The sequence below is a fragment of the Phyllobates terribilis genome, unplaced genomic scaffold (genome assembly GCF_046119375.1).
Source record: "Phyllobates terribilis strain yellow unplaced genomic scaffold, ASM4611937v1 Scaffold_2__4_contigs__length_985480577, whole genome shotgun sequence".
NCBI classification, from domain to species: Eukaryota; Metazoa; Chordata; class Amphibia; order Anura; family Dendrobatidae; genus Phyllobates; species Phyllobates terribilis.
In genome coordinates this window covers 107089560-107233738 of record NW_027362762.1, presented here as the reverse complement: position 1 = coordinate 107233738, position 144179 = coordinate 107089560, and the positions used below count along the sequence as shown (strand labels likewise).

General features: G+C 47.0%; 2 protein-coding genes across 4 annotated transcripts; one reads left to right on the top strand and one right to left on the bottom strand.

Annotated features, from left to right (window-relative positions):
- The first annotated feature begins 54500 nt into the window (after positions 1 to 54500).
- Positions 54501 to 112427, top strand: SLC46A3 (solute carrier family 46 member 3). 3 transcript variants are annotated; one of them, XM_073662482.1, is made up of 6 exons: positions 54501 to 54636; positions 83569 to 83814; positions 97302 to 98169; positions 101963 to 102046; positions 103044 to 103200; positions 107447 to 112427. In XM_073662482.1, exons 2-6 carry the CDS (start codon positions 83623 to 83625, stop codon positions 107526 to 107528), a joined length of 1383 nt encoding a protein of 460 aa, XP_073518583.1. In that variant the 5' UTR covers positions 54501 to 54636; positions 83569 to 83622; the 3' UTR covers positions 107529 to 112427. The 3 variants fall into 3 exon arrangements, with proteins under 3 accessions (XP_073518583.1, XP_073518580.1, XP_073518582.1); XM_073662479.1 differs by lacking the exon at positions 54501 to 54636 and adding an exon at positions 76738 to 76876; XM_073662481.1 differs by lacking the exon at positions 54501 to 54636 and adding an exon at positions 76739 to 76876 and having other exon boundaries at positions 83572 to 83814.
- Positions 112428 to 115269: 2842 nt separating this feature from the next.
- POMP (proteasome maturation protein) lies at positions 115270 to 125582 on the bottom strand. Its single transcript, XM_073662483.1, has 6 exons — positions 125444 to 125582; positions 123265 to 123365; positions 120395 to 120455; positions 118692 to 118793; positions 116192 to 116285; positions 115270 to 115385 (listed from the first exon to the last, which is right to left on the bottom strand). The coding sequence occupies exons 1-6, from the start codon at positions 125444 to 125446 to the stop codon at positions 115318 to 115320; spliced, it is 429 nt and encodes a 142-aa protein (XP_073518584.1). The 5' UTR covers positions 125447 to 125582; the 3' UTR covers positions 115270 to 115317.
- Between the last annotated feature and the right edge of the window lie 18597 nt (positions 125583 to 144179).

Genomic DNA, 144179 nt, shown 5'->3' with positions numbered 1-144179 from the left:
AGCATTACCAATTATTGGAACGCATGGAATCCGCATCACTGCATCTGTACATGCAGAATCCATGCGTTTCAATGTGCGGATGGTACCCGGGTCTGGAGAAGAGGAGACTCTCCTCCGGACTCGGGTACCATAGAACTTGTAAAAAAAGAATAAAATAAAAAATAAATATACTTACCTTCTGATGGCCCCCGGTGTCTTTATCCGATGCGTCCTGGCTTTCCGGCAGCTCGTAATGGTCTGAAAAGGACCTGCCGTGACGTCATTTAGTCATGTGACGGGTCACGCGACCGCTGACGTCGGCAGGCCATCAGAAGGTAAGTATATATTTTTTATTTTTTACCATTCTTTTACGGTCACACTATATAAATCCATGCTGGTTGCATGGATTTATATAGTGTGACCAAGTTGTCAAGCACTTTACAAGTGTCAACCCGCATGCAGAAATGCATGTGAAGAACGCTTCACTTCCGCTTGTCCCTGGCAGGAAAAACGCATGTACAATCCGAATGTACAAAACATGCGTTTTTTCTGCCAGGTAGATGCAGAAACGCTCAAAAAAATCCGGAGCATTTTTGCATCGTGGGCACATAGCCTTACATTAATTGTATGACTCAATATGGAGCACACATAGCTATCTATACACAGCGGGAGGCCGCACGGTGCCATCTATACACAGCGGGAGGCCGCACGGTGGCATCTATACACAGCGGGAGGCCGCACGGTGCCATCTATACACAGCGGGAGGCCGCACGTAGCCATCTATACACAGCAGGGGGCCGCACAGTGCCATCTATACACAGCAGGGGGCCGCACGTAGCCATCTATACACAGCAGGAGGCCACACGGCGCCATCTATACACAGCAGGAGGCTGCACGGCACCATGTATACACAGCAGGGGGCCGCACGTAGCCATCTATACACAGCGGGAGGCCGCACGTAGCCATCTATACACAGCGGGAGGCCGCACGTAGCCATCTATACACAGCGGGAGGCCGCAGGTAGCCATCTATACACAGCGGGAGGCCGCACGGCGCCATCTATACACAGCGGGAGGCCACACAGCGCCATCTATACACAGCAGGAGGCCGCACAGCGCCATCTATACACAGCAGGATGCCGCACGGCGCCATCTATACATAGCAGGAGGCCGCACGTAGCCATCTATACACAGCAGGAGGCCGCACGACGCCATCTATACACAGCGGGAGGCCGCACGGCGCCATCTATGCACAGAGGGAGGCCGCACGGCGCCCCCCCAGAGACAGCAGGAGGCTGCACGGCGCCATCTATACTCAGCAGGAGGCTGCACGCAGTCACGCACACACACAAACATATACAGACATACACATACATACACGCATAAACACATTTGAAACACAAAAATACATATAAACAGACTTCACACAATTATGTCTGCCTGCACACACACACACACTCAATCACACACACACACACTCACTCTCACTCACTTTCACACACTCTCACACACTCACCATCCCCCAGCTCGGCTCCAGTCCTCCTGCTCCTCTCCGCTCCAGTCCTCCTGCTCCTCTCCGATGCAGGCTGCAGCAGTGCAGGCCGGGCGTGCACTGCGTGACGTCACAGCTAGGAGACACGGCCGCGCACAGGGCCGTGTCTCCTAGCTGTGATGCGGCCGGGCCAGCACAGTGAAGTTAACTGCTCAGTGCTGGCCCGGCCGAAGAAGTAGTAGCGGCCGTGCGCCGCTGCTGGGGGAGCGGTCCGGGGGCCCCCCCGCCACTGTCTGCCTGTATGCCGCACCCCTGTGTATGCTGGGCCCTGCCTGATATCATGTGGCAGGGCGGTCCCAGCATCATTCAAACTGCCCGCCCCGGTGGATCTGCAGCTGGCCGGATGGGAGCGGCTGCATGATACAGCGTGTTTGTGAGTGGCTGCTTTGAACTTTGGGACCACCCTGCTTGACGTCATGTGGCAGGGCGATCCCAAAGTTCAAAGCAGCCACTCACAGACACGCTGGCTGCATCACGCAGCCCTGTATATGCACTACTGCCGGCGGGAAATTTAAATGTTGTTGGGACCGCCCTGCCACATGACGTCAGGCAGGGCGGTACCAACAGCATTTAAACTGCACTCCCATGCTAGTGAATATACAGCCGCGGCGGCCAGATGGGAGCGTCATGTGGCACTCGCAGGGCGGGGCGACACAGTATGATTCAAACCGCCTACAGCTGCGGGCCCGCAGCGGTGATCATCTAAACCTTTGGCCAGCGCGGCGGTGACCGAAAAAAATGCGCATTATAATGGGAGTAATTCATGGGCCCCCTGGAGCCTCAGGGCCCCGGGCGGTAGCCCAAATTGCCCTCATTATAATCCGCCTATGAATGGACATCCGACGGCAGCCCCCCCCCCCATTATCTGGGTCAGCAGAAAGCCACCCACCAGCCAATCAGGAAACCCTAATTCAACTAGTTACCCTATACTCCTCCCCTAACAAAACCCCAGCCATCCCACTAATTCACCCCTTAACCCCCACCTGACCACTATTGAGACCTAGCAGACATGCTAAGTCATGCGGCCCTTCTTTTAAGCCCCTCTTCAAGGGGTGCAGTCCGGGCCATTACTTGACTTTTGAATGTCTGACTATAGGCCCCCCTTTTAACCGTTTGTACCCTTTCCTTTATATAGTAAATAACGACACAACACACTGCTTGACATTGGAATGTTAAGGCCACAGCAGCCTCGTTTATTCAATGAACTCAAATAATAAATATTCTTAGATAAACATCAAAGGAGGGGGGGGGGGAGGGTTGAAGGTTCCACCAATCAAATTTTATGCAGCAACAGCTACTCCACACTGCTCCCAGCCGCACCACACCAGCTCGAGGGCTCCCGCTGTCTGCTGCGCACATCAACTTGTCCCTCTGGGACCAAGCCCAGTAGGGACCCGCTTCCACTTTATAACCTTCAACATCCAGGGAATCAATCCCGGCACTGGACTCTCCTCGTCCTACAGTACAACCACCACCTTCAACCCCCCCCCCCCTCCCAACGAGCAAGCATAAAACCTTATGCCTGTGAGTCTTGCCACACTAAAACTGCCTTTTCCACACCTTCCATCAAGGTGAGGGCCCACAAATCAATTCCAATTGTATTTAAATGAATCCCATCAGCTCTAACAAATTCCCGGGAAGGAACTTCCAACTCCCGATGTCGAACTAATATACCGCCATTTCTTGCAATAAACCAGAAAACCTCTCTGTTAACTTTAATGCGTGCTTTATTTACCTTCTCAACCGACCTGGCATGTTTCCAATCCAACTGCGTTACAATTTCAGACCACACGATAACCAAACCTGGATAAGATTACATCAATCTGAGGCAATCATATTTAATATCTTGAATCAAATGTCATGACGCCCTAGCACCCAAATCATTGCCCCCAGCCTGAAGAACCAAAACATCCGGGGGCTTCCAAATAAAACATAACCAGATACACTGCGATCCTTACAACATGTGTGGTCTAATATAAGTCCTGTATCTGGCAGACTGCCATCGTCCTATCCTCTTTGCTGCTTGAACCCCCAAACCCCATCGGGCCGCCTCCGTAACTGTTCCAAAATGGAAGGAGTGTGAACCAAACTCTAATGCGTCCAAACCACAGTTAGATAAACTCCAGCGAAAAATGTCAATAAATTGATAAACTGACAAAGCAGATCCATCCTGATGCACCAAAAAAGAACCTCTCACTTCCATAAACACCACGTAACTTCACCATATGACCTCTCCCAACCACGTCAGTCTTCGACTGCCTCAAATAACACTGAACTGACACAAACATGACACATCCTGAAATCGCAGACCACCGTGACACTTGACATTCTTGCTCAACAACTCGCTCACTCGGAAGGCCCCAAAAAAGGCCAACACGAAAGCGGCCCCAAACAAGCGGCGTTCATACTCTGACCTACAAATCTTACCAAGACCCTGCAATAATTGGCCCAAGACCTTAAATGAAACCAGCTGCAGCCAATCCCTCCTGTCACAATTCTTCCACAAGGCTTTCATAGCCTGCCGCACCAAAAACTCTTTTGTACAATCTTTCCAGCCCAACATTTTGAAAAGAATGCCAATCCTGCTGGCCTACTAGCCACCACCGAGAAAGACAGACCCTGTGGGAATGCCTTTCCAATCATATACAGCAACAAATAAGGATGATCATCCGCTGTTACCTGCTCGCCCACGAATCCACCAATTCCTGCCACACCTGCCATGCCGAAACATACCTATGCAGGTACTCAGAGCAACCGAACTCCAGATTCAGTGTGGTACCGACACCAGATCCCACAAACAACGTGGCCACTCGGTCTCCCACTGCTCCGCATCCGGCACCAGCTCCTGAAACCGATCCCACTGAAAGCGAGATAAAGCATCAGCTATAGAATTCTGTACTCCAGGCACATGCGCAGCACGAAACCATACATCGCAATCAAGACATCTGAGCACCAGATGTCACAACAAAGATACGACTGGCGGGGAATCTGCTGTGATGTTGTTAATACAATGAACCATACTCAAATTATCGCATGAGAAACAGACTTTTTTATTTTTCAACTCTGCACCCCAAACCTTCAATGCCACCACAACTGGAAACATTTCTAGCAACGCCAAATTTTTTGTCAATCCGACATGCTTCCAAGATTCAGGCCACTCGCCCACGCACCACCTGCCATTAAAGTAGGCACCAAAGCAAAAAGAACCAGACGCATCAGTTTGTAAAACTAAATCTACGTTAGACATTTCTTCCTCCAACCAAACTGATTTTCCATTATACAACCGAAGAAACTCTGCCCACACGGCCAAGTCAGCTTTGTGCTCTGCATTCAACCTCACGAAATGCAGCGGGTGCTTAACCCCAGCCGTGGACTGAGACAACCTGTGCGAAAAAACCCAACCCATAGGTATGATTCTACAAGCAAAATTAAGTTTCCCTAAAAGAGACTGCAACTGCCTCAAGCGCAATTTCCTAGCCTGCAATGCTTCCTGCACCAAATCCACCAGTTTCTCTGCTGGCAATCTGCATTCCATCTCTACGGAATCAAGCTCAATCCCCAAAAACTTTAAAACTGTAGACGGGCCTTCTGTCTTGTCGTGCCAGAGGGAGGCCAAATTTACATGCAACCTGTTGAACTGTTCGTAGAAGCACCGAACAAACTGAGGACCCAGCTGGCCCTAAGCACAATAAATTGTCCAGATAATGCATGATGGAATCCAAACTGGAATCTTCCCTCACTACCCATTCAACAAAACAACTAAATTTCTAGAAATATGCACACAATATCGAGCTTCCCATTGGCAGACAACAATCCACATAGTAATACCCGTCCCAATGACAACCCAAAAGATAAAAACTCTCCGGGTGAACTGGAAGTAATTGAAAAGCGGCCTCCACATCTGTCTTTGCCATGAGGGACCCCTTACCTAACTTACGGATCCATGCAACAACCTTATCAAATGAAACATACGAAACAGAAACTAACTCGGGATCAATATCGTCATTAACCGAACTACCCTGAGGGTATGACAGGTGATGTATCAACTAGTGATGGGCGAGCACTAAAATGCTCGGGTGCTCGATGCTCGGGTCGAGCAAATTGGAATACTCGGGTGCTCGACCCGAGCAATGAGCCCAATGTAAGTCTATGGGAAACACGAGCATTTTTCAGGCGGCTCCCCCCTGCGGTCTGCAGAGGGCCTAAAAATTGCCCAAATCAATGGGAACAGTGCTCAAGTGACATGGGAACAGCATGGGGAAGACACCTGGAAGCATTTCTGACTCCCAGGTCACTGCTGTTAACAATGTTGTCAGAGGTATTACGCCACTTTTACAGACTCACAAAAAAACATACAAAAACAAATCCAAAATGGATTTTCCTGGGAAATATGTTAAGGAACATTCTTTCCAGGGTATTGACTTGTATATAAGGCAAAATAAATAACCAAAACCAAACATTCTCCTCCACACCTTGGGCTATCTTCACACGTAGCATTTTAGATGCGTTTTTGCACTTTTGCATTGCTTTCAACCAAGACAAATGCATTTACTGCAAAATGTCACTTTAACATTTTACAACCTTATCTGGTCATGTGGTGTGTGACACATCATCAAACACATGCAAAAGACATGGAAACAGCATGGGGAAGACCCCTGGAAGCATCTCTGACTCCTAGGTCACTGCCTAAAAGAGTGCCCATCACAAGTGATCCTTGGCGCATGCGAAGATGCCTCCCGCCATGCACCGGTCGCTGCAGACTTGCAACAATCACCGTCCATGTCCTTGTCCCAGTGCAGCGTTCAGTTGTTCCTACCTAATTCCTTGGAATGCAAGCGCAAGTATGCAGCCAGCCACCCACCCACCCACAGGCTGCAATACTATACTGCCAAATTTTTGACAGCTGTTTGCACTTGAAATGTGGCCTTTTAGGCTCGTGGAGGCGGAAGCTTTTCACAACCTCATGCCGGCGGTAGCCATGTGTCCATACTCGGTCCCCAGCCACCACTATTTCTCACGGTATCGTCTCCACCTTCCACAAGCACGGGTCCCACAACATTACCCGAGCCTTCCCCAGTGCACTTACTAGGAAGAACCGCCTAACCACAAACACATGGACAGGTGAATGTGGCCAAGGACGGTACGGAGCCAGTCCACAGCTTTTTTTGCTGAGAGTTGTATTCCACCATGTTATGCTCGCGCCCGGACTGACTGGCGTGAGCGTGATTAGTGATCCCACTGTACCATGAACTGAGGAGTGCCTGGAGGGGCGTAACTAAGTATCAATCCGATCCGACCAAGGTCGCACGGCGGCTCAGTCGACTCCATGAACCAAGGAGGAACCGAGCAGAGGGACCAGGTGCTACTCCAGGTCAGACCCCGGTCACAGCTGTTGACCCACACTGGCGAATGCAGAAACAGGCAGGTTAGACTGGCATACAGGCAGGTGGGTATTGGCAGGCATGGCTGGTATGCAGACAGGTGGGTACTGGCAAGTACGGCTGGTATGCAGACAGGTGGGCACTGGCAAGCACGGCTGGTATGAAAACAGGTGGGCACTGGCAAGCACGGCTGGTATGCAGACAGGTGGGCACTGGCAAACACGGCTGGAGTGCAGACAGGGAGGTACTAGCAGGTTGGAGTGCAGGCTGGATAGGGTCCAGTACAGACTGGGAGACAGGTACAGAGCCGCAGATGCAGTAGACAAGCAGAGTAAGGCAAAACCGCCGGAGCGGAGGACAAGGCAGAGCAGAGAGGAACTGCTGGTGCGGTGAGCAAGCAGAGCGTTGCGAAAACCGCAGGTGCGGTGGGCAAGGCAGAGCAGAGCGGAACCGCCAGAACGGTGGACAAGGCAGAGAAGAGCGAAACCGCAGGTGCGGTAGACGAGGCAGAGCAGAGCGAAACTGCAGGTGCGGTGGACAAGGCAGAGCAGAGCGGAACCGCCGGAGCGGTGGGCAAGGCAGAGCAGAGAGAAGCCGCTGGGGTGGTGGGCAAGTCAGAGCAGAGAGAAGCCGCTGGCGCGGTGAGCAAGCAGAGCCGAACAGGGCTGAAGGTGCAGGCAGAGAGTACAGGGCTCTGTTCACATGGAACAGACTGGAAAATGCAGGAAGATGGCTAGAACACAGGAGGTAGATACGGAGGAATGGCAAAGGGACCAGCAGAACCAGATACACACAAGGTACTTACTATGAAGTAGCGAGTCGACAGAAAACTCACAAACAGAAGTACAGAGACAACTAGTTGGAGTTAGGTGCAGGTTCAGATACTGCAGGAAAAGGGAAGGCGGAAGCTTTTCACAACCTCATGCCAGCGGCGGCGGGGTGTCCATACTCGGTCCCTAGCCGCCACTATTTCTCCCGATATTGTCTCCGCCTTCCACAAGCACGGGTCTCACAACATTACCCGAGCCCTCCCCAGTGCACTTTCTGGGAAGGACCGCCTAACCACAAACATACAGACAGGTGAATGTGGCCAGGGAAGGTATGGAGCCAGTCCACAGCTTTTTTTGCTGAGAGTTGAATTTCACAACAGCCATATTCTTTAGCTCGGTGAAAGGACTGGCATAGAGGGAAACTGTATCTACTCTGGGTGTCATTTCTCCCAGGAAGTTCTCTAATGCAGCTTGTTGCAGAAGCAATGGCAGCCCGTCCAACATCAGCTCGCACTTGTCGGTGGTGCTTCGACACACAAACAGCTTTCTTTGCGCCTTTAATTCCATGACTACAGAGTTGGGCAATGGCCTGATCTGCAATGCGGTTTGAGAAATAACATGCATAAGCACGTCCAATCCACATTAAAAAAGCAGCCATAGAGTGTCCGGGAACCTTCCCACACACTTTTCTTAGCCAGGGCTGCTTCTCGGCAGGGTTGGACGGTCCCACCAGAGAATCCTCTTGTGTGCCCTGACTTCAGGAGAGTTCATGATAGCGCTAACTTTGCAGCTGCTATGGGGCTCTTGAGCGGGGGAGAAAGGTGAGCCCTCAGAATCAAATCCTCTGGTGTGCCCATTTGAAACAGATTCTCAGTGGGTGTTGCATTTCACCACAGCCATATTCTTTAGCTCGGTGAAAGGACTGGCTTAGAGGGAAACCGTATCTACTCCGGCTGTCATTTCTCCTTCACCATGCCTGGCTGTATGTTTAGCGGTGAGGGCCACAGCTCATGCTGCTGTGTTTCAACTTTCAACAACTCTGCAGCGCTGGGCGATTTGTCACCTAAGCATTAAGCATGTTATCTTCAGTACAGCCTGTTGCCGCTTGGCCAAGGCAGTGCTGCAGTGCTTTCAGCTTGTGATTGATGTAGTCATTTCAGAGATGGAGGAGGAGGTGCAGGAGCTGATTACATTGAGGTTACATTGGCGACTCTGTTTTTTATACTAAAGAAAGATCCTACTGTTTTTTTTCAAGTTATTTTTTTAAGACAAATGCATTCACCGGGAAATGTCATTTTAACATTTTACAACCTTATCTGGCAATGTGGTGTGTGACACATCATCAGACACATCCTGTTGCATTTATGATGGAGGGACTCTGAAAGTCACAAAGCCTATTTTTATAGGGCCATTAGGCGGCCCTTACTATTCTTAAAAGGCCAGCATTCGGCCCTCGCTATTGCTAGAGAGCCATCAGCCGGCTATGCTTTGTTGTTCCCATTATTAACGAGTGGATCTCCTATACTGCTATTGCGTATGCAGTGAATGCAAGGGCTGCCAAAAATTTGGACGCAACCCAATACCCCTTTAAAGAGACATAGAGGGGGGTCTCAGTAAAAAAAATGTTCCCATTATAAAGGAGCGGGTCTTCTATAGTGCTAATGCCCATGCTGTGACTGCAAGGGCTACCAAATTTGGGAAAAAACCCCACTAACAATTTAAAGACACATAGAGCAGGACCACAGTAACAAGTACGACATGTTCCCATTAGAAAGGAGAGGGTCTGCTATACAGTTATAGGGTATGCAGTGAGTCCAACGGCTGACCAAATTTAGGAAAAACCCCACTAAGAATTTAAAGTCACATAGAGCAGGGCCACAGTAACGATAATTTCCCATTAGAAAGGAGAGGGTCTGCTATACAGTTATAGGGTATAGAAAAAACAAAAACAAGCAAAATACTCAAATAACTGGAAGTAAATGGATAGATCGCACAGTGCAAAAATAATAATAAATAATAAAGGGTATTTAGTTAACATAATTTTGATCAAAATAATGTAAAAGCTATCCCGCCACATCAAGGCAACCCTTATGGGACAGTCCTAACTCTAATATTAAAAACCTTACCATTTGTAGGTCAGTGTGCTTCAGTGCATATAAAAGGGTGTGGCCGCCCTCTGTCTGAGCTGAAATGTTCATTCTGCCTCAGGTCTATGCTTATACTAGGGATTCAGTCTCTCTGCCCTTATCCATATGTACGTCACTTGACAAATGGTCTAGTGGCCTTGTGTGAACATGCATTTACATTTTGCATGCACATCAATTTACGTTTCAGTTCAGACTTTCAGTTTTTTTCTTTGTAGTTCAGTGTGCTTCAGTGCATATAAAAGGGTGTGGCCGCCCTCTGTCTGAGCTGAAAGGTTCATTCTGCCTCAGGTCTATGCTTATACTAGGGATTCAGTCTCTCTGCCCTTATCCATATGTACGTCACTTGACAAATGGTAAGGTTTTTAATATTAGCGTTAGGACTGTCCCATAAGGGTTGCCTTGACGTGGCGGGATAGCTTTTACATTATTTTGATCAAAATTATTTTAACTAAATATCCTTTATTATTTATTATTATTTTTGCTCTGTGCGATCTATCCATTTACTTCCAGTTATTTGGGTATTTTGCTTGTTTTTGTTTTTTCTCTGTCTAGTGGCCTTGTGTGAATATGCATTTACATTTTGCATGCACATCAATTTACGTTTCAGTTTCAGGTTTTTTAGTTATAGGGTATGCAGTGAATCCAACGGCTGACCAAGTTTAGGAAAAAACCCACTAAGAATTTAAAGACACATAGAGCAGGGCCACAGTAACAAGTACCACATGTTCCCATTAGAAAGGAGAGGGTCTGCTATACAGTTATACGGTATGCAGTGAGTCCAACCGCTGACCAAATTTAGGAAAAAGCCCATTAACAATTTAAAGACACATAGAGCAGGGCCACAGTAACGATAAATTCCCATTAGAAAGGAGAGGGTCTGCTATACAGTTATAGGGTATGCAGTGAGTCCAACGGCTGACCAATTTTAGGAAAAACCCCACTAAGAAATTAAAGACACATAGAGCAGGGCCACAGTAACGATAAATTCCCATTAAAAAAAAGAGGGTCTCCCATAGTGTTGGCCTACGCAGTGAATGCAAGGGCTGAAAAAAAAATTGGGAGGCACTCCACTGCCCCTTGGAAGAGACTTAGAGGGCCTCATATAAAAATGTTCCCATTAGAAAGGAGCGGGTCTCCTATACTTGTAATGCCCATGCACTAAGTGTATGGGCTGACAAACATTTACCCCTGAGGGGTATACATGAACATACTGTATAAAAAATTTTTTTTTACGGGCATCATAAACATCCTTTAAAAAAATTATGTGGGTGTTGCATCACAGACCACTGTCACCCTGGTGATATGGTGGTGGAGGATTAGGATGAGGAGAAGGAGGAGGGCCAGAGCCAATAGCCAAAATCAGGAAGCGTATACCCATGTGTGGGTGTGAACAGGTGCATCCGAATACACCTCCCAAAAAAAGACACTGGATTTGAGTTTATATTGCGCTGCTATCATTCGGTGGTGTTGAGAAGTCTTGCCCAATCCTGCCCTTGTTCATTTTTATAAGAGTCAGCCTGTCAGCATTTTCAGTTGACAGGCGGATGCGCTTATCAGTTATAATTCCACCAGCGGCACTAAAAACCCTCTCTGATAAAAAGCTAGCGGCAGTGCAGCCCAGGACCTCCAAGGCGTAGAGAGCCAGTTCATTCCACATATCCACCTTGGATAGCCAATAATTATAAGGCACAGAGGAATCACAGAGGATGTTGGTATGGTCAGCAAGGTACTCCTTCAGCATCTTCCCAAACTTTGCACTCTTGTGAGAGTACCCTGCGCATCAGGGCTTGTGCGATGGGAGGGCTGAAAAAATTCTCCCAGAACTTTGACAGTTTTCCCTGCCTCTGCTGGATTGAAGTTGTGTTTCTCTCGCCTGTAGTCCTTGGTTGTACAACGAACTGTGTCCTCAGCTGTCAGCGTTTTCAGATGAGAATTTTTTTAATAGTTCCGCAACAAGGGTCTTCTGGTACTGCCCCATTTTTGTAAACCTGTCCGCCTCAGGAATAAGAGATATAAAGTTCTCCTTGTAGCATGGGTCTAGAAGTGTCACCAACCAGTAATGACTGTCACCCAAAATTTTGAGAACACGAGGGTCATGGGGAAGGCAGCGTAACATAAACTCAGCCATGCGTGCCAGACTGCAAGACTTCCGTGTCCTCCCCAAGAGGACGAGTGACCATGCCCTCCTTCTCTTCCTCTCTGTCCTCAGGCCATCCACGCTGAACAGACGGTATGACAGTTGTGCAGGTAGTACATCTATAGTGCATGAAACTAGCTCCTGTTCTTCCTCCTCCTCCTCTTCCTCATTGTCGCACAATCCATGTTGGGATGAGATGAGGCTGGGCTGTGCGTAATCACCCTGTATGGTTCCTTGCTCCATCTCATCATGCTCTGCCTGCAATGCATCCTCTTTGATTCTGAGCAGAGAGCGTTTCAGAAGACAGAGAAGCGGGATGGTGAAGCTAATTATGGCGTCATCGCCGCTCACCATCTTGGTGGAGTCCTCAAAGTTTTGGAGGATGGTACATATGTCTGACATCCATGTCCACTCCTGAGGTCTTATGTGTGGAGTCTGAACTTAATACCAACGGCCTTATTGATGCTGGTACTCAACAACTGCCCTCTTCTTCTCACAAATCTTTCCCAACATCTGAAGTGTAGAGTTCCAACGCGTGGGGACATCACACACAAGTCTGTGAGTCGGAAGCCGCAAACGCTGCTGAAACACGGCAAGGGCGGCGAAAGCTATAGGTGACTTTCTAAAATGGGAACACAGGCGGCGTACTTTAACAAGCAGATCCGGCAGCTCCGGGTAGGATTTGAAAAATCGCTGAATCACGAGGTTAAGCACATGGGCCAGGCATTGTGTGTGTGTGAGCTCGCCTCGCCTCAGAGCCGCCACCAGGTTCTGTCCATTGTCACACACAACCATGCCTGGCTGTGGGTTCAGCGGTGCGAGACACAGATCTCCCTGCTCTTTCAGAGCTGCCCACAACTCTTCAGCATTGTGCGATTTGTCACCTAAGCATATTAGCTTCAACACAGCCTGTTGCCACTTGGCCGAGGCAGTGCTGCAGTGCTTCCAGCTTGTGACTGATGTGGTCATTTTGGAGATGGAGGCTGAGGAGGATGAGGTGCAGGAGCTGTAGACTGTGGGGGCAACCTGATTGACCTATGGCTTGCAATCCTTGGCGTCGGGAGGACGTGTTCCGTCCCAAGGTGCGACTGGGTCCCTGCTTCCACTATGTTAATCCAGTGTGCCGTCAGCTAAATGTATCGTCCCTGCCCACAAGCACTTGTCCACGTGTCCGTGGTTAGGTGAACTTTCCTGGTAACTGCGTTGTTGAGGGCACGGCTAATGTTTTGGGAAACATGCTTGTGTAATGCGGGTACGGCACACCGGGAGAAATAGTGGCGGCTGGGGACCGAATACCGAGGAATGGCCGCCATCATCAGGTTGCGGAATGCTTCCGTCTCCACAAGCCTAAAAGGCAACGTTTCTAGCGAAAGCAGTCGCGATATGTGGGAATTTAGTAGTGTGGCCGGTGGGGCATTGGCTGCTTATTTGCGCTTGGGTTCCGAGGACTGGGGTATGGACAACTGAACGCTGCGCTGGGACAAGGATGTGGACGTGCTTCCTGATTCTGCTACTTGAGAGTATGCAATGACAGGTGCAGGACAGAGGGCATCTTCGCATGCACCATGAACAGGGGATTGGCTTGAATGCACAACAGCGGAAGAAGCTGTGGTGCCACCTGCAGACACTGTTCCTGGACCCTGGGGTTCAGCCCACAAAGTCGGGTGCTTTGCTGCCATGTCCCTGATCATGCTGGTGGTGGTCAGGCTGGTCGTTTTGCCACCTCTGCTGATGCTGGCCTGGCAGGTGGTGCAAATGGCCTTTTTGGGGTTATCGGCAGAGTCTTTAAAAAACAACCAGACTCGGTAAGACTTAACAGTTGTACTGGCAACTTCCTTCGTGTTGGCGTTACAGGGAACGGTTGCCTGCCTTCTGTCTGTGGCCACATCACTGCTTCTTCCTGCCTGTTGGGGTGCTCTGCCTCCCTCCCCCTGTGTGCTGCTCTCCTCGCTTTGCATGTCCTCCTGCCAGGTTGGGTCAGTTACTATATAATCCACCACCTTGTCTTCCACTTCCGCACACTGGTCCTTCTCCTGACTTTCTGGGAATTGTGTCTCAATATCATCCACCTCTTGCGACACTTTCCCACCGTCACCTTCGTGTGACTGTGGCTGCTCAAATATTTGGGCATCGCTACATGCGATCTCCTCTTGCCCCCTTGTAGTGGACCGGGCAAGAGGCCCGAATCTACAAATGGAAAAGTGAACAGCTCTTCGGAGTGTCCAAGTGTGGGATCAGTTGTCTCTGGGCACTCGGCATGGTGGAAGTAAGGAGGTTCAGGGTGAGGAATATGCGGTCCAGACTCACAGCTACTGAGACTTGACCGTGTGGAAGACAAGATGGTGGGGGTGGTGGCTAAGTGACTGGAAGTATTATCTGCTATCCAACCAATAACCTTTTCACACTGCTCTGTGTTCAATAGTGGTGTTCTGCGGTCCCCTATTAATTGGGACAGGAAGGTCGACTGTTTGTTGTGGCACAATTTCAGCTTGCCCACGGCCTCGGCCTCTGCATGCACTATCACGTCCAGTTCCCCGTCCCTTGCCCATTTTAAATGGAGGACAATATCTTCCACGCTCACTACAAATGACTGAATTTGGAGCGAACTTATATATGATCTGTGTGACGGACAAACCACAGTTTTAGATACCTGGCCTGTAGATAACTATTTTGAAAAGCAAACTGGTGTCAATAACTTCACTGACACACTGAAAATTATTTTTAATGGAGGCCAGAAATGGCAGTATTTTCTGAAAATGTATATGTGATCCATGTGACGGACAAACCACAGTTTTAAATTCCTGGCCTGTAGGTAACTATTTTGAGCAGCAAACTTGTGTCAATTGCTTCACTGACACACTGAAAAAAATGTTTAATGAAGGCCAGAAATGGCAGTATTTTCTGAAAACGTATATGTTATCCGTGTGACGGAGAAAACACAGTTTTAAATACCTGGCCTGTAGGTAACTATTTTGAACAGCAATCTGGTGTCAATTGCTTCACTGCCACACGGAAACTAATTTTTAATGGAGGTCAGAAATGTCAGTATTTTTTGAAAACGTATATGTGATCCGTGTGACGGAGAAAACAAACCTGGCCCCTGAGACCTGGGCCTATTTCTAAAATATCTAACAGCAGCCGCAGACAAAACTGGAATGGAGCCTCTTGTGCTATGTGCACTGCAGTCTGCTATATACCCTGCCTGTCGGCCTATATACACTGCCTGCCTGATATCTTTGCAGATGGATTAGTCCTCAGAAGGACTGTTTGTTGAGATGAATATGCAGGTGTGGATTAAGAGTAGCAAGGGCCCTGGGCAGTTTAGAAGGCACAGGCCCCCCCCCACACACACACACCTGATGTATCACATGTCACATGATCCCCTGTGATAGATCATGTGATAGTTCACGTGAAATTAATTTGGCACAATATTAATTATAATAATTTTTTTTAGGCTGTGTACCCACTATGCGGTTTTTAAGCGTTTCCGCAGCGGTAATTCCGCTGCAGAAACACTTAAAAAACGCTTGGTAGAAGGCCTGCCATGTTCCCCAATGATAATCCGCATGTGCTGTGCACATGCTGCGGAAATTTCCGCTGCGGATTATCATTGCGGAAAAATCCGCAGCATTACGAATTATTTTGCGGAAGCGCGATGTTTTCGCCGCCATTGACTTGCATTGGAACGCATGGAATCTGCATCACTGCATCTGTACATGCAGAATCCATGCGTTTCAATGTGCGGATTGTACCCGGGTTTAGAGAAGAGGAGACTCTCATCCAGACTCGGGTACCGTAGAACCTGTAAAAAAAGAATAAAATAAAAAATAAATATTATACTTACCTTCTGATGGCCCCCGGTGTCTTTATCCGATGCGTCCTGGCTTGCCAGCAGCTCGTAATGGTCTGAAAAGGATCTGCCATGATGTCATTTAGTCATGTGACGCGTCACGTGACCGCTGACGTTGGCAGGCCATCAGAAGGTAAGTATATATTTTTTATTTTTTACCATTCTTTTACGGCCACACTATATAAATCCATGCTGGTTGCATGGATTTATAATTTATATAGTGTGACCAAGTTGTCAAGCACTTTCCAAGTGATGCTAAAATCGCTTGGAAAGCGCTTGTCAACCCGCATGCAGAAATGCATGTGAAGAACGCTACACTTCCGCTTGTCCCAGGAAGGAAAAACGCATGTACAATCCGAATGTACAAAACATGCGTTTTTTCTGCCAGGTAGATGCAGAAACGCTCAAAAAAAATCCGGAGCATTTTTGCATTGTGGGCACATAGCCTTACATTAATTGTATGACTCAATATGGAGCACACGTAGCCATCTATACACAGCAGGAGGCCGCATGTAGCCATCTATACACCACAGGAGGCCGCACGGTGCCATCAATACACAGCGGGAGGCCGCACGTAGCCATCTATACACAGCGGGAAGCCGCATGGTGCCATCTATACACAGCGGGAGGCCGCACGTAGCCATCTATACACAGCGGGAAGCCGCATGGTGCCATCTATACACAGCGGGAGGCCGCACGGCGCCATCTATACACAGCGGGAGACCGCACGTAGCCATCTATACACAGCAGGAGGGCGCACGTAGCCATCTGTACACAGCGGGAGGCCGCACGGTGCCATCTATACACAGCAGGGGGCCGCACGGTGCCATCTATACACAGCAGGGGGCCGCACGGTGCCATCTATACACAGCAGGGGGCAGCACGGTGCCATCTATACACAGCAGGGGGCCGCACGTAGCCATCTATACACAGTGGGAGGCCGCACGACGCCATCTATACACAGCGGGAGGCTGCATGGCGCCATCTATACACAGCAGGAGGCCACACGGCTCCCCCCCAGAGACAGCAGGAGGTTGTAACGCCATCTATACTCAGCGGGAGGCTGCACACAAACATATACAGACATAAACATACATACACGCATAAACACATTTGAAAACAAAAATACATATAAACAGACATCACACAATTATGTCTGCCTGCACACACACACACACACTCATTCAATCACACACACACACACTCACTCTCACTCACTTTCACACACTCACCATCCCCCGGCTCGGCTTCAGTCCTCCTGCTCCTCTCCGCACCAGTCCTCCTGCTCCTCTCCGCTCCAGTCCTCCTGCTTCTCTCCGATGCAGGCTGCAGCAGTGCAGGCCGGGCGCGCACTGCGTGACGTCACAGCTAGGAACACGGCCGCGTACAGGGCCGTGTCTCCTAGCTGTGACGCGGCCGGGCCAGCACAGGGAAGTTAACTGCTGCAGAGCTGGCCCGGCCGGAGAAGAAGTAGCGGCCGTGCGCCGCTGCTGGGGGAGCGGTCCAGGGGCCCCCCCACCACTGTCTGCCTGTATGCCGCACCCCTGTGTATGCTGGGCCCTGCCTGACATCATGTGGCAGGGCGGTCTCAGCATCATTCAAACTGCCCACCCTGGTGGATCTGCAGCTGGCCGGATGGGAGCGGCTGCGTGATGCAGCGTGTCTGTGAGTGGCTGCTTTGAACTTTGGGACCACCCTGCTTGACATCATGTGGCAGGGCAGTCCCAAAGTTCAAAGCAGCCACTCACAGACACGCTGGCTGCATCACGCAGCCCTGTATATGCACTAGTGCCGGCGGGAAATTTAAATGATGTTGGGACCGCCTTGCCACATGACGTCAGGCAGGGCGGTACCAACAGCATTTAAACTGCACGCCTGTGCTAGTGAATGTACAGCCGCGGCGGCCAGATGGGAGCATCATGTGGCACTGGCAGGACAGAGTGACACAGTATGATTCAAACCGCCTACAGCTGCGGGCCCGCAGCGGTGATCATCTAAACCTTCGGCCAGCGCGGGGGTGACCGAAAAAAATGCGCATTATAATGGGAGCAATTCATGGGCCCCCTGGAGCCTCAGAGCCCTGGGCGGTAGCCCATATTGCCCTCATTATAATCCGCCTATGTGAATATGTGTCTCTAATATATTTTGGTACACCTACACTAACTAGAATCAAGCAAATCTCTCCCTAGCTCCGCAGCACCTCTCCCTACACTGTCTCATTCCGGAGTGACTGTGACGAGTATGGCAGCGCCAGGTCTTAATTAGACCTGATGACGCTGTGTGGCCAGCCAATCACTGTAATGCCACAACCAACATGGCTGCGGCATTACAGTGAGTGGCAGGCAATCCCTGCATGTTCATTGGCTCTGTAAAGAGTGCCAAACATGCAGGGAGGGGACCCGAGCTCCTGCCGAGCAACCCCGGAAATACTCGGCAAGCACCGAGCATCTCGAGCAGTGAGATGCTCGGGCAAGTGACTCGCCCCCTGGGCCGTGGGGCACGCGGATCCGGGCAATAGGGAAACAATGGGGGTAGTAGTGGCAACCCGGTCCCGCGGCTCAGGGTGGTCAGACCAATGGTAGTCTGCTACGTGCTTCAGATAGTGTCCGACTACACCACCCGTGGATTGCGGCTATAAGGAACCGCCGCTGCAAGGCAGTTCGCTGGGGCCGATGATGTGTGCAGCTGGGATGGTGTGACTCCCCACGGGAAGAGTGCGGCACCAGGGCAGTGTAGTGAATGGAGGGAGTGATGGTGGTGAGAGTCCCAGTACCGGTAGTGCTGGAGGCGCGAAGGAGCACACAGACAGCAAGTTGCAGTCCAGGGTCTTTACTCACAGTTCATTTGTTCCGGGTCACTTCTGTCAGCAGTGACCGCCCGAGCCGTGCTGCGTCCACCAGGTGTGGGGCTCGGTCAACTCCCAGGCAGTTCAGGAGCATGGCACAGGACCCCCTTTAATCCTTTCTCTGGCCTGCCTCACCAGTGACCCACTTTTGTCCAGCTGCCGCGGACTTGTGCGGTTAAACGTGGGCCCCGTCCTCCGCTGTCCTATATGGTGCCTTCCTAGCAGGTTTGATGAGGTGTCGCACCAATAGATGATCACGACGACCGGTCTTTGGCTGAGGGTAGTTTCTCCTCCACCAACTTGGGATCCGGTACCCTTAATCTGCCTGACCCTTCACCCTGGATTCTCGTGGGTTCTTAGGGTCCCTTCCACCTTCTTGTTCCTGAGCCCTTCTGTTTCTTTGTCTCTTTTTCTCCCTTTCCGTTCCTTCCTGTTCCTTTCTGTTCCGTTCTCTTGGAGCTGAGATGAGCCAAAATCTCAGCTCCCCTTCACCCTCCTCCTCGGCCTCTCACTAGGCCCTCCTGGAGTAGAGCTCCTACAGAGCCTCTACTCCGTCTTCTCCTCACTGGACAGAACTGAACTTCTCTTCTCTCAGAGCTAAGATGGTGCCCACCTTTTATACCTCCCTCTGACCATGAGCCCAGGTGACCAGCAACCAATGGGCTCCTACCTACGCTCAGGAACCAACCCCTATCTGACCCTACAGCACTGGGTGTTCCACCCCCCTCCCCACTCCAGGCAGGGACATAGTCGGTCGTGCCTGCACTTCTGTCTAGTGGGAGCACCGTTGAGCTGTCCCTCGGAAATGGGGTGTGTGTGCTGTATGCAGCTAACTGAGCCCTGGTCCATACTCAATCCTTACCTGGGAGTGGAATATCACACCTCTAGTCTGAGGTGCAATACCCCTGTAGCGGCCGAACCCTCGGGGCGCTACACAAGCACCAAGCAGTAGCGAGCATACTCGCTCATCACTAGTATCAACCTGAACTTGTTGGGTTCCTTTTTGGGTACAACTCCTAACGGAGACACATATAAATGGGGTAAGGGGGGCTCCAAGCAAGGACCCGCCATGCGACCTAAAGCAACCTCCTTTTTCAACTTCTCTGTGACGACCTTTGCATGCATACTGGCAGAACGTAAATATTTAGGCTGCACTTCACAATGTTCAACAATAGACGGGATTCTAAACCCAAAACTAAAACCCTCCATTAACAATGCAGCCGCTTCCTTATCCGGATACCTACTTAGAAAGAAAAGCATCCGGTCTACTCTCACCGATGTCATCCCTTTTTGCTGAAGCTTCACGTGGCTTCCCTCTTTAAAAACACTTTGAGTTACTGTGGGACCCTTCACAACTCGAGCACTCGTGCTTGTACTTGCACGATGCTCCAAAACGGCATTCTCGCTCATTGTACTGCCAACACAGTCCCTTCCGCAAGATCGCCGAAGAGGCCGCCATGCTGGCCGCCCCCCGGAGCTCCCAGGTAAGGACTGAGAGGATGACCGGGGCTCCGCCATCAAAAGTATCCAAAGACTAATGTCTTTGTGATCCCATCCGCTGCTTAAACTGCTCGTCGTAGCGTAGCCAGGCCATTCCCCCATATGTTCGGTATGCTTCCCCAATCGAATCCAACTAGCAAAATAGCGCTGAACAATTCTCGGGCGTCTTTTCACCTACCACGCTCGCCAAAATAGTAAACGCCTGTAACCAATAGTGAAACGTACGTGGGATAAGGCGATAGCGCTGATGCTCCTCCTCATCCTTCTTACTCTCATCGGGTTTAACCCTATCCAAATAAAACTTCTTGAGTGGTAACAAAGAATAAATATCCACATATTCATCTTGACATATCTTAACCCTAACCTCCTGCTTCAAGTGAGCACCCAAAGGGCCATCAAAATCCACGTAAACTTCGCCTTTTGCTCAATCATCTAATCTCACCTTATCCATCTTGGCAGCAGCCGCTGCAGGCGGATCGGCTGGTCCGTTAGCCCCCTCCGCAGCCTCCACAACCTGCGTAGGAGCTGCTCCACTAACCGCAACTGGTTGACCCTCGTCACCCGCCAACATGGATCTAACTGCATTACCCTGCCAAACATCACTTGGCCATGCCCCTGCGGGCAACAAGCTTCTGAACATGCTAAAAAAGTTCATATTAACAGCGCTCATACGATCACCAGACCCATAACTAACATCCTTCCTGCTACCACTCGCACCCCTGAACCTCGCTACCTCATCCAACTCAGCCACCCGAGACGCTTACAAACCACAGGACTCACTAGGCTGACTTCGATGGTGCCTCAAAACAGCCGCTGCGTATCCTCCCGGACGATCTCCATCACTCGCCTCCTCGCCAGATGAGACCTGGCCCTCTTCCTCCGACCCAGATGCAGGCTCGGGGACCTCACCAAGCAGGGCTGGCATGGTTGACCCACCGCTGGACATGGACCTCCTGTTGCTGACCTGATGGTGACTAGGACCAGGAGAGACTTCAGCTGCACGCCTGCAGCCTGCATCCCTAGCAGCGACCTGCCCTCTCCTGGACCCGCTGCTCATTGTTACGCTCGCGCCCGGACTGACTGGCGTGAGCGTGATTAGTGATCCCACTGTACCATAAACCGAGTGCCTGGAGGGGCGTAACTAAGTATCAACCCGATCCGACCAAGGTCGCACGGCGGCTTAGTCGACTCCGTCGACCAAGGAGGAACCGAGCAGAGGGACCAGGTGCGACTCCAGGTCAGACCCCGGTCACAGTTGTTGACCCACACCGGGGAATGCAGGAACAGGCAGGTTAGACTGGCATACAGGCAGGTGCGTATTGGCAAGCACGGCTGGTATGCAGACAGGTGGGTACTGGCAAGCACGGCTGGTATGCAGACAGGGAGATACTGGCAAGCACGGCTGGAGTGCAGACAGGGAGGAACTAGCAGGTTGGAGCGCAGGCTGGATAGGGTCCAGTACAGACTGGGAGACAGGTACAGAGCCATAGATGCGGTAGACAAGCAGAGTAAAGCGAAACCGCCGGAGCGGAGGACAAGGCAGAGCAGAGAGGAACTGCTGGTGCGGTGAGCAAGCAGAGCGGAACGAAAACCGCAGGTGCAGTGGCAAGTCAGAGCAGAGCGGAACCGCCGGAGCGATGGACAAGGCAGGGCAGAGCGGAACCGCCGGAGCGGTGGACAAGGCAGAGCAGAGAGGAACCGCCGGTGCGGTGGACAAGGCAGAGCAGAGAGAAGCCGCCGGAGCGGTGGGCAAAGCAGAGCAGAGAGAAGCCGCCGGAGCGGTGGGCAAGTCAGAGCAGAGAGAAACCACCGGTGCGGTGAGCAAGTCAGAGCAGAGAGAAGCCGCTGGAGCAGTGGGCAAGTCAGAGCAGAGAGAAGCCGCCAGAGCAGTGGGTAAGGCAGAGCAGAGGGAAGCCGCCGGAGCAGTGGGCAAGTCAGAGCAGAGAGAAACCGCCGGAGCGGTGGGTAAGGCAGAGCAGAGGGAAGCCGCTGGAGTGGTGGGCAAGTCAGAGCAGAGAGAAACCGCCGAAGCGGTGGGCAAGACAGAGCGGAGCGAAACTGCAGGTGCGGTGGACAAGGCAGAGAGGACAGGGCTCTGTTCACATGGAACAGACTGGAAAATACAGGAAGATGGCTAGAACACAGGAGGAGGATACGGAGGAAGGGAAAAGGGACAAACAGAACCAGATGCACACAAGGTACTTCCTATGAAGTAGCGAGTGGACACAAAACTCACAAACAGAAGTACAGAGACAACAAGTTGGAGTTAGGTGCAGGTTCAGATACTGCAGGAAAAGGGAAGGTACGGACATAGAGACAAACAGGTAACAGGCTAGGATACAGTTCAGACAGGAACTGCTACTGCGATGAGATACAAGAACGAGCCTGGGTATACAGCCCCCAGAGTGGCAGAAACAGACTAGAAGTCAGAGATAACAGGTCTGGGTATGCAGCCCCCAGAGTGGCGGAAACAGACTAGAAACAGCAAAGACTAACTGAGTGAAGGTGATGCTCAGGCACCTCCTTCTGGGTGGAGGGGGTTTAAATATCCAGTGACTCACAGCAATAGGCGGGAGACGCATTAGGGGTGCGTCCACAGCAGCTATAAGAATCAGGAAGTAACCGGGCCACCGCCCTAAGCAGTCAGTCAAGAGACATTCACACAGCATGAACTGGAGCAAGGTTTGTAGGCTGGACTGACAGGTAAGATTGCGGTCTTGCATAGTGGGAGGTGGTGCACTATGCAAGCATGCTGCCAGGGATGTTACAGTAACCCCCCCTTTACGCCCCCTCTTCTTCAAGCCTGCAAGTGTCTTCTGCAGAGAATTTGGAGGCCAATCCTTCTCTTCAAGAGGATTACCTCTTCTGTCCATTAGAGGAAACGAAACTGATCTCATCATCTTGGTGACTAGGATGCTTCCTCCTATCAAGCCATCCTCAGCAACAGATGAAGTGGATGAAGTACCAGGAACAGCACACAGGAAAGTCTCTCTCCATTTGTTATCAGGTAGCACCCTGGTGGATTCAGGAGACAACTGGAGGTCCTCCGCCTGGTTGGAGGGGTGCAGAGACTCGGGGGTAACCACCGCTTTGACGTACACTTTGCCAAGCTTGCTGGATGAAGTGGGCAGCGTACCAGGTACTGGGTGTAGGAAAGTCTCTCTCCATTTATCAGGTAGCACCCCGGGAAATTCAGGAGACAACTGGAGGTCCTCTGCCTGGTTGGAGGGGTGCAGAGACTCGGGGGTAATCACTGCTTTGATGTACACTTTGCCAAGCTTACTGGATGAAGTGGGTAAAGTACCAGGTACAGGGTGTAGGAAAGTTTCTCTCTCTTTGTAATCAAGTAGCACCTCGGAGGATTCAGGAGACAACTGGAGGTCCTCCGCCTGGTTGGAGGGGTGCAGAGACTCGGGGGTAAACACCGCCTTGATGGACGTAGGACCAGATTTATTAGAGACGGAGGGTCCTTGCTTTAGGACCATCTTCAGACTGGTTTCAGAGATGACATGTCTGTAAGGCGGGACGGTACCTGAAGCCAGATCATTGGTACAATCGTAGAGACTGTGTGGGGACATCGCCTCCGCTTCTCTTCCCTCAGAGACTTCAGCGCACAGCGAGTCAGCGACTAGCAGATCTGGTGAAGAAGAAGAAGAAACTGCTGACTGTCCTGAAGATGTGGGGACTGGACACCCTTTGTACCTCTGCAGTCCCCCAGGATACACCATGCAGGATCTCCAGACCTGAGCGGGCACTAGATCTCTCGGCTCTGGACGACCTGTAGGTAAGCCAGTCAGCACCTGGAATGTGAATTTCTTCATGTGTAATGCTCCAATCTGGAGCTTAATTTGTACAGACATATTTTGACTGTTTCTGAGTAGGGCTCGTCCTTCTGCTGACAATGCCCAAACCGGCTTCTGGAGTTGTCGGACGGGAATCAGACACCGACTCCTCAAGGCTTTAAGCCCGAAACTTGCGGTTAATCCGAGGCCTTCACTTGCCACGGAGACAGTCATGGTCATCTGTGGAGAGGAAACACTAACGCCAAGGGCAGCCTCTCCTACAGGCCTAATGTCTTGGGATTCTCCAACCTTCGCTGGACAAAGACCGTCAGGGGGTCCCAAACCACCGCAGCGGGACCGCAATCCGATTTTGTGACTGAGTTCTGGCTTCTGCTTTGCCTGACGAACATAGTCATCCTTCATGGATTCTGTGCGGAAAACTGCCTCTACAGGCTGGGGAACTGGAGGTCTTTGGGAGGACAGAACCTGGCGTGACGGTTTACCTCTATGCCTTGCACATCTGGACTGCCTCTTGAGGTTGGGAAGAGAAGTATTCTGTGGAGCATAGTCATCCTGTGTGGATTCTGGGTGGGCAGCAGTCTCTTCGAGCTGGAGGACTGGTAGGCTACCTACACACATTACCCATCGGAGCTGCTCCGGGATATTGGGAAGGGAAGCTTTAGCAGAGACTTCAGGATTAGGGTCATCGAAGACCATTAGAAAGGCCACCAGGAAGGCCTGCAGGTCAAAGACGGTAGGATCCCATGCTTCCCATAGGGGGGTGATCCATTTCAAGGCGTCACCCGCTAGGTAGGACATCATAAATGTCACTTTAACCCGATCGGTAGGAAAATAGTGAGCATAGAACTTGAAATGCAGCATGCATTGCTCCACAAAAGCACGGCTACGTTTTGGATCCCCATAGTACCGTGGTGGATCCGCAGGAACGAGTGCTGATAGATCCATTTGGGCTGGTGCATAAATCGCCTGGGCCATAGCTTGAGAAAAAATTTTTTTCTTGGTGCACGTGTTCGCTGTAACGGGTCTGGGAGGCGGAACCTCTGAGCTACTATACAAGGGGGCGGTCCTTGTAAGGGAGCGGGTGGCGACCAGGGAAGACGGGCAGGAAGTCACAGCAGGTGACCGGGACAGTCTCTGAGTGAATGGGCTGGAGGTCACGGCAAGTGACCGGGGTAGTCTCTGAATGAACGGGCAGATGGTCACGGCAAGTGACCGGGGCAGTCTCTGAATGAACGGGCAGATGGTCACGGCAAGTGACCGGGGCAGTCTCTAGGTAAAGGGTTGGTACGACCTGTGGCGGCTGATGATAGACGTGAGCTCCCAGGTGAGCAGGCGACAGTCTCTGGATGAACTGGTGGTCACAGCATGTGACGGCGGAGCCTCCAGGAAGATCAACAGACAGGCGGCAGATGAGCGCTCCCAGGTGAGCGGGCAGAAGTCTCTGGACAGGCGGTTGGTCACAGCACGTGACGGCAGAGCCTCCAGGTAGGCTAGCAGACAGGCAGCAGATGAGCGCTCCCAGGTGAGCGAGCAGGAGTCACTGGACAGGCAGGTGGTCACAGCACGTGACGGCGCAGCCTCCAGGTAGGCTAGCAGGCAGGTAGCAGAAGTGTGTTCCCAGGTGAGCGGGCAAGCTGGTCCATAGACAGACTGACAGGAGTTGGAAGGCAGACCGTCGGACCTCAGGCAAGCAGGCAGGTGGCTGATGTGCGCTCCCAGGTGAGCGGGCAGGCTGGTCCTTAGACAGACTGACAGGAGTAGTAAGGCAGACCGTCGGACCTCAGACTAGCAGGCAGGTAGCAGATAATCAGGCAGGAATCTGGCAGGTAACTGGCAAGTAACTGGCAACGGGACCTGAGGGCTGAAGCAGAGTATTGAACAGTGCAACAACATTGCTCGGGCACCTCCATTTTGGAGGAGGTGCCTTATATATGGTGAAGTCCTCCGGCCATTGGCCGGGGACTCCTTAGGACGGCGCGCACGGCCCCTTTAAGAGGGAGGGAGAGCGCGCGCGCGCGCCTTAAGCACAGTGGCCGGGAAGGAGCGCGCGCTGCCAGCAGAGCGGGAGGAGGACGCCGGGCACGGAGCAGGGAGGTGAGGGGAACAGCGTCCCTGCCTAGCAGAGGGCAGGGACGCCGGCGCTACATTCGCCAGACAAGGATTCAAAATGTCTCTGAGAGCGAAAGGCCGAGGGGTTCAACGGGAACCATGGCCTGAGCAAACTGTTACGCTCGCGCCCGGACTGACTGGCGTGAGCATGATTAGTGATCCCACTGTACCATGAACCGAGGAGTGCCTGGAGGGGCGTAACTAAGTATCAACCCGATCCGACCAAGGTCGCACGGCGGCTTAGTTGACTCCGTGGACCAAGGAGGAACCGAGCAGAGGGACCAGGTGCGACTCCAGGTCAGACCCCGGTCACAGTTGTTGACTCACACCGGGGAATGCAGGAACAGGCAGGTTAGACTGGCATACAGGCAGGTGGGTAATGGCAAGTACGGCTGGTATGCAGACAGGTGGGTACTGGCAAGTACAGCTGGTATGCAGACCGGTGGGCACTGGCAAGCACGGCTGGTATGCAGACAGGTGGGCACTGGCAAGCATGGCTGGTATGCAGACAGGGAGATACTGGCAAGCACGGCTGGAGTGCAGACAGGGAGGAACTAGCAGGTTGGAGCGCAGGCTGGATAGGGTCCAGTACAGACTGGGAGACAGCAGAGTAAAGCGAAACCGCCGGAGCGGAGGACAAGGCAGAGCAGAGAGGAACTGCTGGTGCGGTGAGCAAGCAGAGTAGAGCGAAAACCGCAGGTGCGGTGGGCGAGGCAGAGCAGAGCGCAACCGCCGGAGCGGTGGACAAGGCAGAGCAGAGAGAAACCGCAGGTGCGGTGGACAAGGCAGAGCAGAGCGGAACCGCTGGAGCGGTTTGCAAGGCAGAGCAGAGAGAAGCCACCGGAGCGGTGGGCAAGTCAGAGCAGAGAGAAACCGCTGGTGCGGTGAGCAAGGCAGAGCAGAGAGAAGCCGCCAGAGCGATGGGCAAGTCAGAGCAGAGAGAAGCCGCCGGAGCGGTGGGTAAGGCAGAGCAGAGAGAAGCCGCTGGAGCGGTGGGTAAGTCAGAGCAGAGAGAAACCGCCGGAGCGGTGGGCAAGTCAGAGCAGAAAGAAACTGCCGAAGCGGTGGGCAAGACAGAGCGGAGCGAAACCGCAGGTGCGGTGGACAAGGCAGAGAGGACAGGGCTCTGTTCACATGGAACAGACTGGAAAATACAGGAAGATGGCTAGAATACAGGAGGAAGATACGGAGGAGGGGAAAAGGGACAAGCAGAACCAGATACACACAAGGTACTTCCTATGAAGTAGCGAGTGGACACAAAAGTCACAAACAGAAGTACAGAGACAACGAGTTGGAGTTAGGTGCAGGTTCAGATACTGCAGGAAAAGGGAAGGTACGGACATAGAGACAAACAGGTAACAGGCTAGGATACAGTTCAGACAGGAACTGCTACTGTGGTGAGATACAAGAACGAGCCTGGGTATACAGCTCCCAGAGTGGCGGAAACAGACTAGAAGTCAGAGATAAAAGGTCTGGGTATGCAGCCCCCAGAGTGGCGGAAACAGACTAGAAACAGGATAGGACCTGGCAATTCAGTAGCAAAGACTAACTAAGTGAAGGTGATGCTCAAGCACCTCCTTCTGGGTGGAGGGGGTTTAAATATCCAGTGACTCACAGCAATAGGCTGGAGACGCATTAGGGGTGCGCCCACAGCAGCTATAAGAATCATGAAGTAACCGGGCCGCCGCCCTAAGCCGTCAATCAAGAGACATGCACACAGCATGATCTGGAGCAAGTTTTGTAGGCTGGACTGACAGGTAAGATTGCGGTCTTGCATAGTGGGAGGTGGTGCACTATGCAAGCACGCCACCAGGGATGTTACACTCATCCTACCCGATCTGTGGTCCCCCTGAGCTGCACGGCTCTTCTGCCCCTGTATCCACCATCTGGATCTGTGCCGGCCTGTGGGTGTTGCCAAGGGAGGCACAGATCCAGGAGGGAGGCTGACAGCTGACATCTGGGCCCCGCGCAGCGGCGAAGACCGCACTTCCGGGTCCACAGCCTGGTCATATGACCCCCGCGACGTCACGCTGCTGTCGCGACGTGACAATGAGTGGGCGGAGCCAGCAGCCCCGCTCACCGCAGCTTTATAACCGACCCGGCGCTGCGGATTCCTCCCAAAGCGGTGGGAGGCTGGAGAAGGCTGAAGGCCTACCGCCGCATCTGGAGGGTCCCTGGAGGGGCTCCTAAGCCGACACCTGGTCCGGGGAGTCACTTCTGGGCTAAGCCTCTCTGGAGGCCTGGATTGCCTAGAGTGCTGTCTAGGTTCGGCAGCCTGAGCATCTTTGCTGCCATTCCCCTCCGCATTCCACGCTGCCAGCTGCCCCTGCAACCATTGCTGGCCGCGACGACTTTCAGCCAGAGACCTCAGCTCCTGGAAGTGGGCCTCCATCTACTTAAGCAGAGGTGGCGACGTTCCAGCTCCAGATCAACTTGAAATGTACATCCCACGGCAGCACCCTCTTTTATCTGGGTCAACACAAAACCACCCACCAGCCAATCAGGAAACCCTAATTCAACTAGTTACCCTATACTCCTGCCATAACAAACACCCCAGCCATCCCACTAATTCACCCCTTAACCCCCACTTGACCACTATTAAGGCCTAGCAGACATGCTAAGTCATGCGGCCCTTCCTTTAAGCCCCTCTTCAAGGGGTGCAGTACGGGCCATTACATTATCTTTAACATGTTTGTCTATCATTTTCTTTTTACTCTCCTGAGACAGCTCTCTCCTTATCTTTGTTTGGTTCATGTTCAGTGATACCAAACAGCACATGGACTACTTTTCCCCCTATAAATAGGCAGACTGACTTATTACAAGTTTGTAGACACCTGTGATGCTAATTACAGGACACACCTTTGTTTAACATGTCCCTATGGTCAAATTATTTTCAATCTTTTATAGGGGAACCATAATTTTTGTCGAGGACCATTTCATTATTTTTTTTCTGTTGAGCCAAAATTCAAAAGCAATGTCTGATTTTCATTAGTTGATACTCAGAAAATTTAAATTAAAAATACCTTTGTAAATTTAAAGTTATTCCAGTGACTATTGTGGATTTTCCTTACTTTACCAGAAGGTATCTACAAATTTGTCCACATACATAAGTGCAAGCCATTCAAATGCATGGAGACACCTGGTTCACCATATCAGAAAACAAAGTTGCTCTCAACTTTTGCATATAGAGGGGAATCTGGGATGGTGGACCACTCTCTGTGAAGTCAATATGCCTGAAAAGGGTATATAGACAAAATTTATTTTTGCGCATCACCTTTGAAAATATTTCAAATAGGTAATGTTGACACAGATTTTTTAAGAACTTCCTCAAACAGGAGTGTTTCCTGAAGCGATTTCCACTTAAAAACCTTAAAAAAGTTTTTTAAGTGGAAATCGCTTCAGGAAACACTCCTGTTTGAGGAAGTTTTTGGAGTTATTTTCTTTTCTTGAGATATTTCTGAAGCAGTTTTGATGAGTTTTTTTCATGAAGCATTATTTGTGTCCTTTTGATCTGCCAGCGCCTAGTTTGGAACGGATTCCATCAGGATCGGATTCAAAGAAGTGACATGAACTTTTTTTCCCAAGTGGTTTAGAAGGTTTTTGCAGATAATTTTGGAGTAGGTCTGCTCCACAAAACCCTTTAAAATAACTCCTTTTGTGCATGCTCATTAAATTGAATACCATGCAATCCTCAGTTTTGGCTTGCTAAGTAATTTGTAACAAAGAGGGAGTTTAGAAACAGGAGTTGCTGCTGAATGGTGCTGCAGATTGAGAGCAGCATTAAGCAGTGTTTAATTTTGTTTGTGCCATTTGTCAAGGTTTTGTTTTGTACATTTTGTTTCTTAACTACACAATTTACAAACTTTTTCCTGTGTGCCACATAATTAATTAGGAGGAGGTGTTAATTGTGCCTACATTAAACCAGAGGACTCAGTGTGAGCTTTCTCAGCCTAGGCCTCTTAAACTAAGCAAAACCAAAGATTCTGGAAACATGTTAGTGACGCGCCCCCTGGGCCATATTCGTTAGTGGGAATATCCGGAGCCGGATCAGATGGGGGTTGTAGTCTTCCGAGTGGCTGTGACCCGGTCCGTGCCCAGGGTGTCAAACTCAGTTGTATGTGGCAGTCCTACAGATGTTATAAGTTCTTAATGTCGACTACGCCACCCGTTGTGTTGCGGTCACTATGGCCGCCGCTGCAGCAGGGTCCGCTGAGGCTGATGGTGTAGGTGCAGCTTGTGATGGTATAACCCCCAACGGGTGGGGTATAGCCTCAGGGGATCAGGTGCAGAGGATGGGAGTTGTGGTGGTACAGTGTAGACGGCAATCAGAGACAGAGTCGGGTTATGCAGTTTAGGATGTTTTACTCACTGCTGATGTTCTGGTCACTCCAGCTTCGAGTGACCTCCCGAGCCGTGCTGCGTCCACCAGGTTCTGGATCCGGCCAACTCCCAAATAAGTCCGGAGCGTGACCCTGAGCTCTCCTTCAGTCCTTTCTCTGGCCGTCCCCACTATTGATCCACCCAGGTCCAGCTCCCTCGGGCCTTCTGTTGGGACACCCTTGGCCTTGGGTTCCCTGACCCTCCTCGTGGTATGCCTTCGTGGTGGATGTGGTGGGTGACCGTGGCAAACGCTGCCCACGGTCTCCGGTCTCTGGCTGGGGAATGTTTTTACCCCCACCAGCTTGGGTTCCGGTACCCTGATGCCGACTCTTCACCCGGGGATTTAGTTTGGGGTCTTAGAGTCCTTTTCTTCTGTGCCTCTGAGTCTCTCTCTCTCTCCTCTCTCACTCTGGGTCTCTCTTCTCCTCTGCTCCTGACTTTCTCTCTGCAACTGACCCTGTTCTTAGTTGGTGCCCACCTTATATACACCCTCTATGTGTGAGCTCAGGTGACCAGCACCCAATGAGCTCCTATCTTTACTCAGGCTGCTCCCCCTATCTGCCCCTACACTACTTGGGATGTACCACCCCCCTCCCACTCCAGCCAGGAACAGACTCGGTCGTACCTGCACATTTCTAAGTGGGAGTACCGTCGGTCTGCTCCTCGGAAATGGGATGTGTGTAGTGCATGCAGCCTACCGAGCTCAGATCCACACTCCTTCCTTACCCGGGAGTGGAATATCACACCTCTGGATTGAGGTGCAATACCCCTGTAGCAGCCGAATCCTCAGGGTGCTACATTCCCCCCTGGTAAATCACAGCACGTCCTCGGGCTGTAAGACATAAACACCAAAACATACAAATTTTTATAAACATATAAAACATATAAAACATTATATAAATAACATATCTTAGCAGATAAAACTTTCTCGTCGTCTCAGGCTCCTCCTCCGGTCACTGTGCAACGTGTGACCGGGTAAAGTGCGACAGTCTCTCTAGAAAAATGGTTTTCCTATAAAACCGGTAGGGGCGCTTTAGGACGCGCAACTATTTACAAGGGTATGGCCGCTCTCAGTCCTCGGCCAGTTAAGGAGGGGAAGGGAATGGCTGCTCACAGTCCTCAGCCTGTGGGATTAAGGGTAAACGGGTAAACAGTTCACTCAGCTGGTCCCAACGTGGACTATATTAGCAGCAGCAACAGTTTCAGTTTATGTTGCCCCGACGGGCAACTATATACAGCACCTGCTTCGCTGTACTTTAACAACGGCGTCCTCCTGCTCTTTCTTTATTGTTACCTTCGACTCTAGTTTCAGACCCGTCCGGGTCCTCTTGCTCCTCCTCCTCACATCGCAGCTCCTCCTCTGTCAGGCGATGCACATGGAGGGCGTAAGGTCCTTTGGCACACTTGTGCCGGGTAAAGGTGACCTCGTCCCCGATATAAAGGTCACGACCTCTGTGCCCCTCCGGCAGATGGGACTCCACATCTCTGCGCGTGACAAAGACGTCGCCGGGGGTGTTGTGGTCTCTGATGAAGCCCCACCCATGCTGCATGTTGAACTTAATTACAGTCCCGGTGGTGCGGGGACTGTGCGCTGCACGGGGGTCCCTCCTGGTTCGGCTCTTCTGCTCGGCGCTCCTTATTTGGGCCTGTTGTTCCCGGACCCGCCTCTCTCTCCGCTCCCTCGCAAACTCTTCGAGCTGCTGTCGGCAGCACGCAGCACGCTCCGCTGCAGCTGCCCTGGTTTCTTGAGTGAACCCCATTAGGTCTTCTCCGGTGGGGTCCCACTCAAATTGGGTCTCTTCAAGCGGGGGCGAGATCCTTATCACGGGCTTCGGAGCCGGAATCAGGGGTGCACACATGGCCCCAACTCTCCTCTGGTGCTCCAGTTCGTAATATTCCTGCGGCCAGATGAAAGGCTGCCCGTCCGGCCACGTGTGCTGGGCAAACAAGTCCTCTCCCAGACGCGGCACCCTTGGTTTTACGGGTGCGGGCGCGGTGGTGGTGGCGCCCGGGTTGCCCAGGCCTTGCGGCCAGGCCTGGGGCACCTGGAAGGTGAAGGGCACCGTTAGGACGGCGGCACCCTGGGCTACCTGGCCTTGCGGCCAGGCCGGAGGCTCCGCGGAGGTAGGGGGCGCTGTTGGTATTGCGGCGCCCGGGGGTACTAGGCCTTGCGACCAGGCTGGAGGTACTTCCTGCTTGGTCACGCTCGGGGTCGAGGCGTGTGACGTCACAGGGGTCGCGGCGGCGGCTTCTGGTTGGGGCCTAGTCTGCATCGGTGACATGGCGTTTTCGGGCACAGCAGGGGGACTTTCGGGCTCTGCGACGGGGAGCTGGGGCAGGCAAGCGGCGTCCCGGCTTGGGGTATAGACGTCCCCTTTACCTGCCTCCATGCGTTCGGCTCCCTTCTCAGCGCCGTCTCCGGCCTTGGGTCCTCCCGCGCCATCCTCAGAGGCGGTCTGTCTCCTCATCTTGGCTGGCGTGCTCCGGGTCTTGGTTTGCTGGGCCATCTCTCGGCTCCACTCCGCCAATGTCTCTCGCTGTACCCGGGCCATCCTCCGTGCGAGGCCCTCCAGGGCAGTTTGTGCACACTCCCGGTCTCGGGGGAGCTGTGCAAGGACCTCCACTAGGCCTAGTGGGGTCACGGTTTCCAGCAGGCTCCTGACCAACGGGTCGGTGCTGCTCTGCTCTTCTTCCAGCAGGCTCCTGGCCAGCGGGCCGGTGCTGCTCTGCTCTCTCGCCATCTCCGGGTGAGATTCTCTGCTACTCCTCTCCAGGCTTCCTGCCTCCGGGTGCGCTCGCTCTAGACTGCTCCAAGCGGCACCCATCTTTGTTCTTTTCTTTCGTCTCCTCCCCCTTCGAGGGCGGTCCCGGGACCACTGGGTGATTGTCAGCTCCAGGGGCTGTTCTTTCACGCTGACAGACACCTCTAGCATCACAGTCTCTGTTGGTGGGGGCGGTTTCCACTTTTGGCGCCATTTTCGGTCCTGGCCCACGATGGGAGGTGGCCTCTCGCCACCCTCTGGCACGCCCATAATGGCGTCCGCTCTTCCAAGGCGGGAAACCTTTGGAAATGGCGGGAATCGCTTCCCAGTGGCGGGAAACTCTGCAGATGGCGGGAAAAAGCTGTTAATGGCGGACAACCGGCTGGAATCGACTGGTGATGGGGTCCGATGGCGGGGACCCTCCGGAACCGGCAGGAGACTTCTTTTTGAGGTAAACTCGTTCTTTTCTTCAGGCACGCAGTACCCGGTTGTTGTGGGCACGTAATCCTGCCGACTACGCCAAAGTTGACGCGCCCCCTGGGCCATATTCGTTAGTGGGAATATCCGGAGCCGGATCAGATGGGGGTTGTAGTCTTCCGAGTGGCTGTGACCCGGTCCGTGCCCAGGGTGTCAAACTCAGTTGTATGTGGCAGTCCTACAGATGTTATAAGTTCTTAATGTCGACTACGCCACCCGTTGTGTTGCGGTCACTATGGCCGCCGCTGCAGCAGGGTCCGCTGAGGCTGATGGTGTAGGTGCAGCTTGTGATGGTATAACCCCCAACGGGTGGGGTATAGCCTCAGGGGATCAGGTGCAGAGGATGGGAGTTGTGGTGGTACAGTGTAGACGGCAATCAGAGACAGAGTCGGGTTCTGCAGTTTAGGATGTTTTACTCACTGCTGATGTTCTGGTCACTCCAGCTTCGAGTGACCTCCCGAGCCGTGCTGCGTCCACCAGGTTCTGGATCCGGCCAACTCCCAAATAAGTCCGGACCGTGACCCTGAGCTCTCCTTCAGTCCTTTCTCTGGCCGTCCCCACTATTGATCCACCCAGGTCCAGCTCCCTCGGGCCTTCTGTTGGGACACCCTTGGCCTTGGGTTCCCTGACCCTCCTCGTGGTATGCCTTCGTGGTGGATGTGGTGGGTGACCGTGGCAAACGCTGCCCACGGTCTCCGGTCTCTGGCTGGGGAATGTTTTTACCCCCACCAGCTTGGGTTCCGGTACCCTGATGCCGACTCTTCACCCGGGGATTTAGTTTGGGGTCTTAGAGTCCTTTTCTTCTGTGCCTCTGAGTCTCTCTCTCTCTCCTCTCTCACTCTGGGTCTCTCTTCTCCTCTGCTCCTGACTTTCTCTCTGCAACTGACCCTGTTCTTAGTTGGTGCCCACCTTATATACACCCTCTATGTGTGAGCTCAGGTGACCAGCACCCAATGAGCTCCTATCTTTACTCAGGCTGCTCCCCCTATCTGCCCCTACACTACTTGGGATGTACCACCCCCCTCCCACTCCAGCCAGGAACAGACTCGGTCGTACCTGCACATTTCTAAGTGGGAGTACCGTCGGTCTGCTCCTCGGAAATGGGATGTGTGTAGTGCATGCAGCCTACCGAGCTCAGATCCACACTCCTTCCTTACCCGGGAGTGGAATATCACACCTCTGGATTGAGGTGCAATACCCCTGTAGCAGCCGAATCCTCAGGGTGCTACATTAGTATAAATGCAATGTGTAGGTGCACTGAGGCCATTAACAAACATAACTGAGGATAAAAACAAAATGAGCAAATACCCTGCAGTAAGTAAAAAAGTAAATAGTAATATTACATGTAAATAACATTGAGTACTTAGTTGACACTATTTTCATAAAAAAATCGTAAAAGCCAATCCTCCGCGACAAGGTTTATCCAAACAGGATGATCCCTAACTCTTCAAGTTCACCTCTCTACGTGCCCATGTATGATGGTGTGCCGTGGAAGATTAGATTTCCCAGCATTGTGCAGTATTTGTGACCAGAGGGTGACACCTACTGCTCAACTGAAACCTGGGCGGAACTAAAGGAAGGGGAAAGTGTTTCGGGAAGGAGTCTAAAGGGAGCACTGGGACAGGTGACTTCTGTGGCGCAGCCCCCTGATATATAAGGATGGAGTGACAAGGTGGGAAGCAGATTGGCGCCAATAAGTGAAACGGGCAGGATGTGTGCTGAGTAGGATGCCATGGCTGAGTCGCCAGTAGGTGCTGTGGAGCATTGTGTGCCTATTAGCGGGATGCAGACGATGCCGGTCAAGACCCGTGAATCAGACAACGCCGGTCAAGAACTGAGGCCTAGCTGTACGCCAGGCAAGACCTGCAAGCCAGGCTACACAGGTCAAGATCCGAAGCCCAGCCCTCACTCGTCCTGGCCCAATAAACGACCATTGCAGGTCAAGCCCCGAAGACCAGGTGTGGACCCCAATCCGGAAGTGGACATCCGCTGTTGTGATCAGGAGGCATGAGTGAGCTGGGCCATTGCTTCCAAGGCTGATGTATGGTACATGGTTCGGTCTGGGACGCTGCAGCATACGGGACAGAGGACGGTCAGTGTGAGGAAGACCCAGAGAGCGTTACTAGACTTTGTTAGAAGGACTTGTGGCCTAGCAGGAAATACCGGTGACCTCCGTTAGTACCTGTAACTTAAGTGGGACCACTATAGCGACAGTGAACGTTGCACCCATTAAAAATTAGCTAAATAGTGTAGAGGATTCCTTCCACAAGAGTTATAACGTGTTCAATATCAACCTTGTGAATATTATATTAATATGCTGTATATTCTGTTTTTCAAACGATTGACTTCCTCTTAAAACCACCCTTTCTTACATCCGTGTTGGGAAAATAAATAGTTCAGTTGGTTACTTCCGCCTTGTCCTTGTCTGCGTGTTACATCCAGTAATCTGTTTACATCCACAGTCCTCAAAATAGAAGAGGGCAGAGCAGTGTGTGAGCTTGCTCAGTCTAGGCTTGTAAACTAATCAGTTTGTGGAAAGAGTGGGAGTTAAAAAACAGGATTTGAAAGCAGGAGTTCAAGATCTGTAATTAATTACTTATTTTTCCCTTCCTTTTATTGTTCTTTACAGTTTTTTGTTTGATTGGATAATAGATAGCAGGATTCAAGGTTTCCTTCCATATGCCATCTGTTTATACACAAGTGGAGCAGGAGTTCCAGGCTTGATATTGCTGTAGCAGATATGAGTATGTTGCCCACCTGGAAACTTGTATTAGAGATCTGGAGGAGTAAAATGCAATGCTGAAGGCGATTAACAAGCTTCACAGCTGCATGCTACTCACTGAGCAGGTATTTAATGGAGTAGAGATAGATGGTGGAGAAATGAGTCACAAGGAACAGGTAAGTAGCTGAGTTAATGTAGAAGAGGATGCCATGCTAGCTATTGGAAGGACCCAGCGTACGACGATGGGAAGAGGGGGGGAAGCCCAGCAACTAGGTAAAGGGAGAGTGGAGACCCCTAAGTAGATCTTATAAAACCCTGGCTCCCCTGTTGTGCCTAAATAGGTTCCTCACTTATCGCCGAGCAGGATACCTAATCCCTGACTGACCTTAGAGCTAGGCCTTAGGTAGGGAGTGGGAGGGATGAGCACTAGTCAGCCCCTCTGCAACTAAAGGCAAACAATGTAAACAAACAAGGGGACAAACTTAGCTTTGGGAAGACACCAGAGCGATCACGACAACAATCACAAAGGAGCTCCAAGAAGAAACTAGCCGACTGCTAGAACTCCAGTCCTGAACAGAGAAATCAACTTCTATCACCAGCGATTCACCGGAGAAACTGGATGTTATTTAAAGGTCCAGCAAGGGTGTGTTAATTAGCAGCAGAAAGTGGAGCTCATCGCTGGGTCCTAGAGAAAGAGGGATGGTGAAAGGATCAAGAAGGTGTTTGCAAGGCCAAGCGCAGCGACTTTCTACAGCAGGATGCAGAATGACTGTCTGTCACACCCAACACACCCAGGTCAGAGGTAGGCAGCTCCTGTTTCTGTATTTCCAACCAAAATTACCAAATTAGGTAATGATGTAAACATGACAGTCTCCGAAATGGCAACCCTAGTGCATACTGCTCTCCGTAACAGCCAGAACAGCCAAGCTAGTAACCTGGGGATGGTAATGTAGGTAGGGTAAGACAGTTGGTGGTTATAAGGGATTCTAGAATCGGGAACATGGATAGAATAAGTTGTCGTCAATTTGTTTGGATGGTTTGTGGTCTTCCTGGTGCCAAGGTAAGGTATGTGGTGGAACAGATTCATAAATAACTAAGAAGTTTGGTGGCGACCCAGCTGTCATGGTCCATATGGGAACCAATGACAGAATAAGTGCTAGAGGGAGGATCCTTAATAATTTTAAGAATTGGGCTTCAAACTGAAGGGAAGGACCTCCAAAGTAGTATTCTGTGGAATACTGCCTGTGCCACGTGGAACACAGAAGAGACAGCAAGAACCTAAGGAGTTGACTGTAGGGCGTTAAGTCTTGGCGCAGAGCAGAACGATTTGGGTTCCTAAAACAGTGGATTGACTATTCATTGGGATACAAGCTGTAGTCGGAAGATATATTGCAGCTGAATAGAAGGGGGTTTGCTGTGCTGTAGGAGGGAATTCTAGCAGAGGTGATAAGTATTTGAGCTAGGGACAAGGGTAAACCAAAACAGAAAATAAATGTGTAGGTAGGTAAGTAAAGGGTCAGATTTTATTGAAGGGTGGAGAAGTGGACTTCAGGGGGGGGTGATCAAGGCAGCAGATAAGGAGATCCAAGTATTGAAGACACACTATTAAGACAAATGTGGCTCTAAAAGCCACATTCACACATTCAGTATTTGGTCAGCATTTTACATCAGTATTTGTAAGCCAAAACCAGGAGTGGGTGAAATATACAGAAGTGGTGAAGTATTTCTATTATACTTTTCCTCTGATTGTATCACTCCTGCTTTTGGCTTAAAAAATGATCAAATACTCAACATGTGCACATGGCTTAAAAGTGAAAACAGAATAGAAACTAAAGATGCATTGACGTTAGGGTCACACTAGCGTACTCTCTCATCCGAGAGCATTGGGCCGACTATGCTAATCACACTCTGATCAGACTCTGCTCAGCGTTTGATCAAAATGGGATCATAGTGTGATCTGATTTTCTTGGAACAAGAGAAGATGGAAAATTTTTTTTTCCATCTTCTCTATTCTCCATCTGTGAAAATCAGACTGCACTCAGATGTCATTCGAGTGCAGTCCAATGTTTTCCATGGACTCATTGACTTGCATGGCCAAGTGTGATCTGAATATTGGATGCAGTGATCTTTTTCCATCATACCGGCTTGATCCGAGGAAAAAAATTGGACATGTGCATGGTCCCATAGAATAAAATTGGTCCGAGTGCGATCAGATGTTTTGTCAGATCACACTTGGACCGATAATCCGGTCATGTACATAAGCCCTTACATTGAAAGATAACTATGAATGAGTGATCTTAAAAATGCTTGTTTCGCTATTATTTTGCAGTGTAGGGAGACTGCTGGTAACCAATGAACGAGCAAAATGCTTGCTCATCAGATTACATGTTAATTAGGCATTCCTCACATGTATTAAAGCTGTCAAACAGTCGCAAATCATGAGCACGGAGTGACTGAAACATAACACCCGAGAACTCTGAAGATACTCTGCAAGCACCCGAGCATACTCGCCAAAAGAGTTAACAGAACATACTCGCTCATCACTAGGTGTAACATTATGGCCGCACTCAGCTACTCTCAGTTCCCAACTGACTAATGAGGACCCCTTTGCTTGAGGTGCATCGGTACGACTCCTCACTAAATCCTTGAAAGTCAATGTTCTCCATAGGAGAGTTTAAGTTCCAATAAGGTGACCATTGTTTCCATTCAGGCTGTGTGCCCACGATGCGTTTTTGGTGCGTATTTGCAGCGCGTAAATGCTCCAGAAACGCATTGCATACCATATCCCATGACTTCCTATGACATTCTGCAAGTTCTGTGCACATGGTCCGTATTTTTTCTGCGCAGATTTTACTCGCAGAAAAAATATGGACATGACCAATTCTTGTGCGTTTCTGCATGCGTATTTGCCTATACAATGCATTGGAAAAACGCATGGCAAATACGCATGCAAATACGCGTCAAATACGCATGTAAAAACCGCATGCGTTTTTCTGCCAAGGAGATGCAGAAATGCTCAGGAAAATTTCTGCTTCATTTCTGCATCGTGGGCACTAAGGCTCAATATGCTCAATTGAGTTCCCTTTCACTGTAGATAACGGTTCACTAAAGTCCTGCTGTTACAATCCCTTCTCATTCAATCTCCCTTAAGTGGGCCTTCTACTTCTCCTGGGTTAAGTTCTGGACCGTTTAGGTGGCCTCTCTGGCCTGGGATCCAATCTGTCAAATGTCTCCGTCAGAGATCTCTTCACGTTTCCTTGGTCCTTAGGACGTATTATCTGATGCCTTCCCTCTTCCCACACAACACACTTTGACTTGTCAGTCTGCCAACTATCAGATCTTAGCTCTGTCTTTGCTGAACACTGAACTCTTGCTAACTTACTATCAGGAAGTCGTCTTCTGTCTTGCCACATAACCCCTCTCATTCTGGGCTTGTCCCAACTGTTAACTCTATCTATTCTCCAACTGAGTGCATGCAAATTACTAAGGACAAAATCACATTTAAACAGTGAAATGCATTATATGACAACACATATCTTCAAGGGGGAGTATGTGTAATGCAGGTGCTGGAATGCAACGCACAGAGACACAAGACGGGAACAGTCCGGGACATATATAATACCACTTTATATGTATAACAAGTATTTTGCAGGGGGGGGGTAGTAACAGGGATAATGAACAGCAAATTGGAATAACAAGGTGAAACAGTTTCAGTGAATAACGGTAAAGTTCTTTGCAAAAGTGTGATGCACCCAGTCGTGGGAGTCACCACGTGAGTTCTCTTTGTATGGCCCTGGCGGGGGTCACCGGTTATTCCCACTAGGCCGCAAGTCTCTTCCGGATAAAGTCTATCAGATCCCGTTTAGCCTCCCATGCACCAAACGGCCCCCTCCCAACCTGAAATTTTAATCCCAACTGTCCCCGGTACCATGAGTGGAAATTGGAAGTAACGGCCCTGTTCACTTGCGTGTTTCCTCCGCTGTTGCTGGCGTGTCTCCCTTGTCGCAGTGCTCTCTCAGCTCTTCTCGGCTTGACCGTCGACGGTAGTCTCTCACGCTTGGGGTAAGGGGATCCAGACCTCAGCTCTTGACAGGCGGCGTTGGGTCCCAGGAACTTACTCTGTGTGGGGCGCAGGTCCTGACTCTGAGCCACACGTGCAAGGCTCAGGGTGCTTCTGTGGGCAGTCCAGAACGTCTCAGGCGGTATCTGACTCTGATGCCGCTCATGCCTTTGGCTGGGGCATGCCGCGCTGGGATCTGTGGTCCCTCTGGAATATGTCTGCTCCACTCTGCAGCCTGGCTCCAAATCTCCCTGCGTCTTGACGCGCTGGGATCTGCAGGCAATCCATCCTGGAGGTCACCTGATCATGTGCAGCATCTGAATCTCTTCCCCCTCCAACTCTACTGGCATAACATGGTTCCGCTTTATTTCGTCTGGCCAGCAGATGGCAACCTTTCTTCATCTCTGGAAATCCTGAAAGAATTCTCCTTTATTGCACTCTACTACATATGGGCAGCACCTCCACTTCCTTACATAAACAGGCTGTTAACAATCGCTGATCAGTAAGGGTTTACCTATCAACAGTTGCATCTTGCTACAGGTCATGTAGACACTTTTAGTGTCTGTTTACAATTGCTAGAAGTCTAGCAAGCAAAATGGCAGAGCTTGAGGATTTGGTACTGGAGGAACATATTGATTTACTGGAGTTGGTGATGCTGGACTTTTTATATGCTTGGGCTGCAACTCTTCCTAATTTTACGCTCTATCAGAAAGACAGAGCAAATTAGAAATGAGGAGGATTATGTCTGTATGTTAGGAGTTACATGAAATGGAGTGTAATAAAGACATCAGAGAGTGGAGGAGGTGGTTGTGAAGAAGTTGAAACCTTGTGAGTGGAATTACAAAGAAAGATAAACACTGAAGAAGTAATTTTTTGTGTAACCTATAGACTCTCCAATATCACTGAGGATCTCCAACATCACTGCATAATCAGATGGCATGGGATGCACAAGCTGGTGCAGTAATGTGTGACATCTGTGCCAGTGCTTGTCCCCTCTATTCCCGCTTTGATCATTGGCTGATACAGGACTACTATTTGGTACTTCTAGGACTTGTGCTCTGGGCAGTCCGGAAGCTTTAGGGTTAACTCCCAGCTAGTTTGTCTTTCTTCCTGCTGTCAGCCTTGGGTGGGGCTGTTCTCTATTTAAAGAGAATGGGTTCCCTCTGCCAGTTATAGTCTATCTCTTGTGTGTATCTTAGTTCCTGCTTGTTTACAAACAATTTTCCTGGCTGATGATTTTGTACCTATGTATACCTCATGGTTCTGATCCAGCTACAGGACTATTCTCTTCCCATCTTGCACCACCAAAAGAAGCCAACTCCGTAGCCCCAGCCCAGGGGCCCCTGTACAGGGATTAAAGATGAATGCCAGGGCAAACCCTGGGGTCTAGTAAACATAGTGGCTATTGCCAAGCTTATTCATGGTAGCCATTTTTAGAACTGCCAGGTGACCACAAAGAGTGCCCTCATAACAGTATAGCTGGCCTTACACATTATGTATGCCCTTCAAGTGGTGGTGGATCAGATGCAAGACCTGACCCAGTTAGTCCAAGATCCTTCACAGCGGATTCAGCATCATGAAACCAATCAGGCCCAAGCCTCTACAACACCAACTTTGATAATTTCTGAACCTAAAGTTAACCTGCATGATCAACTTTTAGGTGACTGACTGTAAGAATTTTTTTTACCTTTAGGGCAGTGTTCCTCAACTTCAGTCCTCAAGGCCCACCAATAGATCAGATTTTCAGGATAGTACAGGTGATCACCTGAAAATCCTGAAAAAATGATCTGTTGGTGGGCCTTGAGGACTGTAGTTGAGTAACACTGATTTGGCAAAAGCTGTCGCCTGTATTTCAGGTTCCACCCAGATTCGTCTGATTCTGAAAGCCAGCGTGTAGGACTCATCACTTCCTTGCTTCAGGATGATCGCCAGGCTTGGAACTGTTCTCTAACCTCTGACGCGCCAAAACTCTCCAGAGTTGACTTGTTTTTTGAGGCCTTAGGGTTCCTTTATGGCGAACCTGACTGAGTTGCTTTAGCTGAAAGTAAATTAAACTACCCTCCACCGGGGTTGATGTACTGCTGAGGATTACTGCACTGAGTTTCGTCACTGGGCCACAGACTTACAGTGGAATGACCAGGCCCTACACCTACGTCATCGGTTTAATACTTGACTTTTTGACCAAGTGAAGGACATGTTAGTTCAGTTCGCATCTCCTGACTTCCTTGACTCAGCTACGTCACTGGCAATCCGTTTTGATAGGCTGTTGAGCAAGCGCAGACAGGAACACACCGCTGACTCTACACCTCCATCTAAGACTTGTGTACCTATTACCCTTACTGAGGAGCAGATGCAGATTGGGATGACTCTCCCATCTGTCACAAAGGGTCAAGCAACAACAATCTTGGTAGCAAACATGGAGAGTCTGGACGTCATAGGCAAGCCTACCCAAGACAAGAGTTTCACCAGTGATTTTCATGAGAGTTTGGTCAGTTTCATCATTTTTTTTCCCTTATCAAAAAAAGAAAGTTTCCCCTCCTTCTCATATTTATCATTCAGCGAAAAACTGACAGCATACGGATTGCATCCAAGATTTTCTTTGCCAAGTTTGATCAGACACTCGGATCATTATCGGATATGTCTCTGCAATTTTGCATGGACCACTCGGTCCACAAAAAATCACGGACATGTGTACAACCCCATAGACTATTATAGGTATCAGTGCTATCTGTAAAAAAAAAAAAAAGGATAGTACTTGTTAGGGAAATCAAGAGTTAAAATTTATAGCAAAATGTATTTCCAAGAGATGTTCTAATGGTAGGGACAAAGGAATGTTTGTATAATGCTATTGCCAGCGCCTCTGTATGGATCCATTCACCCTCCATGCAGGAACGCCGGTATACTCACCACCCCGGCTGCGTAGCGTGGTCCCCTGCATGCTCCCTGTCTCCTTCCTGTTTGTGTTCCTGTTTCCTGCATGCGCGCTGTCCTGTAGTTAAGGGCCAGCACGTGCACATAGTCCGGTGCACACCCAGCCAATAGCTGGGAGGCATTTAGTAACAGAGTACACCTGCAAGGTGGCTCCTAGCCAATAGATGGGAGGCATCTTATATATAAGGCTCCCTCCCCTATAGGGAGAGGCCAAGCAACACAGATAATCATTAGTGAGTGAGGTGGTCTCCTAGGGAAGTTGTGAAGTCCCCTGGTCCTGATATACCAGAATCCTGAACCTGAAGCACAGTAAATCATTAGGTAGTGTGGTAGTCTACTAATGAATTGTGGGGTCCCTTGGTCCTGGTGTGGTCAGTGTCCTGAACCTGTAGCCCCCTGGTCCTGGTGTGGTCAGTACTGAACCCAAAGTCCCTGGTCTTGGTGTGGCCAGTCCTGAACCTGAAGTCCCTGGTCCTAGTGTGGCCAGTGCCTGATCCTCGACCCCCAGTCTGGGTGTGTCCGTGTGCCTATCTGAGTATTCCGTATATCCTGACTGCTACAACCAGTCTCCAAATTAGTCCTGTTTGAGTCTCTGTGTCACTAAACGTTCCGCAGTGGATTCTGAATCTAGTAGACTGAACGGAGCCTAAGCCAGTGCCTGTGTTTGTAACTGTTCTGCAATGGATCCTGAACCTAGTAGTCTAAACGGAACCAGAGTCCATATCTGTGTCTGCGTATGTGACTCCTTGGGTCAGCAGCTGCTGTACCGGGGACTGCTTAGGAGTGGTACCTGGTTGCTACCTTCAGCCAAGCCTGACTCCACCATCAGAAGCTCCAGTGAACACCTGGTAGCTGCTTAGCTATGCCCCTCCTAGGCAAGCCTGGCCCCGTGGCAAAGTGGGTCCACAAACCACGTGCGCCACCTGCGTGCATAACAATTTGTATATTTTAACTCATCAAACACCTGTTTCTGGGATGAAGATAGAATCAGACTGCGACCTTCAATTCATACAGGACTTGTGTTATCAACACCTGTGGGTTAGATAAGCAGGCATATTTGGGGGAAACAGTTCAAGACAGCGTAGTCGCTTCAAGTATTTTTTGTATGATAACTAACATTTCAAGAAGTTAATTACTCAAATAGATATTAACCAATAAGAAATAGAGAAGTATATCTGAGTGACTCTCGTATTCTAAAAATATAAAAAGTCAGTTGATGTACAATAAGTTAGACAACAGCTTGACAATTGCTTGACAACCTTATAGCGTGTGCTTTGTTGTCTCCTTGCCGGCAAGAAGAAACCGCTATCTACCTTTGAACTCAGATGTCTATGTGCCTCCATTGATGCTCCCGTGACAGTACTTACATGTGAAAAACTGATGTGTGAGTGAGCCCTAAATCTGTAAAATAGCCAACTACTAGGGCTGGTCATGATGGGTCTGGGTTGATGGATTCAGAAGTAATTAACATTTACTTATGGAAATATGTAAAATTCTTGTTCTAAGTGTTGATCCAGTTGATCGACACTCGAACAGGAGATAAAAATTGGTTCATTTAGAGCAGATTGGGTGATCCATTATAATTGAACCTATCCCCATCCAATTGAATCATTTCCCATTCCTCGGTTGAACTTGATGGACATGTGTTTTTTCTTTTCAACCGAACTAACTATGCAACTATGTAACTGTAAAGAAACAAAATCGAAATCTGAGATACGACAAAATAATTCTCAGGTTTCTATGTTGATTCTTCATCATTAACTATCTGATTTAATGTTTGCTGAATTTACATATCGAGGCACCATAGCAGATGCCAGAACAAACACGTCATTTCAAAGCAGTGGGCTGGAAAGTATTGGTATCGTCAGGTGGTATTTGGGGAAAAAGGACACTTAAAACTACATGAGAGATCATCCAAGCAAAAGGACTGTTTGAACACTGAGATTATTGTGGCTTTGAAGAAAAAGATCAGACAATTCCTAGAGCCCTCTCAAGGAAATACTGACATTGGAAATGCTATGTGACAACTCTATTAAGGATTTATAAGAGTCAAGTCATAGGTAATTCTCCGAAAAGGGTAGAAAAGCCTCTCTACTCATCAAGAACCACCTTAAATTCATTTTGGGTGAAATTGAATCAGTTCTGAAACAGATGTGAGGCAGCAGTCACCCATGCCAAGGACTATAGGTCTCCTCTTCTGGTCGGAAAAGCCACATTAACCGGTTTCTAAATAATTCAGACATTTTATTCACAGTTCACAACACAGTGAAATAACATCTCACAACCAGAAGTAATCATATGGAATAGTAGTGGCTTTAGCAGCACATCTGTTCAAACAGCATGTATGGAAACTCAGCTTTCTATATTTTTATTTTATTTTTACTTTTTTAGAGCATTCTTCATAATTTATAATCATGATTGCAGCTTTGCATTTAATCTTCTACTTGGCTGGACAGCTACTCCATAGTCGTCTCTCACCATCATACTGTATAGGGACAATTAGTGGAAAAAAGGAACAAAAGCAGTTGTGCAGGACTAAGATATGGATTAAATATATCTAGGATAGGTCATTAACCACTTCACGACCTTAGACGTACCCATACATCCAGGCTGGGTAGGTATCTCTGACCTAGGACGCATGGGTACATCCTGGCAATTATGCGGCCATTGTGACTGAAGGCACAGTGATCGAATGAAGGCGCCTGCTGTTTCTGACAGCAGGGCACTGGGATTCGTCATCACGGGGGGGTTTTGCCGCAACTACAGTTTCTATGATTGGCTGTTCAATTCTGACGTCCGATCGCACCAATCAGTGAGCAGAGATGTGGTCTGACTTCACAGTGACCGCTCTGCTCCTCCTTATTCTAGCATGGAAACGTGAGGCAAAAGGTCACTGTGCCGGATCTTTTGAGACTTGTGGTGCCACTGACTATTTTAACTGCTGCCGCCACTTCTTGTGCTGCTGCCGACGGAAAGAATATCTTCCATTCCTGTCCCCTGCTTTTTTTCCAGTTGATCCCAATCCCTCTTTTCCCCTTTTTCCCCCGTTACCCCTCTCCCTAACCCCTTCCACACACCGCCTTCTGCCACCGAGCGCTGATCAGTACTTGATCGCTCGTTTTTTGGCAGTTTTTTTCTTTTGCACCACATCCGTGCATGCAGGGGTGGATTAAGAGTAGCAAGGGCCCCGGGCAGTTTAGAAGGCGCGCCTCCCCCCCCCCTCCACACACACACTTGATGTATCACGTGACATGTCACATGATCCCCTGTGATAGATCATGTGATAGTTCACGTGAAATTAATTTGGCACAATATTAATTATAATAATTTTGTTTAGGCTGTGTGCCCACTATGTGTTTTTTAAGCATTTCCGCAGCGGCAATTCCACTGCAGAAACACTTAAAAAACGCTTGGTAGAAGGTCTGCCATGTTCCCCAATGATAATCCGCATGTGCTATGCACATGCTGCGGAAATTTCCGCTGTGGCGCCATCTATACACAGCGGGAGGCCGCACGGCGCCATCTATACACAGTAGGAGGCCACACGGCGCCATCTATACACAGCGGGAGGCCGCACGGCGCCATCTATACACAGCGGGAGGCCGCACGGCGCCATCTATACACAGCGGGAGGCCGCACAGTGCCATCTATACACAGCGGGAGGCCGCACGGCGCCATCTATACACAGCGGGAGGCCGCACAGCGCCATCTATACACAGCGGGAGGCCGCACGGCACCATCTATACACAGCGGGAGGCCGCACGGCGCCATCTATACACAACAGGGGGCCGCACGGCGCCATCTATACACAGTGGGATGCCGCATGGCGCTATCTATACACAGCGGGAGGCCGCATGGCGCCCCCCCAGAGACAGCAGGAGGCCGCACGGCGCCATCTATACTCAGCAGGAGGCCTCGCGCAGTCACACACGCAGTCACGCACACACACAAACATATACAGACATATACAGTACAGACCAAAAGTTTGGACACACCTTCTCATTTAAAGTTTTTTCTGTATTTTCATGACTATGAAAATTGTACATTCACACTGAAGGCATCAAAACTATGAATTAGCACATGTGGAATTATATACTTAACAAAAAAGTGTGAAACAACTGAAAATATGTCTTATATTCTAGGTTCTTCAAAGTAGCCACCTTTTGCTTTGATGACTGCTTTGCACACTCTTGGCATTCTCTTGATGAGCTTCAAGAGGTAGTCACCGGAAATGGTCTTCCAACAATCTTGAAGGAGTTCCCAGAGATGTTTAGCACTTGTTGGCCCTTTTGCCTTCACTCTGCGGTCCAGCTCACCCCAAACCATCTCGATTGGGTTCAGGTCTGGTGACTGTGGAGGCCTGGTCATCTGGCGTAGCACCCCATCACTCTCCTTCTTGGTCAAATAGCCCTTACACAGCCTGGAGGTGAGTTTGGGGTCATTGTCCTGTTGAAAAATAAATGATGGTCCAACTAAACACAAACCGGATGGAATAGCATGCGCTGCAAGATGCTGTGGTAGCCATGCTGGTTTAGTATGCCTTCAATTTTGAATAAATCCCCAACAGTGTCACCAGCAAAGCACGCCCACACCATCACACCTCCTCCTCCATGCTTCACGGTGGGAACCAGGCATGTAGAGTCCATCCGTTCACCTTTTCTGCGTCGCACAAAGACATGGTGGATGGAATCAAAGATCTCAAATTTGGAGTCATCAGACCAAAGCACAGATTTCCACTGGTCTAATGTCCATTCCTTGTGTTCTTTAGCCCAAACAAGTCTCTTCTGCTTGTGGCCTGTTCTTAGCAGTGGTTTCCTAGCAGCTATTTTATCATGAAGGCCTGCTGCACAAAGTCTCCTCTTAACAGTTGTTGTAGAGATGTGTCTGCTGCTAGAACTCTGTGTGGCATTGACCTGGTCTCTAATCTGAGCTGCTGTTAACCTGCGGTTTCTGAGGCTGGTGACTCGAATAAACTTATCCTCAGAAGCAGAGGTGACTCTTGGTCTTCCTTTCCTGGGGCGGTCCTCATGTGAGTCAGTTTCTTTGTAGTGCTTGATGGTTTTTGCAACTGCACTTTGGGACACTTTCAAAGTTTTCCCAATTTTTCGCACTGACTGACCTTAATTTCTTAAAGTAATGATGGCCACTCGTTTTTCTTTACTTAGCTGCTTTTTTCTTGCCATAATACAAATTCTAACAGTCTATTCAGTAGGACTATCAGCTGTGTATCCACCAGACTTCTGCACAACACAACTGATGGTCCCAACCCCATTTATAAGGCAAGAAATCCCACTTATTAAACCTGACAGGGCACACCTGTGAAGTGAAAACCATTTCCGGTGACTACCTCTTGAAGCTCATCAAGAGAATGCCAAGAGTGTGCAAAGCAGTCATCAAAGCAAAAGGTGGCTACTTTGAAGAACCTAGAATATAAGACATATTTTCAGTTGTTTCACACTTTTTTGCTAAGTATATAATTCCACATGTGTTAATTCATAGTTTTGATGCCTTCAGTGTGAATGTACAATTTTCAAAGTCATGAAAATACAGAAAAATCTTTAAATGAGAAGGTGTGTCCAAACTTTTGGTCTGTACTGTACATACACGCATAAACTCGTTTGATACACAAAAATACATATAAACAGACATCACACAATGATATCTGCCTGCACACACACACACACACTCATACTCACACACACTTACCATCCCCCGGCTCGGCTCCAGTCCTCCGGCTCTTTTCCGGTGCAGCAGTGCAGTCCGGGCGCGCACTGCGTGACGTCACAGCTAGGAGACACGGCCGCGCACAGAGCCATGTCTCCTAGCAGTGACGCGCCCGGGCCAGCACAGGGAAGTGAACTGCTGCAGTGCTGGCCCGGCCGAAGAAGAAGCAGCGGCCGTGCGCCGCTGCTGGGGGAGCGGTCCGGGGGCCCCCCCGCCACTGTCTGCCGGTATGTGCCGCGGCGCCGCACATATAATGAGGGCAATCTGGCCATAGACACCCCGGAGCCCCGGGCCCCCTGGAGGTTCGGGGCCCCGGGCGGTAGCCCAGATTGCCTTCATTATAATCTGCCTATGCCTGCATGCGTCCTGCATCTACTGAGCCGCTGATCAGTGATTCCCATCACTGATACTTAAATTATTTGATAGGGCTAGATTAGGGACAGTAAAAATAAACTGCAGTAATCGGCATCTACTACAGGATTTTTTTCTGAATATAGTCAGGGTTAGTGTCAGTTTCAGGTGCTCAGTAATTTACTGATGTCCATTTACTAATTGTAGTGGAAAAATCTTGTAGTACTTATACTACAGTGTTTTTAACTGCATAGAATTTCTGTTAGCGTAATTTAGTTGCTGACATTCAGTATTTGTTTTTCCTGTCGTCCGTTTAGTAAGTTTGTTTTTTATTTTACCAAAGTTTTATATTCTCTTTTTTTTATTGTTTTATTTCTAGATTCTTTTTTTCCATTTTTTTTCTCTTTCTTCTATTCTAATAAATAAAAAAGTTTACACCAAGCACTCACACACCTGAATAAAATTTGGTTATTTTACACACACACACACACACACACACACACACACACACACACACACACACACACACACACACACACACACACACACACACACCACACACACCACACACCACACATACACACACATGAAAAATAAAATGTCCCGCTCGTCCCAAAGACGGTATTCAGCCGAGGAGGCATACGCAGTAATTTCCTCCGACACTGATAGTGAGGCAGAAGATCCAATGTTCCTTTATTTTTCCTCCTTTTCCTCTTCCTCATCTTCCTCAAGCGATAACGCACTGCCACTCAGACACTCCAGGACAGCAAATTGGCCAGCTCCCATCGTTTGTGACCCCCTATGCATCTTTACTTTCTTCCGGAAGATTATGAGACACAGATTCCTGATTTTGTGGCCCAATCAGGAGTCCAATTTGATACTTCTTGCTTTACAGAAATTGACTTTCAAAGTCTTTTTCTCTGAAAATTTCATAAATCTCATGGTGGCCAAGACAAATATATATGCCCTACAATTTTTGGCCCAAAACCCCACTGCATTATTTTTTAGCTGGACTCCCATACATGCAGTAGAAATTATTATGCTTTGGGGCCTTGTTCTTCACATGGGGATAGTGAAGTAGCCAGAACTTAAGCAATATTGGAGTGTTGATGTTTTATATAACACTCCAGTGTTCCGCATGGCTATGACCCGTAAAAACTTTAAGGCCATCCACAAATTTTAGCATTACAACGATAATGTACAATGTCCTCCCCGAGATGACCCCCAACTTTGACAGACTTTTCAAAATTCGGCCGGTCATTGATCACTTCCGCAACAAGTTTGCTGAGGCGTACATTCACAAAAGGGACATCTGCGTAGATGAGTCCCTAATACATTTCAAGGGGAGGCTCAAATTCCAACAACACTTGCCTAGTAAGAGGGCCAGGTACGGAACTCTACAAGCTGTGCAAGAGTACCTCAAGGTACACACACAGGTTTAGAGTTTATGACGGGAGGGACACCAGGATGTCCTGGGAGTGGGAAAATTGTGTGAGAATTGGTGCATCCACTTCTGGATCAAGTTTATCACCTCTAAATAGATAACTTTTATACCAGCATCCCACTCTTCAAGTTCCTCTCTGCCAGAGCTAATGTTGCATGCGGTACTATCCGTACAAATCTGAGAGGCCTCCCTAGGATTCAGGAGAAATTGCACAATAAATTGTATGGTGCATTTTCTCCTGTTATACTTGGGAAAATGCAAAGTTTGGGGCTAAAACAACATTTTTGTGGAAAAATCTAATTTTTTAATTTTCACAGTTCAACGTTGTAAAATGTTGTGAAGCACCTGAGGTTCAAGGTGCTCACCACACGTCTAGATAAATTTCTTGAGGGGCTGGTTTCACTAGTGGTCACTTGTGGGGGGTTTCCACTGTTTAGGCACATCAGGGGCTCTCCAAAGGCGACATGGTATCCGCTAGCAATTCCAGACAATTTTGCGTTCAAAAAGTCAAATGGCACTCCTTCCCTTCCGAGCCCTGTGGTGCACCCAAAAAGTAGTTTTCCACTACATATGGGGTATCAGTGTACTCAGTTCATTTTTTTCAGTTTAGTTTTAGGTTTCTGCATTTAGTGCAGGTAAGGATGTGGCCCCCTTTCTTTAAGCTGGACATTACATTTATACAGCTTCCCATTTGCTGTGTTAGGGCCTTGGTCCTGCTAAGCCCTGATTCACACAGACGTCACTATCACACATGGTAAGGTTTTAATACTAGTGGCTAGGACCACACCAAATTTGGGTACACCTTGACGCTGGTGGGCTTTTACGTTTTTTTTTTTATCAAAAACTGTGTTTACTATGAACCCTATGTTAATTATAAGCACTATTGCTTTTACTTATTTACTTACAGCAGGTTATATGATTATTTTGTTTGTGTCTTGGGTTTTGTCTGTTTGATGGCCCGTGTGAACATGCTCCTATTTTGCAAGCATACCAACTTATACACCAGTTAATTTTTTTCAGTTTACATTCCCAAGATGAATTTTTGCTGAGCTTTTTACACTGCATATTTTTTTTTTAAAAATGCAAGTAACCTATTTTATATAATAGGAAACGGTGTAGAAAACCTGCAACATCAAAAAACTCACCAAAAGCTCATCGTGGGAACGTAACTTTGGGCCTCATTCAGACATCAGGTATTTTGATGTCCAAGAAGAACGGACTGAGTTTCTTCAGAGTTTCATCAGAATTTCTTTCACTGATGAGAAAAATAAAAGTTTCTCCACCTTCTCCTATCTATCAGTCAGTGAAAACTGGAAAGCAGTTGGAGGGCGTCGGAATGCTATCAGATTTTTTCACTAACCCATAGATTTGCATTGCCGATTTTGATCAGACACTGGGATCAATATCTGACATGTCTCCGGGATTTTGCACAAATCACTCGGTCCGAGGAAAAGGTCTGACATGTGAACATCCTCATAGAATATCATAGGTATGGGTGCTATCAATGAACAGCACGGCTAGAACTCGTATGTGAAAAATTTACATGTGAATGAGGCCTTAGTCAATGACGTCTTTGCCAAAATGCCATAATGCTAATCAATTTGTCTTGTTCCAAGGCCTTGACTGGACTTCTATTTATGGGGCACACATCTGTCGTTTGGCATGAACAACTTGCTAATTATTGCCAACATCTAATCTCAACAAAAACGTGGCAAAAATGTGTGTATTTTACACAGCGTTTTTCTTGCCAACACATCAGGATTTCCAGCAGAATTTTTTGCTGCAAATCCTAAGCATGTGCACATAGCCTACAAATCCCAGAACCATACGGGGGGACCTAGTGAATTACCTGCAGAGAGCTGGGACCAACGTTACACATGCTACCATCAGTAACACACTACGCCGCCAGGGACTCAGATCCTGCAGTGCCAGACTTGTCCCCCTGCTTAAGCCATTACATGTCCGGGCCCATCTGAAGTTTGCTAGAGAGCATTTGGATGATCCAGAAGAGTATTGGTAGAATGTCATATGGTCAGATGAAACCAAAGTAGAACTGTTTGGTAGAAACACAACTCGTCGTGTTTGGAGGAGAAAGAATGCTGAGTTGCATCCAAAGAACACCATACCTACTGTGAAGCATGGGGGTGGCAACATCATGCTTTGGGGCTGTTTCTCTGCAAAGGGACCAGGACGACTGATCTGTGTCCATGAAAGAATGAATGAGGCCATGTATCGTGAGATTTTGAGTGCAAACCTCCTTCCATCAGCAAGGACATTGAAGATGAAACGTGGTTGGGTCTTTCAGCATGACAGTGATCCCAAGCACACCGCCAGGGCAACGAAGGAGTGGCTTCGTAAGAAGCATTTCAAGGTCCTGGAGTGGCCTAGCCAGTCTCCAGATCTAAACCCTATAGAAAACCTTTGGAGAGAGTTGAAAGTCCGTGTTGCCCAGCAACAGCCCCAAAACATCACTGCTCTAGAGGAGATCTGCATGGAGGAATGGGCCAACATACCAGCAACAGTGTGTGCCAACCTTGTGAAGACTTACAGAAAAATTTTGACCTCTGTCATTGCCAAGAAAGGATATATAACAAAGTATTGAGATGAACTTTTGTAATTGACCAAATACTTATTTTCCACCAAAATTGAAAAAAAAATTATTTCCAAATCAGACAATGTGATTTTCAGGATTTGTTTTCTCATTTTGTCTCTCATAGTTGAGGTCTACCTATGATGTCTATTACAGGCCTCTCTCATCATTTTAAGTGGGAGAACTTGCACAATTAGTGGCTGACTAAATACTTTTTTTCCCCACTGTACATACGGATGGCACATGGACCATGGATCTCAACAGTACTGTTTTCTCCTGTACAGGAATCACCAGGACATGTGAAGGAGGCCTTATATTAAGAGCTTGTGACTGTTACCTCTGACTTCCGGTCAGTCAGAAGTTGCGGTCACAAGACCTCTACCGCTTTTTCCCAGGCGCTGGTATGTGTCACGCTGATGACACATGGATGTCATCCGTGTGTCATCAGTGTGCATGTATGCGGCACACATTTTGTCCATGCTGCACAAAAAAAAAGTGACATGTCTGCTGGTTTTTCACATAGACACACGGTCTATGTGAAAAATCTGACATGTGCGCACCACCATTGAACACAATGGGTGTGTGTATGTCCTTATTTGCGGTTCTCAAAAAACGGATCACATGCGGACATAAAAAACGGACTTGTGAAAGGGGCCTAAGTCTATGAGACCCTCGTTCTGGCTTTCACAGACTTACAGTGAGTTGTAACTTCCAGATCATCCAGCAAACACTGGAGCGATCCAACAGGTCACAAATTGCAGAAGAAGACCGGAGCGGCGCAGAGAACAGAAGAAGACAGCGGCTGATAAGTATAAGACTAAGGACAGGGAACTTAGATTAGTGGCACTACTCCAGTGGTAAATTAAAAAAAGAAATGCTGGAACGGTTCTTTAAAATCCCATTCTCATTGAAATAATTAAAGTCACCATAAACTACCTTTACACATAAAACACTCCACACCCTTTTCACCTTGACTTTTACAGGAAAGTCTGTGTAGTAGTGTGGGCAGGAATGCAGAATGAAGTGAATGTATTGCTCTGAAGCATAAGAATGGCAGACAAGTGGCACTTGTCAGACGCCTAGAGCCATGGCATGCGGGGATCACAAGAGCTCCTTATAAAATGTAAGTCCTTTACCCATTCTCTCCAAGAAGACTTTATGTCTGTATAGATTTATCCAGTACTGTCAAGTATAGCTGGTGTCTGTGATTACAGAGAGTTTGCTGGGTCTTTTTAATTTGTTGATATCTTTGTAAACACTTCCATTATTCATCTTAGGGCTCATACTCATTTGCGTTTAAAACGGACGAGTGCAATCAGCTAAAAAAAAATCGGATTGCACTCTGACTAATCTTAGTCAATGATTCAGTGGTCATCTGCGATTTTTTTCTCAGCTCGGATCGGACAGAGAAAAAAAATTGCAGCATGCTGTAAGTGGCTGTGTATATCGGACGAGACTCGCCAGAGCAAGTCAATGGGTGTGAGAGAAAAAAATAAATAAATAAAATCACAGCGTGAACCATTAGAATAGCGTAGGGTCCATCACATTAGTCTTAACCAGCTGAGGGAAAGCGGACAGCTGGGTGCTAATGTTTATAGCCTGGGAAGAGGGTAATAAACATGAAACTTCCTAGGCTATTAATATCAGCTCACAGTTGTTTACTTAGCTTTTACTGGTTATTAACAAGGGGTGACCCCAAAAAAATTGGTGTGCTGTTCCCCTATTTTTAATAACCAGCAAAGGCTATGCAGACAGCTGCGGGCTGATATTAATAGCCTAGGAAGAGACCATGAATATTGGCCCCCTCCCAGACTAAGAACATCAGCCCTCAGCCGCCCCTGAAATGGTGCATCTATTAGATGCACCAATTCTGGTGCTTAGCCTCAGCTCTTCCCACTTGCCCTGGTGCTGTGGCAAGTGGGGTAATAGTACTGGGGTTGATGTCAGTTTTGTAATGTCAGCTGACATCAAGCCCAGTGGTTAGTAATGGAGAGGTGTCTATAAGATGCCCCCATTACTAACCCCATAGTCAAATGTATTAAAGACACAGACAGAGTAAAGTCTCTTAATTGAAATAAACACACCGAGTCATTTATTTTAAAATAAACACTCCTCACTCTCTTTTACCAATTTATTACTGTAAAATAAAAAAAATCATATTCCTCACTTGTCTTCAGATAATCCTTATGTGATGCTGTCCCACGAAGAACTCCAGCTCTGCTACATATGGATGGTTTATTGAGCAGTGGCATGATGCGACCATTCAGCAAGCCAGGCGGAACACACTGAGACAGGAGCGTGATTATTTTCCTGCAGTGTCTAGCACTGATGTAAATAAGGTCATCGGAGTTTATGGCTGAGGAACCCGGGTCACCTTACTGACGTCACCGCATGCATCGTGGTAAAATTCTCACGCAGTGAGCGTTGATGTCAGTGAGGTGACAGGGGTTCATCAGAAAGAAACACAAAACAAAAAAAAAAAAAATATATATATATATATATATATATATATACAGTGGGTACGGAAAGTAGTCAGACCCCTTTAAATTGTTCACTCTTTGTTTCATTGCAGCCATTTGGTAAATTCTAAAAAGTTAATATTTTTTCTCATTAAAGTACACTCTGCACCCCATCTTGACTGAAAAAAAACAGAACTGTAGAAATTTTTGCAAATTTATTAAAAAAGAAAAACTGAAATATCACATGGTCATAAGTATTCAGAATCTTTGCTCAGTATTGAGTAGAAGCACCCTTTTGAGCTAGTACAGTGATGAGTCTTCTTGGGAATGATGCAACAAGTTTTTCACACCTGGATTTGGGGATCCTCTGCCATTCTTCCTTGCAGATCCTCTCCAGTTCCGTCAGGTTGGATGGTGAACGTTGGTGGACAGCCATTTTCAGGTCTCTCCAGAGATGCTCAATTGGGTTTAAGTCAAGGCTCTGACTTTGCCAGTCAAGAATGGTCATAGAGTTGTTCTGAAGCCACTCCTTTGTTATTTTTGCTGTGTGCTTAGGGTCATTATCTTGTTGGAAGGTGAACCTACAGCCAATTCTGAGGTCCAGAGCACTCTGGAAGAGGTTTTCATCCAAGATATCTCTGTACTTGGCCGCATTCATGTTTCCTTCAATTGCAACCAGTCGTCCTGTCCCTGCAGCTCAAAAACACCCCCACAGCATGATGCTGCCACCACCATGTTTCACTGTTGGGATTGTATTGGGCAGGTGATGAGCAGTGCCTGGTTTTCTCCACATATACCGCTTAGAATTATCACCAAAAAGTTCTATCTTTGTCTCATCAGACCAGAGAATCTTATTTCTCATAGTCTGGGAGTCCTTCATGTGTTTTTGAGCAAACTCTATGAGGGCTTTCATATGTCTTGCACTGAGGAGAGACTTCCATCGGGCCACTCTGCCATAAAGGCCCAACTGGTGGAGGGCTGCATCTCCCTACTGCATCTCTGGAGCTCAGCCACTGTGATCTTGGGGTTCTTCTTTACCTCTCTCACCAAGGCTCTTCTCCCACGATTGCTCAGTTTGGCTGGATGGCCAGGTCTAGGAAGACTTCTGGTGGTCCCAAACTTCTTCCATTTAAGGATTATGGAGGCCACCGTGCTCTTAGGAACCTTGAGTAATGCAGAAATTCTTTTAAAACCTTGGCCAGATCTGTGCCTTGCCACAATTCTGTCTCTGAGTTCCTTGGGCAGTTCCTTTGAGCTCATGATTTTCATTTGGTCTGACATGCACTGTGAGCTGTGAGGTCTTATATAGACAGGTGTGTGCCTTTGCAAATCAAGTCCTGTCAGTTTAATTAAACACAACTCGACTCCAATGAAGGAGTAGAACCATATCAAGGAGGATCACTAGGAAATGGACAGCATGTGACTTAAATATGAGTGTCTGAGCAAAGGGTCTGAATACTTATGACCATGTGATATTTCAGTTTTTCTTTTTTAATAAATTTGCAAAAATTTCTACATTTCTGTTTTTTTTTCAGTGAAGATGGGGTGCAGAGTGTAATTTAATGAGAAAAAAATTAACTTTTTAGAATTTACCAAATGGCTGCAATGAAACAGCGTGAAAAATTTAAAGGGGTCTGAATACTTTCCGTACCCACTGTATACAGTACAGACCAAAAGTTTGGACACACCTTCTCATTTAAAGGTTTTTCTGTATTTTCATGACTTTGAAAATTGTACATTCACACAGAAGGCATCAAAACTATGAATTAACACATGTGGAATTATATACTTAACAAAAAAGTGTGAAACAACTGAAAATATGTCTTATATTCTAGGTTCTTCAAAGTAGCCACCTTTTGCTTTGATGACTGCTTTGCACACTCTTGGCATTCTCTTGATGAGCTTCAATGGTCTTCCAACAATCTTGAAGGAGTTCCCAGAGATGCTTAGCACTTGTTGGCCACTTAAAAAGGTTGGTCAGGGGTGCGGCTATCATAGAGAAATTCAGGATACACCGCTGATAGTATCCCACCATTCCAAGAAATGCATGAAGTTGCTCCTTGGAGACCAGTTTCGGCAAATTTTGGTCAATGTAGCCCAGGCATTTTCCCTTCTTTTTCCCAATGGTACACGTCTCTGGGTTTATGGTAAACCACACTTTCCTCAGTGTATCCAGCATGGCCTGGACTTTCTGCAGATGACTTCCCCAATCTGGGCTGAATATCACAATATCATTGAGGTAAGCTGCGGCGTACTTTTTGTGAGGGGTTAAGGTCCAGTCTATGGTCCTCCAGAATGTAGCTGGTGCTCCTTGCAGCTCGAAAGGAATTCTGGTATACTGGAAGCAACAGTCAGGTGTAGAAGAGGCCGTCTTCTCCTTTGCAATTTGAGAGAGAAGGATTTGGGCGTAACCTTTCGTTAGGTCCAGGGTGGTGATGTATCTGGTGATGTATGTGGCATCCCGGTACCCGTTCTACTGCTGCTAAATGAGATAGTTGTAGTGTGGCAGCAGATTTGTTCCATTTTGTGCACTGAATTAGGGGATATAATACATTGCATTGTAAATTGTACTTCCTTGCATTGTAAATTGTACTTTCCTGCCATCTACTGGCCAATGTATGTATATGAAGTAATGATTTATTCTCCTCACCACAAGTGGCCGTAGCCTCACCACAAGTGGCCATAGTAACAGCTGGGTGGAATTTCCCAGCTCTGGGCTCTCACTCTGACTAAAACGCTGGTAAAAAAAACACTTGTGGGTGTAATGCACATGCCCGGACTGACTGGCGTGTGCGTGTTTAGTGGTTCCACTGTGCCATGAACCGGAGAGTGCCTGGAGGGGCGTAACTAAGTATCTGCCCGATCCGACCAAGGTCGCACGACGGCATACGACGCCAGTGTACCAGGGAGGAACCGAGCAGAGGGACCAGGTGCTACTCCAGGTCAGACTCCGGACACGGCTGTTGACCCACACCAGGGAATACAGGAACAGTCAGGAAAGAGAAGCTGTACATGAACTCTCCTGCTCTCTGGTCATACTGATCACTTCTAGCCAGGACCAGATCCACGTGGCTGCCACGCCACCGACTTTGTTTAAACCTACCCCCTGCGAGAGGGAACGGTGGGATAAAAACTGTGAGCACATCCACACTTTAGTGTGTTTTCCACAGAGAGCCAATCTGTGAAGGTCCCTCCATCAGTTTAATATTTCCTGGACTATGCGTAGCATTTCCTGTACAAGCAAGTGAAGAGCACTCTGCTCCAGCCGCCCTGGACAATAACAATGCTTGTCTTATGAGGAGAAAACCATAACTTCCGTATGCACAATATACTGTGAACTTTGCCTGTAAAAGAGATTGTACCCTGTTATCTCATTCAGAAAAATTGTTATGTTTACAAGTTCACCTGCGTGTCTGGCTGCTTGAGATTGCACAAACATCACGGGCACTCCAAAACCTGCACCCAGACACCACCGCTACAGGAGTGCCAACAGCCCTGCTGTGCCCATCGCGTGCAACTTGCCGTTCCTTGTCCCATTTTATCTTGGGACACCCTGGTTGCCATGCTACAAGGGGGAGCCACACACCTTCAGGGACTTCCGTGACAAGTTGCTGGCTCTCTTTCTGTTTTACCCCCTCTCTCCAGAACAGCAAGTGCAGATTCTGCTGGGTCAGCTTGAGAGTGCTGCTTCCAGGGAAGTTTGATCCTGGCCCCCAACAGAGAAGAAAACGCTTGGACAAATCCTTGTGAAACTGAAGGATGCCTTTGAGGTTACATCCATCTCTGAGGTCAAGATGAGATTCTTTGCAAGACAACAACAGCCAGGTGAGACCTTACGGAACTATGCTCTATCCCTCTAAGAGACTTTCTCCGCTGTTCTAGAGGTTGACCACCATGAAAGTGTGGACGCTGACAAAATCTTGATAGACCGCTTCATAGAGGGGACTCGCTCTGAACTGTCGCAGAGCCAACTCCACATGCTCGCTGCACAACATCTCAGCTTCACCTTTGCAGACTTCAAGACCCTAGCCATCCGTGTCCTTGGCAATGAATATGTACAGGGAAACTATGTCCCCTTTGTTTCTCTAGCTGGGTCTATTACTGCTGCCTCTCCATCTTTCCAGATGACATCGCCAGGTACCATGCAAGCTACACAAGCTGCGCTGACTCCTGCTGTGGACTCCAAGGCATCCATTGAGGCCCGTGTAGATGACATTGCCAGAGGACTAACAAGTCTCTCAGCAGAAATAAAAAAAAATATTTCACCTTCGTGCTCCAGGGAGCAAGCCCAAGACAGAACTTTCTCTCCTGAGCCTCCACCAAACAGTCTACTTCCAGGCAAAGCTGCTCGCCATAAGAGACCATTCTGTCAGCATTGCCAAAGATATGGACACACCGAGGCCCAGTGCTATCAGTTAAACAGGCCACCCCCGAGGCAGAGGACCGCCCCTCGGGAGGAAGAAGAAAAGGTCCAAAGGGAGCATCCATGTGGGTGCCTCACTTCATCTCGCCCTGCCCGCACTTAATTGTCCTGGTAAACAGTGTCCCTCTGGAAGCTCTCGTCGACACCGGCTCACAGGTAACTACCTTTCAGAAGTGGGCATATCTTGAACATTAGGACTTTAGTGACTTAAATAACCCTCCAGATGTCTGGATGAACATTATAGCTAGTAATGGTCAACCCATACCTCACCAGGGTTACTGGGAGCCCACTATTCGGATTGGGGACATTAAGCTCCAAAAACAGGGTGTCATTGTAACTGATGTAGAGGATGAGGGTTTTGCTGTAATGGTTCTAGGCATGAATGTTCTTAGAAATTGTTTTCCAGAAGTGTTGTCTGCCTTGCATGCCTCTCTCCCTACAGCTACATCTTCTGATCAGCAGACCATTCAGCATGCCATCCGTGTGCTTGTCACCCAACAGAAGTTTGCAAATAGCAAGGGTGAAATCTGTCGTGTCCGCATCCTAGACACCCGACCAGTGATTCTGCAGCCTAATTCAGAAACCATGGTTTGGTGCCGTGCCCAACCAGGTATTGAAAATCAAGATTATCAGGCTCTCCTCGAACCAATCCTGCTAGAAGGACAACCATTAGTGAAAGCAGCTCGCAGCATTGTAACTGTCTCCAATGGAAGAGTGCCAGTTCGACTGATTAACTTAAGTGACGCACCTGTTAGCCTTCACAAATTTCATCCAGTAGCGCAGTTCTCTCAACTCTCACCAGAAGACATCATCTCAAGTGAAGTAATGTGGCGCCCCTGAGGGTTCGACCGCCACAGGAATGCTGCACTTCTTTAATGGAGTGTAGTGTTCCTCCTCTGAGGTAAGCCCAGTGTGATGGTTGTGACCTGACCTTTTGCATCCAACACCACACTTCTCCACCAGAGGGAGCTAGTATGCACTAGGTGCTGCTCCCCTGGTTACAGGGAGACTGGGGAACACAAAGTGGTAGGAACCAGTTAGTGGGTGAGGGTGGAGAATTTACAAGTTAGTTGCACTTTAGAATTCATATTTAATTAAAAAGCCATCTTGGTCCTTGGGTCTTCTGGTCCTTTGTCTAGCCCTGGCTAGTCTTCTGGCAGTCTGTCTGTCAAGTGGTCCTTCTGCTAATTAGTTAATTAGTTGGTCGTACTGTGCGGTCAAAATACGGTGTGTAATGTGACCTCCCTCCGGGAGCGCAGATCCTGTGTGGGCCTGCGCCGGCCAGGGACACAGCCCTCGTACCCTGGCCTTGGGACGAGAGGTAGGTTGCAGACAAGGAATGTCTCAAACCGGCCGAGGACCAGGATCAAGAAGGCCCGGGAGCTTTAGAGTGTAGCTCCCCAGCAAATGGGTCCCGGGGAGGATGCAGACGGAGCGGAGTACGCCACCTATCCTCGCCTACCTGATCTATTCAGAGGGATTCCGGCTGCAAGAGGGGTACCGGCCCCCGACACCCGACCTTGCACTCCATGTCCTGGATGGGAAAGCCCGGTTAGGCCCTAGGATCCCACCGGGCATCGGATGGAGAGGAATTGCCACCCGTGCCCTAGTCCTGAGAGGAGCTCAGAGGGAGACCTGGCCTATCTACACACGCACAGACGGGAAAGGGTGAAGTCTGTAGTGCAGGAACACTCTGGTGTAGGGTCGCTACCGAACACTGGACTTTCTCGGAGGTAGTCGGACCCCCGACCCTGGTGGCCGCAGGACTCCGCGGGGAGCAGGGAGTCACCTTCCCGCTGTCATGTCTAAGTGAGTAAAGCCTTGGAAGTTCACCCCTATGGCCTCTGGACTGTTCATTATGCGCCATACCATGCAACGCGGTGCCCGTACTCCCCGCACTACTACTCCCCCCTCCATCCTGTTTGCCTGCCCTGAGGCCTTGCTCCGCCTGTGGGGAGCAGTGAGAACTTTGGCCGCCACGACACCAGGCCTCGGCGGACTGTAGCGGCGCTGGTGACCCTTCACCAGGCACCACAGGTGGCGTAGTCGTTAAAATAAGCCCCTCAACCCGGAAGAGCCCACAACATCTTCCTTTTCATGTGACGGACCTGAGTACCGGTCGGGTCCGGGTCACGGCTACATCCCATCTCTTCGTCACAGTGCCCGACACCGAGTCCCCCCCATCACCCAGGGTAAACTCAAGACCAAAAAGGGCTCCTTCGAGAATTGAGGCGTCACAGTAACAGCTAATCAACATTCCACCCAAGCTGCCCAAGACAGTAAGAAGGTTACTTCAGACCCCTGGTGGACTGAGCTGAATGTGGGAGATGCCACTACTTCAGTAGAGTCAATGGAGTTCTGAACATTGCCAAACGTTATCATCAAGCATTCAGTAAGCACTCATTGGATTTCGGTAAGACTACTCTTACTCCTACTCCTCCCATCAAGGAGCGACATCATCCCCATACCACCTGCGAAGTACCAGCCTGTCAAGAAAATGCTTCAAGACATGAAAGAGGCTGATATCATGCGTGAAAGTCAAAGCCCTTGGGCCGCACCGCTGGTCCTTGTGAAAAAAAAAGATGGCTCCATCAGTTTCTGCATGGATTACCGAAAGTTGAACAACATCACACACAAGGATGCCTATCCCTTGCCACGAATTGAAGAGTCCCTGACTGCACTCGGATCTGCCTCCTGCTTCTCTATTCTTGACTTAACCTGCGGATAATCGCAAGTTCCCATGGCACCAGAAGACAGAGAGAAGACTTCCTTTACCACACCAATGGGGCTTTTTAATTTAACTTTATGCCTTTCGGGCTTTGCAATTCCCCAGCTACGTTCCAATGGCTAATGGAGAGATGTCTTGGCCACAAAAATTTCCAGAGTGTCCTCCTTTACCTTGATGATTTCATTGTCTATTCCCGGACATATGAAGACCACATTCACTATCTGTCTGAAGTCTTCAAGGTACTAAGCCAACATGGCCTCAAAATCAAGCCCTCCAAATGCCACTTGCTAAAACCACGAGTAAACTACCTTGGACATGTGGTAAGCACGGAAGGGGTACAACCTGACCCTGATAAAGTTGCTGCAGTTCAGAACTGGATAATCCCCAATACCGTCAAAGAAGTTCGAAGCTTTTTGGGATTTGCAGGCTACTATCGCCCCTTTATTCCTCACTTTGCTCAAGTGTCTGAACCACTTACTAAGTTGCTACGGATGTCCCAAGGAAAACTACAACTGAAGGCTTCCAGTAGACTGGACAAATCATCAAGAACAAGCATTCCAAACACTGAAAGCCCTTCTTACCCAGCCACCTATCCTGGCCTATCCTGATTACACTCAGCCATTCCTTTTGTATACAGATTCTAGCCTCCAAGGGCTAGGTGCTGTTTTGTCCCAGGTCCAGGACAATAAGGAACTTGTGATTGCTTACGCCAGCTGCAGCCTCAGAGGAACTGAGAAGAATGACAGCAACTACAGTTCGTTCAAGCTTGAACTGCTTGCACTTGTCAGGGCTATTGCAGAAAAATTCAAGGATTACCTGGCTGCCGCGCCCTTTACTGTCTACACAGACAATAATCCGCTAGCGCACCTGGAAACTGCCCGGTTGGGAGCTATGGAACAACGGTGGGCTTCACACCTAGCGAACTACAAATTCACTGTCAAATACCGCAGTGACAAATCAAATGTCAATGCCGATGCGTTGTCCCGACTGCCTGTTGGAGAAGAACCACCCCGAGATGACATCTGGGAAAAGGTAGAAATGCCTCCTTTCTACTCAAGGTTTGCCCAACAGAGTGCGATCACTGCCTCTGCTGAAAAGGGAGAATCTCATTCCAAGCCACCTGTTGAATCTCTTCAAGAACCTTCCCTGTGGAAGAAATTACAAGAGAGCAGACTCCTGGGAGAACTTCATGACTTACTTACTACTGGACGAGTTCCAACCCGGCTAAGACAAGCTCATCCTGATGTGGAACTTACCCACCTCTGGAGACAGAAAACACCTATTTGTCCAGAAAGGGCTCATAATGAGAAACACTTTGGACCCTGTCTCAGGCGACAGACGTCACCAAATACTCATTCCCCGGAGAGAGGCTTCAAGGATGATCTGTGCATATCATGATCGCTCTGGCCATTTTGGTGTCCAGAAAACTAAAGCTACCATCCGCCGAAGGTTCTACTGGGTCGGTATGAGAGGAGACATTGAAAGTTGGTGCAGAGAATGTCCTGCATGTAACATCACAAAAGATGGATGCAGAGATCAAAAAGCGCCCTTGCACCCTATCAAGCCACAAAAAACAGGAGAAATTGTTGCTCTTGATCATGTGAAATTGGGCCCAACTCGCTCTGGCTATATATATGCCCTCACAATGGTCAACCATTACACAAAGCTTGCCGCTATTGCTCCTGTCAAAGATCTTACAGCCAAAACTGCAGCTGAAGTCTTCTAAACCGAATTTATCCAACACTATGAATGTCCAGACCACATCCTCACTGATCGTGGACCTGCCTTTGAATCTCAACTTTTCCACGAGCTGTGCAAGTACAGAGATTGCAAGAAACTGCATACCACTGCTTACCATCCACAAGGTAATGGACTATGTGAAAGAGTGAACCAATTCATCATCAGTATGCTGCACACTGCTTCTGCCACCAAGGGAACTGAGTGGCCTGAGATTCTGAAAGATCTTGTCCACATCTACAATAACACCACCCATTGCTCAACTGGCCATACTCCATTTTATCTGATGTTCTGCCAGCAAGGCCAGTTGCCTTCAGACTTGGCTCTAGGTGTACAAGTACCTGACACCATTATTCCTTTTCCACAAACAGACTGGGTGATTGAACACCGCAGACGTATGGCGGAAGCCAAAGAAATTGTTGATTCCCGCATGGAAGAACCCCAAAAAGACAACAAGAAGAAGACTATAATCAACATGCCCATGCCAAACCCCTACAAATTGGCGACCAAAACAACCATTGGACTGGAAAATTGGATCACTTTGGGAAGTTGAACCGTACACAATAACTGATATACCCTTTCCATCGTCTAATGTGTACGAGATATCCAAAATTGGTTGGAAACCCCTGATGGTACACAGAAGCCGCCTAAAACTGTGTCTCAAGGAAGAACTCCTGAGAGAGTCACCACTACCCAAGTCAACTTTGATTGGAACACAGAATCCTCCAGATTCATCAGAAAGACTGCCGAGCCTCGCTGAACTTATCTTCGCTCCACAATTTGCGTTTCCTGGCTATCATCAGTTCATTCCTACCTCAACAGAGAATAATTTTCTTCCAACTGAAGAAACCACAGAACCTGAACTAAACTCCAGCCAATGGACAGTACCTTTGAGGCACACTGAGCGGAGTACCAAAGGTATCCTACCTGGTAGGTACAGGGACTAGTTACTTCACCATATATCCTTCTTGAATGATATGCCCTTTTGACATTTATGTACTCAGATTTACCATATTAATATGTGGTTTTTTTTTCTAGTTAATATAACAGTTCAAGGACTGTGCCTGGCTTACAAAGCCAAAATATCTTAAACTTCATTAACCCCATTTTTATGTAACAGTATTACTAAGAATGTTGTTTATGCTCATGTTTATCTACTATTCCATTTTTCCTAGGTATGGACATTTACATCAAATGCCTAGAGACTCTATCCCAACAATGTTTCTGAATATTTCTCATGTTCACATCCTACGTTGGTTTTACTAGTAATTATTCCATTTTGCCATGCACTTGTGTATAGCACTTTGTCCTCTATATCCCTAAATTTGTCATTTGTACAAGGCTTCACCCTCCAACTATTCGCCGAGGATGGCTTTTCTTAAGAGGGGGAGTTTGTGGCATCCCGATACCCATTCTACTGCTGCTAAATGAGACAGTTGTAGTGTGGCAGTAGATTTGTTCCATTTTGTGCACTGAATTAGGGGATATAATAAATTGCACTAGAAATTGTACTTCCTTGCACTGTAAATTGTACTTTCCTGAAGTTTTTTCAATGCCAGTCTACGCTGAGGGGACATTATTCCTCACATAATCTCCTTCACAAAAAAAGTGAAGTGTCTTCTAGTCAGGAGAGAGAAACAGTACATGGACTCTCCTGCTCTCTGGTTATACTGATTGCTTCTAGCCAGGACCAGATCCACGTGGCTGCCACGTCACCGACTTTGTTTAAACCTACCCCCTGCGAGAGGGAACGGTGGGATAAAAGCTGAGTACATCCACACTTTAGTGTGTTTTCCACAAAGAGCCAATCTGTGAAGGTCCCTCCATCAGTTTAATATTTTCTGGACTATGCATAGCATTTCCTGTACAAGCAAGTGAAGAGCACTCTGCTCCAGCCGTCCTGGACAATAACAATGCTTGTCTTATGAGGAGAAAATCATAACTTCCGTATGCACAATATACTGTGAACTTTGCCTGTAAGAGACACTGTACCCTGTTACCTCATTCAGAAAAATTGTTACGTTTACAAGTTCACCTGCTTGTCTGGCTGCTTGAGATTGCACAAACATCATGGGCACTCCAAAACCTGCACCCAGACACCACCACTACAGGAGTGCCCCTGGGGGGTCCTATACCATCCACAAGTGCCGTCTCCCACTTCTGAAATTGTTGTGGACACGAGGGAAGCATTGAGGGGTCTAGTGACCCACTTCTGCTACCGTGACATCATTATCTGCTGCCAGTAAGGCTACACACCCCAGCTGGCCCTTCTGCAACATCTGGCGCCTCCCCAGTGGCCCACCACATTAGCTTCTCTAAGAGATCATCAATGCGGGGCATTGGATGCGCATCACATTTCGACATCACATTTAGCTTCTTGTGGTTGTTGCAGAAATGCGACTCTCCCGCAGGCATCCGCACATGTGGTTCCGTCAGGATTTCATGTTCAACCACCTATGTATGTCTTGGCGACTCCAAGAACAGGTCCCGGTTCTGCTGAAGTAGTTCTCGGCACTGTTGTTTCTGGGCTGGTGACTGTGTCTCTGCCACTGTGACATCCTCAGTGTCCCCTTCTGGCTTGTCCAGCTCACATGGAGGATCACCGGGTCCTTTTGTTGCCCTGCCTTGGTGGAAATCGGCATGAGAGGATTTTGGAAGAGAGAAGTGGTAGCAGTTAACTGACAGGTGGGACAGGACTTGCAATATCTTAGGATTTCTCTGTGAAATCTGGGCCAATAGAACCACTGCATAACTTGGTCATGAGTTTTGTCCACCCCCAAATGGTCAACTCAGACATGTGAATGGGCCCTAGCCATCACCCTTTGTCCATCGGATCCTGGTACCAAGAACTGCTCCACTATCTTCCCCCTCACCTTATTAACTTGGTACAATAAGTCCCCACTCAACATAAAATAGGGAAACCTGGTGTCAGCTCCTGACTCCTGTGCTATGCACTTTATGACGGTTACCTTATTGAATGCTTCTTTCAGTGATAGGTCTCTATGTTTGGTGAACCCCAAATTTTCTCTGGTCACCTCTATCTCAAGAATGTCTGCCTCAAGGACTACTACTACCACACCGACCTCGTGGGACTCAGTACCTTGGTCCGTTTCAATGACCACTCTGGCCACCGGATAGTCTTCAGCATCCCCGTGAATGCAGCGGATGCCAACCGTCTTCCCAGGGATCAATTGCAGAGGGAGTGTGGCCCTCACGAGGGTCACCAAACTTCCTGAGTCTAGTAGTCCAGTCATTTGCAGGCCATTCACTGTTACAGGACAAGTTTTGAGCCCCTTGCCGGGTGGACAGTCCACAGTGCAAGCTGGATATGCGTAAAAGGAACACCGGCGTCCCATGCTACAGTCCATTTGCTCGGTAGTCAGGGGACAATGGGCTGCTATTTTGACCTGGACGGTGACATCTCCAGCAAATTACATCCCCTGATGAGGACCTTGGCATGACCTCTGCTGCCTCCTTCGACTTTGGACGCCCCACCCCTTTTTTAACCTCTGCCCGCCATATAGAATGGGTTGCCTCCCCACGGACCCGTCAACCCCCTGATACCTTTCGACCAGTCAGACCAAGTCATCGCCATTCCGGGGATCTCCCTGGGCAACCCAAGTCCGCATTGGGCTCCGAAGGGAGTGCACGAAACGGTCCATTACAACTCGCTCCACCACCTGCGCTGGGGTAGAGGACTCCGGCTGTAACCACTTTTGGATGAGGTGGAACAGATCAAACATTTGGAGCGAGGAGGTTTGTCATGGTGATATGCCCAGTGGTGGACCTGTTGTGCCCTGATAGACATTGTCACCCCCAAGCTCGCCAAAGTTTCTGTTTTCAATTTTTCAAATTCTTTGGCATCCTGTAAAGCCAAATCATAGTAGGCTTTTTGTGGCTCCCCCGTTAAGTATGGCGTCAGGACTCCAGCCCACTGCTTTGGCGGGAGTTTCTATTTATCGGCGACCCTTTCAAAAATTATTAAAAAGGCTTCTATGTCATCACCTGGGGTCATTTTCTGTAAGGCTATCCTCACCGCCTTCCGGACAGAGAAATCATCAGCTGACATTGGAGTTGGAGCTGCTGCCATGCCACGAACTGCCTCTGTGAGTAAATCAATCTGCTGCTGCTATTGTCGACTATGTTTCTCGTACTGTTGGAGTTGCTGCTGGTGCTGCAGCTGTTGCATAAGCTGCTTACCTGTCTCCTGTTGTACCAACTGTTCCTGATGCTTCTGCTGCTGCTCCCGATGCTGTTGCAGCTGTTACAGGTGCTGCTGGTGTTGGCTTTGGACCAAGTGCCTGATCAGCTCCTCCAGTTTGTCTGACCCCTGTTCCATGCTCACAGCCGCCTTCACCCAGGACATGCAGTCTGTCCTCAGCCGTCACACTTGCTTCCAGGAGATCTTATCCCCACTTCTAACACCAACTGTGGTAGATCAGATCACTTGGTTGCACACAGATGTACATAGGAACACTGTCTCTTTAAATATTCTGCTTAGTTTATTAAGAGCACTGCATAAACTACAGCAATGTTAGCAAAAACAAACACGGCATTCCTGGCCTAACAGGAAGAACAAAACATAACCATAACATATGGCACAGTCCTTGTTGCTACGGATAACCACCCGCTTTAGGAACAAACAACCCAAGGTATAGCTTTCCTTAACATGCACACCACAGCTCCTGAGCTTCTGCCCCCAGGCCCTCCCCACTCTAAATGCTCTGAAAGGCTGTGATTTTATCCTCTAAGTTCCTTCCTCTCTACAGGTGTTTAATCACCCTAGCACTAAGATGGCTGATTAACCCCTTTATATACTTCGTGTGCTTGAACACTTTTTCTATGTTTCTATTACTGGAGCTAACAATGTTAGTGTTACACATCTTCTCTTCAGTACTTTGCCAGTGACCTTGTTACAATATATATATATATACTAGCTATTGAACCCGTTCTACGCCCGGGTGGCGAGCATTTTTATTGGTATATGGTCTCCCATGTTGGTATGTGCTGCCCCCCTCCTGGTATTTGTGCTGCCCCCACCATCCAATCCCGGTATGCATGGCACCCCTCATCCCCAATCCCGGTAGGCGTGGCTCCCCTCATCCCCAATCCCGGTATGCGTGGCTCCCCTCATCCCCAATCCCGGTATGCGTGGCACCCCTCATCCCTATTCTCGTATGCGTGGCACCCCTCATCCCTATTCTGGTATGTGTGGCACCCTCATCCCCAATCCCGGTATGCATGGCACCCCTCATCCCCAATCCCGGTATGCGTGGCACCCCTCATCCCCAATCCCGGTATGCGTGGCACCCCTCATCCCCAATCCCGGTATGCGTGGCACCCCTCATCCCCAATCCCGGTATGCGTGGCACCCCTCATCCCTATTCTGGTATGCGTAGCACCTTTCATCCCCAATCCTGCTATGCGTGGCACCCCTCATCCCAGTATGCGTGGCACCCCTCATCCCTATTCTGGTATGCGTGGCACCCCTCATCCCTATTCTGGTATGCGTGGCACCTTTCATCCCCAATCCTGGTATGCATGGCACCCCTCATCCCCAATACCGGTATGCGTGGCACCCCTCATCCCTATTCTGGTATGCGTGGCACTTTCCATCCCCAATCCTGGTATGCGTGGCACCCCTCATCCCCAATCCCGGTATGCGTGGCTCCCCTCATCCCCAATCCCGGTATGCGTGGCACCCCTCATCCCCAATCCCGGTATGCGTGGCTCCCCTCATCCCCAATCCCGGTATGCGTGGCTCCCCTCATCCCCAATCCTGGTATGCATAAAACAGTTATACTCACCTTTCTTCTCTGTACTCCAGCGCTGCAGCGTCCTGTTCTGCCGGAGGCCGGGGGAGGATTGCGGCGACAGAGCACCGCGCTGTCCGGCGCCATTTTGCTGAAGACACACTGTAAATGTGTCTTCAGTAAAATGGCGCCGGATAGCTCTATGCGCCGATCCGACGTCTCAATCCGCTCCCGGTCTCCGCTGAAGAGAGGCGCCGCGGCAACGCTCCTCCCAGTCAGGTAAGTATGGCGCCGGAGATCGCAGTGTGCGTTCAGTGCCTACGCATACTGCGATCTCCGACGCCACACACTCCTCTTACCTGTAACGGCTGGATGCGGTCTTCTGCCTGGAGCCAGACTGCGCGTCACGCATGTGCAGTCTATCGAGGCTTCGGACAGAGACACGCATCCCCGGTTATATTATAGAATATATATATGTGTATATATATATATATATATATATATATATATATATATATATATATATATATATATATATATATATATACAGTACAAACCAAAAGTTTGGACACATCTTCTCATTTAAAGATTTTTCTGTATTTTCATGACCATGAAAATTGTACATTCACACTGAAGGCATCAAAACTATGAATTAACACATGTGGAACTATATACTTAACAAAAAAGTGTGACACAACTGAAAATATGTCTGATATTCTAGGTTCTTCAAAGTAGCCACCTTTTGCTTTGATGACTGCTTTGCACAATCTTGGCGATATTTCCCGCTAGGCTTCAAATACTAGATATACGAGTCACTGGGTATACAGTGTGCTCGTCGCTCTGGTCGTTTCCATTCCCTAAAGCCCCAGACCACACCCTGTACCGTACATCTGCGCTGGAAGTAACAGCCCACAGGAACAGTCATCTGCTACAGGCAGATCGTCTCCAGCCCTGGTTCGGATCTGGTCATGGGCTTCTACTGGCACTGCTTACGGTCTTCCACTGGCGCTGCTTACGGTCTTCTACTGACGCTGCTTACGGTCTTCTACTGGCGCTGCTTACGGTCTTCTACTGGCGCTGCTTACGGACATCTACTGGTGCTGCTCGCGGTCTTATACTGGTGCTGCTTACGGTCATATACTGGCGCTGCTCAAGGTCTGTTACTGGCGCTGCTTACGGTCTTCTACTGGCGCTGGTCACGGTCTTCTACTGGCACTGGTCACTGTCTTCTGTTACGGATCCGGGTGGTGGAACCTCTGTGCTGCGGAGCAAGGAGGGACCAGAGGGGCGTAACTAGGTATCAACTCGGACTGACCAAGGTCGTATGGCGGCTCAATCGACTCCGTGACCAGGGAAAGACCGAGCAGAGGGACCAGGTGCTACTCTGGGACCGACCTTGTATGAGAGCAGGTGACTCCCACGGGTCAGAAGGCAGGGACTGACCGGTACAGCAGATGAGCACGGCAGGCAGGCTGACGGGTGATCCGGGAAGACGGACTGGCAGACACGGCAGGTAACAAGCAGGAGCCTCCAGGTAGGCTGGCTGGTAGTCACGGCAGGTAACAGGCAGGTGCTTCCAGGTAAGCAAGCGGGCAGGGCCCATAGACAGACTGGCAGACTGGACTGTAGACAGACTGTCGGGCTGGAGAGTAGACAAGCTGGCGGACAGGACTGGTAGTCAGGCTGGCGGACAGGACTGGTAGTCAGGCTGGCGGACTGAACTGGTAGTCAGGGTGGCGGACTGAACTGGTAGTCAGGGTGGCGGACTGAACTGGTAGTCAGGGTGGCGGACTGAACTGGTAGTCAGGGTGGCGGACTGGACTGGTAGTCAGGCTGGCGGACTGGACTGGTAGTCAGGCTGGCGGACTGGACTGGTAGTCAGGCTGGCAGACTGGACTGGTAGTCAGGCTGGCAGACTGGACCTGAGGGCTGAAGCAGAGTTTTACACACAAAGCTACAACCTTGCACGGGTACCTCCATTTTGGAGGAGGTGCCTTTTGTATGAGAGGTCCTCCGGCCATTGGCCGGGGACTCCTTAGGATGGCGCGCACGGCCCCTTTAAGAGGGAGGGAGCGCGCGTGCGCCCTAAACACAGTGCCCGGGAAGCTGCGTGCACCGGCAGCAGAAGCAGGAGTGCCGGTGGACGCCGGGCGGCGAGCGCGGCGGTAAGAGGGACGGCGTCTCTGCCTGTCAGGGGGCAGAGACGCCGATACTACATCTTCTACTGGCACTGCTCATGGTTTTCCTCTCAGCTCAGGCCTTCTCCGAGATCTGACCGCCCTCGGACCCTTCAGTGTTGATGGTGGCTGTAAGCCCACTTCGCTCCCACACGACCTGCCTGTTACTGACGCTGGCACCAACTCTCCTCTTCTTGGCCAGGCCTTTTATATTTATGCAACGCAACTGTCACCTGACCCAGTGTCTTTTCATTTCCCTTCCTGTGGGAACATACACTTCACCCGTAGGTTCCTACTAATACAGTTCTTTTTGCTTTCACTTTCTCTTTTGTCCTTGACCAGCAGGTGGCGGTGTTTGCCCACCGATACTTGCCTATAAACACTGTTATGTGTGTCCTGTCATTTGTCCACCTCTTTACAGTTACGGCCACAGGTGTGTTACATAGAAGTTTCTATGTGGAGCCTGAAAAAATGCAGGTAAAGAACTGAAGTAGCAAAGATTTTCTGTGTTATAAAAAAAGCAGCAAAAACACGGCTTCACATCTGCACCAAAAAAACTCATCAAATAAGGGGGAAAGGCCTAAAATGTAATAGCCAGAGTAGACACTTGCAAAAAAAATTCAGCATTTACGCTATGTGTGAAAATGGCCTTACAGATGTGTTTGGAAAAATGCCATTTTAATGAAACTAAAGCTCGTCTCACAAAAAAACATAAGTAAAAATGATAAAGTGTGTGCACAGTCTCTAAGATTCCTGCAGTATTGTGGGCGAGATACTTTGTGGCATTTGCGCAGTAATGGCTTTCTTCTGGCCAGGGGCGGACACAGACTGTAGTGGGCCCCTGTGCAAGAATTTTTTGGGGGCCCCCCCTGCCCTTTATAGGGGGCATGATGCCCCCCCCCGTGCATCTCTCATTTCCCCGTGCATCTCTGATTCCTCCCACTACTAGTTAATTAATTGTATTTAAAAAAAATAAAACTTGTTATACTTACCCCCAGGGCCGGCTCCAGGTTTTTGTGGGCTCTGGGCGACAGAGTTTCAGTGGGCCCCTTTAACACATATCACGATTCATGATGCACAGATACCGCAGAGAAATATATATATATAGTACAAGGCCAAGGATTTCACTTCTTACATTACATGAGCGATATCTATTGTAAATTCTACAAAAGCTCAGAAACCGGTGAATCCTCGCAGCGCACATTGCAGACCGGACAGTATAGTCCTCCATACAATATTATGGGCCCACATAGTCCTCCATACAGTATTATGGGCACCATATATTGCTCCATACAGAATACTGGTCCCCATATAAAGCTCCATACAGGATACTGGCCCCCATATAACGCTCCATACAGAATACTGACCCCCATAAAATGCTCCATACAGAATACTGACCCCCATATAACGCTCCATACAGAATACTGGCCCCCATATAACGCTCCATAAAGGATACTGACCCCCATATAACGCTCCATACAGAATACTGACCCCCATATAACGCTCCATACAGAATACTGACCCCCATATAACGCTCCATACAGAATATTGGCTCCCATATAACGCTCCATGCAGGCTGTTCCCCCCTTATAATGCCCCATTACACGAGCGATATCTATTGTAAATTCTACAATAGCTCAGAAACCGGCGAATCCTCACAGCGCACAGTGCAGACTGGACAGTATAGTCCTCCATACAGTATTATGGGCACCATATAATGCTCTATACAGGATACTTACCCCCTTATAATGCTCCATACAGGATACTGGTCCCCATATAATGCTTCATACAGGATACTGGTCCCCATATAACGCTCCATACAGGATACTGTCCCCCATATAACATTCCATACAGAATATTGGCCCCCATGTAACGCTCCATGCTGGCTGTTCCCCCCTTATAATGCCCCATGCAGGATGACACCCCCCTTTTAATGCCCTATGCAGGATGTCACCTCTACCCCCCATAAAATGCCCCTTGCAGGATGTCACTTCCCCCCTTTTCAATGCCCCATGCAGTATGTCAGACCACCCCCTCCCTTATAATGCCCCATGCAGGTCACACCCCCCCCCTTATAATGCCCCATGCAGTATGTCACACATACACCCTCCTTATAATGCCCCATGCAGGATGTCAATTCCCCCCTCCCCCTCTTATAATGCCCCATGCAGGATGTCACTTCCCCCCTTATAATGCCCCATGCAGGATGTCACACACACCCCATATAATGCCCCATGCGGTATGTCACCCCCCATAAAATGCCCCATGCAGGACGTCACACCCACTCTCCCCCCACCATATAATGCCCCATGCGGTATGTCACCCCCCCCATATAATGCCCCATGCAGTATGTCACACACACCCCATATAATGCCCCATGCGGTATGTCACCCCCCCCATATAATGCCCCATGCAGGACATCACACCCACTCTCCCCCCACCATATAATGCCCCATGCGGTATGCCACCCCCCCATATAATGCCCCATGCAGGACGTCACACCCACTCTCCCCCCACATTATAAGGCCCCATGCCCCCATGCATAAAAAAAAAAAAAATCAAATACTCACCTCACTTCTTACCTGATGCTGATCCGGACTCCACAGCGTCGCCCGCGTCTTCCCGCTGTGACAGCTCAGGAGAGATCGCGCGCGCTGTAAACATATCACCGCGCCCTCTGACCTGAGACGTCACAGTCAGAGGACACGGAAGACGCTGCGGAGGCACGGGGAGTGGTAAGTATTGTGCCGGCGCCGTCACATGACTGGAGATGTCCCTGCGCTCAGCATGGGGCCGGGGGCCCATGCTGAGCGCAGGGACATCTCCGGTCATGTGACGGCGGGGGGGCCCTCATGAGGAGACGCACAAGACGGGGGCCCCAACGGGGCTCCGAGGGGGCCCCGACAGCCCGGGCGCCATGCTGGAGTCAGGGCAGTCATGCCCTGATGGCGGCCCTGCTGGAGGGGCCCCCTCTCCCTCGGGGCCCCTGTTCAATGAACCGGCTGCACGGGCGGTAGGTCCGCCCCTGCTTCTGGCGACTCAGCCATGCAGCCCATGTTTCTTCAAGTGCCTCCTTATTGTGCATCTGGAAACAGCCACACCGCTAGTTTTCAGAGAGTACGGGATTTCAGCTGATGTTATTTGTGGGTTTTTCTTTGCATCCCGAACAATTTTCCTGGCAGCTGTGGCCGAATATTTTGTTGGTCTACCTGACCGTGGCTTGGTTGTTACAGAGCCCCTGATTTTCCATTTGTTAATGACAGTTTGAACGCTGCTGACTGGCATTATCAATTCCTTGGATATCTTTTTGTATCCCTTTCCTGTTATACAGTTCAACTACCTTTTCCCGTAGATCCGTTGACAATTCTTTTGCTTTCTCCATGACTCACAATCCAGAAATGTCAGTGGCTGGATGAAAGATGCAAGAGCTGGTCTGGATCCCATAAACTCACTCAGCTTTTATGCACACACACTGATTACAAGCAAACAGATCACCGTTGAGGATGTTACCTTTAGTAGCCATTCAAACCCATTTGTGTCAAATTCTGTGCATGTTATCAGGCCAAAATCACCAGGGTTTGTGAACTTTTGATCAGGGTCATTTGGATGTTTTTGGTTGTCATTAAGATTTAAAAAGAGAAAACACAGTAGTTTGACAATAAATGGCTTCACCCAACCAATAGCCATGAGTGGAGAAAAAGTTGTTTTTATCATTCATATTCTCCGGAGCAAGGCCTTTGTCACCACAGAGCGGCCGTGTCCGGGCGCCGCTCTCCACCTGCTACTCCTCCCTCAGCTGCTCTCCTACACAGATGCCTCACTAGTTACTCCTCGAAACTAGAACACAGGACGCGTCACTACTTAGAGTGACACTGCTCGCCACCAATCAGTGCGCAGCACCTGCTGAGCTGAGTGGGCGGGGTTACCAGGGACCAATGAGCACAGGCGAGGGGCGGGGATTTTCGGGACATCAACAGTCGGGCTGCGTGACAGCAGCTCAGTGTGGTCGGCGCTGGCTGTCATTACAGGTCGAGCTGCTGCAGGACCGGCCTCTGTTCACATGCGGCGCTGGGATCCACCATACAGGTATTACTGCTCCCGTTTTCAGTCAGCTGTGCGACATATTCATGCAGGTGGCTGCTGCGGTTAGGGCTGTGATGTTACATGCGGTACCGTAATGTGCTGTCTGCACAAGTCACTTGTAGGGTGAAAAGTTATCAGAGCAAAGAAACTTACAGCCACTGAAAGTGAAAGGCCATGGCCGAGAAGTGGTTAGAGGGGTCAGTGACAGTCTGGGGGGTCTGTGGATAAGCAGGGGACCCTCCGGGAGTTTATCAGGATTGTCACACATTTCTGACCTTGTTCACATCTAAGTCATAAAATGTCATTGATGGTTTTAGTTTTGTTTTTTTAAATATTAAAGTAAAAGCGGCTAATATAAATCTAGTGATCAGGTTTTATGTTGCTAACTTTTGTTTTACTTAAATATATATAACCACCCCCACCCCTCTACTTTTTACAGTAGTTTTCTTAGGCTATGTTCACACAATGTGTTTTTTCAGTGGTTTTTTTTTTTCTGCAGGAATACCTGATCTCTTGGCAGGAGGTTTGTTCAGGATTTTTCTTTGTTTTTGTTTTTTTTATGCTTTTCACTGTCCTTTTTCTCTTTATGCATCTGCATAAAGTTCAGTGAAAAAAAAAAATTCACAGACTTTGCTGGTACTGTAAAATGCAGCTAAAAATTTGAATGGAAAAAAAAAAAAACGCTGAAAAAATGCAATGTGTGAACATATCCTTAAGGTTGGAAGGTATCCCCTATCCATCGGATAACTTACTGGTCGCTGGGGGTCTGACCACGGGGACCCAGGGTCGTAACGACTGCGACTGGGCCCGTGCGGGTGATCGGTCCTCCTAAGTCAGCACAAACTTCAGCTGGATGTGCGTCCTGGGGCGCAGAGACCCGTCAGGTCTGTGTGCTGCAAAATGCGCTGCTGGCCAATCAGAGGCCAGTAGCTGATTTCGGTGTGCAAGTGATTGGGGGGATGCATGGCATGGACGTTATGCGCTCCTGTCACCTGCACGTTTTTTTTTTTTTTTTTTTTATCCTATGCATGAAAAAGCGCCAGGATGGAGGACATATACCAGGATGGGTGTGGGTCGGTCCAAATCTTACACCATGGCCCATCAGACAACTACCGGGACCCCATTGATCCCAACTGTGAATGGAATGGGTGTGCACTACACATGATCGACCACTTCTCCAGTCTCGCACCCCAGGTCCTTGGGATCGGTGGGGTTCCCTGTGGTTAAAGCTCAAGTCATTGTGATGTTATTGCTATCTATAACTTCCAAACTTGAGAGAACCCATTTAACCCCTATGAACTCTGGATAATTTTTTTTCCCTTTTTTCCTCCCCTTCCAAGAGCCATAACTTTTTTTTATTTTTCCATCCACATAGCCGTATGAAGGTTTGTATTTTGCGCGGCGAGTTGTATTTTTGAATCCTAATATTCATTTTATCATGTGATGCATCGGAAAAAGGGGAAAAAATTCCAAGTGTGTTGAAATTGCTAAAAAAAGTGCAATTCCACAATTGTTTCTTGGGTTTTATATTTACTATATTCACTATATGGTAAAACTATTTTGGCATTAGGAGTCTCCAGGTCAGTATGATTACGCAGATACCAAACATGATGTGTTGTTTTTTTTTTTTTTTTTGTATTTAAGTGGTGAAAAAAAAATTGGAAATTTGAGTAGAAAACCAAAAAAACCCATTGCTTCTGTTTCCATTTTCCGATGCCAGTAACTCTTTCAATATTTGCGACACAGTGCTTTTTTTTTTTTTTTTGTGCCCTGAGTTAACATTTTTACCAATACCGTTTTAGGGGAGATACGATGTTTTGATTGAAGTTTTTCAATGTTGCAGCAGCAAAAAAAGCCTTAATTCTGGGGTTTCCATTTTTTTTCTTGTTACGCTGTTTACAGATTGGATTAATTTACTTTATATTTTGATAGATTGGCCTTTTACAAACGCAGCGATAGAAAATAAAACAATTAAAAAAAAAATGCATTTATTTGGTATGAGACAAAAGAGGGGGGGGGGGTGATTTGAACTTTTTTTTTTTTCCCCCATATTTTTTTAAACTTTTTTTTTTTTTTTTACTGTATTTAATAGTCCCCTTAGGGGACTTGTAGCTGCGATCGTCTGATCTGTTGTGCTGTACATAGTGCTGTTTCAGCACTGCTATCTATATCTAAAATCACATTCTCCTAAATTCCGGCTTTCACAGGTCAATAGTCATGACCAGCATGGAGGACTTCAGCAGACCCATCGGCTCCCTGTGATCACATCGGCGGTGTGCTGATGGCCGTGCGGGATGTATTGCCCCATCCGCCCTTTCGGACACGTGTTAAATTCTACTGTCAGAGCTTGACAGCAGCATTCAACGGGTTACCGGCTGTTAAAAAGCAAATAATGGCTGATCAGCCATCATCTGCCAGGTAAAACGCTTGAAGCAGCAGCGGAGACTCGGTGGTGGCTACAGGGAGTGTGAGCAAAGCAGATTGTTCTGTTAAGACAAACTGCAGCCAGGGGAAGCGAAAAACCCCTGTAGAGTATGTGCACACAATGTTTTTTTCAGGCGGATTCCAGGTAGAAAAGCGCCACAAAACATCCTAAAAAAAAAAATGAACCTATGAGCCGCCGTCCCTCCTGAGCCGCCGTCCCTCCCTTGTAAGAAGTGAGAATATTTTTAATAAGTAAATTGCAAATTTGCCTGTTTTTACAACCACTTTGCAATTTTTCCCATTTAATAAGATGAGACCATACCTTTAAGGGTATCTGCACACTGAGTTGTTTTGAAAAGTTTTTGGAGCAGAAATTCTCTATATCCTCTTCAATAATGGGGAGTTTCTGCACAGTTCTGCTCCAAAGACTCAGGAAAAAGCCCCCATGGCCCATACACCAACTCCGAATCCCTAATAGGGTACATGACAGTGTTTTCTCCATAACATAGTCCCCCACCACTGTATGTACAGACCTGTACCTAGTACAAGAAGCTGCGGGTGTCCTCCAGCCCTGGTGCGTGTCACAGGTTACCAGTCATTGTCCTGTATGACAGATCCACATTAATGTAATGTAATTGTATGAACTGTACTTTATATTAGGCGGGATCGTGTTTTATTGTATTTTGTTACTCGTCCTATAGTTATATACGTTGGTTTTGAGGACTCTCCGGAGACACCGGCACTGTGCATTCATAGGACGTGCCGTCAGTCATGATCTGCGGAGAGAGGAACTAACGCTGTCCTGTACGTCAGATCTTTATCACCTTTGCATGTCGGGGTTAGATGCAAAGCGTTTCCTTTGCCTTAAACCGATGAATGATAGTAGGGGCATTGTCCATGGAAATGAGCACTCGGTGGCACCTTAGGTCGTGATCACTGTTGTGCAGAGAGCCGGTCTCTGCCCGGCAATACATTTCAATTGAATGTGCGTCCAAGGATGCGCTTTCAACTGAGATAATGTGCTGCTGTCAGCGGCCCCCTGGACCGGGCTGCGATCGTCAAGGGGTCTACGGTGCCTGTGGACTGCATGAAGCAGCCTCAGTGGCTGCATGCAGCCTGCGGGCCATGTGTTTGAGACCCCTGGTCTATAGCCCATAAATCTGATATGAAAATATCAGCTACATAAACTGTAATATTATAATAATTACAGTCAAAATAATCTGTAAAAAGTTTCATCAACTTAAAAAAAAATCACGGACGGCATATTTTTTTTTTTTTCTGGACAGTCATGGAATTTCTGGATGGTTGGTGACCCTGGTGCCAATATGTCAATGGGTTCATGAATATCACGGATAGCACGCCGATGGCGTCCGTGAGCAGTTTGTGATTACCATTACATAGCTTCTCCTATACTTTGCAATTTTTTTTTTTCTTCATCTATATGTAAAAAAAACGCTGAAGACAGGAGCGGCACGCCGACCCAAAACACTGATGACACTTGGACCATATTTTTGCTCACAGATGTGTGAATGAGGCCTTAGAAGTTGCCCCAGGTTCTGTCCCTAGCAGGGGTCAGTAACTTGAAGGACTCAGTCTGTTGTGAAACTACAATTCCCAACATGCACAGACTTTCAGGGCTTGACTGAAGTTTTACAACAGCTGTTATCAGCAATCTGCGCACTCCTCTAAAGTATACCAAGATCTTTTGGGGCTACTTGAGGATTGGAGTTGAGAAACGCTGGTCTGTAGAGTAATGACTAATCCTTATCCATAGCTGAGATTCTTATTCTACCTAGATCACTTGTACCCATGAATCAGGGCAAATAGGGCAAAAGTGGAAGGACCGGTTTATCGTGTTTCCTTCTATCATAAGACTACACATAAGTATCACATGTATTCAGTCATTTCTGCCTAATGGAATCCGCTTATTTCAGTCCATCTGTTCTGATAACATCAGCAATAGAAAATTAAAGGGGTTATACACGATTAGAAGAACAGCGCCCCACCTGTCTACAGGTTGTAAGTGTTATTGCATCTCAACTCTATTCATTTCTGACACAACCCATGGACAGGTGTGGCGCTGTTTCTGCAATAAAGCAGCCATATTTTTCTAATTTCACTGTCAGATTTTTCTTGAGGTTTTTTTTCTTTTTGTTTTCCTGAATAAAGTATCAAATAGATTTCCAATTTCCCCTCATTTCTTATGATGCTTAATGGAAGTTGGCAGAAAACAAAATGCTTGATGCTCTGTATTAAATTTCCAGAGTTAATAAGCAAAGGTGTGTGACTCAATTTTACAATGTGATCCTTCTCGATAGTCTGCGTTCTGCAAATATTTTGAATGACCTACATTTATGTTTTAATGATTTTAAAGCGGTTGTAAGAGGATAAATAAAAAGGTTTTAAAGGGCTCAGACTGGTTAAAGGGAATCCATCACCAGGTTTTTGCCACATGATGTAGGGACAGAGACCCTGATTCTAGCAATGTGTCAATTACTGGGCTGCTTGCTGTAATTTTTATCAGCAGGAGGTTATCCCCAGAGGACTCGTAAACCTGCTACCATGTAGTCCTGTAGGTTATACAGAGTTCAGCATTCAGAGAACTGCTAGATCTGCAGGAGATAAAGCAGAATTTTTTTTTTCAAAACTGCAGCAAGCAGCCCAGTAAGTGACACATCGCTGGAATCAGGGTCTCTGCCCTGAAATCATGCTGTTCTCAGATGGGGTTTCAAAATCCCAGTGATAGACCCTTTAAAGAAGTAATATTCACCCCAACAATTCTCTGTAGCTCCCCTTCTGAGGTTTACCCTGTCCCTGCAGGTCTCTACTCCTCGTTCCTATATTGACAAATAGTGCCCCCTTAACAAATCATCATAAGTTGAAACAGGGGCGCCACTTAGCCAGTGACTGGTGCAGCCGGCATCTCTGCACAGACTGGGTAAGTATGAGATGGGGAGCTATAGGGTGTCTGTGAGATTGAGTATCACAACAGTCTCAGCCCTGGACAACCCCTTTAAGACACTTAGTAATCCGATTTAGTGACCTATCAGCCTCACCTTTTTTATGCTTTCATTGTCCTTGAATATTTTATAATGTCCTCTCCATTGTAAGTGGCAGCAGCGGTCACAAGCTCCACCAGTCTTATAGAGGGACGCTGCTATCAGGTGGCCCCCCCATTGTTTCTTAGCTTTGGGTATTGATATTAACGGGCCACTATAACCCTCAATCATTGGATAATAAACCTTGGAGATCAGGGATAGGGACATTAAAGCGGTTTACATACCACCCCTATAATGTATGGGGCATACTTCGCTATCTGTCATTTAAAGGAGTTATACAGGACTGTTTAATTTCTTTACTACAGGATTAAGAATTTACAGGCAGGTAGTTTCTCATTACCTGCCTGTTGTGCCCGCCGATCTCTGCTGGTACAGAATGGTCACAGACCGCTCCTGCCTGTGATTCTCCGGCTTCCGCTGACGTCATGTCCGCAGAGCAGCGGCTTCTCTTCCCCTCTGCTCTGTCGATGAGGTGTGACTGCTGACGTCATGCTGATTGGAAGCCGGCTCCCCGCTGCTTAACTGTGGGAAGCCAGCTGTCAATCAGCATGATGTCTGCAGTCACACCCCATCAACACAGCAGCCCGGAAGAAGAGGAGCTGCTGTGACAGCTGTCAGAGACCACTCTGAGCCGGCGCCGGGTAAAACAGGTCTCTTTTAGCAACTACCTGCCTGTTAGATTTTAGGTTTATAATATAAAAATAACATTGTCCTGGACAAACCCTTTAACTTGCTGCATGTGCTTTAGCAAAAAGTGAAGACGGATGGAAGAGAGGATAAGTAGAGGATCAGACTACACAGGTGTAGTCTGTAACCATGGAGACACAGGGTCAGACTACACAGGGTTTGTGTGTATTCTGTAGCCTTGGAGACGCAGAGGATCCAGACTACACATGGTTTTGTGTGTAGTCTGTAGCCATGGAGACGCAAAGGATCAGACTACACAGGGTTTGCGTGTAGTCTGTAGCCATGGAGACAGAGGATTTGCGGAGCAGATATAGATACAAAGCAGTGGGACACTTTTAATTGGGAATTGGCACCTCTGACTACCTATGACTGTATATGACAACCATCTGTCACTGTTTCAGTTGTGATATTAATTTGCAAACCTTAATGGGGCACAAAAATAAAACTGATGCAAATGTGCCCTGAAATTGTAAGAGATAATGCATGTATAAGGTGCAGAATAACAGATACTTCTTCTTTTTGCAGCAGTAACTCCTATAGACATGTGATTGTTCCCCTGTGAAAGAACCAGAAGTAAAGATGGGTCTGGTGTACTTGGTGGAGCCAGTCATGGCCATCTACTGCTTCGCCAGCTTTGCCAGCTTCCCCCTGATGCAGCAGTACATATACCAGAGGTTCTGGGAGGATGAGTTTAATTCCACTGTCATCTACGACGACAACATATCCCATTGTGAGACAAACCAGACCAACCCCAACTTCACACATCAACAGGTGAGAATGTAGGAATGTTCTTCCATCTTGGAAGTGCTAGAAGTCTGCCGAAGCGTTTATACCCTGTAAGATAATAAGAGCAATGGCCCCGAGCAGAGTACTGAATATGTACAGAAACCTATTGTAGAGAAAAGGCCATGCACGCATGGCTCTCTCCATTTACTTTTATTCTTGCCCAGTTATTTTTGTGGCTTGATCCATTCACTTCTATGGGAGTTCCATCCCAGCCTAGCACATTTGTGCCAGACTTTTTGGACTTTCCAAAGAAGTAAATGGAGAGGACTGTACATTTGTAGACACCTCGCCATTCCCAGCAGCCGTGAGACTGGGGCCGCGTTCTCCGTGCAAGTCTGCCACAATTATGTCATATCTAGCGTCCAGGGTGGGGATTACCCCTCACCGGGTCACGCTGTTAGTATAGCAGATCTAAACCTTCTGACCGCCTCTTTTATGGCTTCATTAAAGGGGTTTCTCAAATGTTGCTTTTTTATTTTTGAAGAATAAAGTGTTTTTGCAGTATAATACACTGCTCAAAAAAAATAATGGGAACACTTAATCAACAGAATATAACTCCAAGTAAATCAAACTTCTGTGAAATCAAACTGTCCACTTAGGAAGCAACACTGATTGACAATCAATTTCACATGCTGTTGTGCAAATGGAATAGACAATAGATGGAAATTATTGGCAATTATCAAGACACCCTCAATAAAGGAGTGGTTCTTTAGGTGGGGACCACAGACCACATCTCAGTACCAATGCTTTCTGGCTGATGTTTTGGTTACTTTTGAATGTTGGTTGTGCTTTCACACTCGTGGTAGCATGAGACGGACTCTACAACCCACAGAAGTTGCTCAGGTAGTGCAGCTCATTCAGGATGGCACATCAATGTGAGCTGTGGCAAGAAGGTTTGCTGTGTCTGTCAGCGTAGTGTCCAGAGGCTGGAGGTGCTACCAGGAGACAGGCCAGTACACCAGAAGACGTGAAGGGGGCTGTAGGAGGGCAACAACCCAGCAGAAGGACCGCTACCTCTGCCTTTGTGCAAGGAGGAACAGGAGGAGCACTGCCAGAGCCCTGCAAAATGACCTCCAGCAGGCCACAAATGTGCATGTGTCTGCACAAACGGTTAGAAACCGACTCCATGAGGGTGGTATGAGGGCCCGACATCCACAGATGGGGATTGTGCTCACAGCCCAACACCGTGCAGGACGCTTGGCATTTGCCACAGAACACCAGGATTGGCAAAGTCACCACTGGCGCCCTGTGCTCTTCACAGATGAAAGCAGGTTCACACTGAGCACATGTGACAGACGTGACAGAGTATGGAGACGCCATGGAGAGCGATCTGCTGCCTGCAACATCCTTCAGCATGACCGTTTTGGCAGTGGGTCAGTAATGGTGTGGGGTGGCATTTCTTTGGAGGGCCGCACAGCCCTCCAGGTGCTCGCCAGAGGTAGCCTGACTGCCATTAGGTACCGAGATGAGATCCTCAGACCCCTTGTGAGACCATATGCTGGTGCGGTTGGCCCTGGGTTCCTCCTAATGCAGGACAATGCCAGACCTCATGTGGCTGGAGTGTGTCAGCAGTTCCTGCAAGATGAAAGCATTGAAGCTATGGACTGGCCCGCCCATTCCCCAGACCTGAATCCGATTGAGCACATCTGGGACATCATGTCTCACTCCATCCACCAACGTCACGTTGCACCACTGACTGTTCAGGAGTTGGCGGATGCTTTAGTCCAGGTCTGGGAGGAGATCCCACAGGAGACCATCCGCAACCTCATCAGGAGCATGCCCAGGCGTTGTAGGGAGGTCATACAGGCACGTGGAGGCCACACACAATACTCAGCCTCATCAGGAGCATGCCCAGGCGTTGTAGGGAGGTCATACAGGCACGTGGAGGCCACACACAATACTGAGCCTCATTTTGACTTGTTTTAAGGACATTACATCAAAGTTGGATCAGCCTGTAGTGTGTTTTTCCACTTTAATTTTGATGGTGACTCCAAATCCAGGCCTCCATTGGTTAATAAATTTGATTTCCATTGATGATTTTTGTGTGATTTTGTTGTCAGCACATTCAACTTTGTACAGAACAAAGTATTCAATGAGAATATTTCATTCATTCAGATCTAGGATGTGTTATTTCAGTGTTACCTTTATTTTTTTGAGCAGTGTATATGGTAAAATATAATTCCCCTCCCTCCAGTGCTGTCTGTACGGAGTCCATACACTATAAAGGAGGGGAGGTAATGTACAGGGCCGCGACGCTTTATTACATATACATGTAACTACTACTTTTAAAATGATGATCCAGTTAGTAAAAATACCTTTAATAAAACTAGTTCCTGTAATTACTATTTGTTTCTATCCTTAGTCATGGGATGACATGTAGGAGGCAAACATGTGATTTATAATACTCTTTAGTCTTAGTTTACTTGGTTCAAATGTGAAGTCGGTGAATAATAATGTTTGCACACCGCATCAGACGCTTTGGTTCGCTGTTGGGTATAACTAGTGGTAGCATTAAGCCCCGGAGCATTTTCCGTTTTTGCATTTTCGTTTTTTGCTCCCCTTGTTCCCAGAGCCATAGCGTTTTTATTTTTTGGTCAATATGGCCATGTGAGGGCTTATTTTTTGCGGGACGAGTTGTACTTTTCAACGCCATTACTAGTTTTACCATATCTTGTATGGGAAAACGGGAAAAAATTTCCAAGTGCGGTGAAATTGCAAAAAAAGTGCAATACCACAGTTGTTTTTTATTTATTTTTTTTACCACGTTCACTGAATGCTAAAACTGACCTGCCATTCTGATTCTCCAGGTCATTACGAGTTCGTAGACACCAAACATGTATAGGTTCTTTTTTATTGAAGTGGTGAAAAAAAATTCCAAAATTTGGTTTAAAAAAAAAAAAAAAAAAAAAAAAAAAAAAAAAATAGCGCCATTTTCTAAGACCCGTAGCGTCTCCATTTTTTGGGATCTGGGGCCGGGTGAGGGCTTTTTTTTTTGCGCACCGAGCTGAAGTTTTTATTGATACCATTTTGGCGTAGATACGATGTTTTGATCGCCCGTTATTGCATTTTATTGCAATGTTGCGGGGACCAAAAAACGTAATTCTGGCGTTTAGAATTTTTCTCTCGTTACGCCGTTTACCGATCGGATTAATTCTTTTTTTATATTGATCGGGCGATTCTGAACGCGGAGATATCAAATATGTCTTTGTTGGTTATTTTTTTATTTTATTTTGAATGGGGCGAAAGGGGGGTGATTTAAACTTTTTTATATTTTTTTAATTTTTTTTATATTTTTAAAAACTTCTTTTTTTTTTTTTTTTTTTTCACTTTTTGCATGCTTCAATAGTCTCCATAGGAGACTAGAAGCAGCAATTAACTAATCACCTCTGCTACATACAGGGGACGAGCAGGTCCCCTGCATGCAACAGAAATGGTCCTGTGCTATGAGCGCCGACCACTGCTGCTGACCCTGGGTTGTCATGCCCACCCATCGGTGACCCGCGATCACGTGACGGGGTCGCCGGTGGGCGGGGCTTAGGACGCGCTTCCAGGAAGCGCGCGTTAAATGCCGCTGTCGGAGATTGACAGCGGCATTTAACATGTTAACAGCCGCGGGTGGATCGCGATTCCACCCGCGGCTGTTGCGGGCACATGTCAGCTGTAAGAATCAGCTGACATGTGCTCGATTCAGTGCAGCAGCCCTCACTGAACAGGGGGGAGGCCAAATGTGCGTACTAAGACGTCATGCGTTGTTAAAGGGGTTTTTCCATGAACAAAACTTAATTTTATTCACTAGCTATTGAAATAAAAATAAGATCCACAATTGGATGTGATTAAATAAAATGTTCCTGTGCTGAGATAATCTTATAAATGTTCCCCTGCTGTGTACTGTGTAATGGCAGTGTCTGACCGTACAGGGACATGATCTGATCATACCACAGCTCCTGGGCTGGGGAGAAAGCAAAAGATTAAGTTTTGTTGGTGGGAAACCCCCCTTTAAGGGTTACTATAAGTCATCACAGAGGAGTAGTAGTCGGTCTGTGCCTCACAATCATTGTCCTATATGACAGATCCGCATTACAGCTGGTGATTGTATGGTGTGTGTATATTATATTAAGTGTGTTATTACAGTTGTAACTGGTGCTATCATTAGATATTACAGCTCACCGGAGACACTGATCCTGTGTGCGAAACAGGGAGGCCATTGTTTGCAGCCAGTTCCCGTGAACACACAATCATCTGGGGAGAGAGGGCTTCATTTTGTCACATTGATAAAGATCATTGACCATATTTGCACTTTAGGGTATGTTCCCACCACTTTTTTTATTTTATTTTTTTTCCTGCAATTTTTTTTCGTGGAAAATACTACAAAAAAAATCTCTGAAGAAAATGATCAAAGAATTAAGGTACCAGTATTCATTTTCTATGTAAAAACAACTTGCTGTTCACATGCTCAGGCTTTTGAACTTATTTTAAACATTTCAGGCTTTCAAAAGACACGATGCGCTCATGGCCAAGATTGGAATAACCCTCTAAAATGGGGATTGGGGTACTTTTTGATTTCCATCTGAGGCATTAGGAAGAGCTAGTAATCTTCAACCCTGTTACCATTAAGAAAGGCCAACAACTTGGTAATTGGTATGGTATTATGTTAATAAAGCGCACCAACACCGACTAAGGCTCTTAAAGATGTGCGCAAGCGCCCTTTTCAATTGGCGTGATGGAGAAAAAGGCTCGGCAAACGTTCCCACTCTCCTCAGTACACCCTGACCCTTCTGTGTAAGAGTGTTGGAACTGGCCAGCATGGCCAAGGAGAATGTGCAAAGATCGACATAGATATTCATGAGAGATATAATTAGTGCTCTGCATGTGTTTTACCCCCCCTGCTTGCTCAGGGCCCCAGCACCCGGCACAATACTTACCCCTCCCTGTGCCTCCGCAGCAGCTCCTGCATCCTCTGCGGCTGCTGCACTGTGACTTCTCAGGTCAGAGGGCGCGGTGACGTCTGTACACAGCGCTCTCTCCTGAGCAGTCACAGCGCAGAGCAGGATGAGGCCGGCGACGCTGAGGAGTCCGGAGCAGCGGCAGCAGGTGAGTATTTGATTTTTTTTTATTATTTATTTATTTTTTTTATTATATGGAGCCCTGTGGCAATATAAGGGAGGGGGGTGAGGTGGGTGTGTGTGACATCCTGCATGGGGCAATATAAGGTGGGGTGACATCCTACATGGGGCATTATGTGGGGGGGGGGGGAACAGCCTGCGTGGGGCATTATGTGGGGGGGGGACAGCCTGTGTGGGGCATTATGTGGGGGGGGGACAGCCTGCATGAGGCATTGTGTGGGGAACAGCCTGCATGAGGCATTGTGTGGGGAACAGCCTGCATGGAGCATTATATGGGGGCCATTATTCGGTATAGAGCATTATATGGGGGCCAGTATTCCGTATGGAGCGTTATATGGGGGCCAGTATCCTGCCTGGAGCGTTATATGGGGGCCAGTATCCTGTATGGGGCATTTTATGGCGGCCAGTATACTGTGTGGAGCGTTATATGGGGGCCAGTATCCTGTATGGGGCATTTTATGGCGGCCAGTATACTGTGTGGAGCGTTATATGGGGGCCAGTATCCTGTATGGGGCATTTTATGGCGGCCAGTATACTGTGTGGAGCGTTATATGGGGGCCAGTATCCTGTATGGGGCATTTTATGGCGGCCAGTATACTGTGTGGAGCGTTATATGGGGGCCAGTATCCTGTATGGGGCATTTTATGGCGGCCAGTATACTGTGTGGAGCGTTATATGGGGGCCAGTATCCTGTATGGGGCATTTTATGGCGGCCAGTATACTGTGTGGAGCGTTATATGGGGGCCAGTATCCTGTATGGGGCATTTTATGGCGGCCAGTATACTGTGTGGAACGATTCACCGGTTTCTGAGCTATTGTGGAATTTACAATAGATATCACTCATGTAATGTAAGAAGTGAAATCTTTGCATTGTAAATATATATTATAATTTCTCTTCAGTATCTGTGACCATGGCTTGCCCCCCCCTAGTTTTGATCCTGGGTACGCCCATGTTCCCGATTGCACTGATGCGGTGGCAGTCGGTGATAATTTTTGGCGTTGATGTCAGCTGGCATCAAGTCAACGGGTTACCAACCCAGTAATACAAAAAAATGAAATTAAAAAAAAAAAAAAAAAACTCACACGAATGCTTTATTTGAATAAAGACTCCCCCACACTATCCCAATTTTACTGAAAAAAGAAAAAAAAATCGCCGTAGTCCAGAAATGGATACCTAAAAAGCATGAAGACAGAAATAAAAACAAGACTGTCCCTCATTCGTTCACCAATTTATTTGTAAAAAAACAAATGTTCGCACGTAGGTCCGCCGTAGTTCAACTTTCCGAGAATCCAGCTCCGGCTTCTGTGAATAGCAGTAAACTGCTATTCACAGACGTCGGGTACTGACGACAACTCTCATCACTGAGTCTCTCTGAGCGCAGCGGTTTGCTTTACCTTTGCTGGTTACCAAAAATAGCAGGGACCCCACGTCTTTATTTTTCAATTTATTCGCTTAATAAAAAGATAGTAAACTACACACACAAAACACTAATTACAGTGCTGGCCAAAAGTATTTGCATCCCTGCAATTCTGTCAGATAATACTCAGTTTCTTCCTGAAAATGATTGCAATCACAAATTCTTTGGTATTATTCTCTTCATTTAATTTTGTCATCAATGAAAAAAACACAAAAAGAATTGTCCTAAAGCCAAATTGGATATAATTCCACACCAAACCTAAAAAAGGGGGTGGACAAAAGTAATGGCACCCTTTGAAAAATCATGTGATGCTTCTCTAATTCTTGTAATTAACAGCACCTTTAACTTACCTGTGGCACCTAACAGGTGTTGGCAATAACTAAATCACACTTGCAGCCAGTTAACATGGATTAAAGTTGACTCAACCTCTGTCCTGTGTCCTTGTGTGTACCACATTGAGCATGGAGAAAAGAAAGACCAAAGAACGGTCTGAGGACTTGAGAAACCAAATTGTGAGGAAGCATGAGCAATCTCAAGGCTACAAGTCCATCTCCAAAGACCTGAATGTTCCTGTGTCTTCCGTGTGCAGTGTCATCAAGAAGTTTAAATCCCATGGCACTGTGGCTAACCTCCCTAGATGTGGACGGAAAAGAAAAATTGACCAGAGATTTCAACGCAAGATTGTGCGGCTGGTGGATAAAGAACCTCGACTAACATCCAAACAAGTTCAAGCTGCCCTGCAGTCCGAGGGTACACCAGTGTCAACCCGTACTATCCGTTGACGTCTGAATGAAAAGGGACTGTCTGGTAGGATACCCAGGAAGACCCCACTTCTTACCCCGAGACATAAAAAAGCCAGGCTGGAGTTTGCCAAAACTTACCTGAGAAAGCCTAAAACGTTTTGGAAGAATGTTCTCTGGTCAGATGAGACAAAAGTAGAGCTTTTTGGTAAAAAGCATCAACATAGAGTGTACAGGAAAAAAAAAGAGGCATTCAAAGAAAAGAACACTGTCCCTACAGTCAAACATGGCGGACGTTCCCTGATGTTTTGGGGTTGCTTTGCTGCCTCTGGCACTGGACTGCTTGACCGTGTGTATGGCATTATGAAGTCTGAAGACTACCAACAAATTTTGCAGCGTAATGTAGGGCCCAGTGTGAGAAAGCTGGGTCTCCCTCAGAGGTCATGGGTCTTCTAGCAGGACAATGACCCCAAACACACTTCCAAAAGCACTATAAAATGGTTTGAGAGAAAGCACTGGAGACTTCTAAGGTGGCCAGCAATGAGTCCAGACCTGAATCCCATAGAACACCTGTGGAGAGATCTCAAAATGTTTGGAGAAGGCACCCTTCAAATATCAGGGACCTGGAGCAGTTTGCCAAAGAAGAATGGTCTACAATTCCAGCAGAGCATTGTAAGAAACTCATTGATGGTTACCGGAAGCGGTTGTTCGCAGTTATTTTGGCTAAAGGTTGTGCAACCAAGTATTAGGCTGAGGGTGCCAATACTTTTGTCTGGCCCTTTTTTTGAGTTTTGTGTGAAATGATCAATGATTTGATTTTTGCTTCATTCTCTCGTGTTTTTTCCTTGCAAGCCAATTAAATGGAAATAATAATACCAAAGAATTTGTGATTGCAATCATTTTCAGGAAGAAACTGAGTATTATCTGACAGAATTGCAGGGGTGCCAATACTTTTGGCCAGCACTATATATCTCCTCGCTCGGCACACACGGACACTGATAACAATAGTACTGTTTTTTCCAGTACCGGTAAATTGGGACATGTGACGAGGGCCTTAAGAACTGCCCCATCTCTCCGCTGGATCGAGGTGCATGGCTTTATGCATTTACTTCTATGAGAGCACTGAAATTGGCCAAGCACACAATGCTTGTTCATCTATTTTTGGGACTCCCATAGTGGATGCCGAGACTAACACGTGTGGCCATATCGCCTTCCCCAGCAGCCGCGAGATGGAGCGCCTTTCTCAAGCTTAATGCGAATCTGTTGGATATTTCATAAGTGTAATTGAATCACCGGGTGACTGAGTTTGAGTCAGTCAGGAGGTTTATGACTATTACACTAATTTAGTATGTAGAAAGTTGCAAAGTTATTTCCTTTTACATTCTGTAGGAGAATAATACGGATGTACCCCTAGATATGGCTTCATTACAGGGGTTTCTGGAATTTTTGCTCTTTTAATCTTTAAGAATAAGATGTTTTGCCACATAATACAATTTAACCCCCTCCCTCCAGTGCTGTCTGTGCTGAGTCCATACACATAGTGTGTGCAATGTACAGGGCGGCCATAGCTCCTACATATATCAGCCAGTCCATGTAAAGCCACCAGCTTTGGAATAAGTGTAGTTCCTGTAATTGCTATATTTTCTGCATCTTTACAGTCCTAGGATTATGTGGAGGAGGAAAACATGTGATTGATTTACTGTCGGTGTGTAATGATCGCACACAGCGTCAGACCCTTTGTATATATAACTAGGACCTTCTAAAGGTAGCGCTAAGGGTTACTGTAGGTCATCTCGGAGGAGAGGCTGTTGATGGCTGATAACAGGACTTTCTGCTATGTTAGTATTCACACACTGTCTGAATGGCAATATACTGAACACATTTCATGCATTATTGCATTTCCAACTATTTTTATTCCACGGTGGGGGGGCATGAATAACGCTCTATTAGTGATTTTTTTTTTTTTTTTTTAATTTTTACATAAATTCAACTGACTCGCGCCTTTTTTCAAACTCTCTTTTTTTTTTTTTTTTTTTTTCGTTTTCTGAACTTTACGACCATGTGGCTTTCCCAGATGTTTTAGACCGATTCACGAAATTAGACTTTTTAAAAGAAAAAAAAAAAAAAAAAGTCACAAAATTTGTCGCCACTCTACTCCAGTCCTCCTTTTTGGAGTGCTTTTATGAACGAACGTTATTTTGTGGCAAAACTGAATGACCTGGTACCACACAACTGTATAAGAATGCTCAACACCTAAAAAAGTATATGGAAAAGAGGGGGTGTAGAGTCGGGCACCAGACAGTCTAAATAATTCGATAAATATCAGAGGACAACAATATAGACAAACTTATTACTATTAATTCTATCCACAACACAACACATTAAAAGCATTTAAAAAAACTTCACACATGTAAGTATTAGAAAAAGAAATCCCCTAATCAATTATATTTATACAGGATAGTTAATGTATAATGCAGAAAAATATATTGAATAATTCCACCCATAAATATATAGGACTATGATGGGTACACTCAATTATACAAACCATGTTATACCATAAATATAGCTATACATGTAGAAAACACGCACAAGCCCTTGTAAGGGTATGTGCCCCCCATTCCACCAACATATATTTGTGATGACTGATACACCTTTTTAAAGGTGAGGTCTCCTTTAGAAAAAAAACAGTACAAGGGGGTATCAACAATGAGGTTGGTTTGCAATGCGTACCACCAAACTGTCCTAGGGGGAAGAACAATAGACCACTAAAACCCTACGCGTTACGCCACATAGGTATGGCTTTCTCAGGGGGTATAAGTTATTTTGTGACATATCGCGAAACAAAACGGGCAACGTTTCCAGCTAAAAAGCCAGTTCAAGAATGAAAAAAAGACAATTTGGGGGCTTGCGCAAAACTCTTGCTTCATTTTAATGCATTCGGCACAAAAAAAAGTCATAGAAAACTACAAGATAAGAAAGAAATGGGATTATTATTTTTTTTTAAAATGCTAATTATGAAACTGGCCCCAAAAATCTGAAGAGATAAAATATTGTTTACCTGTCTGACTGATGTCCGAGGAGATGAAGATCAGGCATATTGAGTGTTGGGCTAGCATGCACGAGCTGCTGTGTCCAGCAATGATTAGCTCAAAACAATCATTGCAAGCAAACAAAACCACAGAGCTTCATAAGAGAGACATCACTGAAATCTGTGTTTTAACCCCTACAGCATGCGGTCTTCAGATTACATAGTGAAAACCTGCTACCAGATTCCCTTTAAGATGTTAGTCTTCTTCTCAAATGATTTTAATAAGACTTTGTATCTGTTACCGGAGTTTCCCTTTTTTGGTGTTTTTGCTCTGGACCCTTCTGATTCCTTCATGTATGGTTACCTTATCAGCTTCATATCAATGCTTGAAATCTGATAGCAAACGACTCTATAACATTCTGTTTCATACGAAGCATCTGGCTCCTCTAAACATAAAGACCAGCGAGTTCCCATGGGCCGATCTCGTGTTAGAAGGTCTGTAGTAAACCCGCAGAGGACACCGCAACAACCACAACTACCTCGTTCTAAAAGGACTGAACCCAGGGAGGAGATAAATGAACGATCGCCAGGGTCCAGTGCTGCTGAATCCAACTTTTACCCTTGTGACTTTCTAAATGCATTGCAATACATATTTTCTACTAATATGGATCAAGCAATGAATATTGGGAGAGCTCCGCTCTGAAGTATGCAGAATTGTAAACGCAGCTCTGGACTATCATAGAAACCATAACCCAGCACCAAAAGTGACCATGAAGTTACACTTCTTTTTTTTTTTTTTTTTTTACTTTATTTTATATTGCAAAATTTTTTACAAATCACACAAAGACAAACTGATTTATAATTTAGCAGTTTCTCACCCATGCCTTCCTTGGCTTTTGGAAGGAAAGGAAAAAAACATTATTAAAATTCTTATTAAAGGGCTTGTCCACTACTTTAAAAGTTATTCTTAATAAGCCCAGTGTGGTATAAGAAACAACAACAACAAAAAAACTGTAATCACTTAAAACTAAATGCACAGGACCTGTGCTGGTCTTCTGTGTTCCCCATTGGTCTCCTTCCACCAACATCCCACAAGTAGTGGCGGACCTCTTTAAGCTATGCATAAAGAGGTTGTCCACTACTAGGACAGCCCCTTCTTAAACTAAATGTTCGGTCCCGATAAAATAAAAAAGCCTATACTCCCCTTCCATGCCGGCTCTGTTCCAGCGGTGTCGGCACTCGCGGTCCCGGGGCTGTGATGTGGTGGAATGACATGTGATGCCCAGCGCCCTATCAGCGCTGGCATCACTGTCTCCACCTTCGTACGAAGTGAAGATGAAGTCTGGGCTGCAGCTGATCCTGGACTTCCTCTTTATGTTCAGTTTGTCCGAAGGCGGAGACAGTGACTCCAGTGCTGATTGGTCGCCAGGCATCACGTGTTATTCCACCGCATCACAGCCCCGGGACCGCGAGTGCTGATACCGATGGAACGGCTCTGGCACGGGAGGGGAGTATAGTCTTTATTATTTTATCGGGGCTGAACATTTAGTTTAAGAAGGGGTTGTCCTGGTAGTAGACAACCCCTTTTAACTTTCATTCATTTTTTGGGTTAAGCTCCCATATTGAGTTTTTGATGCTACGTATCTTTGATGGAACTGTAAAACACTGCATTTTTTTGCACAGCAAAGTAGATGGGATTTAAAGAGCTCTCCATGCCCACTATGCTTTTTTTTTTGTTTGTTTTTTTTATGCAGCGTAAATTGACCTGCTGTGCATGCCTTAAATCAGTTTCTCTTGTGATTCCGCTGAGTTTTTATGAGCAGATTTTCCACCTAAAGTTGCATTAGATGGGGAAAATCTGCAAGAGTGCATATGTGTCTTTTAGTGCGTTTCTGCTGTAATCTGTACATGACTGTATCAATAACGTTTTGTAAAAGCCAAATACCAGAAACTGCTTTATTTTTAAATATGACGAAACAAAAAGAGACAAAATCCTCTGTAAAAAAAAAAACACAAGCAATCTAATTTACCTAAGGGTGCAGAAAATCTGAAACATCAGAGTCTCACCAAATACTCATCGTGGGAATGTAGCCTTAAAGAGGTTGTCCAGTACATTACCATTGATGGTCCATCCTTAGGATAGGGCATCGGTGCCTGATCTGTGGAGGTATGACACCTGCACCCCACCGATCAGCTGTTTCCAGTGTCGGTGGCGGCCGGAACTGCTCTGTTACGGAGATGTGCAGCTTTGTCAACTGTATACTGGCTGTGGCCAAGTACTGCACCTCCGCCCCCTATTTAAATCAATAGGGGGCAGATGTCCAATAACCAGGCGTGGCCACTATTCCGTTGGCGGAGCACTGTTGTGCAGCTTCCATAACAGAAGTTCTGGCCGCTGACAACGAGAACAGCTGATCCGCGGAGGTGCCGGGTGTTGCACCCCCACCTATCAGGCGTTGATGACCTATCCTAAGGATGGACCATCGATGGTAAAGTAGAGGAAAACCTCTTAAAGGATCCCGCTCTTTCAGAATTTATTTGGGAGATTACCATCATCGCTGATAACTTTCTGGCTGTCTTTCTGTTTGCTTACATCGTATTCAGAAATAATATTGGGCAGTGGGACTGGATGGGGATCTCTCAACTCTAGATGATGACTGGAAGGTTTATAGTTAAACCTCAGATTCTTTTGTTTTCAGGAGAGTTGAGCCGCCTCTAGAATTCGGGCAATGGCTTCTCTATTCTCCTAGTAGAAAACACATGAATGCTGCTCTAAAGCTGGCCATATGGCTGGATTCGGACAGTTTCGGTGCCCCTGAGCTCCTCTGATGCTGAAGAAGCAAAGAGCATTGGAGAATGATCAATCATGCCACTGGCCCGAACTCTCAATCATCAGGAGCTAACTCCGCTGGCAAATGTGTGCTGTCTGTGGTTATATTTTTTTTCATCAGATTGCAAAATAGACAAGGTGTGAATGAGGCCAAAGCATGATTGTTGTGACCGCTAAGTGAAGGTCCTGTATACATGACCAGATGTACACGTGTTAACAACTCTACCCGATGATCTCTCCTATACAAGCAGAGTTGTAGTCCCGAGTTCCGGTTTTTGTGAATGTTTTGGAAAGTCTTAACACTAAGAATCCTTACATTTCTTTTTCTTTCAGGAGGTCCAGAAGCGAGCGTCCACGTTCTATACAACTCTGGATTTAAGTTCACTTATCCCAAGTCTGTTAATGGCGTTAATCCTGGTGTCTTACGGCGATCAACATGGGCGCAAAGCATCGCTGCTGCTGCCCTCTATAGGCGCCTTATTGACCATCAGTGCATTCTGCTCTGCCTCTTTCTTTGACCTGCCCCTTGAAATCTTATACGTATCCGCTGTCTTCAGTGGATTCCTGGGTGGATTTGCTACATTTATTGGTGGCTGCTTCTCTTATGTAGCGGACATAGCTAAAGACATGCAGACCAAGAACGTACGCATTGCATTTATTGACATGATCCTTGGGGTGTCGAGCGGCGTGGGGGGGATCACATCTGGGTATATACTCCAAGCATTAGGGTTTAAGTGGTCCTTTCTGCTTCCAGCTATTCTGCACATCCTGAATATTTTGTATATCCTTTTTATATTAGAGGAGACTGTGAAAAGATCCGAATTTCAGCAGAATGTGATGAGTAAAGAAGGCTTCAAGGAGCTTTTCTCTGGAGTTTTTCTGCTCTTTAAGCATGCGTCATGCAAGAAGCGGGTGGCCATTAGCATGCTCCTGTTTGCCTTCATGGCCTATCTCTTTTCTAATTTTGGAGCCTTGAGTCTCTTCACCCTTTATGAGTTGGACGCTCCGCTCTGTTGGGATCCTATACGAGTTGGATGGGGGTCTGCCTTGTCCATGTTCTGCTTTATTATAAGTTTTCTTGGTGTTGTCCTCTTTACCCGTTGTCTGAAAGATGCCTACATCGTCCTGATCGGAATAGCGTCCTGCATCGGAGGCATGACTATGGCAGCCTTTGCTACCACAACAGTCACCATGATGTTGGGTAAGATTTTTCTAAAATATTACATCCCACATGATATTATGCATCCCGTGATTACTTGCAATGAATGTGCCATCAGTAGTGGGTTGACGTTTGTCTGACCACTGTGAAACCCACGAACCATGAGAACAAAGGAGTTTCTTCTTAACCCCTTTGCTTTTTCAACGGAAAATGAGAAGGTCTTGCTGAAAAAAAACAAAAAAAGCAGTTCTTTTTTTTTTTAACGAAAGGTCTAAATTGTCTGGAGAAAATTACCTATTTAAATCGTGTGTGTGTGTGTGTGTATGTGTGTGTGTGTATATTTGTTTTTTTTTTTTTTTTAGAGTTGGCTTTTTTTTACATATTATAGTTTGTATTGAAAAAAAATAAAAATAAAATAGAAATCTTGCAATTTTCATACCGGCCACTGGGACCTTTTTTGCATTTTAACTTGCTGTTTCAGGAAACGGGACGTGTACATTAGCAGCAATGTGGGAGACCTGACCCTGACTTTTTTTTTATTGAAGTGCCCAATGAGCGTGTGCAAAGGTGCCTTAGAAGGGAGGAAGGGGAGCAGGGTCAGCTGTGACGTCGCACATTGAGATTAGTGGATCCTGTGTTATCCGTTGTGTATAGAAGAGTTACCTGTCATTGTAATCCTGTCTCTGTTGATAAGGAGCTTACTGAAAACTCTTCTAAAAAGAACAGGAAGTATGAGTATAAAAATAGCCCCAGTGGCCTATGTGAGAACTGCAAGATGAAAAAAATGAGTGTTTGTTTGTTTTTGTTACTTTTTTTTTCATGTCAGGATATTTATAAAATTGAAAAAAATATTGCCCAAAAAAAAAAAAAACTCCTGAAACACAAATGCCTGATTTGAACAATGGGTAATTTTCCCGATGAGAACTTTTGTTTAAAGGGTTGACTGGGCTCACAAATAGTTTCAGTTGCCTAGAAATGCAATTGCAACATATCAATGAGACTGCCTTTACTTATCTAGAGATCAGAGATTGCATTACCTTGTGACACGTACTTTATGACCGTGTGCCCTGAGCGTGTGCTCTGATCATTCTCCTGTATTGAACTAGAAATTTTATTTTAAAAGCATATTTCAACCTATTTGGGTCACCCAAGACGGCATCCAAAATGGCCAACTTCAAAATGGCCGCCATGGTCACCACCCATCTGGAAAAGTTTTCCCCCTTCCATATACTAATGTGTCACAAACAGGAAGTTGATATCACCAACCATTCCCATTTAGTTTAGGTGTATCCATATAAATGGCCCACCCTGTAGATTACAGGATCTTCCTGTTTTCCTGATCAAAGACTGTTTTTCAGCTGATTGTCAAGTTAAACATTATAGGTTAAAAAAGACAAAGCTAAGTACAAATAAGTCACCTATCACCACAAGACTACTTATGCTTTTGCAGCCATGGCTCTTTATGATAATAGTGACAAGTCAGAGTATAGAATCGATAGATTTGTTACTGATATGCAAATAATGGAAGCAGGAATTTTTCAATATATATTTTTTTTTAAATGGAAAATAAACGCCACATGTAGAAATCCCGCCACTTATAGCCATGGCTGATTATCAGTGAGGTTATTTAATTATTGTCTTAGGAATGTTCTGCCGCCTTAAATGTACTTGGGCAGATCTTGAGGATTTGCCCAAGTAGCTCCAGCAACATGCGGCCTGGTGATGTTGTGTTTTAAAAACTGCTCCTGGGACCATGGCCGTACCACTGGTTCTACAACCAAATCCATGTAATGCCGAGTCATTAGTGTACCTGGAATGAACACTAGAGGGGTCCGGCTACCATAACCATGGGAGTATTTATTATGCATTGCTTATATAGCACCATCATATTCCTCAGTGCTTCACATTATCATCACTGTCCCCAATGGGGCTCACAGTATAAATTCCCTATCAGTATGTCTTTGTATAAAATGCACAGTGCTCCGGTTTCCTACCACACTTCAAAGAGTGATATTAGTACTATTATTTTATACCATTATTATACTATGAGTTGACATTTATCTGACTGGCTTTCAGCATCTTGTGACTTGTAGGCACACTGCAAATATCTAATTATCTATTGATTTATTCAATGTTTGTGAGATGTGAGATTTTCTTTTTTTTTTTTTAGATTTAAAGCCACTGAAGCATGTTTGTCAGTCCTATCTAAAGGAGAATTTTGACGTCCAAGTACAGATCAAGATGCACGGATTGGCCACAGGTTTCCTGATCTGAACTTGGCAGCCTCAAGGGCAAATATAAAGTTGTTTATTTCTGGTCGGGAGATCCACAGGCAGTCTGTGCACCGCAGTCTGTGCACCGCAGTCTGTGCACCGCAGTCTGTGCACCGACGTATAAGTGCAGCCTAATTCTTAGCGCATCTTGCAGCACGGTGGCCCACTGGTTAGTCCTGTTGCTTTGCAGTGCTGGGCTCCTGGGTTCAGATCCCACAAAGACCAAAATCTGCAAGGAGTTTGTATGTTCTCCCCGTGTTTGCGTGGGTTTACTCCGGGTTCTCCGGTTTCCTCCCACACTCTAGAGACATACATACTGATAGGGAATGTAGATTGTGAGCCCCTATGGGGACAGTGATGACTATGTCTGTAAAGCGCTGTGGAATTAATGGATGTGTGTATACACACACACACACACACACACACACACACACACACACACACACACACACACACACACACACACACACACACACACACACACACACACACACACACACATACACACCTATATATATATATATATATATATATATATATATATATATATATACACACACACACACATACACACATATATATATACACACACATACACACATACACACATATATATGTATACACACACATACACACATACACACATATATATATATACACACACATACACACATACACACACATGGTCATGGTCGTGAAGGGGTCAGTCTTAAAGCCCTCCATATACATTAGATAGCTGTCTGCTGAATGATCATTCGGCAGTCAGCCACCATTCTTGACTCCACCATAACAGGAATACTCACTTTGGCCAAAGACCCTTGTATTTTTTGAGCGCCACTGTCAGAGTCCTTTGTGTAGATAAGCCAATGCCAGACAACAAAAGAATCGGATCCTGAAGTTCAGCAGGCCGGATCCTTCTCTCCCTCAACATCATTTATTGAGGGAAAGTCGGGAGGCAACCATAGACATTGGACCATCAGCTACCTTCAATTTTGGTGGGTTCGGTGAAGTTTAGTCTTATGTGGGGGCTTTTGTCGCCACATACAGGACAGTGAGGAGGAGTACGTCCTGAGTTAGAGATGACTGATTTTATATACTTCATATCTCAGTTCATTATTAATATGAGAAATAAAATTACAGGTTTGTCTGGGACTTTTACTCTGGCGTATCCTTTAGGATAGGCCTTCAATATCTGATTGAGGGTGGTACTGGTTGATCAGCTGTTCCTGATGCCACGTAGTGATCGAAACTGCTTAGTAGCGGAGCTCCGTCATCTGTATAGTGGCCACAGCCGCGTACTGTGCATCCACCCCTATTGTTTTTAATATTGGGCAGATGTGCAGTACCCAGGCACTGCCACTATACAGCTGACTGAGCTGTGCTATGCTCTTCTAGCCAGCATCGGGAAAACCTTAATGGAGGGGGAGCCGGGTGTCAGATCCCCACCGTTCAGATGTGTAAAAGCTTCAGACAAGCCCTTTGAAGAAAATGATGCAGGGATATTGTCTTGTCTTATCTTTTGTACATTTTCTGTGCTTAGAGTTTTATTTTATGTTTCGCAGTGAGACTTCCTCTGGTGTTTTCTGCAATGCCCCTTCCTGTCCTGAGGTCAATGATGTCCAAAGTGATTTTGGAAAATGAGCAAGGTAAAAAGAGGAGTTCCATAAAATGACCGCAGATCCACGCCAGCGAGTTTACATGGTCTCCCACATCCCTTCACATGACTCTAGCGTAAAGATGTCAAAGGCCCTGATCACACTAGCGTCAAGGCTTCTGTACTGATATAAGGGATCCTAATGGATCCCAGTGACTTGTCATAGGCCTGTAAGATTTCCTTTTTTCTTGATAAATAGGTTTTCACCTTTTCCATAGGATAGAATGGAAAAAGGGCAGTGAATATATGACTGTACCTGTGTTGTATGGGTCTGTAATTACACACATATTAAAATGTAAGAGACCATACCATAAGAAAAAAGCTGAGCCATGTTCCATTGAAGGCCCTTCTACTGAATTACTCCTTACTTTGCTTCCACGAAAGAACACGCTGCCATATTAAAGTGCCTTAAGGTGGCACAGGGAGGACTTGGCTTTAGTTAAATTAACTTAAATTATTTGCCATAAGGGAAAAAAAAAAAGCACAGAAATTAAGGCGTTACCTGGGGGGAGGGGTTGCTGCGGATTTTGTTAAGTCTAGTTCACAATGCTACTACTGTAATATGCATCAATTTACCCTCCGAAATATAGGCTGCATATATCCTGCGTGTGCACAGTGCCTGATAAAACAATATGTGATGTAAGGGAGCTCCTGGGGTCAGACCCTGCGATCAAACTCTCATACCCTGTACTATCCATTGCACCCCCGTAGAATAATGGTGGCCTGTGCAGGACCCCCGTAGAATAATGGTGGCCTGTGCAGGACCCCCGTAGATTAATGGTGGCCTGTGCAGGACCCCCGTAGATTAATGGTGGCCTGTGCAGGACCCCCGTAGATTAATGGTGGCCTGTGCAGGACCCCCGTAGATTAATGGTGGCCTGTGCAGGACCCCCGTAGATTAATGGTGGCCTGTGCAGGACTCTTCGCCAGACTATGTCGGTTGTGACCCTCTGAACTTCCTCCCTAATAAGCTCATTCCTGTGTTGCAGGAGCATTGTTTGCTTGCATCGCCTGTCTGGAGAGTCTGACAGGAAACCTGACCGTTGCCATGTTTAACACCATCTACGGGGCCACGGTGCTGTGGTTTCCTGGGTTTTCCTTCCTGTTATCTGCCGTCCTCAGCTTGGTCCCGTTTGGCCTGGTCTGGTAAGAGCGACCTTTTGTACAGAATATATAGTGACCTTCTGGTATTTCACTTATGTAAAATGAATTTCTCCCCAGTAATTAAATCCAAATCTAATCTTCCATAATTGAGTTCCTGTAATGTAATGATCTGTGGATGGCAGAACTGGCTTGTGATGGGCAGTGAGCACGAGCCGCACATTAAGCTTATTACATTAGCCAAGGGAAACATGAATATGTAAAGATTCATGATAAGTACACGGTGTTCCAAATTATTATGCAAATAATATTTTCTCAGACTTTCCCAAACTACCTATATGAATTGCAGTCATTGTAATTTTCCAGTCAAATAACTATTAGAGTACAATTGAAAGGTTTTTGTACAAACTGCCTATGATAACAGTATATTTTTAAAAAAATAAACTCAAACTGCACTCAAAATGCATGTTCCAAATTATTATGCACAGCAGAGTTTTCAACCTTTTCATTTTAATAAAGAACAAAAAAATGGTCATTTTTGAAATTATAAGCATTAGCAGGTTATTACAAACTGAAATCAAACAGTTTTCAACTCAAAACTTTATTCTAGGTGATGTTACATTTGCACATAGGACCCCTTGTTCGAAAGGAGCTTCTGAACTCTCTCGTCCATTGAATTTGTCAGGTTTTGGATGGTTTCTGCTTTAATTGTTTTGCATGAGGACAGAATACCCTCCCAGAGCTGTTGCTTAGATGTGAACTGCCTCCCGCCATCATAGACACTCCTTTTGATGATGCTCCAGAGGTTCTCAATGGGGTTGAGGTCAGGGGAGCATGGGGGCCACACCATAAGTTTGTCCCCTTTTATGCCCATATCAGCCAGAGATGCAGATGTGTTATGTGCAGCATGAGACGGGGCATTATCATGCATGAAATGATCTCGATGGTCCAGATGGATGGAGTGGAGGATGGCTGGTTGATGGACACCCCATGCAAACACGGCTACGGCGCCAACAAGGAGGAGGTGGAGTAATGTTTTGGGCTGGAATCATGGGGAGAGAGATTGTCGGCCCTTTTAGGATCCCTGAAGGGGTAAAGATGAACTCCATAATGTATGTGGATTTTCTCAAACAGCACTTCCTTCCATGGTTCAAGAAGAAGACCCGTGCATTCCGCAGCAAGATCATTTTCATGCATGATAATGCCCCGTCTCATGCTGCACATAACAATGGACGAGAGAGTTCAGAAGCACCTAGAATAAAGTTTTGAGTTGAAAACTGTTTGATTTCAGTTTGTAATAACCTGCTAATGCTTATAATTTCAAAAATTACCATTTTTTTGTTCTTTATTAAAATGAAAAAGCTGAAAACTCTGCTGTGCATAATAATTTGGAACATGCATTTTGAGTGCAGTCTGATTTTTTATTTTTTAAAAAATATACTGTTATCATAGGCAGTTTGTACAAAAACCTTTCAATTGTACTCTAATAGTTATTTGACTGGAAAATTACAATGACTGCAATTCATATAGGTAATTTGGGAAAGTCTGAGAAAATATTATTTGCATAATAATTTGGAACACCGTGTAAAGATGGATCTGGTGTGCAGTTCGCTTTCTACCCTCTTCTTATGACTCCTCGTTTTCTTCACCTCCATTTATTTGTTCCTCTGGCGAAACCTGCTGTTTCCCTCCCCGTCCCCTCAGGGGGTCTCCTCTCCATGGCTTCTATGATTTCCTAGAATGTTGGGGTTGGAAGGGACCTCCAGGGTCATCGTGTCCAACCTTGGCAGCGCTATTCTCAGGCCTGTATGTTCATCTAGATTAGCATGAGCACTTTATACTATTCCCAAAACAACATGGCAACTCTAAAAATACATGCAAGTACATGTACATACAAGTACAGTCGTGGCCAAAAGTTTTGAGATTGACACAAATTTTGGTTTTCAAAAAGTTTGCTGCTTCAGTAATTTAGATCTGTGATCCCATGCTGTAATGTCTGTATACTCTTTTGCTTCCTCCCCTGCCCAGGAGCTGTGGTATGATCAGACCATGTTCCTGTATGGTCAGACACAGCCATTACACAGTACACAGCAGGGGAACATTTATAAGGTTATCTCAGCACAGGAACATTTTATTTAAACACATCCAATTGTGGAAGTTATTATTCTAAGATCTATTGATTAAAATTAACTTTCGTTCATGGGAAAACCCCTTTAATACAAGTGAATTGAGCGAGGCCAAGGACGTCTAGTCTGAATGTGACCAGAAGCATGCAAATCGCATGCTTGTGCTCACATGACCGCCTGCTCCCGTCGCCAGCACTGGAGAATCCTCACAGTGGACGGTGCACGTGCAGGACAACCTCTTTAAAATAAAACTTTCTCCTGAGCTAACGAGAAGATCGCTGAAATGATGTAAATGGGTCATTTTGGGGTAAGGCTGAAATTCAGTGGAAATGGGGTTTTGTGATGAAGTTAATTTTCATGATACGGAATGACTTTGATCAGATGAATTGTAAAAAAATAACTGCACCCTTCATTGCAATCTAGAGTTCTTACAAATTGCCACAATAAAAACTGAAGCCACAAACCTGTGAAAGCCAAAATTTGTGTCCGTCTCAAAACTTTATATACTTCCTGTACTACGTTAGCATCTTGCAAGAGACCAGTTTAAAAACCAGACAAGCATCGGCTTCTTATTTGTTCTTATGTTCACCCACGGCATATAAAATGTGTGTGTATGTGTAATATAATTGTGACGCTAGTCCCTACTCCCTGATAAGCCATGAGGTTGGAGGTCAAAAGCCAAGAGAGTATGTCATAGACAAAGGGGTGAGACAAAGGCGTAGTCAGGAAAGAGTCAGAGGTCAATATTCCAAGGAGGTAGCAGATCACGACAAAGGGGCTAGGCAAGCGGATGGTGAAGACAAACCCTAGATCAAGCAGCAAAGATGAAAACGAAGAGCAAACACACACCTCATAAGCAAAGCTACAATTGGCAGCAATCTAAGGCAGAATAATTACTCTGGATAAGAGACACATGGATGAAGCCCCACCATACCCTGGTCCTGTTCGGACGACTAAACTATAACTCCTGACACTGACAGCTCAGCATCCTATTGGACGGCAGAGCTAGCTGTCCATCACCATACTGAAAACCTATATAGAAACTAGGAGTGATAGCCAAAGTTATATTAAAATATATATTTTATTGATACAAGTAATTAAAATGTAAACACATAGTAAAATACAATTAAAAAGGGGAATATCACACAAAGGCTTTTACCACACAGGCAAAACCAAAGAGATTACCAACAGAGTATAAATATATCCACACCCACACCCACACCCGGCTAGAAGTACTTGAAGGAGGCTACATATAAAGTATTTAGTGGAAATACATCCTACACAATTCAGTGGATAAGAAGTGCCTACTAATAAATATACCTAATATGCAGTGGGTTAGTATGTACTATTATAAACTTATGGTTGTTATGTGTTATAAGATCAAATGTCTTAAGGGATCATATAACCATTCCAAAGTTAGACTTGGCAGATATTAACAAGGGTAATCTTTAGAAGGTAACGTTGGGGGTAAATGACAGTAAGTAAATATTTCAGTCAATACAGAATGTGTGTGGTGGCCACAGGAAACCCCATCACCATACTGACAGCTCAGCACCCCCCATTCCTAGATTGGACGGCAGACCTGTCATTCACTGTGTCCAGACACTCTGATAGGAGGAATCAAGACTATAATATATATTCTATACAACTGCTTATATTAAAATTCCGATTATCCAGCAGCCTCAGCAGTGCCCTTTTATCAGGGATTAGGGATTTCAGACTACTATATGTTTCATGCATGTACATAGAAACAAACCAGCACATACAGGTGTATTTATACGTGCCTGTATTCTATTAAAGGGGTGTACGGTTTTTCCCTGGCCAAAAGACTGCGGCCAGGAGAAGTTGAATGGAGCGCCTATCCATGCATGCCATACACTTATAATGAAACCGCAGGGCGCGTGCTTGATCAGCGCTCCATTAATCTGCTCTTTCCTGCAGTCTTGTGGCCAAGAGAGCAGAGGGGGAAGTTCCCAGTTTCTGGTAATTGGTGGGGGTCTCATAAGTTGGACCCGCTTCAATCTGTAATGCATGTAAATTGGAATACCCCTTGAAGTACTCTCGGGAGCTGTGGTCTCCTACTTGGGCCTACATCACTCCTATGGTCTATCATGTCTGCTCTGTAAGCGAAGTCTCCAGCCAAGTTCTTATTTCTCTTATTTCAGGCTTCTGCTGTGCATCGGGTATCAAGAAAGGGACCACGTTCTCCTGATTAATGAGGAATCCAGCACTGAAGCAGACTCCTAGCATCATGTCTGACGCTTTGGGAGAATCCGTGACTATCTCACTCTGGGAAACGTCCTAGGAATTATTGTATTCCTGCTCATCACAACATGAGCTTGGTTTTGATTTTCCGTCAGATTCCATAACAGAGCGTAATCTACAGATCATCCCAGACACAGAATAAGAGTCTATAGTAACTGTAACCTGTATACAGTTTAGTGTCTACTAACCAGAATGTCCCAAAATAGGTTTTATTTCACATTGACTATTTTTAAGGGGAACCTGTGATATTGAACTCACTGTCTCATCACATGCTTCAGGTTATAGATCAAGAGATTTATGTATAGTTTTATGGAAAAATATTCACTAAAACCTGAAAGTCTGGGCTAAGGAGTCCAGTGGGCGGTCCTACTTGATGATTGACAATGGTCCATGGATCATAAAAGGAAGGCTGACAATTATTGAGTCAGTCCAACCATCTGTAATCAGTCCGTAAACCCACAATGAGCATGATTTCAATAGATAAATCCTAAGTCAGGTCGGTTTTACTAATCTCTTTCATAGACCATGTATGGACCGCGATGCACGGACTAGCCACGGCTCTACTGGCTTGGTCTAGGCAGTCTCATGGGCACATAAAAAAAAAAACAAAACAAAACAAAAAAAAACCTAACTTTTTATAATTGGTCAGTATTAAAAATAAGAAATCTTGCAATTATCATATTGGCTTGTGGGGGTTTTTTAGACTTCAGCTTCCCATTGTTTCAGGAAACAACACATGTACATAACCACAATGGTTGGATCCCAACCATATCTTTGTATATAAGCAATGTTAATTCTGAAAGGGAGGGGGGAGCAGGATAAGGTGTGAAATCACTTATTGTGATTGGTGGATTTATTTTACTCACTTATGTAGCGCCATTAATTCCACAGCGCTCCATAGACTTATCAGCTGTCTATAAGGGTGTTACCTGTCACTGTAATCCTGCCTCTGATGATAATGAACCTGCTAAAAACTGTTCCTGAAAGGACAGGAAGTAGAAGTATTAAAAAATAGCCACAGTGGCCAGTGTGAAACCTGCAAGATTACTTATTGTATTGATTAATATCATAAGGAAAAAAAACGAACATTGCCCAAACGTTTTAAAGATACAAGTAAAAAAGACTTAAGCACCAGGGCATTTTCTGATGACACATTCCCTTTAAGTAGGCTTTTTAAAGGGAACTAAAACATGCTAGAACTAGATTTTCTTGTTGCTCATGTATTACGTTTAACATCTTGCATTGATTCGGTGCTTCCTCTTGGAACTTGTTACTAATCAAGTTTAAAGAGAAGAATGAACTAAAAGATTAATTGTGGGATTTGGGGAGGGGGCACTATTTTTAGTTATCACAGATAGAAAAAGAGTACTTTTTAGTTTGACTAATAAACCCATCTCTAACCCACTTGTGGATCTGCTGCTACTCTGAAAAATCTATTAGCATAATAATCTAAGCCTATGTTCACACTGCGTTTTTTTTTTCTTTTTCTGCAGCCAAAATCTGATTACTTGGCAGTAAAAAAAAAAAAAAAAAATTGCATCCAGGTTTTGCGGTGTTTTTTGCTGCTTTTCTTGCTCCATTTTGCTGTGTTTTTTTTCTGCGTTTTTCAGGATTCCAAAGTTCAGCTTTGCTTCCACCATAAAAGCATAAACAATACAAGGTGTGAGGCCACCAATGCAAGACGTACGTGAAAACTTAAACCATGTTTGCGAAAAAGGTTCAATTTTATCAAATTATTTAGGAGAAGCTTTTTATGTTTCTTAGGTAGGGCATTGTTTACTCTGCACACTCTTCACTAATTTATCACTAATTCAGTTAAACTATGCTTGGAGTGGGGAGAAACAAAAGGATTGCTTTAAAAAAAAAAAAAGTTATGTCTGAAAAAAATAGGGATTATTGTGAACAAAAAAGCTGGATTAATGTATGAAGCGCATTTGTGAACTAACATTACATGAATGCTTGAAAAAAATACACACTTGCAAACGTAAAAAGAGCAGGGGGAGTTGAATTATTTTTTTTTTTTCTTTTTGGGCCAAATGCAAGTCAGGAAAACAAAATGGATAGCACATAATGTCATTTGTCCGTATTTTAATGTTTTATAGGGTAGGTGAAGCCAAGATTTTTTTTTTTTTTTGCTCCATACTAGAAAAACTGATATAACATGTTTTGGGGGAAAAAAAAAAAAACTTACACATGGACTAAAAATGGGTCCTGCACACCAAAAAAATCACGGATTAGTTTTCACTTGACTCATCACATCATACAAGAAAAAGGAACCAGGTTTCATCAGTGATTTTCATCAGTTTGGCCCAGTGTCATCAGTTTTTCTTGTACGTGAAAAAGAAAGTTTCCCCATCTTCTCCTTTCTGACAGTCGGTGCAAATCGGACTGCACTCTGATGTCATTCCAAGTGCTGTCGATTTTTTTTTTTTTTTTTTTACACAGACCCGTAGACTTGCATTGTCGATTTTGATCCGACACTCGAATCAAAATCAGAGATGACTCCGCAAAAAATCGCGGACATGTGAATGACCCCAATTCTCTATTATAGGTATGAGTGCTGTCTGGGAATAGCACTGGTATTCAAAAAATGGACGTCTGAATGAGGTGCTCCAGCGTGGCTACCAATTTCAGCTGTCGCTTCCACCAATATGAGCACAAGTTTGGCGGTAGCATGCAGGCATTGCAGCTTTGGAAGCCTGAAGTGGTAAAAAGAAGATCAATAAGACTGAATATATAAACAAGAAGTAGTTTTTTACATTGATATGAATGTGAATTTTTGAGGATGGGGTGGGTGGTGGTTTTTTAGCACTTTCCAGGCAGGGTTCCAGGCAGAATCTGCCTGAAAATGACATTGGTCCCAAATTATCATTTGCAGGTTTTTTCTTTTTTAAGTAAATTTTTTTATTCTTGTGGTATTCACTGTTTATTGCGCCACATTCATCAAAATAGCGCACGTGGTTCACAAATTTGGGGCAAACTTTAGAGAAAAAAGGGGCTTTTTTATGACATTTGTAACTTTTTTTAGAAAAAAAAAAAAATCACAACTTTTTGAAAATGTGGTAAAAAGATGCAACTTTTTCAATTAAGTGCAGAAATTCACTCTGGGTAGGACTGGAGTTGGAGTTAGAGTTGTCCAAAACTTTGCAACGTTTTAAAAAGATGCAATTGATGAATCAGGAATCGCTAGATTCCACGCACAAAGCCGAAAAAAAAAACAGGCGAGCACATATAAAATGGACTTCAAGAAAGGAGCAAATAGGATAATGAATTGGGCGCAAAAAAAAGGCACAAAACACGACAAAAAGCAGCTGCAAAGGCGATCTAAAAAGCCACCTGGAAAAGCTCTACATAAACAATCAAAAGAATGAATAAATGCATTTCTATGTAAAATAAAAAACAAACCTTTTTTCACATTCATATTTTCAGGCTTTTGTGCGTCTTAAGAAAGAAGTGAGCGGACCGTTCTTCAGGCGGTTTTTGCGCTCACTATTTTATAATAGAAGTCAGTGGGAAGGCTCGAATACGCCTGGACATCTGAGCGTTTTTACTTGAAAAATCATTAGATTTTTTTTCTCAAAATTCCATTCAGCAATGAAGTGTCTCTAAAACGGCAGTAACAAAAACCAAAAACAAATACCCGCTGGAAGTTTAAAACGTCAAAGTGCTCAGGAAACAACAAAAGCGTGAAAATGTTGTAGTTGGCTACTCTTATATTTGAGATTTTACATCCGCTCAATCACTAGATCCAGCTGTATGCACAGTGAAGGATGCTGGGAGATTTCAGCTCTGAAGTCTGCACAGCTTTTTATAATGCAGTAATTAGAGTATTTGCAGAGGTAGAATTGCTCTATGTAAAACGTGAACTTCAAAGGGATTTATGTGGTTACATGTAACTTTCTAGCATATGTCCTGTTTCTCGCCTTTGAGATCTCAGCTTGCTGTCAGTGAATGTTAATATTTTTTTTTACACCCCGAGGCTGAAAAGTCATGTGAATATTTTTCATAGATGATAAAACCTTTGCACCACCCAGACTTGACAATCCTCTACTCCAGACTGATACATTGTAGCAAACGATCAGGACTGGAAACAAATGTAGAAGAATCACTAGTGAGCCTATTCCATGTAGATAAGGTTTCTATTCACTGACTGCAAACAGCAATCATAAAGACGGCCAGGCATTAACATACAGAGATCATAAAGACGGCCAGGCAACAACATACAGAGATCATAAAGACGGCCAGGCAACAACATACAGAGATCATAAAGACGGCCAGGCAACAACATACAGAGATCATAAAGACGGCCAGGCAACAACATACAGAGATCATAAAGACGGCCAGGCAACAACATACAGAGATCATAAAGACGGCCAGGCAACAACATACAGAGATCATAAAGACGGCCAGGCAACAACATACAGAGATCATAAAGACGGCCAGGCAACAACATACAGAGATCATAAAGACGGCCAGGCAACAACATACAGAGATCATAAAGACAGCCAGGCAACAACATACAGAGATCATAAAGACGGCCAGGCAACAACATACAGAGATCATAAAGACGGCCAGGCAACAACATACAGAGATCATAAAGACGGCCAGGCAACAACATACAGAGATCATAAAGACGGCCAGGCAACAACATACAGAGATCATAAAGACGGCCAGGCAACAACATACAGAGATCATAAAGACGGCCAGGCAACAACATACAGAGATCATGAAGACGGCCAGGCAACAACATACAGAGATCATAAAGACGGCCAGGCAACAACATACAGAGATCATAAAGACGGCCAGGCAACAACATACAGAGATCATAAAGACGGCCAGGCAACAACATACAGAGATCATAAAGACGGCCAGGCAACAACATACAGTTGTAACAATACTGTGTTTCCATAGAACCAGATAGGATTCCTGATTTCCTTGCTCTAGTCCTGTCTGTCCTGAGGTTTACGACCATAATTGTACTCATTGCCAAAGATTTGTGACGCTTTTTCTATACAGATGTATATTTTTCCTTTTAACTGAAATGTATTATAGCTATTAATATATCTGGGATAAATGTATATTTATTAAAAATAAAGGAAAAGCTGGTAGAAAAATCTGCAAATGATGTCATACAATACAAAATGGTGTGAAGGCGTAATTGTACCAGCTGGCGATAGTTGTAATTTATATGTAAATATGAAAAGAAAATATTCTCATTAAATGATAATAAAAAAAAATGTGTTTTTGTTTGTATTTTTTTTTTTCCAGAAATAGAGAGAAGGATCTAATACTCGCCAAATTCCTGTCTGACACAAACTCCACCTAGTAGTAAGGCTCGTTTCACAAGACTGTATAGCGGCCGAACTTAAGGGTCCATGGTGGGCTACACTCAGTCATTTCCGGACTTGAAGCACTCCTCCTCCCATAACGTTTTTATCCTCTTAATATATTGCATTCATCATGTTTATATATCACTGTGCACTTACAATTGCTCATTTTGCCTTTCTACCCAGTTAATTCTTCTCTTTTCTATTATGTCTACAATATCACATGATCAAAAACAGACTAGCTGAATCCCTCTAAGCTCTATGTGAAAACAGGAGATCAATGGTCCCTGCATGAGTCATCATTAGAACTACAATTTGAAGTGTTCAGTGCTAGATGATAACAGAGCAGATGAAGAGGGCAAGTATTCGTAGTTAGTGATGAGCACTAGTGCTCGTTATTAGAGTTTTCCCAGGGTGCTCGGGTATGCACAGAGTATTGCGGGTGCTCTAGTGACATGTTCAAGTCCCTGCACACATGTTTCATGGCTGTAAGCCACAAAGCATGCAGGGATTTCCTGACATACGCTGGCATGCAGGCGTGGGGACACGAACATGTCACTCGAGCACCCGTGATACTCAGTGCATACCCAAGCACCCTAGGCAAACCGGAGTAACGAGCACTAGCGCTCATCACTAGTCGTCATATCGTAATTTTTTCTTTTTACTTTTGATCATGCAGATTTCAGCTTCCAGGACTCCAACCTTTCAACAGTTATGACCGATGTTTTAGACGATACATTGTGATTGGTTCAGTCTTATGGATGTGGCCCTCGGAGCAAAAACGGCTGTACGTCCCTGCCATACATGTCAGACGCCCGCTCATGCCTTGGTTTATGCCAATTATACTTTCAGTGTTGGTTTATGGCATTTTTCTAATCTACTTCTCTTTGCAAATGGCTTTATGCCTCTTACAATCAGAATACATTAACGCAATGAGATGAATGAAATCTGCTGACTGTGTTGGATTCACTTCTAGCCTTTTCCCTGATTAATTACAGTGAGATCGGTCCTGCTTCCCATACAGGGCAGCCTCCGGCCAGCGCTCTGCAGTACTGACTAAGCAGTTTGGGCACTGAAATTCAGACCTTGCAAAAAAAAAAAGAAACCTGCAGGATCAGGAGCTCCAGAGCCGAAAGCTGAGGAGTAAATAGAGTCCTCGTCTCATGGGAGCGGAGTGACGAGTCGGCAAATAAGACTAACGATCTGTCTTATCTTCACACCAACATCAAGCAGCCCAGCGACATCACTGCCAACAGCTCACATTAAACAGTATCTTCCCCTCTGCAGACTAAAGCCCCCGTCACACTAAGCGATGCTACAGCGATCCCGACAACAATACGACCTGTCAGGGATTGTTGCTGCGTCGCTATGTGGTCGCTGGTGAGATGTCAAACAGTCAGATCTTCCCAACGACGCAGCAGCGATGCGGCGACCCGTAACGATCTGTATAACGATGCACGCCTATGTGCTTCTGTGTCTGAGTCGTTAACAAGGTCGTTGGTAAGGTGTCAAACACACCGATGCATGCTACCCAGCGGGTCTTCAACGATCAAAGAAATGTCCAGGCCATTCCGACACTACCAGCGATCTCACAGCAGGGGCCTGGTCGCTGCTAAGTGTCAAACATAGCGAGATCGCTACTGAGGTCGCTGTTGCATCACAAAACTTGTGACTCAGCAGCGATCTCGCTAGCGATTTCGCTTAGTGTGATGGGGGCTTTACTTATAAGTTGACTGAGCTGGTGGGTGAAGACTAGCTGCTATGAGCAGCCCACACAACACACAGCCGCACAGAACCAGGAGACTCCGGTTCACATCTTCCGGTGTTCAGCTGTATTCATGTATTTCAGATGCAAATAATGTTAAGACACTTCGGCGCTGGGACAGGGCAGAGGCACGCTCATCAGCCCCCACCCCGACGTGTAACGCGATGAGGTCATCACGTGAGGGGCGGTGTGGCGGGGGATAATTTGTGCAGGAAACACATTGAGAGGCAATTATTCGTTCAGGGGTGCAGCATGGGAGATATTTTTGGGGCAGCAGAATGATACTTTTATTTTGAAGGGCACCATGTTGGGAAGTGCTGTTAAAGACAGAGAAGTCTGAAGAGACTAGCTCTCATCATGGCGTCTGTACTACGTGGAGACAAAAGGGATGGGAATGATCTCAGAAGATGTCACCTATAAAAAAAAAAAAGATACCTGGATGAAAATGTTTTTTGTGATACTGACTAATTCTCATGTGCTGTGGTTGCTGTATGGGTCCACAGTCTGACGATAGCTGGTAACAACAACTCCCAGTATCTTCTTACCATTGTTAAGGACCAAATATAAAAGGAAATAATGGCTAAAATGACAACCTGAAATAAAACCTTGCAAAGACACACAGTCCTCAGAGTTTTACAAAAGAATCTGAACCTTTTATTCAAGTAGCTGGAATAATTTATTACAACAAGCCCAACTTGTGCTCCATCATCATGTGCGGCTCTCCCATCATCTCGCACTGAGAAGGGTCTGCAAAACAAAAATGGCGGCTGGTCAGCTAAAAGACTATATTCTCCTCTACATAAAGAAATAACTCCAGAATACACAGATTATTAAAGGAAAGGTCACAGCGTTAACTACTTATTGCACATATTGGGAAGTTACTGTTTCGTTAGCAATGAGAAATTCTATGATCCTGCTTATCAGTCCTGAATTTCTGCTGAGATGTGGGTTTTTAAAGTGCTATTCCCATGTACTTATATAGATACAATTGCAAAGTACTTGTAAAAACAATCAACTTTGCAATTTACTTAAATATTAAAAATTGTTGTCTAAGTTACCGGCCACCGCTGTGATCTAGTAGCAGTGGCCAAACATGTCCAGTGCCTAAAAGCCCTTTCCAATAGACCTGTGAAGTGCTGCTCTTATGTTGGGCAGATCCCAACTGTGACCTCCACCTACACTGTAAAGAGCGCACAGATCAAGCCAGCAGCGCCACAAGGCTGCCGCTCCGAACTGTCAATCAAGCAGAAGCGAAACGCTTTGCCCCAGAATGCAGAAATCAGGAGCGCTGACAAATTTTACTTTTGGTTACCGGTCATATGCAATCTGCGACATTACAAGAAAACAGCGCCATTTTCTCATCAAAATGAGGGATACCTCAGCAGACCCAGATGCATCACTGCTAATTAAGGTCTGTTGTGCATTGGGGGCACCAGTCTTGACACACATTCAGTTGTGCATTATGTTTTGTTTTGTTTTTTTGTTAAAAACCACAATGTAAATGTGAAAAGAGCCGACAGTACGGACAGATGCAGAAAGAGTGAGAATGTTACCATTAAGGATATCTTCAAAGCCAATACACTCGTCGTTCCCTCTCAAGGTGTCCAGAGCAATGTTAGAGCTCTGCAGGAACGGAAGACGCTGAATCTGTCACAAAGGACAACAATCACAATTAGTACAATCATCAGAGAATTACTAACTTTCAACAAGGTAGGTTTCCACCTTTAATTCCCCCTTCTCCTACCCCTACCACACTTCAAAGGCTTGCGCTGGGTAAAAACAAGAATCTGCCTTACTTATCCCCCTGCGGGTGCAGAGCTGCCCCTCCGCTGCCACCTTTGTTGATATCGCAACAGCGCCAATGTCATGAATACAGCACATGACCGCTGCAGCCAATCACTGGGCTCAGTGGTTTTGTGCCATCTACATCAGAGAACTGTTACATTTCTAGAGTGAGCAGTTTAACTCCTTCCTGTTGAAACCAATTTATGTTTTTGCACTTTAGTTTTGACATATAATATACTGAAAATGATTAAAAAAATAAATAAATTCTGCCTTTTATTATTTTTACAGCATTCACTGTGCAGTAAAAACTGTACGGTTACATAATTATGCAGGTCAGTATGACTGATGCAATACATGTAGATTTATATTTTAGTGGTTAAAAAAAAACAATTCACTTTGTAAAAGAAAAAAAAAAAAAGTCTCCATTTCTAAGAGCTTTAACTTGTATTACTTCGGCTGATGGAGCTGTGCGAGGACTGTTTTTTTTGCTCGGTGAGCTGTAGCTTTTAGTCTACGTTCCCATGAGGAGTATTTGAGTTTTTGATGTTGCAGATTTTCTGCACCTATTAAATAAATTTGGTTACTTGTGTTTTTTCATTGCGTTTTGGAGTAAGCATTTTTACATGTGTTTTTATCGCTTGTTGCCATGTATTAAAACAAAGCTGTTTTGGTTTTTATACTTCCTAGTATTTGGCTCAGACAAAACTTTATTGATTACAATCATGTGCGGCTTATGTGCGATTTTGATGCGTTTCCGCTGAATTTTTTTACCTGCGGATATTCCTCATCTAATGCAAGTCTATGGGAAAAAAGCTGAACACAAAAACTCAGCGTACCCGCAGGAGAAATGGACTTGGTGCGGATTTTAAACTTGCACCGCAGGTCAGTTTACACAGTTAAAAAAAAAAAAAAGAAAAAAGTCTCAGTGGGCAGAAGATTTCTATAAATCCCATCCACTAAAAATATAAGACGCTGTGTTTGAGGCAGCAAAATTACATAGCGCCAAGACCTCATCATGGGCATCTTATTGGTGCCATTTTGATCGCCTTTCATTCAATTTTCTGTGATGCCAGATAAAAATCAAAAGCTTACTTTTTCGGTTACTCATTTTAACTTTATGGCATTTACTGGGTAGGTTAACTTTATACTCTAATAAATTGGACTTTTGCAGACATCAATTTATTTTCCTATTTCTTTACTTTTAAATTAGAAAAAGGGGTGATTTTTTTTCTCTCTTCTAAGTCCCACTAGAACCTGCGATCGCTTATATCATATTAAACAATATATAATAATAAAAATAATAATCGCAGCATGCGCTAGCTTCTTCTGTAAATCGGATGAGACTTGCCAATTCAAGTTACAGGTCTCGGAAAATTGTGACACAAACATGTCCGTTATCTCCGTAATAGTACTGACAGAATCACGTTGTTCGGTCCTTGTTACCATACAATGAACATAGTAAATAAGAAAAACCCAAAACAATTTTGGAATTGAACTCTCTTTTTTTCTTCTTTTTTATTTCGCCGAGCTTGGAATTTTTATTTTTTTTCACGCTTTCCAGTACATCACATGATAAAAGGAATGGTCAATCAAAAGTATAACTCGTCCTGCAAAAAAACCCTAAAAACTAACCCTCAAATGGCTATGTAGGTGGAAAAATAAAAAAGTTGTTTTCTTGGAAGAAGAGGAAAAAAAGGAAGACACAAAAAAGCCATGCCGGGGAGAGGGTAAATAGGCAACTGTAAAACGGTCTTGTAAATTATTAATAGCTGCAGCAATAAAAAAAAAAAAAAAATAATAGTCTGCGTTTTCTGTATGAAACTCTTGATGATCTTATTAGTTTGTGGATTTTGTACGGCCAGGTTCACACAAAGATGGTGGTGACAACGGCCTTCAGAAAGCCCCAGGCTATAACCCATTGACACTGCACGGTCTCATTGGGGGCCCACCAACAGGAGCCCAAACAGGTGCGCACACGCAGGGCAACCAATGAAATGCTGACCTAAGATATCGACAGTGGCATCTAGAGGGTTAAACAGCAGCAATTGGAGCCAGCTCTGATCACTGCTGTTAGAGGATTGTGCCTGCAGTGTAAAGCAGCAGACAACCACTGTGTGAGAAGCGGGCTCAGCTCCTGAGCCTCCACCCTACACCCTCTCCCAAGCATTTCTAGAATTTTCTACATGGACCTGCTTGAATTCCCGGCATCTTCATGACCATTTTTCCATATGAGCACACACACCTTTATTACTAGATATATTCATGTACCTGCTTTGCTGCTTTAAACTCCATTTGTAGCTTCAGTGGAGCGTGCAGGCCCTGGATGTTTCTTAGAGAAGAGAAACTGCCGTTCTCTTGGTTTATCTGAAACTAAACAAAATAGAGTATATTAGTAATATCTACACAACACACTACAAAGGCATAGGATACAATGGTAGTTCTTTATTAGAGCAGACATATTCCGCAGCGTTGTACAGATACAGCCTTTCACATCCATCTGCGGCTCACGATGTGATTTTGCCATCTCGGACACACACCGTGCACACTAGAACAGGGGGTCAGCAATGTGCAGCTTTCCTATCTCGGACACACACCATGCACACTAGGACGGGGGGTCAGCAATGTGCAGCGCTCCAGCTGTAGTGAAACCACAACTTACAGCCGGATACAAGCAGGAGATGAGGACACAGCTCTCCTTAATCTACTGATAACTTTGTCGCTTTATTCCATGTAACAAACGACAAGGAAAAAAAAAAAAAAAAAACAATTTTCAAACCCACTCAATTCAAGCAAGTATCCTGCTCCCACTCCTGGGGAGGCTCCCAGCTGGTCGCTTATGTAGTTTAAAGGGAATCTGACAGAAGACTTTTTATACCTCATCTGAGAGCAGCATGATGTAGGGGCAGAGACCCTGATTGTACTGATGTGTAACTTACTGGGCTGCTTGCTGAAGAAGTTCATAAAGAAAAAAAAAAAAGTTCTCAGAATGCTGAGCTCTGTATACCCCTTCCCCACACCACTGATTGGCAGCTGTGTACACTCAGCATCTGCATCAGGGCTGTGGAGTCAGAGCCCATTTTGGTGGAGTCGGTATAAAATGGAGCAATGCAGTTTGTGGGGAATTTGGGAAAGTTATGAAATGTCCTATAAAGGTCTGCCCTATTCCTGATCTGAGGGTCTAGACTTTTAGCTGAGATGAATCTGTGCTACAGTAAATTTATCACTTAGACATGAGCCATGTATGAGGGAGTCGGAGTCGTGGAGTTGGAGTTATGGAAATTGAGGAGTCGGAGGTTTGGCTTAACGACTCCACAGCCCTGCTCTGCAAAGGCAGAAAGCTGCCAATCAGTCATGGGGAAGGAGTTTACTGCATGGCCCCATAGTGAATCCCCTGCTGATAGAACAGTAATTCTATAAAAACTACAGCAAGCAGCCCAATAAGAGATATGGCAGGAATCAGGGTCTCTGCTCCTACATCATGTTGTTATGTTTAGGTGGCAAAAATCTGCTGACAGATTGCCTTTAACCCTTTCCGATCCGTGATTATGATTTTCCTGTTATACTCCTATGTCTGACTTGGTTTTTTTGTAGCATGTGTTCTGACTTTAGCCAGCAGACAACGCAGGTTGTACTCTTTCCGTTTCTTAGCAGGCCAAACGGGATTGGAAAGGGTTAATAACTGGAGTGTTGCTGGTTTCTGACCTCTGAGACATAGGAAACACCTTTAACATATCAGTATAGATCTCATGCAATAAAACGGTAAACCTGGAGGAAACCCACAGACATGGGGAGAACATACAAGTCCTTGCAGATGTCGTCCTTGGTCAGATCCAGGATTCCTGCTATGTAAGTGTTTGGTTGCTCTAGAGGTGCGCCATCCTCCATGACGTACCCTACAGTACTCCTACGAGGGGCAGACTCGTAGCTATGGAGCGCAGGACGGGACATCTTCCCTTCTAGCTGATACTTACGTTTTTCTCTGACAGTTCCAGTGAATGACTGGGCAGGAGGTCGCTCTGCACACTGCTAAATCTGCAAGAGGAAGATGAAGACATGAACGCTAGTATCCTCCACTAATGAAGAGCTCGTCCATGATTCAGGACAATATAGCAGACTTTCCTTACATTTACATATTTTAGTTTCTTCTCAGCTCCTGACTGCTGACATCCACTAGAGTGTTGGGTTATATGGAAGCACAAGGGCTCATTATGGGGTCCGACTGAGATCTGTCAGTTTTTAAAGAGACCCTCATAATGATCAGTGGGGTCCCGCTGCTTTCATCTGCATAGTTACGCAACCGATTTAGTCTGTTTGAGCAGATGCAAAATGTCTCTTCAGAGAGGAAGAGGACTTGGACTCTAGCGCCACCTATAGGAAGTAGCATTCCTAAAAATCAGCATCGACCCTCTAACAAGCCTTGTCACATGACTTGGGTTAAAAGCCAAATCAGAATCTCAATTTGAGCAGAAAACATCCACAGCGCCCCACACGACGACGTTTCATCAATAATGATATAATGTCTCCCCCCGGAGCCATAAGGGATGCAGTCATGTTATGAGTCACTAATGACGAGTCTGTACTGAGGTCTGAGGATAACACTATTCTGGAGGTTACCAGCGCACAGAGGCGCACATGATGCATCCATACCACCCACTGACCTGGCATGTGCCTATGATTGCCCTTCCAAACATGATGGCAGAGTTTTTTCTTTTTTTTTCGTTTATTCTAAATAGGAATATAGTCCCAAAATGTCATAAATATCAAATGTGTGCTATCATAGGCACTATTCAAGCAGATATAATAGAATATACAACCAAAATGAAAACTGCTCGAAACAATACTATAAACAACCAAAATGATTGAATGTAATTGAATTTTATTAAGGACACCACAATGACAAGACTCCCCGAGGAAGCAACGTGTGAAACGCGCGTTGGGGTGCAAAGTGACAGCAGGCAGTGTTCACAGCATGAGTTTAGGTTGGTAAACCTGTCCCACCTTGTATGTGGAGTCTTATGGATTATAATGGATTTCCATTCATCTATTATGCCTATTTTTTACTTGTGATCTCTGACGCCACTTGAAACACATGGGTGAATATTACCCCTCAATGCACTGCACTTTATAACAGTGAACTATATTAACTCTGTGCACTGCACTTTACATATTTCATTATAGGTGTGCATTATTGATATGCCATATCTTCTATAACACTATTGTGCTGTGTGTACTGTCCTACCCCTCTTTTTAAAAATCATTGTTGTCTAGGTCATGTCTTTGTTTTCTTATATGTTTTTTAACTAGTCTTGTCATTGTGGTATCCTTGAATGTAATTGAATTTTATTAATCATTTTGATTGTTTATAGTATTGTTTCCAGCAGTTTTCTTTTTGGTTGTATGACGGTACAGTTTGCCTGGACTTAATTTTTCTTTTTTTTTGTCTGTACAGAATAACAAAGTTCCCTCCACCGCTCCATATAGTGGCATAAAGTAATAAAAGGAGAATATATACAGAGTGAAAGGTCAGCCGAGTCTGGCTATACCGTGACATCGCTCACAGCCTTTACTGAAGGCATATTCCCAATGTACACCAGAAGGAATGTACGCATGTCTCATCTTCTACAGTCAGGAGCTGGGTGAAAGTCACGCCTATCACCAGAGACCCTCTCTCCATAAATCCTCCATACTGCTTTATATTTTGTCAATGTCTTTTACTTTAAAGTTTGTGTGTGGAAAAAAAAAACAGACTGATTTCCATCAGTGTTCGCAAACAGATTGTCATCAGTGTTTTGTCTGTGCGTCAGTTTTTATCATCAGTGTTTTTCATATGCAGAACACAAATTGATGGAGGTTTGTGAAGCGTCAGTCAGTGAAGGACAGACACTACGAGGATGACACTATAGCGCTGGCCGGGTTTTTCTCAGGCCCATAGACTTGCATAGGTGAGTGTAATCCATGTCACTTTTTTTTTTAGGACACTTGGGGGCCAAATTGTTAAGACTGGTGTTGCACATGCAAGTCTTAATGAAGGGGGTCACTGAAGTATGATGTGCCGGACTCACTGAGAGGAACACTCCACTTAAAGGGGTATTCCCATCACCAAGATCCTAACGCAAAATGTAATAATAAATAATATTATTATCAAATACCTCCATTTAGAAACGTAGTAATAGTTCTTCTGATTCACTATGTCTCTTTCCTCTTTTGCAGGCATTGCAGGACCTTAGGAATCCATGGTTAAGACTCACTAGCAACTAACTGTCACTATAACAGTGGTCATAACCATGGATACCTAAGGTCCTGCAATGCCTGCACAAGAGGAAAGAGACATAGTGAATCAGCAGAACTATACTACATTTCTAATTGGAGGTATCTGCTAATATTATTACTACTACACCTACTACATATTGGGATAGGATCTTGGAGATGGGAACACCCTTTAATGAATTTGGCACATCTTCTCAGTGGCATACGCCTCAACAGAAATGCTACAGCAGTCAGGCCCTGGAGTAGCATTTCTAAAGAATTTGATGAGCCTTGTCCTGGCTCCTTCCCATCTCCGCCAATTTTGGTGAAGCTGCTTCAAACTGGCGTGAAAACAAGTCGCACATTTTTTACGCAACTCTACATGGCACAAAAAAAAATGTGCTATTTTTCAAACCTTTTATGTCAGTTTTCAGACCTAAAAGCTTTGATGAAGAGGCCTTTTAGTGCGCCATATGGTCACTTGAACAGACCCATAGAACTTGTGACTATCATAGTTTATCTGTCCTAATGAAGCCTAATACCCCACACCTGTGTGTAGATTACCCCCGTGTATTGTGGAGTGTGACGCACGTACCCGGCTCGGAGGGTATCCTGGACTCCATAGCCGCCATACTCTGTGGAAAGCTCGGCGATCGGGATGCTGTCCTTCAGCTGTGAAGAAAGGGCCTTGGTATTCTGAAAGACAAAGACGACCAATATAAATCTGTCATACACTGGGTGTCCAGCAGGAGGCCTCATTCATACAGAGATCAGACCCAGCGAGGGTCGGCTTTGGTACAAGGGATATTCCTACCTTATAAAGTGAGGACAGATCACTAGAATGTCGCTGATATCATGGATACGCCACTGACCCTTACAGTGAAGGTCAGCCATGCTGATTTAGCAGTGCAGCCCCATTTTAAGCCTTCCCTGTGGTGCACCACAGACAATTCATTTTCATGAACACTGAGGGTCCCAGAAGCCACTACAGAGATAATATAGCCGGCTCAAGTAGACTTTTGTATCATTACAGCAGTGACAGCACACAGTCACTCCTCCACCAGGACGAGCGGAGCAGGCGCCCCATTCTCAGGAATATGGGGATCTCCGACGCCTGATCGTGCTAAACAAACATTATCCCAGGATATCAAACTAAAAGAAAAAAGGTCACGAGGGAAAAGGAGAAAAGCTATAAAAGCAGCGATAAAGCAGAGAACAAAAGAAGGGAACACCAAGACGAGAGAGTCTCAGGGAAGGGGGGGGGCAGTTTCCAGGGGGAATGGCAACGCCATGGCGAGAGCCCCTCGGGGACGGGGGGGCCCCCAACGCCATGGCGAGAGCCCCTCGGGGACCGGGGGGGGGCCCAACGCCATGGCGAGAGCCCCTCGGGGACCGGGGGGGGGCCCAACGCCATGGCGAGAGCCCCTCGGGGACCGGGGGGGGCCCAACGCCATGGCGAGAGCCCCTCGGGGACCGGGGGGGGCCCAACGCCATGGCGAGAGCCCCTCGAGGACCGGGGGGGGCCCAACGCCATGGCGAGAGCCCCTCGGGGACCGGGGGGGGCCCAACGCCATGGCGAGAGCCCCTCAGGGACCGGGGGGGGCCCAACGCCATGGCGAGAGCCCCTCGGGGACCGGGGGGGGGCCAACGCCATGGCGAGAGCCCCTCGGGGACCGGGGGGGGGCCAACGCCATGGCGAGAGCCCCTCGGGGACCGGGGGGGGGCCCAACGCCATGGCGAGAGCCCCTCGGGGACCGGGGGGGGGCCAACGCCATGGCGAGAGCCCCTCGGGGACCGGGGGGGGGCCCAACGCCATGGCGAGAGCCCCTCGGGGACCGGGGGGGGGCCAACGCCATGGCGAGAGCCCCTCGGGGACCGGGGGGGGGCCAACGCCATGGCGAGAGCCCCTCGGGGACCGGGGGGGGCCAACGCCATGGCGAGAGCCCCTCGGGGACCGGGGGGGACCAACGCCATGGCGAGAGCCCCTCGGGGACCGGGGGGGGGCCAACGCCATGGCGAGAGCCCCTCGGGGACCGGGGGGGGGCCAACGCCATGGCGAGAGCCCCTCGGGGACCGGGGGGGGCCAACGCCATGGCGAGAGCCCCTCGGGGACCGGGGGGGACCAACGCCATGGCGAGAGCCCCTCGGGGACCGGGGGGGGCCAACGCCATGGCGAGAGCCCCTCGGGGACAGGGGGGGGGCCAACGCCATGGCGAGAGCCCCTCGGGGACCGGGGGGGGGGAGGCCAACGCCATGGCGAGAGCCCCTCGGGGACCGGGGGGGGCCAACGCCATGGCGAGAGCCCCTCGGGGACCGGGGGGGCAACGCCATGGCGAGAGCCTCGGGGACCGGGGGGGCAACGCCATGGCGAGAGCCTCGGGGACCGGGGGGCCTTTCCAGGGGGAAAGTCATGGTGAGCGATTTACAGGGGGAACGCCAGATTGCGCTATACATTATGGGGAGCACATACTTTACATTTGGTAAAATGTATACAGCTCCATCAGTAACACTGACACCCCCAGGGTCGTCCCCCAGTGATTAGCCCCTTCCTTTAAACACACACAGCCCGCCAACCACACACAAAACACAGCATTACGGGTCGCAACAAGGGACAAAACGCCCCCACAGCTGCAGGCGAGAGGCCGGTGACACAGCAGGACAGGGCCGGCCCAAGAGAAAGTGAAAGCATCCCAGGAGCAGGACCTCCTCACGCCGCCGTGTCTCCCACACCGCGGTACACAGAGGTCCAGTACCGGACACCGCGCCGCTCTCACCATAATGACGGGATTCTCCGGTTACAGGTCGCTCACTCCCATTCAGTGCCCAGAACGCAGAATCACTCTTAGGCTCTACAGCGCATGTGCGAAACAGAAAACGTGCGTAATGACGTTAGCCAAATTCTACGTCAGCACGTAATGGGCGGTGCTACAGCTGTAGAAAGCGTCCTGTTCGGCTTAGTCATTTGTTGTCGTTGCTGTTGGTTGATTCGTTGTGGATGATAGCGAACATGTGTCGTCATAGTAACGGGGACTAAAGGGGTTAATGTTTCATTTTTATATATCTGTTTTTAAATAGCGAAAAAATATAAATAAAAACATCGCTGTAAGGCTGAGTGCACACGTGCAGTATCTGCAGCACCTGCAACTACTGATGTGTTGGCAGATAAAATAGATGCATTTCCTATGCGTTTTTGACACGGTTTTCTCATTCATTAGTTTGGGTGAAATCTGCAAGGAAAAAATCTGCAATGTGTGCATGAGACTTGAGGATTCCCATTCACTTTGCTGGGACTGGGAAATCCTTCAGGCTTTTTTGTGACAAATCTGCGCAGAAAAAAAGGTGAGAAAATCGTAACATGCACTGACCGTTTTTTAAGTCACTTTTCTTTTTAGTCTTGTGGTATTTGGTGACGTTTATTGCGTCAGGCGCCTGCCATTGATGAATTCGGTGCAAAGTAACAATCTAACACAGGCTTCTTCCCTGTCATTAACCATTTTTGCGATTTTAGGAAAAGTCGCATCTTTTCAAAACGTTGGGAAAAAAATAGATTTTTATGAAAAAATACCCTGGAGTAGATTTGCGCCAAATTTTGCGACTTTTTAGAACATCCCAATTGATGAATCTGTTGGAAACATCTGGAATCAGTAAACTCCGAGGACAATGTAGAAAGAAAAACTAACAGGATAGAGCATATAAAAGAGACGTAAATAAGGCGCCAATAGGATAATGAATTGGGTGCACAGAAAAAGGCACAAAACACTCAGAACTAGACAAAAAACAGGCGATGATGTCCCGGGGCCTGGACTTACTACTGAGCTCCTACTCCGCTGTGTGCGCGCTCCGTATAGTAGCTGCACACTTCACAGTGGTGTTTTGACCAATGAGTGGGGTCTCAGGGCCTGGACCCCCAGCGCTCTGCAGCACCATGTAGATATATACATAAAACATTTCTTAAAGTGACAGCTCCAGTTCTCTGCTGTGAAACACAATGCTAATTAACCCCTCGCTGGCTGAGAGCCTGTGATGGGAGGACTTGCGATTGCTGAATAGCATTCTGCCCGTACACTCCCACCATATAATAGGGAGCTAAACAATGACGAGATCTAAACAATGATGAGATCTCAGTGTAAAACCTGTGTCCCATCCTATCTACTGCTCTCCTTTTTCAGCCACAGATATAAGCAATTTCTCCTCCCAGCACACGACTAAGGGCTTTTTCACACGTGGGTGGTGACAGTTTCCACACGTACTGGAGACACTGACACACGCAGACCCATTAAAATCTATTGGTCTGCGCACATGTCAATGTGTTTCCACAGACTGTGCGTCCTTGTGATCCACATGCTGACATGTCCGTTTTTTACATGCTGCACGGTCCGCAAAGTGTCCCACGCTGAACACACGGATGACATCCGTGTGTCATCAGTGTGACACATATCGGCGTCTGAGAATCCGTGTACAGTTAGCTCTGTTCTCAAGCCGCCGGGTGCTGAACACTGCTGTCATCATTGTCCCTTGCTCATGCTGTGATCAGCGCGAGCAAGGGACAATGTTGGGAGTAGTATTCTGCTCCCGCAGCGTCTATGTGTAAAAATAAGAATGAAATAAAATCCTTATACTCACCTGTCCGGAAATGTAATCCTCTGACGCTGAGGAGCTGGGGAGAATGAGCTGCTGCAGCGAGCGGGCCCCGAAGCCATGCTGAGCTCGGGAGCGGTGTCCTGTTACTCAGTGCACGGTCCCGCTCACTGGAGCGTGTGCAGACACGGACACATATTTCCAGTACCAGAAAAATCAGGACGTGTGAAACCTGCCTAAGATGCAGTACATTTTGCTGTGGCCCCTTGCACACAACCCCCACTAACAACCTGCTCTCTATACTTTTATAGCTGTTTGTCCACTCTCTTCTTTGGGAAAGCATCTGAGCGACATTGCTAAAGCAGGGGGGTCTTTGGACATAGGTGCTTTTGTGATTGCCTAATATGCAACCCCCTACCCTGCAGCAGTCTTTCTCCCTGTCAAGTCACTGTGCACTGAAATATCCTGACTAGTGGAGCGGCAGAGCATGGAAACTTATACTGATGGATGCTCCACTTATCAACTCTCATGCTGCAAAGAAGGGAGAGGAGCAATGCCCGGCTCCCTAGTTCACTCTGCCTTGTACCTAGCTGCCCCAGCTCTCCATCTCATCTAAATTCTTCACCCTCCTGAAAGATACTGGTTTTGCTGTAAAGTCCAGCTGGGGACAGTGGGACTAAAAAAAAAAATTCCCTGGCTGTTGCCGCCCCACACTGCTTGCCACCCTAGGCACTTGACCTCTAGTGCCTATTAGTAAATACAACACCCTGATCGTGGGGGTGCAAGGTGTCAGACTTTCACCAGTTATATATTAAGAGCCAAGTCGATAAGTCTGCAGTCACTCTGTGTGACTGCAGACTTATGAATCCCCCAGCGCAGGCACTGTGCACTGTGGAGATTCGCCGGTTTTAGACCCGGGACCAGAGGGTATGTATGTGTTATACAACACCGGCCAGTGGGCGCGGCCTCGCTCCATACGCTTGTATGGAGTGAGGCCGCGCCCAATGAACTGCAGCGTCACTAGACGGGGCGTGGCCTCGCTCAATACACGTGTATGGAGAGAGGCTGCGCCCACTGACCGGGCTTTGGCCAGGAGTATGTATAACTCATACATACCCTCCGGTCCCGGCTCAGAAATCGTTAAATCCTCGCAGCGCACAGTGTGTGCAATGGGGGGGAATCATAAGTCTGCAGACACACAGAGTGACTGCAGACTTATCGATTTGAACTGGACAACCCCTTTATTGACCTGTCCTATGGATATGTCATCAATATCGTGTCCAGACAGCACCTTTATGGGCTCATTTACATTTTGATTGTTGTGGTCCATTTTCCATCAATTTACTTTTTCAAAATAACCTGATTTCCTCTTATAGGCTGCAGACTATTTAATGCCTTTGTGTCAAACCTATTAACTGTTGTATTGCCAGATCATATTTTCCTGTAGTTATCATCTCATTTAAGACAATTCCTTGAAAAATAACAGCATTTCCACTAATATTTTTTGCGTTTTTTCTTTTACTATGTTCACTTTGCTGTAAAAATGACATGTTAACGTTGTTCCGTGCATCAGCAAAGTTCTGGTAATACCACATTTACACACCCATTAACATACACTTTACTACTTAAAATAAAAAAATATTGGTTTGTGTCACCATATTCTGTTAAGTGTACATGCTGTGTATGGATCAGGCTCAGCTCCTGAGCCTGCTTTATACATATAGTGTACACATCTACTGTACATGTCACCAAATGGTTTAATCAGCACAGAATTCTATTCTCCGGCCCTCACATGGACTGATGTAGCAGATGAGTATTAGAAACATCTTGAACTGTGTGCTGCACCAGGTTACAGAGGGGAGATTGCCTTGTCCTGGTGTAGGAGACCGTTCACCCTTAAAGGAGAGAAAGAAGTCTGTAAGAGTGTGTCCAGGACAAACATATTCTTCTTCCCTCCCTAATAAAATGGGTGCGCTTTTTGTGTAATATGAATAATAGTGTTGAGCGAGTATGTTCTATTTGTATTAACCGTTCTGCCGAGTATGCTCGGGCCGAGCTCCGAGTATTTATAGCTGCTCGGTGATAAGGTTAAATCGCTCCCGTGTGCATGATTTGCAACTGTTTGACAGCTTTATTACATGTGAGGAATGTCTATTTCTTACACATTCCTCCCATGTAATAAAGCTTTCAAACAGTTGCAAATCATGCACACGGGAGCGATTTAACCTTATCACCGAGCAGCTATAAATACTCAGAGCTCGGCCCGAGCGTACTCGGACAGAACATACTCGCTCAACCCTAATGAATAATGCTATAGAATGTTTTAAATACTATTGTTGTGGTTGACTCAAATGTACTTTAATAAAGATGTAATGTATTAGGTATAGGGAAATTATAAGGATAGGAAATTAGGACATAGGTATAGAAATAGGATAAAATGGTAGTTATAGACAGGAATGGGAAGTGCAGTAGTGATGTGCGGGTCACAAACGAATCGAGACAAAGGGCCGGCTTCCTGCTGTGACCGACGGGAGCTGGCATCCCATTGAGAGATACTAACTTCTCTGAATGGCTCTCTCTGGGCGTAAAATCACGGTGTTCAGTGGTCGTAACTCCGCCCATCCAAGCCTAGCTCCGCCTACCCAAGACTAGCTCCACCCACTCATCTATTTAATTGCCTAATTACAAGTGGGTGGAGTTTCAGTCATGGGTGGGCGGAGTTTCGACCACATCAACGTTATCTTAAATATGTGTTCACCTGAGGTTACCACATATTTAATAGGGATCCATTTAGGATGCAAAAGAGCTGGGTTTTTTTGGTGAGCGGAGCCAGAAGAGCCAAATCACCAAAAAGAGCTGGACTGACCATCGCTAAAGTGCAGTGGAGGGCACAATAGAATCAGGAGATAGGTAAATATAGCATAGGAACAGTTAATGTATTTAGAAACAGCCCCAGTATGGAAGGGGCAAGGTTAGTTAAAAGAGGAAGGATTTCCTGATTTTAGATAGATAGAGATGGGAAGATGAGATAGAAAGAGTGATTAGTAAAGTCCAAGGCCAGAGGACTTCGAAGCACAAGAAAGTACGATCTTTTGAGGCAGCATGCGGATGGCCGCCACTAACTTTAGCGGTCCTTTCCGGTATGTTTGGGACCTACGGCACAAATTAGGTACAGAGGAGCGTGCCTTATTCACCTTCCAGGAGGGGGAGCTGGATGGGAAACAGTGTCAGAAACACGGGTCGGGACCCATGAAATGTGCGAAGCCGGATAGAGTATTCCAGGGGTTCCAGACCAGGAAGGGATAACTCAGGCGGAAAAAGACGTGACTGTAACATCGTACTGTGCTGTGAAAGAGATGGAGTTTGGACTTTTCAGTAAAGTGCATTTGTTTTAAAAGGATCATGTCACAGGTGTGTCAGAAGTGAAAGAGAGTCACCCTGCAGTTGGTTGCAGGAGATCTTTGTTTGGCATTACAGACAACTTCTTAGAAGCTGTATCTCTAGGACACAGTGGCTACCTTCCTCTGGCTAATTAACGCTCTGGCCTGGGTGTATAAATACCTGCTGTGTGCCAGAGGGAGGTGCCGGTGATATTCATTACCCCTTGTGAAGGCTTGAGCAAGAGCAGTACTTCTTCCTCTCTAATGCTGAAGGACGTTTGTGCATTTGACTGGAGTCGACTAAACAAGGTCCCACCTTGCTGTCTTTAGTGTTGAGTGGGGATCGACTAGTGCTCATCTCCTCCCTTCCCTAGCCTGAAACTAACGCCAGGGAAAGACAGGGCGAGGTGCGTGTGCGGCGATTGGTGAAGCACCAATATAGGGACATTAGTGGAGACAGGGTGACACTAGATTTACCTAGGAGATCTCCATTCCCCCCTTTCCCTAGAGTCTGGGCTCCCTTTCCCTCTTCCCTTTGTGTTGCACTAAGTCTTTCCTACACCTTGCGTGACAGATCAAGTGTCTCCTGTTCAATGCGTGGCTGATCCTGGATTTGGAATGGAGGAGTCTGCGAAGGCTTCAAGCCAAACCGTGAGTGTTATCATGTACACACACTCTTCAGGGCAAACGGGACATTATCTATTTTTGGGGTGCCATGGTGTGGAAATACAGCAGCCCCTCGCCCATGACTACAACCCTGCGCACCTTACATCCCCTCAGAGGAGCCAGGAGCCCAGAAGAAGGGCAATTACATGCTACCTGAATTAGCTATGACAGCCCAAATCCAAGAGAGCAAACAGAGAGAGAGTGCAAGTGCATGGCTACCATAGCCAGGCAGGTGAGCTCAAGCAGTAATCAACAGAGGAATAAATAGTTGCACCTGTAGTAACCAGGTATAAGAGGCTGGTGATCCAGGAGTGTGATCCATTGTGCAGGTGGTCCTGTGTGGACGAGGACCTGGAGTGCATGTTCAACAGGGGATTGTCAGGTTGTGCAAACGGGCACCATGAGGATGGAGGCCTGGAGTGCAGAGAGCAACTGAGGTAGAGAGTAGCCGCAAATACTCGTTTAAGGCTGTGTGCCCACGTAGCGTTTTTCAAGCGTATATGCTGCGGAATTTCCGCAGCGTAAACGCTTGTGAAACGCTATGTAATCCGCCCCCCTGGTCCCCAAGGGGATTCCGCAAGTTTAATGCCCATGCTGCGGATTTTTCCGCAGCGTTTATGATGCGTGGAAAAATCCGCAGCATGTCAATTAATTTTGCGTTTCCGCAAGCGGAATTGCCTTTGCAATGCAATAAAAAACGCAAGGCAATTCCGCATGTGGAAATTGCGCGATAAACGTGCGCAGAATTCCGCATGCGTTTATCCGGGAGAGGACATGCAGAAATGAAGCAGACAATTTCTGCTTCATTTCCGCAGCGTGGACACATAGCCTGACAGTGAGCAAGAGACCAATGATAGCCTGTAACAGTGGGTCTAATATCCACTGACGACACGCTCTCAGGCATGCCAGGAAGAGTGGAGCGACCAGAGATTATATATATTTTTGGAAAAGTTCTTCTGATGAGCAACATTAAGGCTATGTTCCCATGATGAGCTTTCTGAGCGTTTTTAACGCTGCATATTTTTGCTGCATCAAAAATGCAGCGTCTTACAGTTCCAGCAAAGTGGATGGGATTTATAGATATCTCCTCTGTGTTTCTTTTTAATGCTGCGTCAACTGATCTGCGGAGCTTGTTTCAAATCTGCAGCATGTCAGTTTGTCTTGCAGTTATGCTGAGTTTTATGTGTGGATTTTCCCCATAGGTTTGCATTAGATGCGGAAAATCCGCAGGTAAAAAACCCACGAGTTTTTTGTGTGTTTCACCGGTGAAAATGCATGTAATCCGCACCTAAGTACAGTACAGACCAAAAGTTTGGACACACCTTCTCATTTAAAGATTTTTCTGTATTTTCATGACTATGAAAATTGTACATTCACACTGAAGGCATCAAAACTATGAATTAACACATGTGGAATTATATACTTAACAAAAAAGTGTGAAACAACTGAAAATATGTCTTATATTCTAGGTTCTTCAAAGTAGCCACCTTTTGCTTTGATGACTGCTTTGCACACTCTGGGCATTCTCTTGATGAGCTTCAAGAGGTAGTCACGGAAATGGTTTTCACTTCACAGGTGTGCCCTGTCAGGTTTAATAAGTGGGATTTCTTGCCTTATAAATGGGGTTGGGACCATCAGTTGTGTTGTGCAGAAGTCAGGTGGATACACAGCTGATAGTCCTACTGAATATACTGTTAGAATTTGTATTATGGCAAGAAAAAAGCAGCTAAGTAAAGAAAAACGAGTGCCCATCATTACTTTAAGAAATGAAGGTCAGTCAGTCCGAAAAATTGGGCAAACTTTGAATGTGTCCCCAAGTGTAGTTGCAAAAACAATCAAGCGCTACAAAGAAACTGGCTCACATGAGGACCGCCCCAGGAAAGGAAGACCAAGAGTCATCTCTGCTTCTGAGGATAAGTTTATTCGAGTCACCTGCCTCTGAAATCGCAGGTTAACAGCAGCTCAGATTAGAGACCAGGTCAATGCCACACAGAGTTCTAGCAGCAGACACATCTCTACAACAACTGTTAAGAGGAGACTTTGTGCAGCAGGCCTTCATGGTAAAATAGCTGCTAGGAAACCACTGCTAAGGACAGGCAACAAGCAGAAGAGACTTGTTTGGGCTAAAGAACACAAGGAATGGACATTAGACCAGTGGAAATCTGTGCTTTGGTCTGATGAGTCCAAATTTGAGATCTTTGGTTCCAACCACAGTCTCTGTGCGACGCAGAAAAGGTGAACGGATGGACTCTACATGCCTGGTTCCCACCGTGAAGCATGGAGGAGGAGGTGTGATGGTGTGGGGGTGCTTTGCTGGTGACACTGTTGGGGATTTATTCAAAATTGAAGGCATACTGAACCAGCATGGCTACCACAGCATCTTGCAGCGGAAATGTATTCCATCCGGTTTGCGTTTAGTTGGACCATCATTTATTTTTCAACAGAACAATGACCGCAAACACACCTCCAGGCTGTGTAAGGGCTATTTGACCAAGAAGGAGAGTGATGGGGTGCTACGCCAGATGACCTGGCCTCCACAGTCACCAGACCTGAACCCAATCGAGATGGTTTGGGGTGAGCTGGACTGCAGAGTGAAGGCAAAAGGGCCAACAAGTGCTAAGCATCTCTGGGAACTCCTTCAAGATTGTTGGAAGACCATTTCCGGTGACTACCTCTTGAAACTCATCAAGAGAATGCCAAGAATGTGCAAAGCAGTCATCAAAGCAAAAGGTGGCTACTTTGAAGAACCTAGAATATAAGACATATTTTCAGTTGTTTCACACTTTTTGTTAAGTATATAATTCCACATGTGTTAATTCATAGTTTTGATGCCTTCAGTGTGAATGTACAATTTTCATAGTCATGAAAATATAGAAAAATCTTTAAATGAGAAGGTGTGTCCAAACTTTTGGTCTGTACTGTATATCAATAAAGTTTTGTAAAAAAAAAACAAATACCAGGAAGAATAAAAAACAAAGCAGCTTTTTTTAAAGCATGACACACCAAAGAGAGACAAAAAGCGCAGCGTCAAAAACGCATGTTAAAGAAACACACACAAAAACGCAATGAAAAACTGTGTAACGCTGGTGGGTGTGGACCCACTGCACCACGGGCTGGGCTTACCCTAGAAAGCGTGACCAAGTGTCTCCCGGTATCCACTAGCGCTTCTGATGTTGAGAATAGGCTGGGCTGCCAGTAGACACCAGGTACCACTCCAGGGCAGTCCCCAGGATTGCAGCAGCTGAGGGTCAGAGACTCAGATACAGGATACGGGTGGGCGAGACAAAAGAGTAGTCAGATGGTCCGAGGTCAGGGCAGGCAGCGCAGGTTCAGAATTCGTAGCCGAGGTCTGGAGTGGAGAGATCAGGATAAACGAGCAGGCAAGCCGGGTTGATAACAGGTGGGACTAAACAGGAATAAGCCAATACTAGAAACTAGAGACTGAGCTACTAGGAACCTAAGTTCAGGCAAGGAATGGAGGGCGGAGTCGCCTGATATTTCACCTGTTGGCAGGTCGGGGAAGGAGATCTCTGCAGGAGAGAATGAATACAATTCCTGCAGAGTTTGGCTGCACTTCCCTTTGACTCACAAACAGCAGAGCTGGAAGAGAAGGACGAGGCAGCTCAGAGAGACGGTCAGGTACTGACTGGGTGGAGCAGAGCGACACACGTGGTGAGTGGGGCCGTGCTTAGAAGACGTGCGAGTAGCTGGCGTAAAAAACTGCAAGTAACCTAATTTAAATAAAAGGTGCAGAAAATCTGCAACATCAAAAACTCACCAAAATCTCATTGTGGAAACGTAGTCTAAAAGTACAAGTGCCTTCATATTGGATGATTGTAAATAAAACCACGTTGTTGTTACTCTTGTGCTGGTTTCTTGTCAGGAAGCCACAAGTATCATTCATTCCTGACCAGGATGGCCACTGTCATATACTGTGGATTTTCCACTTGTAACCCTCTGGCAGAAAAATCTTAATGTATATTCTACGTGTGAATATATACTTGACATTATACATACTACTGTCTGCCTTAACTAGTCTTAGCAATGCTGGAAGATATTGCATATATGTACAGTACAGACCAAAAGTTTGGACACACTTCATTTAAAGATTTTTCTGTATTTTCATGACTATGAAAATTGTGCATTCACACTGAAGGCATCAAAACTATGAATTAGTCATTGGGAATGGCCGCCAGGGGTCATGGTCGCACGTAGGGAGGCTCCAGGCACTTGGACACCATCCACCGCATCCAAGCTCGCCCGTCCTCCCTACACACTACCATCCTCACCTACACCACCCCCGGGCTCCCTCCGACCATCTGGGCCACCTACCAGACCCTCTGGCCGGCCTGCCCGTGTGCGGCCATCGACCGTGCCCTGCGGCTCCTCACCTGGGCCTGCGTCCCCGACACCGCCGGCACCCGGGGTCCTCCAGCCCTCCCGGCATGGTCCCACAAAGGCTGCGGCGCTCATCCGTGCTGCTGCAGCCCCGGACCTCCGTGCGGCTCTTCACCGCCTGGACCACCGGTAAGTGCGGTGCCACCGTCCCCGTCCTCCACACCCCGCCATTGCTGCAGGCCCGACCACGGCCTGGCCTGCCCCCTCCTGGGCTCCCGTACCTGTGCCTGGCCCCCCGCGGTGTTACAGAGCTGTGGGCTGCGGAGGGCAATCGGTGCTCCCACGGGGTCCACCGCAGCATACCCAGCTGAGGACCAAGTGGAGCGGCCAGCGCTGCCCTCGGGACCCTCCACAGCGGTGCGGGGCCGTGGGCTGTGCGGGGATTGGCGGTGCCGCCTTCGGTGCCCTACCTCTATCGGCCCCGGCCTAGCGTGGAGCCCACTGCCCCACTGCTGCTCCCAGCCTATAGACTGTGCAGCGGACCCCCACACTGGCCTGCCCCGACCCGGTGCCCCACAGCTGCCCACACCGCAGCCAAGACCGTGTGGTCCATACCCCAGGCCGCACTGGGCCCTCAGCCACACCTGGCCGCACCTGTCTATGCCGGCCCTGACTGCACCGTACCCCAGGCTATATTGGGCCCCAGCTACACCTGGCCACTGGCTACACCTGCTTGTGATGGCCCTGACCGCACCGTGCCCCCCAACTGCGCTGGGCCCTCAGCTACACCTGGCCCATCTGCAGGCTCAGGCCCTTATCTGCAACGTGTCCCTGAATGAACTGGGCCCTCAGCTTCACAGGACCCGACTGCACCTGACTCCCCACCACACCCGGCCCCCTGGCCGCAACGAACCCCCTCTAGCTGCCTCTGACCCTGCGGGCCGCCTCTGATCATGCTGGCCGCCTCTGACCCTGCTGGCCGCCTCTGACCCTGCTGGCTGCCTCTGACCCTCCTAGCCGCCTCTGACCCTCCTAGCCGCCTCTGACCCTGCTGGCCGCCTCTGACCCTGCTGGCCGCCTCTGACCCTGCTGGCTGCCTCTCATCCAGCCTCCCACCCTGCTGCCTGCCCCTGACCCTGCCAGCCGCTTCTGAGCCCCTGGCAGCATCATCCTGCTCCCGGCTGCATCATCCTATCCTCGGCTGCATCATCCCATCCTCGGCTGCACCATCCCATCCTCGGCTGCATCATCCCATCCTCGGCTGCACCATCCCATCCTCGGCTGCATCATCCCATCCTCGGCTGCATCATCCCATCCTCGGCTGCACCATCCCATCCTCGGCTGCACCATCCCATCCTCGGCTGCACCATCCCATCCTCGGCTGCATCATCCCATCCTCGGCCGCCTCATCTCATCCTCGGCCGCATCATCATCCCTCCCCCGGCTGCATCATCCCATCCTCGGCCGCATCTTCCCATCCTCGGCCGCATCTTCCCATCCTCGGCCGCATCTTCCCATCCTCGGCTGCATCTTCCCATCATCGGCTGCTTCACTTCATCCTCGACTGCCTCCTCTCATCTCGGCTACATCACCTCACCCCGGCTACATCACCTCATCTCTGACTGCATCATCTCACCCCTACTGCATCACCTCATCTCTGGCTGCTTCATCTCATCCCTGCTGCATCACCTCATCTCCGGCTGCTTCATCTCATCCCTGCCGCATCACCCCATCCCTGCCGTATCATCCTATCCCCAGCCGCACCCTCTCATCCAGGCTCCATCACCTCATCCACCGGCTGCTGCATCTCCCCCCGGCTACTTCACCTTCATCTCTACCCCAGCTGTTTGTACCTCTCCCCCGGACTACAACTCATCCTTGAACTGCTCCCCATCCCTGATCGCATCCTATCTCCCAGCAGCACCTCACATGCGGCCACCTGTCCCCCACTAGGACTCACCCCACCTACATCGCTCCCGGGCTGCCTCCTACCCCTGTCACCTCTCGCCCACTACTCACCCCCGCAATGTTCCCGCTTCTTCTCACCCTCACTCCCATCCTTCTCCACTTCCTACTACCCCCACTCATCACTCCTCCCAGTAATGAAATGCTCATCTCTCCCTCCATCCTACCTACTCACCTCACCCTTTCCTCTGAACTGTTCCTCCACTTTCAACCCTCCATCTCCAAACAAACACGCCCGCCACGCAAGCTCTCCTGCCCGCACCTTCTCACCCTCTCCCTGCTCCTCCTAATTGCAGGTGACATCTCCCCTAATCCTGGCCCACCCCATCACACCACCCCCCCACTCCCACGACATATAACCAACCCCCGTCACCTCAACAACCTCAGACCCATCCCTCCCGCCCCTGCTTCCCCAGTCTCCCTTCCGGGCGCCCTCTGGAACGCCCGCTCGATCTGCAATAAACTTCCATACATCCACGACCTCTTCATCTCCAAAAAACTCTCCTTCCTCAGCATCACGGAAACCTGGCTCATCCCCTCTGACACAACCTCCCCGGCCGCCCTCTCCTATGGTGGACTTACATTTTCCCACACCCCCCGCCCCAACAACACCCGCGGTGGAGGCGTCGGCCTACTCCTGGCCAACACGTGCTCCTTCATCCCGATTACGCCGCCCCCCTCCTACCCCCTCCCCTCCTTCGAGGCACATTCCGTGCACATCTTCTCCCCTTGCAACCTCCAACTGGCAGTTATCTACCGTCCCCCAGGATCCCCCTCCTCTTTCTTTGACCACTTCACAACCTGGCTCCTCCACCTCCTCTCCTCTGACATCCCCACCATCATCATGGGTGACTTAAATATACCCGTTGACACCCCCTGCACCGCCGCCTCTAGACTCCTATCCCTAACCTCCTCCCTCGGTATCTCCCAATGGACCTCATCCACCACACACACCGACGGTCACACACTGGACCTTGTCTTCACCCGCCTCTGTTCCCTCGCTGACCTCGAAAACTCACCTCTCCCACTATCTGACCACAACCTACTGACCTTCTCCCCCCCCCTCTCTGATCGCCCCTCCCCGCACACTCCCCCACACCCGTAGAAACCTCAAACTCATCGACTTCCACACACTCTCTGAGTCCCTCCTCCCTCTCTCCGGCCTAGCTTCTTCTCAGTACACCGACGCCGCCGCCACCCTCTACAACACCACCCTCACCACAGTCCTCGACCAAGCTGCCCAGCTCTCGTACGTCACAACCCATGCACACAGACAACCCTGGCTAACGCCCCTCACGAAAAAACTTCGGCAGACGTCTAGAGTGGCTGAGCGGAAATGGAAGAAATCCCACTCCGCTGAACACCTCACCCTGTTCAAACAGTCCCTCACCGCCTTCAAGACTGCTCTCACGAATGCAAAACAAGACTACTTCTCTTCCCTAATAACCGCCCTATCCCGCAACCCCAAGGAACTTTTCAGTACCTTCAACTCTCTTCTCCGTCCCCCTGCACCCCCCCTCGCCCCTCATCTCAGCCGACGACTTCGCCACCTTCTTCAAGGACAAGATTGACAAAGTCAGACAAAGCTTCGATCTACAAGCCGCTCGGCCCCCCACCCCCACCGCCCAACCCCCCTCACCCAAATGTAGTTTCTCCCCCATGACAGAAGACCTCCTCTCCTCTCTGCTAGCTCACTCACACCTCACCACCTGTGCCCTCGACCCCCTCCCCTCCCACCTCATCCCTAACCTCACCACTGTCCTCATCCCCGCCCTAACCCATCTTTTCAACCTATCACTTAAATCCGGCACTTTCCCATCATCCTTCAAGCATGCCACAATCACACCCATCCTCAAAAAACCCTCCCTTGACCCTGCAATAGTCTCCAACTACCGCCCGATATCTCTCCTCCCTTTTGCCTCAAAATTACTTGAACAGCACGTTCATGCCGAGCTGACCGCCAAGAGCAAGCGACACTACTCCGTCCTCCTTCTTCTCGACCTCTCCGCCGCCTTCGACACAGTCGACCACCCCCTCCTACTCCACATCCTAGAATCCCTTGGCATCACTGACCTAGCCTTCTCATGGATCTCCTCCTACCTAACGGACCGGACTTTCAGCGTCACCCACTCCCACACCTCATCCTCGCCCCAACCCCTTTCTGTTGGAGTTCCCCAAGGCTCAGTCCTGGGACCACTACTCTTCTCCGCATACACCCTCGGCCTGGGGAAACTCATCGAATCCCACGGCCTCCAATACCACCTCTACGCTGACGACACCCAGCTCTACCTGTCTGGCCCCGACATTTCCGCCCTACTATCCAAAATTCCCCAATGCCTATCCGCCATCTCATCCTTCTTCTCCGCCCGATTCCTCAAGCTCAACATGGACAAGACCGAGATAATCGTCTTCCCCCCCAACCGCTCTCCCCAGCTCCACAACTTATCCATCACAATCAACGACTGCACCCTCTCACCCGTCTCCCACGCCAAGTGCCTCGGGGTAATCCTCGACTCCTCCCTCTCCTTCAAGCCCCACATCGAAGCCCTCGCCACCGCCTGCCGACTCCAACTGAGGAACATTGCCCGAATCCGCTCGTTCCTTGACCAGGACTCGGCAAAAACGCTTATCCACGCCCTCATCATCTCCCGTCTCGACTACTGCAACCCCCTGCTCACTGGCCTCTCCGCTTGCTCCCTCGCACCTCTCCGCACCATCCTCAATTCTGCTGCCCGACTCATCCACCTATCTCTCCGTTTCACCCCCGCCTCCCCCCTCTGCCAAGCCCTTCACTGGCTCCCCATTGCCCTGAGATCATGGTTCAAAACCCTAACCCTAACATACAAGGCCATACATAAACCTGTCCCATCCCTACATCTCCAACCTGGTTTCCAGATATGTCCCCCCGCGCGATCTTCGCTCCTCTCAAGAACTTCTCTTCTCCCCTCTCATTTCCTCCTCCCACAACCGCCTACAAGACTTCTCTCGTGCATCCGCCATACTCTGGAACTCTCTCCCCCATCATATCCGACACTCCCCTACCCTGGGAACCTTCAAGAAAAACCTAAAGACCCACCTCTTCCTTCAGGCCTACAGCCCACACTGAGACCCATCCGCTACACCATCTCACTCTCTCCTCTCCCCTTCCTCCTGTCTCCCCACACCCTATAGACTGTGAGCCCTTGTGAACAGGACCCCCTGCCCTACTGTACCAGTGCGCCTCGTCTGATGTTTCATGTTCGTGTCCCCATCTGCCCCTACACTTGTAAAGCGCCATGGAACCTAATGGCGCTATATAAATATTTAATAATAATAATAGTAATAATTAACACATGTGGAATTATATACTTAACAAAAAAGTGTGAAACAACTGAAAATATGTCTTATATTCTAGGTTCTTCAAAGTAGCCACCTTTTGCTTTGATGACTGCTTTGCACATTCTTGCCATTCTCTTGATGAGCTTCAAGAGGTAGTCACCGGAAATGGTCTTCCAACAATCTTGAAGGAGTTCCCAGAGATGCTTAGCACTTGTTGGCCCTTTTGCCTTCACTCTGCGGTCCAGCTCACCCCAAACCATCTCGATTGGGTTCAGGTCTGGTGACTGTGGAGGCCAGGTCATCTGGCGTAGCACCCCATCACTCTCCTTCTTGGTCAAATAGCCTTTACACAGCCTGAAGGTCAGTGTTTGGGGTCATTGTCCTGTTGAAAAATAAATGATGGTCCAACTAAACGCAAACCGGATGGAATAGCATGCCGCTGCAAGATGCTGTGGTAGCCATGCTGGTTCAGTATGCCTTCAATTTTGAATAAATCCCCAACAGTGTCACCAGCAAAGCACCCCCAGACCATCACACCTCCTCCTACATGCTTCACGGTGGGAACCAGGCATGTAGAGTCCATCCGTTCACCTTTTCTGCGTCGCACAAAGACACGGTGGTTGGAACCAAAGATCTCAAATTTGGACTCATCAGACCAAAGCACAGATTTCCACTGGTCTAATGTCCATTCCTTGTGTTATTTAGTCCAAACAAGTCTCTTCTGCTTGTTGCCTGTCCTTAGCAGTGGTTTCCTAGCAGCTATTTTACCATGAAGGCCTGCTGCACAAAGTCTCCTCTTAACAGTTGTTGTAGAGATGTGTCTGCTGCTAGAACTCTGTGTGGCATTGACCTGGTCTTTAATCTGAGCTGCTGTTAACCTGCGATTTCTGAGGCTGGTGACTCGGAAAAATTTATCCTCAGAAGCAGAGGTGACTCTTGGGCTTCCTTTCCTGGGGCTGTCCTCATGTGAGCCAGTTTCTTTGTAGCGCTTGATGGTTTTTGCAACTGCACTTGCGGACACTTTCAAAGTTCTCCCAGTTTTTCGCACTGACTGACCTTCATTTCTTAAAGTAATGATGGCCACTCGTTTTTCTTTACTTAGCTGCTTTTTTCTTGCCATAATACAAATTCTAACAGTCTATTCAGTAGGACTATCAGCTGTGTATCCACCAGACTTCTGCACAATACAACTGATGGTCCCAACCCCATTTATAAGGCAAGAAATCCCACTTATTAAACCTGACAGGGCACACCTGTGAAGTGAAAACCATTTCCGGTGACTACCTCTTGAAGCTCATCAAGAGAATGCCAAGAGTGTGCAAAGCAGTCATCAAAGCCAAAAGTAGCTACTTTGAAGAACCTAGAATATAAGACATATTTTCAGTTATTTCACACTTTTTTGTTAAGTATATAATTCCACATGTGGTAATTCATAGTTTTGATGCCTTCAGTGTGAATGTACAATTTTCAAAGTCATGAAAATACAGAAAAATCTTTAAGGCTAAGTGCCCACGTTGCGGAACGGAAGCATATTTTTTACGCTTCTCCCTGGCGGGAAAATCGCATGCGGATTTTACATGCGGTTTTCCCGCCAGGTAGAAGCGTTTGTGAGGCGTCTTTGCAGCGTCTTTGCATGCATTTCCGCATGCGGGTTATCAAGCACTTCTCCAAGTGATTTAAGCATCACTTGGAAAAGTGCTTGACAACTTGTTCACACTATATAAATCCATGCAACCGGCATGGATTTATATAGTGTGACCAAGTAATAGTTAAAAAAAAAAGAATCAGAATGGTAAAAAATAAAAAGTAAAGTTTATACTCACCTTCCGATGCATTCTCTGCCCCGTCCGGAGTCTTGAGCGGCTCACGCTGTGGTGTGCAGGACCTGCGGTGACGTCATTGAGTCATGTGATGGGTCACATGACTCAATGACATGGCAGGTCCTTCACGCAACAGCGCGACGGAGGGAAAACATCAGAAGATAAGTATAAACTTTATTTTATTCTTTTTTTTACAGGTTCTTTGGTACCCAGGTCTGGAGGAGAGTCTCCTCTCCTCCAGACTTGGGTACCATCCGCACATTGATTCCGCATGCGGAAACGCAAAGTTAATGAACATGCTGCGGATTTTTGACCGCAGCATATACGCTGCGGAAAAATCCGCAGCATGGGCATTGACATTGCGGAATGCCATTGGGGACCATGGGGTGCGGATATACATGCGTTTTACAAGCATTTACGCTGCGGAAATTCCACAGCATATACGCTTGTAATACGCAACGTGGGCACGCAGCCTAAATGAGAAGGTGTGTCCAAACTTTTGGTCTGTACTGTATATTAACATGTATTGCATACATAAAGCATGTTAGCAATTTTGAAGGGGAAATGCAACATTTTTTAATTTTTTACCAAAAGCAATAAAATATCAATCTAAGTAACACTCACCGTACCCCCCTCTGCTCCCCTGCTATCACTTTCCAGGTCCCCCAAAGGGCGCTGCTCTTCAAGATCCAGCTGTAATGTTTATCTCGACATGTAACAATGTGTCATGCGATTGATTGTTCTCAGTGGGAGAAACAAAATAATAATCTTGCAGTTTGAATAATAATAAGATAATGATCTTGTTATAATAATAATAATAATAATAATAATAAGATAGTGATCTTGTAGTTATAATAATAAGATAATGATCTTGTAGTTATAATAATAAGATAATGATCTTGTAGTTATAATAATGCTAATATAATAATAAGCTAATAATAATAATCTTGTAGTTATGATACCTTTTAATGACTAACAATAATAAAATTAGTGATGCTACGAAGCAAGCTTTCGAGACTTCTTAGGTCTCTTCATCAGGCATGGTATAATAAAGTATGTTATACAATGGCTGATGAAGAGGCCTAAGTAGTCTCGAAAGCTTGCTTCGTAGCATCACTAATTTTATTTTTGTTAGCCATTAAAGGTATCATAACTACAAGATTATTATTTTATTTCTCCCACTGAGAACATTCAATCTTTTTTCATCTGGCTAACACGGTACTAAAATCTTTATTTTCTTTTAACAATGTGACATGTAACAGCTGCAGTGGTGGCCTCAGTGTTTAGCCTCAGTTTCTCCAGTAGAGGGAGATATTGTCCTGTATATAGTGAGACCCATCTAGGAGGGAATTCTATATTTTGTTAACTCACATCACAAATTTTATGATTTTCGCAGTTGCTGTTTATTGTAAAAAATAAAAAAAAAATGTAAAAAAAATAAGAAA

Bases quoted from the DNA above. Each gene is read 5' to 3' on its own strand.
- SLC46A3 (XM_073662482.1), top strand. From the start codon at position 83,623: ATGGGTCTGGTGTACTTGGTGGAGCCAGTCATGGCCATCTACTGCTTC. The intron at 83,815-97,301 runs GTGAGAATGTAG...TTTTTCTTTCAG, and splicing joins CCAACTTCACACATCAACAG to GAGGTCCAGAAGCGAGCGTC. The intron at 103,201-107,446 runs GTAAGAGCGACC...CTCTTATTTCAG, and splicing joins GTCCCGTTTGGCCTGGTCTG to GCTTCTGCTGTGCATCGGGT.
- POMP (XM_073662483.1), bottom strand. The intron at 120,456-123,264 runs GTACGTGCGTCA...TTCCTCTTGCAG, and splicing joins CAGGATACCCTCCGAGCCGG to ATTTAGCAGTGTGCAGAGCG. The intron at 118,794-120,394 runs GTAAGTATCAGC...TATTTTGTTTAG, and splicing joins TGGAACTGTCAGAGAAAAAC to TTTCAGATAAACCAAGAGAA.